The 121,896-nt window shown below is 39.2% G+C and overlaps 1 protein-coding gene across 1 annotated transcript; it reads left to right on the top strand.

Annotated features, from left to right (window-relative positions):
• Positions 1-12,116: 12,116 nt before the first annotated feature.
• Positions 12,117-89,583, top strand: LOC121304646 (chemokine-like protein TAFA-5). The gene is made up of 5 exons (XM_041235907.1): positions 12,117-12,425; positions 13,422-14,095; positions 46,735-46,884; positions 54,173-54,300; positions 85,528-89,583. The coding sequence occupies exons 2-5, from the start codon at positions 13,999-14,001 to the stop codon at positions 85,534-85,536; spliced, it is 384 nt and encodes a 127-aa protein (XP_041091841.1). The 5' UTR covers positions 12,117-12,425; positions 13,422-13,998; the 3' UTR covers positions 85,537-89,583.
• The last annotated feature ends 32,313 nt before the right edge of the window (positions 89,584-121,896 follow it).

Genomic DNA, 121,896 nt, shown 5'->3' with positions numbered 1-121,896 from the left:
ACTCCCGTTACTAGTTCCATGCAACCTGATATATCAACACAACCAAACTAAATCAACCTGGACACCCCCTGCAGACGAATTTCAAGCACTAGATGTGAAAATGTGAAAGAGAAATTCAACAAACACATTTTAACCAACCTATGAAACAACATAACTTATCTAAAGAGGAACACCTTGCACTGCGGAACATACAAAACCAAGATGACAAAGGAGGAGCAGTAGTTGTATGGAGTAAAGACCTCTATGCAAAAGTAGCCCAACAACAACTTTCCTACACTCATTTCTATACTATGAACTGCAAAGAACTCACTCATTGTTTACAGGCTATTAATGTCAGTGTTAATGATGCTAGCTCAAACAATTTGTCACCCACGTCTTCATGTAATCTAATAGTGAAAAACCCCTGTTGCAGTCATTTTTACTTACTTCCAAAAATCCACAAACCAAACAAACGAGGCCGCCCAATTGTATCAGCCAGTTCCTGTCTGTGACAAGGAGAGAATGAATCGGGGTTGTAAATCTCCCTCCTGACCTGTGAGGGCGCTGCGCTCAAAGATAGGGGCGCTCCTGCCCGGAAGTGCTGACATCCGGGCATAGCAGGGATCGGATGTCGGCCATCTTGGTAGGTCTCAAAGCTGGTGTACTCCTGGGCGTATTCCTCATGGTCTGCATTGCGGTGTGCTTCGATTGGGCAGATTTTGATGGAGTGGTGATTGCAGGGAGGGACCTGGCGGTATTTAGGGGAGCAGTTTTGGGAAGCTCTCTTTTGAGTTTTTTGGATCCGCATCATATTGCCTTTTTTGTTTTGCTACCTGTTTGGTGCCTTACCTTGTTGCAGACCTCAAGGACTGAAGGGGACAACCAGTGTAGAGCTACTCTCACTACATTAAAATTGATTGGCACAGACCCTTGCACCGCGTTGCATGACGCTGGCACCAGCTGCATGGAGGAATATTGTGTAGAATAAAAGTGTACGAGACTTTACTTGATTATTTTTTATATTCCCTGAACTTAACCGTTGTTGGTTTTGTTCAGGAGTTTTCTTCTTTTTTTTTTAATGCAAAGTATTTTTAACCTGGATCTAACCATTGCTGGCAAGGCAGGGTTTTTTTCTGTTGTTTTGTGCAATAAAAGCACCCCGGAGGGATTTCTTGAGGGGTTTCTTTGGATTGAAAAGCGGCTGTTGTGACGTCATTTCTACTGCACCACCCACTACATCCTCACACTGTCCCACAGAACTGATCTCCAAATTTCTTGACAAAATCTTCAACCCCCTTGTTGAATCACTGCCCTCCTATGTTAAAGACTCTACATATGTTCTAAAACAATTTGATAATTTCAAAGAACAGCACCCTTGTGATAATATTATTCTTTTCACATGGACATTAAAAGCCTGTACACTGTTATACCAAATAATGAAGGGTTAATTGCAAAAAGACACTTGATGAAAGGATGTTGAAAGAACAAACATCCTGGCTGAACTTGCGCTCTTATTGAATTGTTTTTCCTTCGATGGTGATGTTTACTCTCAAGTAAGTGGTGTTGGCATGGGAACTAAAGTGGGAGCATCATATTCTTGCCTTTTTGTGGGATCAGTTGAAAACAAATTTTTACAGCAACACAATGGAAGCACACCTAAACTATATTGTTACATTGATGACATCAATGGGTTTACCTTTTTTTTTTTTTATTTAAAACAGCTGAAGAAGGGCGTTTGCCCAAAATGTCCTGAAAATATAATATTTTTTTAATCTTTTGAACTTTTTGTGTACATTTTTTAAAAACCTTTTGTTATATATATATAGGGAAGGCAGCAGCAGGGCTGGTAGGTGATATATATAGAGGTATATATATATATATATATATATATATATATATATATATATATATATATATATATATTTTTTTTTTTTTTAATAAGACTACCAGTAGAGGCCCCACCATTTATAAATGATTCTGATGGGCTGCCCTAAAATGCCCTCTATTGCTGATTCTCTAATGACTTCTGCACAGTGCTGCTGGCAATTAGGTCAGTTAGGTTTTTTAGCTCACCAGTATTACATTCGGTGTTTTGCTTGTCACTAGATCTGTTTTTTCTTGACTCCCTTGTAGCTGAAAAGGTTCTTCACGGAAACTAAAGCTGGAAATGAATTGTTCATGGACATTTCTCCCACTGTTATTAATTCTGGAATTGAATTGTTCCAGACATTTCCCCCACTGTTATTAATTCTGGAGCTGAATTGTTCACGGATGTTTCCCCCACTGTTATTAATTCTGGAGCTGAATTGTTCCAGACATTTCCCCCACTGTTATTAATTCTGGAGCTGAATTGTTCACGGATGTTTCCCCCACTGTTATTAATTCTGGAGCCGAATTGTTTATGGACATTTCCCCCACCATTATTAATTCTGCTTCCAATGTTTCATTTAGCTCCTGGTCTAATCATTTAAAAACTTGAGGCAAGTTTAATTTCAACGTCCCCCTTTTTTAAATTAAATACATCTGATATGCAATTGGATTCCAGATTGCATTCTGAAATTAAATATGTGCCAGGGAGAGGACGGATAGCCAGATTAGAACGGTAGTTAGTTCCTGTGATTCCAGTATTGCTGTCTGCTAAATGTTTAATTACAATAGATCAGAGAAGATGCTTTTCAGATCTCCACTGGAGATGTTCAGCTGTGGCACTGTGATATCAGAGAAGATGAACAGTTCTGCTGCTCATTGCCCACGGTTAATTACAGTAGATCAAAGAAGTTAATTTACAAATCACCATTGGAGGTGTTTAATTGCAGGAATTAGAATATTGATATCACAGAAAATTTGGTACAGCAGAAGCCTGTCTATTAATTAATCTTTCTGTTGTTCTTTGCCAAATGTTTAATATCTATTCTCAGGAAAGCAACACACCCAGATTGTACGACTAATAAAAAAAAAAAGGTTAATAACAAGAATTGTCAACTAAGTGGCTGTTTTATAGCCCCTAAATCTAAATAATGTGATAAATCAGGTGTACAGTCAGACAGGCTTAACTGACAGGCTAACCCACTACACGGCACAGCAATCAGCTCTTTATCATTTCAGAAGCACCTTGTGATGGTATCGGTTACACGCACGGCACATAACAACCTGAGAGCCGAAAAAACAGAATCATACACGACACACATAATAGGATATTACACATTAGAAAGATGCAGAAGATATAAAGCTGTCCCTTTGATACTGAGATACAGCTGTGCGACCCAAGCAAGTATTATTACTGGACACTTTTTAATAGATGATGTAGGTTGCATGGCATTTTTTAAGACTGCACAGACCCCTTTTTCAGTTGAAATTAGACTTTTTGAGAATTTTGACTGTATGAATCTTGTTCCGATCTCACCCAGTTATTCTTTATCACATTTTAAAAAATGGACATTCTGCATGTAACATTTCAATTCCAAAGCCTGCCACACAGGCACCCTGCATGTAACATTTTATTTTATTCTTATTTTCGCACAATTTGCTGGCAAGCCAAAATCGATGGGTCTTCTAATGTTGTATTCAGTGTGACTTTGGAGTGCAGACTGCAGTCGTGTAATCTGTGCTTTGGAGTGCAGACTAGAGTAGTGTAATCTGTGTTTTGGAGTGCAGACTGGAGTAGTGTAATCTGTGTTTTGGAGTGCAGACTGGAGTAGTGTAATCTGTGCTTTGGAGTGCAGACTGCAGTAGTGTAATCTGTGCTTTGGAGTGCAGACTGCAGTAGTGTAATCTGTGCTTTGGAGTGCAGACTGCAGTAGTGTAATCTGTGCTTTGGAGTGCAGACTGCAGTAGTGTAATCTGTGCTTTGGAGTGCAGACTGCAGTAGTGTTATCTGTGCTTTGGAGTGCAGACTGCAGTAGTGTAATCTGTGCTTTGGAGTGCAGACTGCAGTAGTGTAATCTGTGCTTTGGAGTGCAGACTGCAGTAGTGTAATCTGTGCTTTGGAGTGCAGACTGCAGTAGTGTAATCTGTGCTTTGGAGTGCAGACTGCAGTAGTGTAATCTGTGCTTTGGAGTGCAGACTGCAGTAGTGTAATCTGTGCTTTGGAGTGCAGACTGCAGTAGTGTAATCTGTGCTTTGGAGTGCAGACTGCAGTAGTGTAATCTGTGCTTTGGAGTGCAGACTGCAGTAGTGTTATCTGTGCTTTGGAGTGCAGACTGCAGTTGTGTAATCTGTGCTTTGGAGTGCAGACTGGAGTAGTGTAATCTGTGCTTTGGAGTGCAGACTGCAGTAGTGTAATCTGTGCTTTGGAGTGCAGACTGCAGTAGTGTAATCTGTGCTTTGGAGTGCAGACTGCAGTAGTGTAATCTGTGTTATGGAGTGCAGACTGCAGTAGTGTAATCTGAGTTTTGGAGTGTAGACTGCAGTAGTGTAATCTGAGTTTTGGAGTGCAGACTGCAGTAGTGTAATCTGTGCTTTGGAGTGCAGACTGGAGTAGTGTAATCTGTGTTTTGGAGTGCAGATTGGAGTAGTGTAATCTGTGCTTTGGAGTGCAGATTGGAGTAGTGTAATCTGAGTTTTGGAGTGCAGACTGCAGTAGTGTAATCTGTGCTTTGGAGTGCAGACTGGAGTAGTGTAATCTGTGCTTTGGAGTGCAGATTGGAGTAGTGTAATCTGAGTTTTGGAGTGCAGATTGGAGTAGTGTAATCTGTGCTTTGGAGTGCAGACTGGAGTAGTGTAATCTGTGCTTTGGAGTGCAGACTGGAGTAGTGTAATCTGTGCTTTGGAGTGCAGACTGGAGTAGTGTAATCTCTGCTTTGGAGTGCAGACTGGAGTAGTGTAATCTCTGCTTTGGAGTGCAGATTGGAGTAGTGTAATCTCTGCTTTGGAGTGCAGATTGGAGTAGTGTAATCTGTGCTTTGGCGTTTATGCCTGCTGGGTGAACAGATTAAGAAATAAATTAATTGACAAAAAGGGATATTTAGCATAATGCCAAACTCAAGGGCAAATGGGCATGAAATGATGCTAAACAGTGTATATTGTAGTTATGCTATACATGATAACACAGAAACTGACATATATTTAAACATTAGTGCAATTCTAATAAAAGAAAGACTACTAAACCAATTCGTTAGAAAATGTCTGCTGAAAAGCAGAGAAAGCACATAGACCGTCCTATGGTGTTATTGTTTGTATAGGTTGTCTGTTCAATTCAATATAAGAAGAAGCAGACAATGACTATTATATAAGGTTGACAAACCAATTGGACATGCAGTTGAGGACAACAATTAAATAGCATATTTTCTCATGCAGACAAGATTATCTTGCTTGATCTACATGCGTAAGCATTTCAAGCATTAGCCTTAATCAAAGAAGGGTTAGGGAAGATCAAACATTTTCGAACCCTAAAAAGCAGTCGACACAGTTAATCCCAGCCATTGTTTTAAGTGCAGCACAGAGACCCTAGCCAGTGAATACAGCTGGAAATCGAGTGAAGACAGACTGTTCTTCTTTTTTACACAAAGAGCTTTGAGCATTTGAAATCAATGTTTAAATGCAGTGAAATGCAGCATCACCTTGCACAGACCTGTATTGGTATGGGTGATAGTCGACTCCTACCAGGAATATGAGAGGGTGGGCACTGGGGCTTTGATCCTACTAAAAGATACTTCATCTTAGATCCAAATGAAACAGCCCACACACAGGTGCACAGCTCAGCATTAAGAAGAAGCTTCAGCAAGCTGCTCTCCGGGCTTTCTATTACTTCCAACTGGCTCTCAATGAAGTGCATAAACCCAGTTCTTTCACCCAGGTCTGCCCTTCTCTTCTGCCAGCAAGCACATGTGATTCAGTGTGGCTCTGTCACATCTCTCAAATCCATTCCATTCCTAATCCAACTCGGAAGCCATTAGCACTTATAAATCACTTGTTACCTTGCTGAATACTTCACAGAAAGCTAGGTTATCACATTCATAATGCACATGAGCTGCTCAGCCAAATGCTCTTTTGAGCATAACAGCACTGTGTTTGCACCCTCCATGTGAGCCTTCTTGAGCAGAAATTTATTTTATTTATAGGGTTTGTTTCATTATATAATCCACTGCAAAACAAAACAATGCTCTGAACGTCAGCTGCAACATATTGGACGACTTGTTAAACACAGCTGATTTCAACAGCTACTCAAAAACTAATCAACCACTGCAAAGTATCATTAGCAGTGCCTTCAGCAACAGTGTAAGGTAATAAAACATAATGGGCAGGATTATCAAAAGGTCATAAATGATAACTCCATTGTCAGCCAACAAATCGGTATGCAGCATTGATTTGGGCTTTTTCAAGAGCTCTTTATGCCTATTTCATTATTAAATAATCATGCTCATGTGATTTCAGAAATGTGATGAGATGTTGATTAATGAAATAATGTTGCTATCTTAACGATCAGGGTTTCTTGCGACTATTTATTTTGTTTGCAAGGGAATTTAAAAGCAAATCCCTGTTAATTATCATAATTTAATAGGAGTTAATTTGCAAATCACCCCAATATACTAAAAGTATATATTTTTTTCATAATAATTTGAATGTGTTGTGCATGTAGGCATAGCAAAATCTTTGGACTAGAGTCACAAAGATATTTACCACAAATAGCCATTACACAGTTTTTATTATTATTATTATTATTATTATTATTATTATTATTATTATTATTATTATTATTATTATTATTATTATTATTATTATAATAATAATAATAATAATAATAATAATAATAATAATAATAATAATAATAATAATAATAATAATAATAATAAATACTTAAAATTCAAAATAAATATTTTTAAGAAACAGTTTAAGACTACTTTCAAGTGAATACATGTATATATTGTTTATAAACAATGTTCTCATAACAAGTTGGGGTTAGTATCTTGGAGAATCCAGCACTTTACATAGAGATTGCATCTGCATGCACTGTTTAAAAAAGAAATCACATAGAAAAAATGCTGTGTTAAATCTATTGGGCCACTGTGGATTTCGTTTTTGTTCAAATGTTTTGAGCTGGTAAGAAAAATTCCGTCCATCTTCCAGCTTTGTTTGGAACTCACCTACATTATTCTTCACTATGCTGCCTGATGTTTTTTCTTTTACAGTGTGTATACTGACAATTGCCTTAAATCTGCCGAACAGAGATTGTGTGTGTTTATGCCAGTTCTTAAAGCCAAGAATCAGCACTGCAATGATCTGTAAAACAAAGTAGAGTGGAGCCGAGGTGCTCAAGCAGGAATCATGACAGCAGAGTGGAGCCGAGGTGTTCAAGCAGGACTCCTGACTTCAGAGTGGAACCGAGGTGTTCAAGCAGGAATCATGACAGCAGAGTGGAGCCGAGGTGTTCAAGCAGGAATCATGACAGCAGAGTGGAGCCGAGGTGTTCAAGCAGGAATCATGACAGCAGAGTGGAGCCGAGGTGTTCAAGCAGGAATCATGACAGCAGAGTGGAGCCGAGATGTTCAAGCAAGAATCATGAAAACAGAGTGGAACCGAAAACGCATACCTAGTACACATCTTAATTTGGACCAATCAGGATACATAAAATACTATGCATTCTAAATAACTGCTAATTAATTATGCATTACTGATGTGGTGGCTGGTCTTTTTCCGAGAGGGCTGTTGCTGCAGAATAAAGGCTCCCACAGCATGTCTCTCACAGGCAGCTCACACAGGGCAGTGTTGCATGCACAACTCGTAACAGATGTCATCATTGTATGCTACAGCCCAATCACATGAAAAGGGTGATAAATTGACGTACTAAAACAAAGTTTATTTCATAACAATAACCTAACCCTCAACTTAAGGTTCGTGGGGTATTATGGTCACGTGGTAGGGGTGTTGAGGGTCAGCGAAGCACTACGTAAGTTATGAGTTGCGCATGCAGCTCTACCTTGTGTGAGCTAGACTGTGTGAGCTAGTATATATACTAGATATATATATATATATATATATATATATATATATATATATATATATATATATATATATATATATATATATATATATATATATTATATAATTTTAAAAAGGGAAAACTGCTGTGTACCTGTAATGCTGTGTACCTGTAATGTCAAAAAGAAAAAGGTAATGGAGGTACACAAAAATGTGAATAATTGATTAAAAACAATAATTATATCAGGATGTGTCAGACTACAGGTATGTTCCAACATTACCTTTTTCTATGATTATATATCTATATACTGTATATGACACACATTGATATACAATGTCCGTGCCGATATCTTTTGAAATCAAGACAGCCTCATAAGCATTGTACTTTTTCTTATTAATAGCATTTTAATTACATTATACCAAATCACATTTGTATTTACAATGAAGGGAACATACTCTGTGTCGCCCAAATGCTGATAATGAAAACATGTATTGCGTTTCATACTATGTTTTCCCTTCATTGTAAAAAAAAAACAAAAAAACTGATTTGGCATAATTTTAATTAAAACGCTGTTAATAATGCCTTTTAAAATGACATATTAGTTACAGTGGGGATACCATTGTATTAAAGTGATTTATAGGGCTGCGAAACATATGGCTGATGGTCATCTAGGAGATTCCGCTATTGTGTAATATTCTGCATCCCATAATATTCTGCATCCCCTGTTTATTGTACTATATGGAATCAAGCGGTTTTTGATTGATAAAAAAAAAAAATTGCACTGTAATAATGTAATAATATAATAATATAGACTAACTCTCACCCCTAACCTAACCTTAACATTAGAAAAAGGTGATCACTTCCGGATTCCAACAAAACAAAGCATGGTGAAAGTGTGGAAGAGGACTCGCCAGAACACCACCCCTTCTCTCTGACCCTTCCCCTTAATTAGAATATTTCCTCTCAGTAGTTGGGATCTTGTGCGGCCAAAGGTTTGCAATATAGTTATTCAGAAATGCAGCAGTAAAAATGACGTTTAATTCCAAAGGTAAGGTTAGTTTAAATTGTAAAACATGTTTGCCTTTTACATTCAAAACTTTCTCCAGCCTAAAATACATGGTTAACAACTTGATGTTTGAAATGCTCACAAAAAGTCATCAAAATATATTATTATACACTTCATATTATAACAGACATTTTAATACACTTTGTGAGTTTGCAAGGTAAATTGCAGACACCCCCATTGTACTCCTGAAAACAAAAACTTTAGTTGTCATATAGTGTGGTTACATTTCTTATTGTGTTGTCATAAATATCTCTTCAGTCTACCCCAAAATTATTTATTCTGTCAATTACATTTATTACAAATTAACAGAAGCCCTGTATTTCAAACAGCATCAAAACTATCCTGTGTTGTCAGAAGAATCAGAAGAGTCCAGAAGAGTGGTAATAGACCCCCGTAGAGGTAATAGAGCCCCCAGGGCCCCTTAGTGGTAATAGAGCCCCTGTAGTGGTAATAGAGCCCCCAGGGCCCCGTAGTGGTAATACAGCCCCTGGGACCCAGCAGTGGTAATACAGCCCCCGGGCCCCATAGTGGTAATAGATCCCCCGGGACCCTGCAGTGCTAATACAGCCCCTGGGACCCTGCAGTGGTAATACAGCCCCCGGGGCCCTGCAGTGGTAATACAGCCCCTGGGGCCCTGCAGTGGTAATACAGCCCCCGGGGCCCTGCAGTGGTAATACAGCTCCATGAAGTGGTATACAGCACCCGGGGCCCTGCAGTGGTAAATCAGCCCCTGTAGTGGTAATACAGTCCCTGGGGCCCTGCAGTGGTAATACAACCCCCGTAGTGGTATACAGCCCCCAGAGCCCTGCAGTGGTAATACAGCCCCTGGGACCCTGCAGTGGTAATACAGCCCTCGGGGCCCTGCAGTGGTAATACAGCTCCTGGGACCCTGCAGTGGTAATACAGCCCTGGTAGTGGTAATACAGCCCCCGGGGCCCTGCATTGGTGATAGAGCCCCTGTAGTGGTAATAGAGCCCTCTGGGTCCTGTAGTGATAATAGAGCCCTCTGGGTCCCGTAGTGGTAATAGAGCCCTCGGGGCCCTGTAGTGGTAATAGAGCCCTCAGGGCCCTGTAGTGGTAATAGAGCCCTCGGGGCCCTGTAGTGGTAATAGAGCCCTCGGGGCCCTGTAGTGGTAATAGAGCCCTCGGGGCCCTGTAGTGGTAATAGAGCCCTCGGGGCCCTGTAGTGGTAATAGAGCCCCATACTTTTCATAGAGACTCTGGACTTTCATTACTGATGATTGTGCTACATGTTAAATAAAGCTTTCAAAGCCTTGCAATTTATAGTATACACCCTCAGACTGAGTTTGGGTGATAGAAACATATGTTTTGCATCTTTGATTTTTCATATAATGTATAAACATTTTATTTATGATGAAAAACAGTAAGATGGATTTTTAAAGGATCTCTTTTGTATTATACATTAAACCAGACTGGTATGGTTTCTTTTTTCAAAGATAAAGATGAAAATACATTGCCTTAATTTAAATTATAACTTCTTATTAAATACTAAATGGACAAAAAAAACTTATTAAACTTATTATCCATATCCAAGCTATTTCTTTACAAATTGCAGGCGAAAACACGCCCTCAAAATGATGTATCTACCGATATGTTGAGGTGGCGGGAGTAAGGGGTGGGACTTACAGCTGGAGAGGCGGGGCCAGCGCCCCTGAGGAAGAGCTGAGAGGGTATTCCAGTAAGATGTAAGGCGACTTTTAATTGGATAATTTATTACACGTATTATTTTCTATAAATTCATTGGTGCTCATTTCAGTTTCACCGATCTGATTGGCCAACTTAGTACTCGTAATAATTAGAATTACAACACGTACTAAAGTCAAAAGAGAACGTTTATTAAATATTGTGTGTGCGTCGCGAGTGCTCTTGTATAATTAAATATCGCCTACGTCAAGGTAATTAAACATCTGCGTTGGATCATCGGGTGTAGAGTCAGTTCCACCTCAGTACCATAACTGACTCGTGCGCATTCTTTGTTTTTAACAATTATCTTCATATCTTCCAACTTCCATCCAAACAAATCTGCACGCTACTGTGAATGTACTATAAGATCAGCAAGGTTCGGGAGAGGCTGCAGGTGGCTTAATTTGTAGCTAGTGGATAGGGCTATAATGCTTATCTTATCACTTTGTTCTTCAATAAGAAATAATACAATCATTATTTTTGCAAATATACCTTAACAGTGGAGTTTTACAACGATAATAATAATAATAATAATAATAATAATAATAATAATAATAATAATAATAATAAAAATTGCATTAACTGGCAAGCCACAAGACCAGGGTTTAATATAAACCACTTCATCTATCCCAATATCTATGATTGCATCCCTGCCAGATTGATTAGTAGTTAACGCAACTGTATCGATTTTTCTCCTTGGAGATTGTAACCAAGCTGTTCATTAAAATAGGGTTATCTTACAAGTTAAGAAGTGTAGTCCTGTTGTACATACATTCAGCTCCATTGGGGGAAAGCGATGGACGCTTTGAGGCAGGCTGTATACATGTATAAAATCAAATCTATACAAGCTGTTTATTGAAACCCCAGTGATTTGTATGATTGACCTTATACGACATAAAACCCGCAGTGCATCCTCTCTGGTTCTGCCTTGTACTGTACTTAGCCGATGCTCATGTACATCAAATGATGCATACAATTTGGAAACTTTGTGTGCATTTATGAAATGGAGCTAGACAACTTGAAAATGTATTACATTGCATGAAAATAGCACACACACACACACACACACACACACACACACACACACACACACACACACACACACACACACACACACACCTGTATCCTGTAAGCAGACGAGTAGCATAATATAATGTTCTGCTCTGCAGTGTGCCTGTTATCTGTATCACAAAAAATAAATAAATAAATGAACACATTACGTTGTGTTGTGTGACAGTTATTTCATTAGGTGTCATGCTGGTCCTTGTTATATTTAAAATATTTTTGTGCGACTTTATCTTCAACCATTGTGAGTGGACGGCAGGAGATGCTCCGTGCGTGTCTGCTGTCTTCAATACCGCAGCGCAGGGTCGATTCATTATGTATTTCCTTGCAATCCTTGTAGATGAGGAGATTTCTCAGCTCTGGAGCAGAGCGCGTCTGCAGAGCGTTTCCTCAGCAGCTCAGCTCGTCGGTGGCGCAGTCTAACCCAGTGGCAGCCTTGACAGGGTTAATTGGACACAGTTGCTAGGAGTGGATAATTACAGAAAGGGATCGATACCACTGGCTCCTGCTGGAGACCGTCCCTGACGCAGAAGGATTGAAGCACAGTTCACTTCTTGCCCGTCGCAGAGGAAAGAAAGGCAGGCGGTGGGCTCCTATATAAGACTACTTAAGTTGGGCTACAGAGGTTGATCACAAAGAAAACGACCTGGGGAAGAACGCAGGGTAGGATACTGAAACTGGCATGGAATCAAGGTAAACCTATACTTCAGTAAACGCTGCACAGCGTTCATTCAGAATGAATATTACTGAATACTGCTGCTACTTGACAGATTTATGTTATTTGAGTTTAACTGCATGTATGTATGTATGTATGTATGTATGTATGTATGTATGTATGTATGTAAATAAAACGAAAACAAGATTTTAGCATTATTTTAAGATGCTTATGTTTGCCTTTAATTCCTGTGTATTGTAGACACTCGTACAATCTTCTATATCATGCAATCTGTATGTTTTTGATATTGCATAGCCTGCAACTGATTGTAACTGAATAAAGAGTTTTCTGGAGCCCCTGTTGCATTTCAAACGTGTGGGCTACAGTACCGAGCCTGGGATGTTATGGGACAACTTCAGCCTGCACAATGCAACTTTATTTTAATGTTTAAGATGCCTTATTATATAAATAATAATAATAATAATAATAATAAATAATATAATAATAATAATAAAATAATAATAATAATAATAATAACAACAATATGCACTCACTGTACAGTCTGCATTTTCACCTGCACAGGAATACTGTAGATGCACAACTGTCTTTTTTGAGTATACCCAGATATATCCATGTAAAATAAGCATACATTCTGAAGACATTGAAACACGTCCGCTTTGGAACGGGTAGCTTCAGAAGGTGCTCTGCGTGGTGTACTGTATGTAAAGATCCCTGCTAAACGCAATATAATGTGGCTCTCAGGTACAATAATAGTGGGAGAATGAAGAACAGATTACCAATAATAATAAGGTGATGTCTTATGTCTGTTTTTTGTTAAAACGTCTATCCGAAAGCACAACAGTAGAGACATTTCAATATTTTCTAATAGATCGTAAATAATAATAATAATAATAATAATAATAATAATAATAATAATAATAATAATAATAATAATAATAATAATGGAGTAACTTTATTTTTCAAACCGTTGTTAAAGTGTGTTTTTATTGTTGTTTTGATTTTTTGGTTAAAAGGCGTTGCACGAAGATACGGAGATCCCAGAGACTCGTTCAGAAACTGTGAACAATAACTGCAGGAAGAAAAACGAGGGGGTTCAGAGCAGCATGTCTGTGCCACGACGAGGAAAGAACAACGCTAAACGTGTAAGACCCGCTCCAAGGCATCCCTCAGCATTGTTGCAGATCGCCGCAGATTCTGTGTGCAGCTCAAGTATTAACACAAATTTTATGCAGCACTGTTGTGATTTTGACGGTTTATCTCAAACAAGACTGGAAAGTTCCAATATGTTTATTCGGGACATATAAGGGCGATGACGATCGGGCTACAGTAATTGCAAAGGAAATGGAATTGCTGTATATGCACACATGAGTCGATGAGAGAGAGAGAGAAAAAACTATAAAAAAGACAAAAACAACTTTAAACCAGGATTTGTTTTTAAAGAGGAGTGCGAATGAATGGCGGCGACACATTACCTGATCTGAGCGGATCTGCTTGCTGCGTGGATAACTTGCCACTGTCTGGTTGATACTGTTGGGGGGGTTCTTTGGGATCGTGGCACCTAAAGGATTACCCCACCGGGTTCTGGTGAGAATGCAAGCCGGCTTGAGAGCACTGTTTGCGGGCACCGGAGCTTCTCTCTGCTGCCTGTTCCTCCTCTGGGTCATCTACTCGCATTTACTAAAAGAAGGTAAAGTACTGTATCTTCTTCATTTCATGCATGCGTAATTATGCACACTGTAAAAAAACAAACAAACAAAAAAAAACAAACAAACAAAAAAAGTACAAAAAAAGTATTGTAGGGTTAATTTACTTTAATATTTTCACAAATTTTAATTACGGTAAAAGTTGTTCCATATTAGTGTAAAATGCTTGAAAAAGTATGTACCTTTAGTAATACGGGAATATACACTAGAATGAATCTATAAATGCAGTGTTATTAAGTCAATGTTAGGGCAGATTTACTGTAAAAATACGTTTTTTTCTTTTTAAATTTGTATGTATTTATTGTGTTTAGCCCATAAGAAATGATGAATGCTTCTTTCTTCAATTCCTCCTTGTTTTACAGTTGCTATAATTTCGTTTTCAAGTCAAAGCTCTGCAGTTCCTCTATAGATGTGCCTCTGTAGACTGTACCTACAGGAGATTAACCGGGCAGTCTATCTGAGGAATGTCACTACACAGTCCAAAAGCAGAGATATGTTTGAATATCTATTATTATTATTATTATTATTATTATTATTATTATTATTTATTATTATTAAAATTACAGTGTATTCTATAGTTCGATGCAATAGAGACCAACTCGTATCAAAAGAAGGCACGCCGCAGACACACAGAACAGACAATGCGGAGGATTCAGATTTTGCAATTTTTCCTGGAACTGTATTCAGCGCGTGGGGTATAGTTTGTTTATTGTAACCGTACAAGACCTGTAATTAGCCTACAGCAGTAATACCCAGATGTTTCATGCCTATCTGGGCACTTGACCACCAAGCGGCTAATCTAGCCCATCTTCTAATATGTACACATAGACTAGGGGAAGCACATAGACTAGGGGAAGCACAGTACGCACGGTTTTCCGTTTAAAAGGTATATAACAACCTTTATAGTGCACACAGGTGGACATATATCTCTTGTTTAAATAACGATTTTAATATTTGCTTTTGATTTTACAGCTCTGTAAATTAGGCTATTTTTTCTAGTTGGGAATCTGCGCGGGAGCAGGGAAATCTAGAGGTTTCCCGTCTCTGTTCTACGGGGTGAGGGCGCCAGAGACACTGCATAGTAATCCTGCATGCTTCGGCGTACTGGCCCGTCCTCCTTCGCATCTAAAGGCATATTAGTGCGCCCTGCAGTTAAACAAAGTCCTGGCATATTTAACAATTGCTTCCTAGTCACATAGTGCTAACCGGAGGTGTATTGCAGCAACGTCATACACAGCAGTGAATATGTTGGGGGTACTTCAGTTATTTTATATTTCCATTATCTTATGCACTTTTTAAAAATCAAAACCACACAGCAGGTTTTATTTGTATAGTTAATGTAACTATACTGCACCTAGGTTGCAACGCATACATTTTTTTCACAGAAAGAAAACAGTTAATTGTTATTCTTCTGTGTTATTCTCTGTGACAGAGTTTTTGAAAACCTGAGTTTACTATGCACCAACAATTAGATATTCAAAATTGTGACTTAACAAGATGTTGGTTCCACTTTGCCCCCTCACACAGAGCGGTTTGCAGGTGATGCTGTGAGGCATTGCGTTATGCATAATTCATACAGCGATAGTGCCTGTCTTAGGGCGCACTCACACTGGCACGGTTCCCCGTGATATTCCGTTTCCGAGTACGGACATTGGGTCTTAAATGTGAAAGCTCCAAACGTTCCCAGGTTCGATTAAAAAGAACCATTCTGAGACCACCTTGGTACGGTTCACTTATTTTTGCTGCAGTGTGAAAGAAAAATGTACCCAGTATACTACAAACGTCAAGTGTATTAAAGTGTCAATCAAACTGGCGGAGTCGGAACCGGAAACGGTTGTTGCATGGTAAATAGTAGCACAAATGTCGTGGAGTCCCGAAGAGGCAGAAGCGCTCATGGAAGTATTGGCACATACATCCAAATGATGCTTGACAATACGCACAAAACACAGACGCTTTTTAGAGAGCTTTCCGATCGACTGAAAGAAAATGGATTTCATCGCACTGCTGAACAGTGCTGGGCAAAATAAATAATAATAATAAAAAAAAAATAATAATAAAAAAAAGTTTATTGCAAAACACCACAGTATTGCAGCACACAAAAACAAGACTTTCTCCATATTTTTTTTCCATGGCTCTTGGACTTCTCAGCATTCACTTCAAGGAGATCATGTGATTTTCACACAAATGGCCCTTTTATACCTAGTTCGTTTATGAAAATCCGATTTAGAATTCACTTGCAAACAAACTAAAATGTTGCAATTTTGCTTTGATTGGTGTTACAGCAGAAGATCTCAAACGAACTGCATTTTCCCTCCAAGCGAGTTCAAGTTGGCCCTCTCAACTGTAATCGCAGCAGAACGCGTTTCTTTTCACACTGCAGTTTTTTGTGAACCTGGATTTGTGCACGTCACCAAAACGATATCTTCCTGTTTATGCCCAGACTGATGTTCGTTACTAAAGATGGAGGGTTCGGCCCTTGCAAGGCTTACTATATCAGTGCTGTGTACGTACAGTGTGTTTATTCGACATCTGCAGACACACTGTCAGCACGAAAGACGGGTAATTAATATTGTTAAAGAGACGTTTTCAAAGGCGACAAATGAGGAGGAACGCTTTATTTATTTTTTTTCAAATTCTGTCGGCTGTTGCATTGCCAGTGGCATTATCCCGACACCAGTGAGCTGTAAGCAGTCCCTATCAATCCCTGTTTATCAGCCTTTCTCGTCTCAATATAATTGTATTGTAATGACACTAATGCAGATAAAAGTTGTCCAAAGACCAGAGATGTGAGAGACCAATCTAATTATACATGTAACGTAAAAATAAGAATGTACCAATAATTATTATAATATATACAGTTACATGGGAAAATAAAATGAGCATTGGAAACAATGTTATTCTCTGATGTTTTTAGTTTAATAAACATTGGGTATTAAGCTATACCTATTTAGAAATGCTATGTTTTTTAAGTTTTTTTAACATTCATTCATGCTGGCAAGTACTGTAGAAATTGCAGGTAAATTATTTGAGTTAAGACGGGCTGCCACTACTTCAAACTTCAAACAGGTATCATTGTTAAATCAGTAATAAATACACAGTATTTACTAAACAAAATAAATAACACATTAGTGAATAATTGTTTCAAATGAAGGGTTCCAACACTTTCTTCTGCGACTATATATATATATATATATATATATATATATATATATATATATATATATATATATATATATATAAAGACAGTACACTTATATACATTATGCCTACTTTCTTTTAATAACATAGCATTTATTTTAATAACCCCACCAGTCGGTTCGGTTTCTGTAACATTGTGAATTCTAACGTGATTGCTTTCACACTGGCCGAATTTGAGGGGGAAACGCATTACAGTTCCGCTTCAGTCAAGCCGCGACCACCCTTTCAGGTGAACCCTAGCCCTCTTCTTTGGTGTGCACTCTTATGCGAAACGAACGTTTTTGACGTTTCACTATCAGCACTTATCATCCTCTCCAAACGAACAAGATGTGAACGACCCCAAATAGTCTCTTACTCCGTTGTAAAATAACAATGTAGAATTGAATTCTCAAACCCTTCTGAGCAGTAATACCTGATTACCCTGAGAAATAAACCGTTATTTCAATTATAATTGCATTTTCACTATGAACACGTGAAATGGGTATTTTGTCAACAAAGCATTTTACCCAATTCAAAATAAAAAATAAATAAATAAAAAAGTTTCAAGGTAGTAGCAGTTTGAAAACGGAATGCAACAATTTACTTTGTGTAATAAAAGGAATTCTATTCCAGGCAGCTTTTGAATAGTCATTCTACTGCAATATGCATAGAACAACAAAAGCATGCAAGATGGATGGATCAAAGAGCTCAGTCTAATTGCCTCCGCCACATCCATTGTATTGCTGTGTTCTCTCTGCAGCGGCTGTGCAGTCACGAAGGTGGAAGAAGCAGATTGGCGCTTCACCTGTTAGTCTGTTTTCTTCTGATCTTTCCACGACTGGTAGTGATTGTAATGTGACAGGACCAGAACAAAAGGCACCTTCTGTCACAGAGAAGACCAATCTCTGGATCAGGGGGGGGAAAAAAAGCCTTTTATTAAAAACATTTTCAATTTAGGTCCCTGTGTGTTTTTGGTGCTGATGCTGCTGTTCAAAGATCTGATAGAGAAGTAATATAAATAAGTCATCAAAGAGCTTACCAGGGGGCAGCAGTCCAACACTGGACTGTTCTATGCTAAAACATAATGTATTTTTCTGTGATTACAATAAGCTGTGCATTTCAATGTGTTATCATTATTATGTGTTACTATGCACTGTTTCCCCTGCAAGCCCACTCCAAAATAAAGACAAACCTCTCCAGCAGCTTGTTCTACGGATCTTGTGACCAGGCCCTTACTAAGATTACTGCTAATCAGGGTATGTGAAACCAGCCACCTGTGTTCCTTAACATGCACAATCTTTCTTCTTTGAATAATTTCATCAGAAAATAAGGAGTTTGATCAGCCTGACTGATATTTTGTATATATATTCTACAGTCAACAAAGAGAAGAATAGAATACACAGAACTGCTGTTTGTCATTTATTTTAACAATACTGGATCATGTATGTGATACATATCGTGTGACAGGGTGTGCAGTCGTTGTGTGATATATTGCTGGTATGGTGCTGTGGGTGCTGATTTGCAATATATTGACAAACTATATTATGTCATGCAAACAGTATATATTTTGTATCTACAATACATTCTAGTATATAAACCCATATATTAGGCAACGCTAATATCTTTGTATGTATTGTTAAACATATGTGTTTGTGTGAGAGAGAGAGAGGGTGTGTTCACTTCAGATAAGCCTGCAGTAATAAGATGCAATGCACAGCAGTGTTGTGCTTGTAAAGTGGCACACACTGCATGCCGGTCCCCGGGTATTTAAAAAGCCTCTGTCCTCCTGTTTGGGGAGCCCTGTCCTCCAGCAGGATCCTTTGGGATGTATTTTCGGCTTCCCTCCCTTGCGCTGTGTGGTAGAACACTTTATGGGTTACAAAGCATCATTATTAAAATCCAACGCCCAGGTTAAGCACTAAGAAATCATTCCGTCCCTCTGAGACAACCAGAGCAACACATAACTAAGCTCACAGGAAAGACAATCAGCTGACGAGTATTAGCCCTAAGTCATTTGAAAGGAAGGGGCAGGGGTTGGCAGTAGCATTCTAAACACATCATGGAATTTATAAAACATGCATGACCTGATTCTGTTTTGCACGACTCTAACGCACCGAGGGTCAGCTGTACACATTAGCTTACCTAAGACATGACATGAGGTCAGACACTACTGATTGCAATAACTACTCAACATTGAGCTTGTGCTGATAAAGTCAGGAGGTTGCAGTTATGTTAAGAGTGGACGATTGTTTGTCAACCAGTCAATACATGGTGTTGTTTAAGAGGTAAAGGACTAGGGAAGTAGCATCTCATCTGAAAACAGATCTGTTGTACAGGTATATTTTCCCAATTTCTTCTGCGCAACGTTCTGAGTATCAGATGAACATCTCTCTTGCCCCTTGAGACACATCATTAGACACCTTTTCAGTTTTAATTATTCTTACAGGCATTTGTTTCACTCTGTCCCTCTGATACATGCTGTAGCCATTCAAGAAAAAAGGCATAATATCACATTAGTGACGTCAAAATGTCATAATTCCTCTAGAGGAAAATATACTTGAACTTTGACCCATTCGACTCCTCAAGACCACTTTCAATTCAAACACAAAAAAGGCACAAATCACACATTTAGTATTATTTAACCATTTTATTCCATTGATTAGCGTTTTTTCTTTATCTAAGAACCCGATTAACAAATGTATTTCAAACATTCAATAGCTATAAATCAAGAAAAACAACAAATCCACAACCTGTGTGCCCTCACGTGTGCTCTACTCTCGTTTCTTCACCTGATTCCTCTCAGCAGTCAATCCCTTACCGGAAACTATATCCTGTTTTCCAAAAGTGCATGGATCAACACACCTAAAAAACTTAATACAAAAAAATTATAATTTGATTTATATCTTTTTTTTGTACAGAAACTAATATCCATGTATTATTATTGACAGTTTAAGACATCACATAAACCGTAGATGGAATTATTTTCCCGTAACTCACTGAAGCTCATCTATTATATATATATATATATATATATATACACACACACACACACACACACAGACACACACACACACACACACACACACACACACACACACACACACACACACACACATATATATATATATATATATATATATATATATATATATATATATATATATATATAGATATATATATATATATATATATATTCAGCAATGCAATGGTGTGTTTTATGGTATAGCAACGTAATTGTTGTTCACGTGTTTTCAGATTTCAATACCTCTGTGATATGGTTCAGTTCAGATTTCAATTCCTCTATGATATGGTGCAGGGAATGACTTTTCCTTTCATGTTACACCTTTTTAAAACACTTTTGATCTGGTAACCTTGGAAATCCATTTGTCATTGATATTGCTGATCACAAGCAGAAATGCAGATATCTAGTAATGTTATTGAGTATTGGAGTTCAGTAGACATTGCGTGTTTGTTATACTGATTAAGTCAATTATATTAGGCTAATAGCAAGCCAGTATTTTTGAGATGGTGGAGGGATCTCTCCTAATGCAAAGTAGTTCATCAGACTTTGCAGTTGTCTGTTATAAATGCAGCTTTTGGATGGAATGGCCCTTTAGATTCCTGTTACATAGACTCTGTAGGGGCTTCACTTGAATTGTCTGGGTGCTGTCTTCTTATGGGAATAACTTGCTGTGAAGCAGGACTTCCATTTCCTACATGGAAATATTCAGTATCCTCGATGCAACAGCGGGACAAGGTGCTTGTTTAAATTGTTAAAGTTTAAAGTTTATTTATTTATAAAGCTCCTTTCACACAAAGTATCCCAAAGTGCTTTACACTACAATCAAATCAACAACAAGAGTACTATATAATTGAACACAAAGGACAGAAAAATCTGTAAGATTGATATAGAGGAGTAACATAGCCGTTATTAAGCAACAACTCAATAATTAAAAGCATAAAAAAATGCAGTGAAATAAAAACATACAATAAAATGTATAAAAAGAGGAGTAAAATTACAATATTAATAGATTCATTCATAAAATCAGGATTCAAAAGGTAATATAAAAAACGAGTTTTTAACCTTGACTTACTCTATGGAATAGATAGAAGGCCAGAATCGGCTGACCTTATAGCACAGCTAGGTGCACATGGGGACAGGAACTCTGTACCCTGTACAGCACGGAGAGGTGCACATGGGGACAGGAACTCTGTACCCTGTACAGCACGGAGAGGTGCACATGGGGACAGGAACTCTGTACCCTGTACAGCACGGAGAGGTGCTCATGGGGACAAGAACTCTGTACCCTGTACAGCACGGAGAGGTGCACATGGGGACGGGAACTCTGTACCTTGTACAGCACGGAGAGGTGCACATGGGGACGGGAGCTCTGTACCCTGTACAGCACGGAGAGGTGCACATGGGGACAGGAACTCTGTACCCTGTACAGCACGGAGAGGTGCACATGGGGACAGGAACTCTGTACCCTATACAGCACGGAGAGGTGCACATGGGGACAGGAACTCTGTACCATGTACAGCACAGAAAGGTGCACATGGGGACAGGAGCTCTGTACCCTGTACAGCACAGAGAGGTGCATATGGAGACAGGAGCTCTGTACCATGTACAGCACAGATAGGTGCACATGGGGACAGGAGCTCTGTACCCTGTACAGCACAGAGAGGTGCATATGGGGACAGGAGCTCTGTATCCTGTACAGCACGGAGAGGTGCACATGGGGACAGGAACTCTGTACCCTGTACAGCACAGCTAGGTGCACATGGGGACAGGAGCTCTGTACCCTGTACAGCACAGAGAGGTGCATATGGGGACAGGAGCTCTGTATCCTGTACAGCACGGAGAGGTGCACATGGGGACAGGAACTCTGTACTCTGTACAGCACGGACAGGTGCACATGAGGACAGGAGCTCTGTACCCTGTACAGCACAGAGAGGTGCATATGGGGACAGGAGCTCTGTATCCTGTACAGCACAGATAGGTGCACATGGGGACCGGAGCTCTGTACCCTGTACAGCACGGACAGGTGCACATTGGGACCGGAGCTCTGTACCCTGTACAGCTCGGACAGGTGCACATGGGGACTGGAGCTCTACCCTGTACAGGCACACTAGCAGCTCCATTTTGAACAGCTACAAACGGAATAAGGCATTATTTCATAGCCCAGATAACAGCATTACAGCAATCCAGTCTAGATGAGACAAATGCATGAATTAGCTTCCCAGCATCAGGCAATGATAAAAAAATACCTATCTATCAGAAATGATAAAAAGACAATTTGGTGACATTATGAATATGAGCCTCGAAAGATAAATCAGAGTCAATTGCAAATCCCAGGTTTCTGGCCTGTTACCAAGGGCCAGAATTAACCTTTGAGGTTCATTTTAGGGAGGCATAAACACAGAGAAAGAGGAGGGTGTTGGTTTAATGAAGACAATATCACATACAAATACAAATTCTCGACACTAACCTTTATTTATTTTTTATTGTTGCATTATATTTACATTTTTGTTGCTGAAATTGCATTGAATTGGGCCTCAAGTTTCTGTAATTGTACAGCTAATTATCATGCACTGTATATCACTGGAAAGGAAGATCTGGAGCTGCATGTCTGTTCTGTTTTCCCTGTATGTTGTCAGAAGTCTTCCTCCGTGAAGCAGCACCAGGTTCCATTGTGACAGCTCTTGCACACAAAGTTCAATTGTTCCTCTCAAATGACAGAAAATCAAAACTTGACATCTTGCATATTGCTAAGATTGGGGTCTGTGGTACAAGAGGGAGTGGCTGTCAACACAGAAGCTTTCTTATTTATATAACATTTCCAGGTTGCACTTTCAAAAAAAAAAAAAAAAAAAAAACACAAGAAAAAGAATTGTGTTCACAGAAGCTGCTTGCTACTCTGTGGTCTCACAGACTGTGAAAGGAAGTTATTTTGTATTTTGCAATGGTGCTGGCTTAGCTGTAACAGTATATACAATAACACCTTGCTGTGAATGTGTGTACCATAACACTGAAGCCAAAGCCAGTGTGCCAGCCCCCTGTGACACATCCCAATGGATCTTCACCTACTTCTTATCCCAGGGTTTAATTCCATTATGTAGAAAAGGCATTGTAATCTGATGGCCTGTCTGAACTGAAGTGTGCAGACATTCAGAGGTCAAAGAAGCAGTTGATCCCAGGAATAATCGAAACTCTGTTTACTGGGATTCAGTTATAAACGATGACCCTGCTAGTGAAACTCTATTCACTCTGATTCAGTTATAAACGATGACCCTGCGAGTGAAACTCTATTCACTCTGATTCAGTTATAAACGATGACCCTGGGAGTGAAACTCTATTCACTCTGATTCAGTTATAAACGATGACCCTGCGAGTTGGATAATCGAAACTCTATTCACTCAGATTCAGTCTTGTGATGGGTTCATTGTTTATGCAGTTCAATAACCAGGGAACAACAAAAATAACAAACACTGGGCATCATAGCTCATTTTCAGTGGTGTTCCAGTCAGACAAAGTTACACAGCTTTCCTACAATCACACATACAGTAGCAGGCACATTGTCATGGTGACGGCCAATGGAGTTATGCCAAATAGCAGTATCAGTCAAGTATGACAGCATTAATAAGCTCAGTGCCAAGTGTTGTTGGTAGAGAAACAGGGGCCTCAGTGAACTCGGGTCCTTTCACTCTTCAAACCAAACCTATTTGAAGTAAACACATTAACTAAAAAACTACAGTGTTTTAAATGCAACACATTGGTTTCAGTGTATTTGAACTTTGTTTTATACCCAGGTGTGGCGAGCTAAATGTATTGCAGTTCTACCACTAACACCAGGCAGAGTTGTGCGCTCTTTTTGAAGCAATCAGTTCGCTGACAACAGTACTGAATGTGAGGAGAAGAGTTTCAAACCGAGGCGTGTTGAAGGATGTTGCGTGGGAGGAGGGATATGAATGGATGAAACTCTGTGCGCTGTTTGACCCAGTCAGAGAATCACTGGTTAGGGAGGCAGATGATGACACAGATCATGGTACTATAAATAAACTGCAGGATTTTTGGAAATATTCTGTATCCCGTTTGAATGTGAATTGTGCCGTGCTATGAACATGTTTTGCCGATGGCCGTTTCTTATGCATATCATTACTTGATTGTTATTTGGTAAGCTAATGGTTCAGAGTTCTCCAGGGTAACTTGTTGGGAATATAATGGGGTCCCAATGGCATTGTGATGAAGGAGTTCATCACCCATAAAATACCCCTATGAAAACCCTCTGTGAGGCGTGTGAGTACAAATGGATTTTCCAGACAGTGATTTACGTGTAACAATTAAAATTTTATTTAATATTACACGAAAAAAAAAGAAAAATAATAAAGAAGGATGTGAGGGAGGGAGTGCGGGAGTAATCAAAAATAAAGGAACGGAAGCCTCTTAGTCCTCTTCGCGTTCTGCTTAAATCCAGAAATAAAACAAAAAGGAATAAAAACAGAAAAGAACCAAGTTAGTAAGGCCTCCGTTCGTGACACAGTCCAACCTCCCAAGTACTTCCCTCCAGCCTTTTTTTCCCGCCTCTATTCCTTAGGACAAACCCCGAACACAGTAGCACGTTACCTTTAGTATGCAAACCCCGCCCCAGTAGTCAGTGGATCACCAATCCCAAACTGACAGGTATCCTTAATTTCACTTGACTCCAGTGGCTGGAATTTACATACTCGTACTTCCGCCCCTCACCAAGGTGCCACCCCTCAAAAAAATGACTTTTGTCATGGTCACAAGACCTTGGTAAGGGAAATCCCGAGTTGATTTGATGCCTTCTACTGTTGGGAGGCTGAATTGCAGACCGAAACCCCTTTGACTCATCACACCCTCATAAAAAAACTTTGTAAACAATGTTTAAATAAAAAAAAACTGAAACATTTTATTTAAAGTGCTGTGTAAATGTTTGTTTACATATCGCTAAAACTGCATACTTGCTGCCAAAGATGCTTAGCTGAATAATCAAGGTATTAAAGAATAGTTAAAAGAGCCCAAGGTGATTACCTGAGTGTGGAACCATAGCTGTGGAGCTGTGAGACATCCTGGTGTAGAGCTGAACAATAAAAATAAACCAAAAAGAACATGTACTGTTTTGGTATTAAAGAAAATATTATCGTTTTACTTTTAAGTAAAAATGCCTATTGTTTAAAAACAGGGAAAACGCTAAGTTTAGCAAGGTAAAGCTAAAGTATAAATGTATTTAGTTACCAGTAAAGTTGTAAGGGACGTTGTGCATGCGGGCAGGAGGCCACCTTGGGGAGGGCACGGCCGGGAGTCCTAGATTATCAAAGGGCTGGGAAAGCACACCTTCAGAAGTTTTTAACTTTGCTATAGGAATAAACAACTTCTGGATATGTTTGTTTGTAAAATTTATTTTACAAAGCAAGTACAATGAAAACTAGCTGTTGTTTATTCTAAAAGATTATATTTATTAGTTTAAATTGTTCTGGGGGGAGCAGCCTAGCTCGGTAGTGTAAATACCTCCTCGCACTTCTAGTATTTGCTTTGTATTATTTAGAAATTAAATGCTAAACCCTGTTTTATTTGGAATCTGAATTTCATAATTAAGGTTTCCTTTGTCTTTTAAGGCTAGTAAACCTAAATGCTGAAATAATAAATTTATAATGTGTTAATTAATGATTCGTATGCCATTATAGAAATGTATTAACTGATCATAAGAGCCCCTGATCAGTAACGTTGACTACTGTACACAATGGAAATCTCATAACGTTGACTACTCTACACAATTCAAATCTCATTGAGGTAGCCCTCACTACACGTCTTACTTAAACAGTGATTCAAGGCTCAGCCAGATTGAGTTTAAAACAGAATAACAAGTGGCACTTCTGCAGTCATTGATGAAAGAGACTGTATACAGGACATGCTCTTCTTCAATAGTGGATCAAGCTGAACTGAAGGCTGGACATGATTAGGGCTGCTGATTTTCCATTCTGGGGAAAAGCAAATTCTGTTTTTCAAAATTAACCAATTCTTTTTTTTCAATTTATTTACTAATCATGGCATGTGAACATACAGTAGAGAGTCAATTATTCGATCTTTGATCAACCGTACTGTCTAATCAACCGAACACACCTGTAGTCACGTGATGAATTGTGTGTGGTGTATTACACATACAGCTTCTGCTGCTAAAACAGCTACGAGATTTAGCTGGCAAAAAAAGGACCAGCAGACTGAGACAAATGAAAGTTAATTAAAACAGTCTCCTCGTTCTTTCATCTATTTCGTCAGTAAGGGCCGGAGATCCATCTATGTTATTGAGCAGCTAAGAACTTGTGTTTTATTAATTTCAATGTGCACGTTATTACAATGCCTTATGCAAGTATCAAAGTATAGAAACATTTTACTGTGTTTTTGAAGTTGAATGATTTGTAAAGTTCTGTAATGTGTCAAAGTTGTACTGAGTCGTATTATTTGATGATTTTCAAAGTTTGGTATGTGGTCCATTCAGCAATTGTTATTAATACCAGTTCAATTATCCATACAAATCGATTATGCTATTATCGATCCTCATTAGTTTGGATAATTGACTCTACTGTAAATATAATGTATTGAACTAATGTATTATGTTAAAATTAGTATGTTTATAAATATTACCACCATTTTTTTAATTATTTTTTTTATTATTAATAAAGCCAATATTTTCAGTCAGACTCTTGTTGCTGTAATAGTGCAAAAGGCATCTGAAGACAATTACATGTCATAATGTTTATAAATATCACTTGGCTCATTGCTGGCATTAATGTGCTATAGCCCTACATAATCTAACCCATTGCTGATCCTTATATAGCCCCCCCCTCTTTAATTCACTACCTGACTCACACTTTATAAAAAAACTGAAATAGTCAAACCAGTGAGTAAAATATAGTACTTGTATAACTTACTGTCAAAATGAACTAGCTGTGAATTCACCAAATGCATGAGCTATCGACTCACGAAAGTATCCAGGGAGCTTTGTACTGTTCTGTTTTTTTTTTCTGGGTGGGGGGGGGGGGGGGGGGGGATTTCTTTATTTAGGTAGTTTATTTAGGTGGTTTTATTTTTGTGGTGTTACACAGTACAGGGTAGTAAAGCATTGCTTCTGTTACAAACAGTATCATTTTCTCGGTTGAGTTCCAGACAGGGAGGCACTGCATTCTTGACCTTTCTGTTTTGTACCTCCTTGCACAGTACCAGGCGTCTCTGACGGCAGTAATGTAGGCGTGCTGTGATCAGCCTGGCAGCCTTTCCTCAATCAGAATGTTAGGAAACACAGAGAGAGCAAGCTGAGCCCTCACAGGGGTCTGGGGACAAACTCAGGGTGTTAGAAACACAGAGAGAGCAAGCTGAGCCCTCACAGGGGTCTGGGGACAAACTCAGGGTGTTAAAAACACAGAGAGAACAAACTGAGCCCTCAAAGGGGTCTAGGGACAAACTCAGGGTGTTACAAACACAGAGAGAACAAGCTGAGCCCTCACAGGGGAGTGTGGGGACAAACTCAGGGTGTTACAAACACAGAGAGAGTAAGCTGAGCCCTCACAGGGGAGTGTAGGGACAAACTCAGGGTGTTACAAACACAGAGAGAGTAAGCTGAGCCCTCACAGGGGAGTGTGGGGGCAAACTCAGGGTGTTAGAAACACAGAGAGAGCAAGCTGAGAAACACAGAGAGAACAAGCTGAGCCCTCACAGGGGAGTGTGGGGGCAAACTCAGGGTGTTACAAACACAGAGAGAACAAACTGAGCCATCACAGGGGTGAGAGGACAAACTCAGGGTTTTAGAAACACAGAGAGCAAGCTGAGTCCTCACAGGGGAGTCTGGGGACAAACTCAGGGTGTTAGAAACACAGAGAGAGCAAGCAGAGCCCTCACAGGGGAGTGTAGGGTCAAACTCAGGGTGTTAGAAACAGAGAGCAAGCTGAGCCTTCACAGGGGAGTGTAGGGACAAACTCAAGGTGTTAGAAACACAGAGAGAGCAAGCTGAGCCCTCACAGGGGAGTCTGGAGAGAAACCTGACATGTACTGCTTGACCTGTAACAGCGTTGGTTCTAACATATTCATAACTTGTGTATTTATCTGTATGTGTATGTGTATGTGTATATATGCATATATGTAAGAGGCGTATATACACATTCAAACTTATGGAAAGTATAATAAGATCCAAAATGGAAAATTACCCATATGGTAACAGTATCCTGGGAGACAGTCAGCATGGTTTTAGGAAAGGGAGATCAAGTCTAACTAACTTGCTTAATTTTTTGGAGGATGCAACATTGACAATGAATAATTGCGAAGCATATGACATGGTTTATTTAGATTTCCAGAAAGCTTTAGACAGTAGGGATTCAAGGAAATGCATGCACATGGATTAGGGAGTGGTTAACATGTAGAAAACAGACAGTACTGATTAGAGGAGAAACCTCAGAATGGAGCGAGGTAACCAGTGGTGTACCACAGGGATCAGTATTAAGTCCTCTGCTCTTCCTAATCTACATTAACAACTTAGACTCTGGTATAAAAGCAAACTTGTTACATTTGCAGATGGCATAGAAATAGGAGGAGAGGGAAACACTGCTGCAGAAGCAAAGGTCATTCAAAATGATATAGACAGCCATTCAAAACTGGGCAGACACATGGCAAATGGCATTTAATAGAAAAAAGTATAAGGTACTGCATGCAGGCAATAAAAATGTGCATTATAAATGCCATATGGGAGATACTGAAATTGAAAAAGGAATCTATGAAAACGATCTAGGAGTTTATGTTGACTCAGAAATGTCTTCATCTGGGCAATGTGGGGAAGCTATAAAAAAAATGCTTGGATATATATAGTGAAAAGTGTTTAATTCAAATCAAGGGAAGTAATGTTAAAACTTTACAATGCATTAGTAAGACCCCCTCTTGAATATTGTTTTCAGTTCTGGTCACCTTGATTCAAGCTTTCAAAATTCAACAATGTTGACCCAAGGGATTCTTTCGACCTGAAAAAAGAAACAAGGACCAGGGGTCACAAATGGTGATTAGATAAGGGACATTCAGAACAGAAAATAGGAGACACTTTTTTTTAGAAAATTGTGGGAGTCTGGAACCAAATCCCCAGTATTGGGTGTTGAAGGGTGTTGAAGCTGACACCCTGGGATCCTTCAAGAAGATGCTTGATGAGATTCTGTGATCAATAAGCTACTAACAACCAAATGAGCAAGATGGGCCAAATGGCCTCCTCTCATTTGTAAACTTTCTTATGATCTTATATATGCATGTGTGTGTATGTGTATGTGAATGATTTCTGTATGTATAGTAATCGTTTTGAATAATTTTATTGTTGTATTTTTATTTTATTGAGCACAGTTTACTTAGATCTCTCTTTATATTAGTGCTGCGCTATTGAGATGTACCTGTGCTGGCCCTGAGGGCACAAATAAGCTAAACTAAACTGAGCTGACTGTGGATACTGAAAGAGCTGGTGAATGGGGAAGGGATGCTGTAAAGCAATACATGGATTGCGATCCACTAGTGGATCTCCAGCGATTTTTGAAATCTGAACAAGCATCAACATATCAGCAGAGAATAGTTTTAACATGTTTGATTGCATATTTCAAAATATAATTCCTGACTATGAATACATGCAAAGAAAAATAACATTAATTCCAAACAGTAGATGCCGTTAATAACTGTACCCTGGTTTCCATACCTCAGCAGCTGCGAGTTTGTGTTTTGTGGTGCAGGTAACAAAAGTTGGTGGAGAGCCTTCTGTTCTTTACAGTGGTACCGATTTGGATGAAAATACCCCAGCTGTATCAAAGAAGGCGAAGCTGCTGCCAACCTGTAACATTAATGAAAGGGACGGGAGCTGGGTTTTGCCATTACTTTTTCAGCACTGACTGACCTTGAAGTTAAAATTCTGAGGCTCAGCTTCGTTGAGCTGGAACAAATGGTCAAAACCAGAGTGTTCAAAAGATCCAGAGTGTTGAAAAGATCCAGAGCATTGAAAAGATCCATAGTGTTCAAAAGAACAAGCGCATTGAAAAGATCCAGAGCGTTGAAAAGATCCAGAGTGTTCAAAAGATCCAGAGCATTGAAAAGATCCAGAGTGTTCAAAAGAACAAGCGCATTGAAAAGATCCAGAGCATTGAAAAGATCCAGAGTGTTGAAAAGATCCAGAGTTTTGAAAAGATCCAAGGCGTTGAAAAGATCCAGAGTGTTCAAAAGATCCAGATCATTGATAAGATCCAGAATGTTCAAAAGATCCAGAGCATTGAAAAGATCCAGAGCGTTGAAAAGATCCAGAGTGTCCAAAAGATCCAGAGCATTGAAAACATCCAGAGTGTTAAAAAGATCCAGAGTGTTCAAAAGATCCAGAGCATTGAAAAGATTCAGAGCATTGAAAAGATCCAGAGTGTCCAAAAGATCCAGAGCATTGAAAAGATCCAGAGCGTTGAAAAGATCCAGAGTGTTGAAAAGATCCAGAGCATTGAAAAGATCCAGAGTGTTCAAAAGATCCAGAGCATTGAAAAGATCCAGGGCATTGAAAAGATTCAGAGCATTGAAAAGATCCAGAGTGTTCAAAAGATCCAGAGCATTGAAAAGATCCAGAGCGTTGAAAAGATCCAGAGTGTTGAAAAGATCCAGAGCATTGAAAAGATCCAGAGTGTTCAAAAGATCCAGAGCATTGAAAAGATCCAGGGCATTGAAAAGATCCAGAGCATTGAAAAGATCCAGAGTGTTCAAAAGATCCAGAGCATTGAAAAGATCCAGAGCATTGAAAATATCCAGAGCATTGAAAATATCCAGAGCGTTGAAAAGATCCAGAGCGTTGAAAAGATCCAGAACGTTGAAAAGATCCAGGGCGTTGAAAAGATCCAGAACGTTAAAAAGATCCAGAACGTTGAAAAGATCCAGGGCGTTCAAAAGATCCAGAGCGTTCAAAAGATCCAGGGCGTTCAAAAGATCCAGAGCATTCAAAAGATCCAGAGCATTGAAAAGATCCAGGGCATCGAAAAGATCCAGAGCGTTGAAAAGATCCAGAACGTTGAAAAGATCCAGAGTGTTCAAAAGATCCAGAGTGTTCAAAAGATCCAGATCGTTCAAAAGATCCAGGGCGTTGAAAAGATCCAGAGCGTTGAAAAGATCCAGAGTGTTCAAAAGATCCAGATCATTGAAAAGATCCAGAGCATTGAAAAGATCCAGAGTGTTCAAAAGATCCAGAGCATTGAAAAGATCCAGAGCGTTGAAAAGATCCAGAGTGTTCAAAAGATCCAGAGTATTGAAAAGATCCAGAGCGTTGAAAAGATCCAGAGCATTGAAAAGATCCAGAGCGTTGAAAAGATCCAGAGCATTGAAAAGATCCAGAACGTTGAAAAGATCTCACTGAACCTGAAGCATTTGTGTGCTTTTTATGCCACCGTGTTTTTGTTTCTGCAGAAAATAAAAAGGTGTTTCTTTCATTTTAATAAAATGTTCATTGTTAGTTTTATGGGGTGATTTTTATTGCACAGAAATGTCAGAAAACACACAGCAGCTTTGAGGACTTCCTTTTCCTTTGATACAAAAACTCTTCCATTTGTTTTGTAAGTGTAGTTTGTCCTTTCTTGAAGTTGTAAATGCTGATACATTTTCTTTTTTTTTTTCATTGTTACATTAACGTATTGGTCACCACTGGCTAAAAACTATATATTCCTAATTGGTCAAAAGGATTTAACTTTATTACACTGATGTTCACTTTATTGCTTGTGGATCACGTAGCCTATTGAGATTCACCAAAGAGGATCTCGATACCTGGTATATTGGCCACCACTGCTTTAGATCGGACTGCAGCATTTCAATACCAGTAACAAATGAAACAATTTGAGGGCTAAGTTTTACACAATATGTTTCTGCATTGACTTCAGTATTTGTGTGGAGAATCATACTGCCTTTGATCTCGCTTGTCATTGAAACCATGTCTCAGCCATCTTTTGTAAAAACCCTTTTTAGTTTTTGTTGCAAAGTGGTTAACAGTGTGCAGGTGCAGGACACTGATCAATAAACAGACAGACATCAATAATCCAGGTGCAATGGTTGTTTTATTTGTATATTCCAATGGTCTGATGACAAAAAGACAGTAAATAGTATTGAGAACAGGTAATACAGTGGTGTGTATTGCTCTGTTTTAATCCACGGGTTGGTCCCAAAATAATAGTCCTGATCTTTAACACCCACACGTAATACAAACACAATCACAAGTCCAGAGTGAGTGCTATAGTGCTCTTGGTGCAAATGAAGTTAATTGAGAACAATAGTGCAATGTTGTCCGGGTAAGTGCTGGCCTTTGGCGACAGCTCAGGATCTAATAACAACAAATAAGTATAATTAGACACAACAAAAACAAACAAAACACTCACAATAACAATACAGATTTTCCTTCCGGTTCAGCATTTTAACCATACAAAGAAACAGATCACTTCACCACATCCCCTTTTGTACCGTCAATCATAACCCCTTGGTTAACGAATGCAAGCGCTCCTCCAAACCATGGCTGCCACATCGTTTCCTGTCCGGGACGATGATTTAGTGTACCGTAGCTCCACCCACTTTCTAGATGGCCGACTGCCGTCTAACCCTGGGAGTGAATTGTCTGGCCATCCAGTGCAGGGCACTCTGTTCCCTTTACACAGCACCCTCACAGGTCGGGAGGGAGATTTATCACCAAGAATCATTCTGTTCCTCTCACAGTTTTCCATTTGCAAGTTTTGATTTTGAAGAAAAGGGCAATGGCACCATTGCAGTACACTTTAATATGCCTTTCCCTGCTTGATGGAATAGGTTTTTTTGCCAATGGCGCACTTAAAGTAATTTTCCCAAGCCTTATCACTTGAAGCCCATAAGTTTAAATAAGTGGATTGGATTTTGTCAAATAAAACCCTCTCTTGTATTGCATATAAAGACACTAGACATTTATGTTAATTCCTCTATTTAAATTCCAATTGTATGTGTCGTCATAAATATTCAGCATCGTGAATAAATTGTGACAGGATATTAGCAGCTACATAAATGCATAAACTGAAATCTAATAAAGGTTTCCGCAATCCAATGTTAGGATAGCTTTCTAGAGCAGTTGTGTCTGAGGCAGACATCACCCTCTCGATCATTGCCATGTTTGCATAGTATCCATAACTATTGAACACAATAGTGCTGACTTTATAGCTACTAAAAAATAATTCATAAATGACAAACCTCTACAAAACAGTGTTGCCTTCTAGTCAAATTGTTTCTCATGTACTTGTTGCTATATCCTGTCTCTTGCGTGGAGATGCACAGGGCTATGGCAGTTTGATTGGAGTGGTGGAGATGCACAGGGCTATGGCAGTTTGATTGGAGTGGTGGAGATGCACAGGGCTATGGCAGTTTGATTGGAGTGGTGGAGATGCACAGGGCAATGGCAGTTTGATTGGAGTGGTGGAGATGCACAGGGCTATGGCAGTTTGATTGGAGTGGTGGAGATGCACAGGGCTATGGCAGTTTGATTGGAGTGGTGGAGATGCACAGGGCAATGGCAGTTTGATTGGAGATTGGCAGTGGAGATGCACAGGGCAATGGCAGTTTGATTGGAGTGGTGGAGATGCACAGGGCAATGGCAGTTTGATTGGAGTGGTGGAGATGCACAGGGCTATGGCAGTTTGATTGGAGTGGTGGAGATGCACAGGGCAATGGCAGTTTGATTGGAGTGGTGGAGATGCACAGGGCAATGGCAGTTTGATTGGAGTGGTGGAGATGCACAGGGCTATGGCAGTTTGATTGGAGTGGTGGAGATGCACAGGGCAATGGCAGTTTGATTGGAGTGGTGGAGATGCACAGGGCTATGGCAGTTTGATTGGAGTGGTGGAGATGCACAGGGCTATGGCAGTTTGATTGGAGTGGTGGAGATGCACAGGGCAATGGCAGTTTGATTGGAGTGGTGGAGATGCACAGGGCTATGGCAGTTTGATTGGAGTGGTGGAGATGCACAGGGCTATGGCAGTTTGATTGGAGTGGTGGAGATGCACAGGGCTATGGCAGTTTGATTGGAGTGGTGGAGATGCACAGGGCAATGGCAGTTTGATTGGAGTGGTGGAGATGCACAGGGCTATGGCAGTTTGATTGGAGTGGTGGAGATGCACAGGGCTATGGCAGTTTGATTGGAGTGGTGGAGATGCACAGGGCAATGGCAGTTTGATTGGAGTGGTGGAGATGCACAGGGCTATGGTAGTTTGATTGGAGTGGTGGAGATGCACAGGGCTATGGCAGTTTGATTGGAGTGGTGGAGATGCACAGGGCTATGGCAGTTTGATTGGAGTGGTGGAGATGCACAGGGTTATGGCAGTTTGATTGGAGTGGTGAAGATGCACAGGGCTATGGCAGTTTGATTGGAGTGGTGGAGATGCACAGGGCTGTTGTTTCTCATGTGCCTGTTTCCATATCCTGTCTCTTAAATGGTGCAGCTATGGCAGTTTGATGGTACCCTGTCCTATTCATCTCAGCTCATCAGACACTGTCAGTCTTACAAGGTATGTTTGACTGCTCTGTTATTGAAGGTCAAAGAGCATACTGTCTGCAGCTTGGACATGCAAGCATGCAAACAGCGGGTTTGTTATTCTAGCAAATTCATAATTGTCCAGGTTTTTAGTTGTGATAAAAGTAAAGGAACATACATTTCTTGACAGAAGAGTCTTTTTTTTACTCTTTTTTCGCTTTAATGCTTAAATTGTTTAAACCACGAGTCAGTTTATTACTCACCTTAACACTAGAACCACCATGCAGGTCAGTTTGACCCATTTTGCATTTAAAATGTTAATTACTCTTCCATCATATGTATATGTCCGGTTTTGATTTTTCCTAAATATTTGAATTAAATATCCTGACGGAGTTTGATAGCTAGAATCGCAAAACTGATAAAGTTATAAACACTTCTACCTAGGACTGCCACGACAATACCTGTTTTTTTTTTTTTAAATATAATGTAAAATATTCTATTTATTTGAAAATGCAACAAACAAGACATGCCTCCTCCTCCTAGAACACTTGTTTTGTTTGTTTATTGAAAGCCTTTCTTTGTTTGTAGATTGGCTAAGAAACAAAGATTGGGGATTTGTCAAGAGGCCAACCAAGTGAAAGTGTATTGCTTATTTTTCAATGTTCTGGGAGACATCAATCCTTTGTTTTGTTCCACAAATGCAGCTGGGAATATATCAGAAGGAAATATTTAATCTTGAAAGTAGTCATTTTGATTGGAATATGGCAAGCTGCACTCAGATGCATACAGCAAACTGAAATGACAGGTAGGATAACAACTTATGTGCCTAATATGAAACGTATGTTATATATTCTTTTTTTATATTACATTTAGAAAAAATAAAATTTGTTTTTTGCAGGTTTGTATGTACCAGTTTCCATGTGTTTACACAATAATGTTCAATGGAACTGCGTCTGTGTTTACAGCACAGCTCCTGGATGCAGGCACAGTCAGCTGGCAGACGCGTACACTCCTCCATAGAGTACAATGCAGCCGGTATACCGGAAGTAGTGTTATATTTTCTTTTCATGTATTATTAGAAACAATGATTTCGGTTTTATAGTTTTGTGTTTACATATACCTATTTACACCTCAACACAGGTTTATGTACATACCCGTTTCTTTTGAAATGTACATTTTATTATATTTTTTCACTGTTTGTAGTTGTGCTGTATATGCGCTCATTTTAAAAATAAAGCCTTTATGTTTAATTTGCCATTTAAATACAGTGTTTCTGCAATGCAAATGTTAGATATGATGTTCATGAATGAAACTTTTAAGTTGTATCCGATAGTATGTGTTTCATTTTCATAACGAAGCAGTTTAAAAATGTATGAGACAAAGTGACCCACGTGGTGGTTCTAGTGTTAATGCATTTCAAATTATGATGTATATTTTCCTTTTTTTTTTTTTGATAATTCTGTTTATTGAGTTTTTCATGACCTACATAAATTAAGTGAGATGTCATGACAATCAAATCAACAAGATACAACAAGTTAGAAAAGCAAATCTAAAGGAGACAGAAAAAAGAAAAAGTGAGAGGACCAAAAGAAAAGAAAAAAAAGGTACTGGGATTATACTAACATGGTACAAAGCACAAAATGATCGCAGGAGCTCTGGTACAGAAATTTTGGAAGGGTATTCATTTTAACTGTATTTACTCGGCCTGCTAATGATAAGGGGAGAGTAGACCAGCAAGTGAAATCTTGTTTATTGCCGAATTACAGGACACTTGAGAGCTATAAAGGTCTGAGTAATAATTGTTAAATTAATTGTTAATTTCCTGTTGGTTGACCGTTGCTTGACCTGACTGAGTTTGAATCTCTGTAATATAATTGGACCCTGCCGACTGGCGGAGTTGGAATGAAAAAAACCCTACTGGCCTTGTCAGCATGTCCATATAAGGTATGGCGTGATTGTAAAATTTGTTGCCCATCGATTTTTAGAATCAAATGGGTAAGTTCTGAAAGTCTGCTTAAGCAGCATTTTTTAGATTGTAATGATGTCCTCTTATAAGCTTTTAAGGCTTCCCAGAGTGTTGTACTTGAAATGCTTGGGGTGGTATTGCTGTCAAGAAAAAGGGTTATTTGGGAGGAGATAAATTGGACAAAAGTCTTGTCTGAAATTAAAAGTGAATTAAGTCTCCAGGGATGGTGATGTGCAGTCTGATTCACCTATTAAAATGCATGTGTATATGTAAAAGGTGTGCATTTTGTGGCCGGTGAAACAAACGTTAAATTAAGACATGGTAAAATTGAGTTTGACACCCTATTCTAAGCTTTCCAACGATACTGCCCCGTTCAGTCTAGCTGCTACAGTGATGGAGCAATAGACTAAAAACGAAACCTAAGCTGTGAACTCTGTCACATGATGAGGGGCTTAACTTCAGGCAGCCGTAGTTCCGACTAGGAGTACCGCTGAATATGTCTTTGGAAAGCCCAGTCAGGTAGGTGGCTTTTATGATGCCTGAGTAATATGTGCATAACCCTTGGTGCACTGGCGCCCCAAAAAGAATGGTGCTGAGTTTTAAGAGTTAAAGTGAAAAGTCACCGCTTGCAAAACACCTAGATAGACTTAATATCTTTTTTTTTTTTCATAACTGTTTACTTCCACTGCAGTGTACTGAGTTTCTATAATCCTTAAAGATAGTGTCCGAGAATCACGTACAAGAGAATAAAGTCTCGCTGCACTTAAAATATCCAGCACTACTTTTATTATTTATTTATTTTAACCAGAGCTACTCAAAATGCAGCTCACAGAGAGGTAGAGCTGTGTCACAGAGGCAATATACATAAATACTACCATACATACATACATACCCCAAAACTGACACCTTCTGTGCAAAACCTGCAGATGCACCTACCTATATGCATGTTAACAAACATACCTTCCCAGTAAATAAATAGTAGCAGAAGAGAAGAAGGATGTTGGATGTTGATCTTCTGGTCCTTCCGAGATACCAATAATGCAAAGATTTTGTCTCCTGGAGAGATTTTTCAGATCGTCTGTCTTCTCTTGTAGAGCCTTGTTTTTCTCTGTCATGCTGGCATATGTGGCCTCAAGAAACCCTGGAGTTGATATCTGCTCCAGATAATGCAAAAGGGGCAGCAAAGCGTCTTTTACAGAATCCAGAAACGCCTGAAGCTCAGTATGCAATTTTTCAAATTCGCTTTGAGTCTCACTTGTGAACTTTTGGAAGTCGGTTCTGAAGGCCGTCATTTCAGAGCGTAGCATCTTGATGATGTGCAGGGCCAGCAGGGGGTCTGCCGGCAAGGAAAGTCCTGCCACATCGTCTCCTGTCGGATCTATATCTGTCGCATCTGAGGCTTGGGGACGTCTGTTCTTGGATTTTGACATACCGGATAGATTGTTGAGTTTATTTTAAATATATCTGTTGAATTGTCAGGTTACCATTGTTAGAATTCTAAAATAATATGAATAAGTTGGAGACTGATGCATGCGAGCGACTACTCCATATTACAACCGGAACCAGAGCTTTCTGAACTGTATGTTTTCTTATCAGTTTATATATATATATATATCTATATATATATATATATATATATAATATATATATATATATATAATAATATATATATATATATAGTTTATGATAATAATTATTATTTTACAGAAAATTATAGTAGTCATTAGACAGATCATAGGCATTGCTCTCTGTTTCATTTTGTTGTGCTGGCAGCTGGCATATTATAGACACTTTCTTTGATAAATCCATAAATGCACAGATGCCAAGGGTTGACTATCCCAAAGAGTGAAACATCCAGCCCCAAAGAATTAGATTTTTAGGTCAAAGGAGGAGCCTTTCCAGCTGCTGTGCTGTATCGTTGCTTAAGGCAGGGCCTCTCATCTCTGGTTCATGTAATCAGTTATTTTAAAATGTACGCTGCCTAATATATCCACATGCATGTTATTAATATTATGCAATTAACTACGACCATGATAAATAATTATAATGTTAATAATTATTATTATTCTTAAACATACTTAATTTATCAGTGAGGGGATTCGAAACTAGTACAAAAAGAATTAGTTGCTGAAACGACACTGCTCTGCTATCTGCGTGGTGTGTTTCACTTTTCAGATGATGAGTAACATATTTTTCCCCTTGATGGGCTCAGGACAGCGCCTGGTGACACAGGCTACACAAAAGTCTGCTACTGGGACAAGGAAGTGCCACTTATTTGTCCAGTGGGCTTTACAATTGGAGATGCACTTCACAGAACCTGCAAGCTTTTGATCAACGGCTTGTGTTTTGGGAGAACTCATGATCTGTAGTCTCCTTGGTTACAACAGTACACATGCCTGCTGTTTCTAATGAGGCCCCAGATGCATTGCTGTCTCTTGCAGCGCCTGAGTAAAATGATTATAAATGTGACAGAAAGAGACACTTATTACAAAGTCAGGAAGCAATCGACGCAGCTCTCAAACAAACTAGATGCTGATAAAAACCCAGTGTACCTATTAATGGTTTACAGTATGCAAACCAACTTTTCCATGATGTGTTCAACAAGGGTTTTCAATTCAATAGATTTGCTTCCACTGATAGACACGAGGCACACTCATGACCCCCCGTAATCACACACAGCTCTGTGTTATCTACCTTGTCCTGAACAAGATGTTCAGTATGATGCTTTGCCTCTATGGGCATCAGAGATGACCTGACAGTGCCTTGGCATGCTGTAACTGAGCAATCACTGCTAGAGAAGGGTTTCGTGACACAGTAGCGACTGTGCACATGTTTCAGAAGCAGGGCAATAGAGTCATCAAGTATTCATTGTAGCGAATACCCCACACGTGTGCTTGAAGGATTTGTCTTTGAATACGAACAACAACCTTTTTAGCCACGCTATTCTTAGCGTACCATGATAAGATTCATAGGATTTACATGCAAGTTTTTTTTTTAGCTCGAGACATTTACATAAGAAAAATGTCTCATGTAAAATGCTTTTTTGGGTTTTCCATTCGCTCAGTTTGTTTTACTTGCGTAAACCAGGCTTTTCACCCGACATCATGCAAATGAATGGGAAAGTTGGGGGTTGATATGTATGTTAGCTATGCGTAAAGTACTTGTGCTGTTTTTGAAGATTACTACTGAAAATGTGGTTTCCATGTGCAGAGAACTGGTATACGAGTGAATCTAAGCTGCTGTAATAAAGCAAAATACCTCATGCCTGGTTGGTTAATAATGTGTTTTACTGCTCTTGCCCAAATTGTTTTTCAAATGTCATTATTAAGGTGTCATGTCGTTAGTAGTGAAACTGTTTCAACTAATTTATCTTACGACTCATTAATTAAAAATAAACTCAGGAGGTATAAAATTAAACTGACCAACACTTATTGCAGATCACCATGGCTGAAAACCGGCAGACATGTTTTATATATATAGATATAGATAGATAGATAGATAGATAGATAGATAGATAGATAGATAGATAGATAGATAGATAGATAGATAGATATTTATTCATTATATATACATACAGCACCTGTATAATACAGTGCCTATAGACAGTCTACACCCCCTTGAACTTTTTCATATTTTGTTGTGTCAGAGGCCTCAGAGTTTCATGTATTTAAATGAATAATTTTTTCCACTTATCTACACACCATACTCCATACTGTTAATGGGAAAAAAGGTTTTATTGAGAAATATATATATATATATATATATATATATATATATATATATATATATATATATATATATATATATTGTGATAAAGCAAAGGTTCTGGTTATATTGGGTAAATACGTCAGGGCTGAGGTTTTGACAGCACTTTCTGCCATCACAAAATGGCAACGGGGAAAGGACTACAGGTCACAAAATGGCCACCCACAGCACCCTACAAATCCCACAATGCAAGGTGCCCAGGGGGTGGTAGCCACACCTGCACCAGGTTAGACATAATCATCCACCTATAAAAGGGCTGGGTCACAGCATGGAAGTGAGAGGAGTACAAGGTGTTTGAGAGAGAGAGAGAGAGAGAGAGAGAGAGAGAGAGAGAGAGAGAGAGAGAGAGAGAGAGAGAGAGAGAGAGAGAGAGAGAGAGAGAGAGAGAGAGAGAGAGAGAGAGAGAGAGAGAGAGAGAGAAAGAGGAGAGAAAGAGAGAAGGTGAGAAAGTAAGTGCTGATAAGAGTTTAATTTAACCTAAAAGAGAAAATAAAGAAGACAAAGTTTCTGTGTATGACTTGGACTGTTTTGACCACCCTTCTGGCGGATTAACCTGGATTGTATGAGAACCTGAATTGTGTTTGAACCCTATGTTAAGTATCACCTAAAGCTTTGGATTGTCTAATAAGAATCCAGGCACTGCCCTGGTAAATCAAACTGACAGCCTTGTGGTTACTGTGGATCTAGAAGAGGAGTGGGAACGGAGTAAACATATACTACAGCTGAGTGTATATATATATATATATATATATATATATATATATATATATATATATATATATATATATATATATATATATATATATATATATATATATATTTGTAAAAAACCTGAACGATCATAATGGGATATTATCCCATGGGGAACCACGGTCGGTAATATCCCCCTGAGTTAATTCTTGGTGGAAGCACCTTTGGCAGCAATTACAGCTGTGAGTCTGTTGGGATAGGTCTCTACCAACTTTGCACATCTAGATTTGGCAATATATAACCATTCTTCTTTACAAAACTGTTCAAGCTCTGTCAAGTTCCTTGGGGAGTGTTGATGGACAGCAATTTTCAAGTCATGCAACAATTTTCTATTGGATTCCAGTCGGGGCTGTGACTGGGCTACTCAAGGACATTTACCTTTTTGTTCCTTAGCCACTCCAGTGTAGTTTTGGCTGTGTGCTTTGGGTAGTTGTCATGCTGAAAGGTAAACTTCTGTCCCAGTTTCAGCTTTCTTGCAGAGGGCTGCAGGTTTTCTTCAAGGACTTCTCTGTACTTTGCTCCATTCATTTTCCCTTCTATCTTGACAAGTGCCCCAGTCCCTCCATAACATGATGCTGCCACCACCATGCTTCACAGTAGGGATGGTGTTCTTTGGGTGATGCGCTGTGTTGGGTTTGCGCCAAACATAACGCTTTGCATTTAGGCCAAATAGTACCTTTTTAGTTTCATCAGACCACAAAACTTTTTGCAACATGGCTACAGAATCTCCTGTGTTTTTTTTGTTTTTTTGCATACTTCAAACGGGATTCAAGGTGGGCTTTCTTGAGTTATGGCTTCCTTCTTGCCACCCTACCATACAGGCCAGATTTGTGGAGTGCTTGGGATGTTGTTGTCACATGCACACTTTGACCAGTCTTGGCCATAAAAGCCTGTAGCTCTTGTAAAGTTGCCATTGGCCTCTTGGTAGCCTCTCTGACCAGTCTCCTTCCTGCTCGGTCATCCAGTTTGGAGGGCCGGCCTGATCTAGACAGGGTCTTGGTGGTGCCATACATCTTTCACTTCTTAATAATCGTCTTGACTATGCTTCAAGGGATAAGGGATATTGTATATTGCTCATGACATCCAGTTCACCAACTATATTTATTAACGTGGAGGGCAGACATGCATTGTCTTTGGACATAGCTGGGGTCAATAAAAGGATGGGAATTAGTTCAGTTAGACATTTAAGCAGCTTACTTGCTCTTCATCTTTAACTTTAATGAGTTTTTACAGCAAACCTGATTTACACGAGTAATTCTCCCAAACGTGCACACGCATCGCCATTTCATGTGTAAATTGACTTCCATGATTGTTATCATTTGCAAAAGGGAATTCGGGACTTCAGATGAACAATATTTTCAATGTCTTGGTGTTTTAGACATGCATAAAAGTCAGTGGAAAATTTGAACTGTGCTCCAGGGATGTCACTCTTCTTTTGATTTCAGTACCAGTTGGGGCCACATGATCATTGAAATTGTGCCTACTGGTACCTATTCCAGTCTGTAATAAGAAGGCAAGTAGAGAGCCCACTGCATGCCATCCATCATCACTCAATCAATTCTTCATTGTTGATGCTGGCAGTGGACTCTAGCAGAATGGGTATGGTGTGGTTGAGGCTATAATTGTCTGACAGCTGTAGCACTGGCATTGTAATGACATTCTACCACACTAGCATTGAGATAGATGACTCTTTGCAACACATGAACTGAAGATGCCATGAAGTCTACTTGCCTTCAGCCACTCTCACATTCCAACAGTTCTCAATGCTTCTGCTAAACATCCTTCCAAAGATGTGTAAACTGATTTAATGTTGATCACTAACAGCTTGTTTTGGGTAAAGTGCATATAATTAGGAACCTCTCTCTGGATCTCACTATTCTATATTGTAAGCATGCATTGACTTGAACAGAGCATGCATTCAGCTAGAGAAACCCTCTGCTTGATTAATTGCTGTGTTAGCAGCTTCTGACCAAAACATGTCAAGGAGTGTTCATTAATGTAATTAGTTCTGTTGAAGCAAGACCAATTGGGGCTGCTAATTAAATAGAAATGACTTCTCACTTAATAATTACAAGCGTTGCAAAAGTTACATTTAATGTCAGTCACTTCATAGCAGGGAGACAAAACACAGGTGTGTAGGGAAAGTTGCTCGGCTGGACTGTGTGTGCAGGTGTGCAGGATTGTTGTAAAAAAAACTGAAGTTGAGAATGATATAGTGCAATATCGTAGTGATTTCAATGCAACTAAATTGTTGGTGGATCTAAATTACATTTGATTCTATTTTTCCCCCCATGTAAAACAATGACATTGTGTAATTATCATAGATAGTTTTTCTGTTTTGTTTACTTTCCATTGTAATAGTTAAATATGTACTGGAGAACAGTAGCGCGCATACATAATGTACAAACACACATACAGTGCCTTGCAAAAGTATTCAGACCCCTGACCAATTCTTTCATATCACTTAATTACAAATGGTACATTGAAATTTCGTTATGTACGATATTTTATTTTAAAACACTTAAACTCAAAATCAATTATTGTAAGGTGACATTGGTTTTATGTTGGGAAATATTTTTAAGAAAAATAAAAAACTGAAATATCTTGCTTGCATAAGTATTCAACCCCCACACATTAATATTTGGTAGAGCCACCTTTCGCTGCAATAACAGCTTTAAGTCTTTTGGGGTAAGTATGTACCAGCTTTGCACACAGTGTCGGAGTGATTTTGGCCCAATCTTCTTGGCAGATTTGCTCCAGGTTGTTCAGGTTGGTTGGACAATGCTTGTGGACCGCAATTTTCAAATAGTGCCACAGATTCTCAATGGGATTGAGGTCAGGACTTTGACTGGACCACTGTAGGACATTCACCTTTTTGTTCTTGAGCCACTCCAATGTTGCTTAGGCCTTGTGCTTTGGATCATTGTCCCGCTGAAAGGTAAATTTCCTCTCAAGCTTCAGTTTTTTTAGCGGACTGAAACAGATTCTCTTGCAGTATTTTCCTGTTTTCATCTTGCTCCATCCATTCTTCCTTCAATTGTAACAAGATGCCCAGTCCCTGCTGATGAGAAGCATCCCCACAGCATGATGCTGCCACCACCATACTTCACTTAGGGATGGTGTATCTTGAGGCATGGGCAGTGTTAGGTTTGTGTCACACACAGCGCTTTGAGTTTTGGCCAAAAAGCGATATCTTGGTGTCATCTGACCGCAAAACCTTTTCCCACATCGCAGCTGGGTCACTCTCATGCTTTCTGGCAAGCTCCAGACGTGCTTTCAGATGGTACTTTTTGAGTAACGGCTTCTTTCTTGCCACCCTCCCATACAGGCCAGTGTTATGCATAGCTCTTGATATGGTTGACTGGTGCACCATTAATCCACGCCCAGCCACTAAACTCTGTAGCTCCTTCAAAGTGATTGTTGGCCTCTCTGTGGCTTCTCTCACAAGTCTCCTTCATGTTTGAGGGACGGCCTTTTCTTGGCATTGCCTGGGTGGTGTGATGCACCTTCCACTTCCTGATTATTGATCCAACTGTGCTCACTGGGATATCCAAACACTTGGATATTATTTTGTACCCTTTCCCTAATCTATGCATTTGTATTACTTTATCTCTAACTTGTGTAGAATGCTCTTTGGTCTTCATTTTCCTTCAGATTCACAGCCTTACCAATGATCCTTCAACAGTGGGGTTTTTATCCAGAAAATGTGACAGCAACTTTAATGGTTCACAGGTGGAGGCCCATGGTAAGGTAATTTTGTCCTCGTTAGGGCAATTTCTTTCATAGGTGCAAACTGGGAGCTTCCATAGCACAGGGGTTGAATACTTATGCAAGCAAGATATATCAGTTTTCTATTTTTCTTAAAAATATTGTGTGTGTGTGTGTGTGTGTACTATTGATGAGGTGATTTCTCATACTGAAGATGCATCGATGCACAGGCAGTTTGAGGACCACAGATTAATCTCTGGATGGGATACTGCATGTCACTGTAGCAGCTGGGGTGGTGTTGGTAAAGGTGTGGCACAGTAAAACTTCTCAGCAGAATATCTGCGCAGTCTGTGTAGCCACAACCGACAGTTATCATTTCTACAATGGTATTGTAAAATTGAATGGCACCGCTTGGGAGTTATTTTAAACCAACTGTTGTAGCTTAGAGCAGATGGCGAGCGTGAGAGCTCTTTAGCATACTTTGTGGTGCGTGCTTTTATGTTAAATGTTTCTCTTTGTTTCTATTGCATGCAGAGGGAATAAGGAATTGACAGCACTTGCTTGAAGTGCTTTGTTCACAGTTCAGGTGGAGCCAAGGTAGACAGATCTGAAGGCTACAGAACTGAAGGCTATGGTTGCTGTTGTTACTCTGCCAAACCGTCTCGAGTTTGACACAGAGGGTAATTGTTTGTTCACTTCATGGGTTCATGTGTGATGAAGGTGACAGATTGTGCTGTCAGAACCCTCCAGGTACTTTGAGAAGCGCTTTTGATCCACCAGAGACTGCCCAGACCACGCAGGCCTATAAACAGCTGCCGTTGCATTTTAATGATTTTTACTAGATATTTATTTTCTGTTTTCATTGGCCTGATTTGAACTGAGTCTGCTTGGCTGAGTGTATTCACATTCCATTAGGGACACTTGAGAGCAACCCTTTTCCAACGTCAGAGGACAGCAGAGTTCTGTACCCAGTATTGTGAAGTTCTCTGTATGAAGTTCTCTGTATCATTGTAAATACAGTATAATCTTAAATCTCGAAAAACTACTCACTTCTAAATCTTTTGTAGTCATTTTTGTTTTACTTTAGTATAAATACATGTTAATTTGGATTCATATGATGTTTTTTTCTGACTTTATGTGAACGAAAAGACACACATTTGCCCGTTTTCCCATTGGAAATAGTGATATTTTGAAATATCACTGTCCTGGTCACAAAAGCAAAGTTTGTGGGAATAATAGTCATTTTCTGTACTTTTGAGGCATAAGCAATTAGGAAATAACACTTACTACCCAGGAACAAAAAAAAAAAAAATTGTTACACGGTGTTATTGTAGCTCGCTTTTCCACTTGGAATACTTTTGAATAAAACACGGGGATATTGTAATATTTTAAACATTATAAATAGAAGAAGATACGAAATTAGAAATAGAAAGAAGTCTCTTCTCCTGAAACGAAGAAGACGAAGATGAAACTCTTCTTCTTCTTCTTCTTCTTCTTCTTCTTCTTCTTCCATCTTATAAGTTGTGTATATCTCTCAGTCTTTCAGCTAATCCTTGGGGAAAATCAAGGTTTGAATTGTGATCTTCTTATATTTGGGTTGAAGCCTCTCTTAGTGTCTGTTAAAACCAAATGTCAGCACTTGTACTGCAGTGCTGAGTCTCTAACTGGAACGCTATTGTTATTATTACCCTGCAAACCAACACAGCTCTGTCTCTGTTTTGTCTAGGTCAATTAGCAGTGGGGACATGTGAAATCGTCACTCTGAACAGAGATAGCAGTCAACCAAGGAGGATGATAGCCAGGCAAACAGCGCGGTGTGCCTGCAGGAGAGGACAGATTGCTGGGACTACTCGGGCGAGGCCAGCCTGCGTCGACGGTAAGTGGAATTTGAGAACTAACATGCTGCTTTCCAACTCTGTCTGCCTGCCTGCCTGACTGCCTGTCTGCCTGCCTGCCTGCCTGCCTGTCTGCCTGCCTGTCTGCCTGCCTGCCTGCCTGCCTGTCTGACTGCCTGTCTGACTGTCCATATGGCCTTCTTTATTTAGAATTATAGTCCTCTGTTCCTATATGGATCATATGTTAAGCAATATACATGCCTGGCTGACCTTCTAGCCTGACTGCAGGTCTTTGCAGTATTTGTTTTAAAACATGTAATGCCTAAAGACTGGAGATTAGATAATTGGAATGGGCACTAATATACATTGTGAAAACACAATAAGCTGCTCATTTGTGGCTGCTTAATAAAAACGAATAATACAATTTCAATATCTTTTTGTGTCTATCAATATCTCAATATCTCTAATTTACTCTCAGCACCCTCTCTATAGTTGTTTCCTGAAATATTATATGAGTGCAAAAACGAAGACCCCACATAAACAGAGGCCGAGCACAATGGAGCATGTGCTGCCGCAGCACTGTGCCATTACTGTCCTTGCACTAAAATACAGTGGAAAATGAACATGCGCTACAACAGCCTTACCCCGTGGCACAGCGGCCGTGCCTCCGCCCAGCTCGTCATCGCTGTGTGGAAGTCAAGGGATCACTTAGACTCTTGTTTGGCACGGGCAATGAAGAATTAATAGAAATGTTAATTAACAGGAGCTTTCATAATTACAGGAGCGGGGAGCCATTTTATTGACTTCTCCCACTGCTCTCTGCCAATTAATAGGAAAGTTTATTAACATTTACTTCCAAGACGTTAAGGTAAGAGATACTGTGATTGTGGGGTGTCTAATGGCCCTGTATATATACTACACTATACCACAGCAGTTTAATTTATGTAGTGTTGTGTATAAACAAGCTTCCCAAGGCGCTTTACAAAAATATATAAAACTGAAAGAGCTTTTAACAGCTTACGAGCACAAAATATGGGTTTCAAGCTTAGATTTAAAAATGTTGATTGAGCATTCGGAATAGAACCAGGAAGGGAGTTCCACAGCGAAAGAGCTTGAAAAAGACACGTCCACATGCCATGAGTTGGTATATGGAACATGTAATAAAACAGACTGTATATATGTAATACAAATATACATGAATCAAGAATGCAAGTGGTTGTTCTGTGTTGCTTCTCTGCCTGTGGTTTGTTTTACTTGAATGTAAAATGTGGAGTTAGAAGATTAGAAAACAGGTTCTTATTAAAGGAAAATATCCAGTTGAAATGAAATCCACAGAAAAGTAAAGAAGATCCGGTTGAAAAGAAATCCACAAAAATACCAATCGTGACAGAGAGAACCAAACAGGCAGTTCCAATTTATACCTCTCTATTACTTTCCCATCAAAGTTAAAATAACAGTGCACATAGAACACTTTTCTCTTTTCTGTGATGGGATTCAAATTCGAAAGCCTATAACTGGGTACCATCCATAAGAGGGGCTGTGGGGAAGTAAATCATCTGTATCTTGTTTAAGTACATTTCTGGCCAATTTCACTTTGCTATCAAATAGTGCACCTTTAATAAAGTCAAAAAAATAAGCCTCTTTATTTCTGGATAAGATTTAGAAGTGTAAATATGCAGCAGTCTACAGTACAAAGATATTCATCTGTGCAGCTCTGTGCCATGGACTGGAAAGCTCTTAAAAGCATTTGTAAGATAACTGTGTTAATGGCAGCCCCTCTGTTCCCTCAATGTTTGCTTCAATGTTTTAAAAGCTGGTTCTGGTACTGAACCCTGCTATCGTGAAGCTCCGTTCCTTACCCGTCACCTCCTGTGCAGTTGCCTCTCCCTGTCACGACTGTCAGGGGACTCACCTCATCATAGGATGGTTCTTTTCAGGCCCAAATGAGACCCTGAGCCTCCACTAATCTTTTATTCCCTTAAATAAATACTTGAATGCCTAATCATGCCGTCACCCTGCTTATCGAATTAGTAGGTATCAGGAACATCCACTGATGCTACAGGCTTCCTGGAGGGACTGTGACCAAAATAAGAGGCTTCTTGGGTGCGAGGGTGAACTGGCTATGACATCATAATTACCAATTGACTGCTAAGGTTGATTCATCTGATCTGGCTATGTAGGTGCCCCTCTCTCATCACTCCGTGTTGATCTCTCCTTAAGCTCTGCGCTTGGTAGAAGAGGACCTTTCCACTAGTATATGAGTAGCTGCTCCCCCGATAAAACCTAGACCCTCCAAATAAGAGGCTTCTAACCCTTCCAGAACCTTTAACAGAAATCCCTCTTGTATTAGTGCCCAGGCTGCTACAATATTAGGAGCTGTGTGGCTCGTCAGCTGGGCTGTGAAATGTGTGCATTTCTGAAGACTTGATTAAAGGAGCTTCCAGGGCTTATTCTTAGATATCATCTCTGCTTTCTAAAAGTGTCACTCATCTCACTCAACAGATTGGGATTGGCACGTCTGAAATAAAGTTTCTATTCGCTTGAACATCATTCCAATCCAGCTGTAAAATTGAGTACAATGTGACCCACCCCTAGAAAGTGGGGGGATGTAGCCTGCAGTCATGAATGATTCTCATTGGAGAAAAGTACCAGAGAGCAGGATTGAGGAATGAATGGATGTAAGTGTTTCAGTGACCTCCCTTGTGTCTACTGGCAGGTAGGCTGTCTGAAAATATTCCACAAATTTGCCTTCCCCACGGCCTCCGGCAGTCTACCTGAACTGTGGCACCAAGGCAATTCAACCTTTAAAAAGCATGCTCAGTCTAGGGGTCTCTCTGGAGGAAAGAGATTGTGGTTTCTGCCAAAGTGACCTGAATTGTTCTCTGATTTTGTGGCTCATTGTGCCCAGGGGACTGAAGACAATCAGATTCTGTTGAGCGAATAGAAAAGACATACAGTACAATACAATATAAATATCTGGCCTAAAAAAAGAAAGCATGACAGTGTATTCAACCCTTATTTCTTAAAGCCTGAAATGTCATTTTTTAAAGCCTGAAATATTACTTTTTAAAGCCTGAAATATTATTTTTGTGCAAAAGGTATTCTATTTAGTTTTGAAATATAACATTAACTGTTTTGATATTCATAATTAAATGATCTATAGCCTGCAATATTGAAAATCAGCACATATATTATGCTGAAATGTGACTTTTCACATATCCCCTGGACAGGGGTTTGGGCTGGGTTCCACATACTCCTTTCCCCCTACCCAACCTGAAGAACTGGGAGGAAAAACAGATCCACTGGAAGGGAGTCCCACTTGCATTGGCTGCAGAACAGTTCGATGCACTCCAGGTTTTATTAGGAGCCTCATTAGTCACCCAGGAGCTTGTTAACTACATGCAGTAAAGCCTGGACCGGCCCAATCTGCAGTGCAATAGGAGTCTTGCTGTGCTTCTGCCCCACAATCTCTAGGCTTGCCTCTCAGCCCGTTACTCCCAGTGTGGATACCTGTGGCTATTCTTTCTTATTATAATCACAGCAGCCCTCCATAAATCCTTAACAACCGAATATACCCTTCACATGGATCATATTTTTTAATGTAACATATTTTTGCCTCTGATATATGCTCCTAATGACAGGCCGTTATAAAAACCGTGCAACGTGCCCATCAGAGAAATGACCTTGAGTATTGCTGTGTCTGTGCTTCTGTTTCTCTCCCTTTGGAGGGGCTGCAGGTTTAAGCTGTGGTTATGCGTCATTAAATTGGAAAGCACAGGCCTGTGGGGGAGAAGGCTTTAGTTTATCGACACAAACGTATTACCGGAGTCAGCCACGATCACGCACTGCCTGATGAATTTCGTGTTGCTGTCACCACCACTGATGACTTATATTCAAGTTGAAATCCAAAATGAAACTGAAAATGGAGATGTTAATGTAAAAGCTAATCCACTGGAGAAAATCAAAGTGTGCAACCTGCTTAACTCTGGCGCTGAAGCACTTTATTATGCATTACTTTGAGACAGCGCTACACATTGTATTTAACTTTGAAATGTTAACCCTAACCCTTTTCAGATACAATTACCTGTTTATTTATTTTGCAAAAAGATTTACACACTAAATAACTATGCATAATATCATAATATCAGAGGTGAAATTCCCAACAAAAAAGTTACACAGCAGGGTACACACTTAAAAACTGAGACAATCTGAGTGCCAACTTTTAACACGTATACATATTGGTACACAATACATTTATAAATAATAAGCCTTACAAAATAACTGATCAATTATAAAAAATTCACCATAAACAAGGAAGCTGAAAATACTGAAAGCTTTGTACTCTTTACATGTATCACTCAGTCATGTGCTGTAATATAACACCTACGTTAAACCTTAAATGACCTTAATTAACCTTATGAAGAAATATTACATTATGCAGTAACTGCTGTAGAGTGGATGTGTTATTTCAAGATATCTTAAAAAAGGGATGATGTTATAAAAATTGTATTAAAAAAAAAAACAACTGTGCTATGAAAAAAATGATATAAAAGGTCAAAGTCAAACAGTACTCAATAGGGGCTAAAATACTCCTAGATTTTTATGCAACAGGAACGCTATGACTAATGATGTACTTGGCCATTTTAATCTGCATAGTATTCTCTGAAATCATCCCCATTCTTTCCAGACCCTGGGTACTCACCTACAGGACCTGGCCACGCTACAATAACAGCCTTGGATTAGAACATATATCCCGGTTTCTGTTGCTGATTTTGTACTTATTACTTATCTTACAATAGCATGTTCTTTGTGCTTCTCTGTTGTGTTTCTGTGTAGATTCATTACCATGATCTATTCCAGAAACATATTTTTCAGGCAGAAACTGTATAAATGTGGACTTTTTTTATCCCTGGTATTGTAGTTTCTGCACAAGTAACAAAGTGGCAAAAGACATATTTTCATAAAGTAATATCGTTGTTGTGGTTTACGTCTGCCTTTCTTTTTTTTTTTTAGATGTGCAAGTGAATACTCCCAATTAGCTGAAATAAACTCTTCAAAATGTTTTAGAAAAGTGGGCACTGTACAAAGAAAAGCACCTCACTGTTTTTTTTTTGGTTTTCATTTAATACAGTCTTCATAACAGAAAATACTAGGATCACAATAAAACAAAACGTTGATCACTGTGCTTAACATGTACCTTGCAAGTTGGACCAGTATTTGAAAAGCGTGGAGCACACCTCCATCTGTATCCCGATTTTGAGTCGCTTACCAAATCTGAAGCTGTTTTTTAAATGTTAAATTAGGTCTTGAATCCTGCATCCTGGTTTGACCCCCTCCCCCCCAGCTGCACAGTGTAAAAGGCATATTGTTGTGTTTTTATTTTGCACCGGTACTTTGAACAGGTGATCCTTTCTATATCTTTATATTCAAGACATTCTTTTTTTTTTTCTTTTTTTTATTTCATGCCTAGCTTTATATTACAGACAGAACAGCCAAGGCATGCACATGGAGAAAACAGTGGATATTCCCCATGGAAAACAATGAGATCCTTTTGAAAACAGCCTTTGTTTACAGGACATGTTCTGCTAAAAGCAATTTCTGCTTGAATGGATCGGAACAACATGATGAGTGTTAATTAAAAACAAGTGACATTAAGACTAAGCTAAAATGTGACTGTACCAAAAGCATGTGTGTTATTCTATATGCATTTAATGACCATTACCAATTTCTGTAATATTGACACCCTTCATTTTACAAAAAAGAACAAAAACAAGTTATATGTGTTCTACAGATGCACAGTGTATTTGGGTAATAGTGTACTTCAGGGTTTTTATATGAGAGTCTGCAACAAGTGAGTGCTCTACAAGGGTTATAACCATGCATTTCATTCAAAGGAAGCATGCTATATTCTAAGATTTATGATATCATCCTGATACATTCATGGCAATGTGTCTTACATCTCTAGTACATTATACACAGGCTGTGAAACTATAGGAATAATCAGTGAATACTTGAAGGTCCCACTGAATGAGCACAAGGTCCATGGCTCTTGCTAAAGACTCAGGGCTGAATGAATGTGCTCAAGGCAAATGTCCTGTACACTTGCCACTGGTGTGAGCAGACTGAGATCTATCAACAACAAAGTCTGTGTGTGCGTGTGTGTGTGTGTGCATGTGTGTGTTTGTGAGCATGTGTTTGTGTATGTGTGTGTGTGTGTTTCTGAGCATGCATGTGTGTGTGAGTGTTTGTGTTTCTGAGCATGCATGTGTGTGTGTGCGTACGTGCATTTGTTTCTGGGTGTGTGTGCGTGTGTTTGTTTCTGAGCGTGTGTGTGTGCATACGTGCATGCATCTGTGTGCATGCATGTTTGTGTATGTGTGCGTGCATGCGTACGTGTGTGTGTGTCTTTAATAAGACTTCAGAAATACAGTATGAACAATAAGGTCACTTAAGCTGCAGTGGAAGTAAAGCAAAGTGTTACTAACACTATTAATATTCCATTGCTGCGCAGCGAGTTTGCAGTTTGACTGTACTTTACTGTAATTGTAATGTCTGCATTTGCAGAACAGCTGAACAACACTTTACAGTTTTTATTCTAGAATTTTCCTTTTTTTTTTTGGTTTAAATCCCCCCCAGACTGCGATTTAAAAAAAAAACTGTGTAACGAGTTAACCTAGGAGTGGCATCACCCGCACTGCACAGAATACAACATCTGCCAGCTCTCATCCAGTGCATAGCATCAGAAGTTTGCGGGTTCATTGACTGTCATTGCTGAGCAAAGCGAACTGTCATTTCCATTTCAAACAGGGTTAGTTTAGTGACTTGTGTTTGAGCCATTAGCACTGAGCGAGAGCAGATGCTCAGGGCCTCACCTTCGCAACTCGTCTAATTCCTGGAGACCTCGCTGACGCTGGACAGCTGTGACAGCCTGCAGCTGTATCGGCCAATTTCTCCAAACAGCAGCAGTCATGCGGATGCTGTAGAGATAATTTTAGAACAGGAGGTCTTTCTTCAGGGTTTTGTTCCACTGGTTTGGAGTGGCAGGATATAGGGGTTAGTTTATGTAACACGATGTGCCCAGTATTAACTGTTTGATACTTTTAAAATCCTGCTAACCCAACATGAGCAAGCCAAAGCGATCCCACCCTGACACCAGTTTAGAGATTCCCATTCACCTGAATTCAGAAGGATAGCTCTTACCAGATCCGTTATTAAGGAGGAATAGGTCACATCCAGGATTTCTGAAACAATCACTAATTACTGTACAGCACTCACATAATTTGGCCTATGGCAACATTTAACCCCACTTGTTTCTCTTTTCTGTCACAGCTCGGATAGTAAAGAACAAGCAGTGGTGTGAGATGGCGCCCTGTTCAGAAGGTGAACTCTGCGGTTTACTATTGAACCGGTCGGGGTGGACGTGCTCCAAAGGAGGGGGCCGGATAAAGACAGTGACAGTAAGTGTACTGCAGTGCACTTTGACATTTGTTGTGTAAACACACTTCCTTGTCTAGAACTACTACATACATCGAAGGAATGAAACCTTGCAACTTCTGTACAGATTCATGACAAAGGTCTGTGGTTTTGGCTACATGGCCGTCTTCATAAAGCATTGGCAGTAGATGAATTGCAGTCCTGCTGATTAACTGGCTTCACCACTGTTTGAATAGAGCCTACGCTGAGGTGTGATGGAAAATGTTCAGCGCTGATGCCTTTTTATTACAGAGTAGCGGATAGTAAAGAAAGGCCACAGCCACCGCCATGCACAATTGTGGATCATGTGCAGAGCAGCATACCTGGCTCGCAGCAGGTCTGACAGGAGCGCTGTGCCACTGCTCACCTGATTAAACACATGCTCTGCAGTCTGTATAGATGCAGGGTTAGTTGTGCTGGCATGAATGCATTCCTCTGCCTTGCTAAGAGGTACCATCATAATCCATTGAGTTAAAAAATTCTTCAGGATGAATACATCTCCTTACTTATCTAATCCTGTTTATTTAGTTTCTTAGTTTTATTGTGGTACCTTGTGAGCCTCTTTTTATTTTGTGCTCAGTATGATTTTCTGCTCAAGAGTTGGTGGGGGGTAAGCACATTTTTTTAAAGCTACATTTCTTACACAGCGTTTATATGCCATCTAATTGACTTTGTTGAAAGTCTAGAAGATGAATAACCTTGTCCAGAAAACTGGACAGAAATGATACCCTACACAACAAATTAGATTGTATAACAGCTCTTTAAGAAGGTACTTTTCTAAATTCTAAACAGAAAGCACCTGTTTGAAAATAATCTGCACTGTCTAGTTCTTTAAAGCAAAATTGGTTGACACTTTTCTAAATTGACAGGTTGCAGGAGCTTATTTTTTGTTCCTGCTGTGTCCAAAAGAGTTCAGTATTGAAGACCTGATTAACCAGTCTGCCTCAGCTGAAAACAGGTCATTCTCTCAATAGAGATCAAGTTCAATGTGATAAGCTTGAACCGCACATCTTTGTATTGTGATCACATGCTGCAGTTTAGTCTCAGGGCACATGCAGGCAGATATTATTGGCACACGTTGAGAATAGGTTCTTTAAATGTACTTTGAAGAGTCTGACACTCCAGCACAAAGGGGCAGACAAACCGCAGTCGTACAGAGCTATTAAGGCAAGGAATCAGAACAGACATGAGATGAGGAAACTGTCTAAGTGTGATGCTGCTTTCGAGAGCTGAGCCACAGCTAGACAAAAACAATGGACCGCTATGGCATAGAACTGATTTGGAGTCAGCAAACTCAATCTGATCACACTGACCATCTTTTCAATGAATAATTTAAGAAACATGGTGTCTAATTTAAGACACTAATTATGTAGGGCTATATCTTTTTTGTCTCTGTGTGTGTTTTATCCATTTTCCACAGTAGTGCTTCGCTGATTCTTTATCCTACAGATCCAATAATAAATTATCCTCAGTGGTCAAGTCAGGAAGTGATTGCTGCAGCTTGTTAAAATAAATAAATACATGAATAAATGCTTTGAGTCAGACCCCAGTTCTTTTACAGGGCAGTGAATTCCAGGATGCTGGCTGTTGTTTCCTAGTGCACAGCTTCTAACTTTTTGCTCCCATTAAGAGCCCTCAGACAAATGTGTCCTGATGAAATGGTAACACTTTAGTTGAGTTGTATATAAGCTGATATAAGTAATTATAAACAATCTATAAACGTGTTATTAATTATGCTATGAACAATTATAGAATATGAGTAGAAATAATACAAGTATTATTACACAGTTTTGTCATTGTTTTTTGTGCTCTTGTTTATAATCGCTTGTAACGGATATAGTCTGCCTGTCTTTTCAGGTCTATTTGTGTTTCTATGTCTGTGTGACTGTATGTATGTCTGTCTTTATATGTCTATCTCATCGGTTGTATGGGGTTGCTTTGTTTTTTCAATACAGTTATTATACATGTGTGCCATTACACACTGATCCCTAAGCTAAAGTGTTACCGATAAAACAAAGGGAAGGTGCGGAGCAGAAGACATTGATGAAGGCTGCCCTTCAAACGCATGCTTCAGCTTTCAGAGAGCTGACTGATTAGAGAAGGATGTCATTGCAGATCAATATGAAAGAGACTTGCTTTTGCAACAAACTGTCTTCACATTGAGTTAATAAAATCCATAATGTTGTCCTCTAGCATAACCCCCTGGCCATCAGTGTGATTCACAGTCTCCTTGCTGTAGACCTGATTGATGGCCCATCACTCTCTCCCACAAGACCCGTGGCGCTCCATTGGCTCTGTCGCTAGCGACAGGCAGAGGGACGGTGAAGGTGGCCTCGAGGTGATGTTTCGGTGGCATCTTTATCTGCGTTAAAATATCTTGTATTGCACTGCAAGCAATTCATTTTGAAGAACAATCAATCAAATGTGTCATGTTCTTTTTTGTTCTTTTTTATGAGTCAAGATATATAATATACAGCAGTGGAAAAAAAAATCCTGATATCAATTTTTGTAGTACACAAACAAAAATGCAATGCTTGGTCGGAGAACTGATCAATTGTATAAGCAACTGGGTAAACTGTGTTCGGTTCTGTATGTCAGTGTGGGGGAAGGCTACACAAAAACAGACCCCTATCTGCAATCAAGCGGCCACCCCTTCCGACAGCCTACTTTCACTTTAATGGTAACATGAGATAAAGGCGGTCAATAGAAATGAAGAGAGTCATAGGGAACAATGCTCTCTAGCACAATCAATGGCTTAACAATACTGGCCTGCAAACATGCATAGATTATACCAGAGCTTATACCAGCTCGCAGTGTATCATACCATAGATCAGTCCCCTCAGGCTCAATGCTCCCACATGCCTCGTGTTTGTATTCCTCCTTGTCTGATCGTGGGACAGTTTTGTTTTCATAATTCCACTGGGTTTTATTTTTTTCAGCTCACAAGTATAGTATGCCATGTTTACCTTAATATTCATTAACAGTTTGAGCAAAATGGAGAGCAGTAGAGCAAAAAATAAAACTTTAGATTCAGTGGCCAGATTCTCAAAACTATTTACTCTCCTCCAAATTGTCATCAGCACACTGTTTCAGTAAGAAACAAGCTAAAAATTACCAAACCAGAAATAAACAACTCAGACATTGAATTTAATTTAATTTAATTTAATGCAATGTCTTGTAAGCAGTCTTAAAATGTAAGTTTTAGAATTGTAATTCCTGTTTAAAAAAATGCTAATAAATAAATAGTGTAGTTTTGAAAATGTAGCCCATTTGTGTTTGAAACTTGTTCTTTTTCAAAGCAATCCTCAGTGGTAATTGCAATGCTGTTCTGTTAGTTTGTATTTACAGAATAGTCAAACAAATGAATGTGTTTTTGGTGGGGTTTTTTTTGTTTGTTTTGTTTTTGCATCTGCAAACTTCTAAATAAAGAAGTCTCAAAAGGCTGCAGATCAGAGAGTGGCACAGATAGCCCAGGGAGCTGACCTTGTTAATAGAGTTTACACATGCACCGTGCATTGAAAGCTTGCCAGCTATTAATATAGATTACTCACAGGAACTGAAACAGGGAGGCAATTTGTCTTCACTAGTGCTTTGTTGAAAGGTTCAAAGATTGTATTCTCTGGAGTTGATCCTCTGGAAGTGACTATGAAGTAGATGTAACTAAAGACAAGCACAGACGTAATGGGATATCATTTTGAGTAATGAAAACTTTTGTTTGTGCATTGTGCTTAATAATGGTAGATAATCATGACTGTATGCAATCTTTCTTTCTTTCTTTCTTTCTTTCATTCTTTCTTTTTTTTTGTTTTAATAAGATGTCTAAAGAACTATCTCAGTGCACTCAGACAGAAAGCCACCGGCATTTCCAAGTGAATAGACATGCACGTACTGTATGATTCATATTAATTTGCACTGAGAAATGGAACAATTCTGTTTCATTAAGAATGACCCTTTCAATCCCCCAGTGTCCTACAGCAGGTAGGAGACTTCCACTCAAACTTTATTAACAAAAAAAAAAAAACTCCTGTTTTCCTAAAGACAGGTGTATCTGCTGGCATACAAGCTAGTATCCTGTATAAGCATGCTATTACAGCTTCTCTCAGCTGCTTATAAAGCATGCTATTACAGCTTCTCTCAGCTGCTTATAAAGCATGCTATTATAGCTTCTCTCAGCTGCTTATAAAGCATGCTATTACAGCTTCTCTCAGCTGCTTATAAAGCATGCTATTACAGCTTCTCTCAGCTGCTTATAAAGCATGCTATTACAGCTTCTCTCAGCTACTTATAAAGCATGCTATTACAGCTTCTCTCAGCTGCTTATAAAGCATGTTATTACAGCTTCTCTCAACTACTTATAAAGCATGCTATTACAGCTTCTCTCAGCTGCTTATAAAGCATGCTATTACAGCTTCTCTCAGCTGCTTATAAAGCATGCTATTACAGCTTCTCTCAGCTGCTTATAAAGCATGTTATTACAGATTATCTCAGCTACTTATAAAATAGTGCAACAATCAGAATCATGCATCACACTTAGCTATGGCTTATCTTAATACACAAAGCGTACACCTCCCTTCACATTTAACACAGTATTGATTGTAAGATGCATTCATGTTGTTGAACGCATCCTCTATATCTATGTGCTTAGCAGGCCTTGTTAACAATCTGTTAAATGCATGATCTGCAAGCATGCCACTCCAAGAAATTGCTTCTGTGCTGTGGCGATCTTTTTGTCACGTGAGGCAATAAACCAGCCTTATCTGGACAGCATCCTCAACCCTCATTGAAAAAACATGAATTTGTCTCTGACTTGCATCAAAATCTGATCGCTTGACAGAGAACAACAGAGGTATTTTTATTGTTACCATCCTTTGCTGATATGCACCACTGGGCAGGATGCTCATGCTGTAGGGAGCTCTTTTCTCATACACTGTGGTACAGCTAGCAGCTCTCACCCAACAATACCTTTCAATCACAAAGCCATACTCCATTAGGTAAGAGCTGTCCATGAAGACGTGCCCTTTGTTGCCAGCCAAGGACTTTATTGTCAACCAACGTGTTCAGATGTATTGCTATCAGACCACTAGAAAGGCATTTACAGAACAGGCTTAACCTCGAGAGCCTGGGGTCCTCACTGTGGATACTCCCATTGTAACAGAGCAAAGCTCCCCTCTCCAGTGGTGCAGTTGACACAGTCCATACCCCCATTGTAACAGTGCAAAGCTCCCCTCTCCAGTGGTGCAGTTGACACAGTCCATACCTCCTTTGTAACAGTGCAAAGCTCCCCTCTCCAGTGGTGCAGTTGACACAGTCCATACCTCCTTTATAACAGTGCAATGCTCCCCTCTCCAGTGGTGCAGTTGACACAGTCCATACCTCCTTTATAACAGTGCAATGCTCCCCTCTCCAGTGGTGCAGTTGACACAGTCCATACCTCCTTTATAACAGTGCAAAGCGCCCCTCTCCAGTGGTGCAGTTGACACAGTCCATACCTCCTTTATAACAGTGCAAAGCGCCCCTCTCCAGTGGTGCAGTTGACACAGTCCATACCCCCATTGTAACAGTGCAAAGCGCCCCTCTCGGTGGAATTGACTTTTCTGATCTCCATGATGTCGGTTATCACACTGCATTCATTAATTAGAAACAGAGGGCTTCTACTGTAAATGTGGTGAATGCTAGCCTTGTGTAAAGCGTTCAGTGTGTTCTCTGTTAATCTTTTTTTATTTTTTGTCTATTGTTTTTTGTCTGTTTTGGATTTGGCTTGCTGGGCTTTCAAAACACTATGGTATTCCATTTATTTTGCTTTTTCGGAGCAGCCAGGGAATCAAATAGCTCTATATTTGCCTTCAGCTCTGGCTTCCACCTTGTGGTCGGCTACATGCTGGATCCACGTTACGTGATCAGTCTTGTATTCACTCAAAATAAACAGCTACTGTTATTAACTTATTATTAAGTTATGCACACAGAAAACAAGCTGTAAAAGTGTGTGTGGCAAGTGAAGCGCTTTGTTGATAAAGAGAGGTTTGCTGCAGTAGTTATATTCCTGGATATTAAGAGTTAAGACATTTTATCGTCGATTTGAGTAAACATCAATGTTTATTGTATAACGTTAATTTATATCGTTGTATTCTCAATCATTTAACGATTCATGATTTAATTGTTCAGTGTTTCACTTTTATTGATATACCCAAAAGAAGTATGTAGAAAAGTTGCATGTGTGTACATGTTACATGTGTTGTATGTCTTACTGTGAAATGTGCATACCGATGATAGCAATGATCCTCTTAGTGCTAAAGAGTGTTCATACATAATTCATTACTTGGAGAGGATTTTCTTCTGCATATCTTCTGTTTAAAACAGAGACAGGAAGTAAGTGCAAGTGTAAGTGTTTCTATAGACAGAAAGTAAGTGCATTTATGATACAGACAATAACCTGTCACACCATTTTCCCTTTGAGTGCCGAGTTACCTGGAGTTTATTGTATTTCATGCTTTTTTTGTTTAATTTGAGAAAAAGCTTACTTGGCTTAAAAAAACTGAATCAATATTAACAGGTCTTTTGTTTCGTTCGAACTGGAATGGAAAGAGCCGTTTGGAACTTTCGGAACCGGAGCTGAAAATTCCGGTTCGGTTCGGAGACGAACTGGAACGGAATAAAAATTCTGGTTCTAATGCCTGCTCAGAAGACACTGCTGGACGCTGGTCTGTTACTGTGTATAACATATTTTATAACAAAGAGATTGTATTCATTGTTTACATAAACAAAATGCACCCCAACATTCACCTCAACCCCGGCACTGTTTATTATTATGAAATAGATTTAAACAGCTGCTACCTAGAATCTGGGTTAATGTAAAAAAACCAAAATAATTATACCTATGGCATTCGTCTTTGGTTCTCAGTTCCACAACCTAAATAAATTGATGATTCAGCTTAAAGGTTTGCTATAAACTGCGTATTTCTACATAAGAGAGGGTCCCAGAAGAGCAGGATCAGAGAGATCGTGATGTGTTTCAGTGAGTCGTTAGTTAGCTGCGTTCCCCTTGTAGTATCAGATTTGGTTCCCTGTAGAATTCAGTGTCCCCTGTTAATTGTGCACATGTGCAGAGTGATCTTTTTCCAGTCAATCAGTTTTAACAATGTATCAAAAATACACAACGTAACATTGAAAGAGTAAGTTGAAAATCACGGAAGTCGAAAAATGATCGCATTAAATCAGACACTGTGACATCAGAAACCAAGGGGGAAGTGAGCCTCCTAGGGCAAGAGTCTCATTATAGGCTATGCAATGTTTATAAATGACTGCTGGAACATCAGGTGTGGACAGTGTGCATTTTACATTTCCAAATGCCCTGGAAGACACAATTGTTTGGGGGAACCATTTTCCACGGCTGCAATATACAACATATCCAGCCGTGAGAAATGGTTTCCATTTGGTTTCGTAATACAAGAGTCACATTATAGGCTATGCAGTGTTGATAAATGCTTGCTGGAATATTATAAGTGGACAGTGTGCATTTTACATTTCCAAGTGCCCTAGAAGGCACACTTCCTAGGGGGAACCATGTTTTCCCCCTTGGTTTCTTAATACAAGAGTCCCATTACAAGGAGAAGGCACTTAATTTGGCCTTGAGGTATCCAAGATCAATCAGGGAGCGCTTTTCGAACGTTTCTCACACAGTGGTTTCACTCTGTATCATTGAGTTGCAGGACTGGTCCAACACCACATTATTTCCAGCTCCAGTGCCTGTTCCACACCTTTTATTACAATGCAATGGAGAGCAGGAGCGCATTTCCTTTTCTATTTCATTTCGCATTAGCCAGTCAATATGTTTAATGGAATCGTTTGTCAACACCCTGGAGGAAATACATTGGATTTTTCATCAAAATTTGCAAAGGGACTGCAGCATGTCAGGAATTAATGCCAATACAAATGTGACACATATGTTTAGAATGACTTCAGAATTGCAGAGGAGCTGTTGGACAATAACAGGTGCTTTTCCTTAAGAGTATCTAGAAACGTCACAAATTGATTATTAAGCAATGCAATCATATTGGATGTCATGAATCAATGTAATATTTATAAACTCTTAAAATAAAAAATTACATTTCCTCTGGGCTTATTTCATTCTATGTATTTAATCATCATATTAGGCCATTAAAACAATAACCTACTGCTGAGTGCCTTTTAACAGTTAATGTTGTTAAAGGGAATACCTGTTTTTAATTATGAATCTGCAGATATTCTACCATGGCAAAGCATTATAAATTGCTGAAATGCAAAATAACATTAAGAAAATGGCATACATTATTAACATGTATTGCCCATTGAAACTGTAATGCGATTTCCATTACATGAGAGTAGGTGTTAAAACTTCATGCTGATATTAGACTCATTATCAGCACCAACTAAGACATAGCGTCTTTTACTATAAACTAGTGTGATCTATCTGTGTTTCCTTCCATCTGATGATGTAGATATCCTTCTGCCTGGTGTTGATGGCTGAAGTGTAATGCTGGCTCCATGGATCAGCCTATTTTTGCCTCCCTAGTGCATCAGCACACACAACGGCTGCAATGCTGGCTCCAGGGATCAACCATGGCCCTAGCGCATCAGCATGACAACCGTCTGGACTTAGCTAAGTAGAGTACTTCTCCGGGGTCTTCAAGTGGGCACATTCCATCCTTGGTGTTATGTTGACTAGCCCACAACACCTTAAGAGGGCTCAACAGTGATTCTGGCGTCCCAGCATCACCCCCCTCCGTCCCCTACTCAGCTAAGACCAGCTTACTTACCTTCCTTTCGAGGTCCCCAACCAGAATCTTTTTGCTTCAACCTCTCTGCTGTTTCAGATAAGCTCTTCACTATGCGTCCGCAACTCTTGATCACTGAATTTGATGTCTCTGAGAAATCGAGTTGTGGAGTTTGCTGCAAATCCTTGGCAAACCACCTGCACTGGGTAAACCTGGACTCTCCATCCTTCCTGTTCCATTTCAGCAGCTAGTTGAGCATACCAAAGTTTCTTCCACTCATACGCCTCATCCACAGCATCGTCCCATGGCACTGTTAACTCTACCAGGTAAATAAAGCCTGCTGATCCAGACCACAAGACAATATTCTTGGCTAAGTCCCACCTTAGATCCTGTCAAAATGTGTCTTAATGTACCTGGCGATGAACACAAAGGACCAGGTTCTGTGCTGATGGGAGAACATCATATGTTGACCTGATGAGGAAACTGATCCTGCTCTGTTCCATTATCCATAGATCTCACCAGCCGATCTTGCCTTGTTCTACACTCTCCCATCTCATCCATTCTCCCTGATTAGCCTGGGAAACTGCCTTTACGCACATCACCCTCTCCAGCTTTTGCACCTCATTGACTTCCTCAGTTGAGATGGGGGTGCTTTGTGCCATGTTGGAGGAAATGAGACCAAGGCCTCCTCTTCCATGCTGTACTTACCCCATGATATCACTGATATGAAGGGCAGCCTTTGCATCTTCCACAGCTTCCTTTGCCGTCCACTTTCTGTGAGTTTTCAACACAGGTGCTGCCTCCCTCACACATTCACAGTGTGACTCTACCAATGTCATTTCCAATTGAACCTTGGCGCACTTAAACTTCTCAGTTAGAGCTGAGACAGACAGCTGCAGTAATCCTTTATCATACAGTCCCACTCTGCTGATCCCTAAACATTTCCTGATGTATGAACCGATAAACACGTTAAACATTACAGTGTTCTGTGAATTAACAGTAAAGGGATTGTGCACAATAATCACACATTTTTTTTAGTTTCTTTTTTCCTTTCCTTGTGTCTTTATTGGGTGTGTTTTTACTTCATTGAACAGAAAGTGCTAATGATGATTAGGAGTTAATAGCTTTGAGAATCTCACTCTTTTTGTCTGAAAGACAAACTAATTACCATCTCTAAAATGAATAACACACCAGATATATCACAAGCTCCATAATTAAATGTCTGAGTTGCTCATTTCTGGGATGGTAACTTTATTGGGTGCATTTCTACTATCTGAAGAAATCATGCTCTTGACAATTTGGAGTAAATGTCTGAGAATCCAGCACAGTGTCTTTAAAGTAGTTAGAATCAGCACCATCTAACACATGCCTGCTGCGAAACAAGCCCTTCACATAGGTGTAGGTGTCAATTCAGCTGCAATGCACTAGATGGCGCTGGCTCTGACTGTCTAACAAACACTTTGGTTAATATAGCCATCGTTCTATACCAATAGGAGCAATGACCAATGGGGGAATGGCAGTAAAAACTGAAAACCTGAATACAGTTCAAATGCATTTCTGTTGAGTTACTCATCAGTATAAATGTATTGAGTACTGACACAACAGTGGTTTTTGATGTTGGGAGTAATACCAGTTAAACCACACAGCTGTAATCACTCCGAATCCCCTCTGTTTCAACATGTGCCTGCCCATGTATAAATGCTGTGCACGTGAGCTGTTGCTTTGCAGAGCCATTGTAAATCCTAATTATGGGTTGTTTTATAGATTGGAGCGTTTTGGTTGCTGCCTAACTTGATGAAAAGACATTGCTAGCAGAGTGATGGTTTACTGCAAGGGAGAAACGAGACATGTGATGTTCTATAAGAAATATCAAGAGACACAAGGTTTTCTTCCATATAAAAAACAAGAAAAACATACTATACAGTATAATGGCAAGTGTACTATGCATGTGTCTTTTTCATTATTCAGTGAATAATAATGATAAAGTATCATTTATTATCATCTGCATTCTCAGTTTTGCAACATAGATTTGTTCCTCACATTGTGTGTGCTATAGCTTCCTTCTATGTTAGGTTCTTGGTTTAACCTTCTTAGACGAGGACTTGAACACTTTGAAATGTTCATACAGATGCAGAATTGAATTCAGGTTCATGCTGCCCTAATTGCTGCCGGTACAAGATCCTCAGTGATACATCAGGGTGAAGATTGCACTACAAGATGCTTTAATAGACCCACAATAGCTTTTTCAGCAGCTGAATAATGCATAGTATTTGAGTATCGCTCATCTGATAGATGCATTTGCATGGATTACATTTTGTTGCAGATTACATTTTAGCTATAGCAAATGAGTCTGAAATTGGGAAGCATTTCCAGTTCATTGTATAGGTCTTAATGCCTGGCCCTTCTTCAGTCTCTTCCAGAATATTGAATCCCATATTTGCATGACGCAGATACAGTAAGAAAATAATAATAACAACAATAATGAAATTCAAAGTAAAAAGATCTGTGAATAAACTAGCATATGGTATGCATTTGTGTCATTTCACATCTATATACATCACTGTCTACTAACAGGATAAACATCGCAAGAAATACCATCTACATTACTGTGTGATTGGTATTGATTCCAGGCTAGCTAGATCATCAATGCTGTTAGATAGCTTGTTTTGGTTTTGTCTGAAGTTTAAAAACACCAAACAGATAATGAAACAGCTTGAGACTACTCACAGCCCCTTGTGTACGTCTGTCTTGATAACTTTAGTGGGTGCATTTTTACTATCTGAAACAATGGTGCTAATAATGTTTTGGAGTAAATAGGGTTAAACAACTGAGCATCAGAGGCCTGCTGTTAGTGGTTTATGGGTTTCTTTATTATGATTTCACCGTGTGGTAATAATTGATATGAGTGTATTAAAATCCCCAGGCCCATTGTTGTGTCTCTTAAACCTTGATGTATTTCCTGTTTTGTTTGTTGTGGGTATTGGGGCTGAGGATCTGTATTGCAATATATTGCAATACTGAAGACAATATTGCGCTATGCATTGCGATACATATTGGAATTCATCATTAAATCGTTTGTTCAGTTGCAAATCAATAACTCGTCACATTGAGGATTCTCTGTTCTGAATCAGCCATTCTGCATGGCCTGATTTCTTTAATTAAAAACGTGCACTTTTCTGTGATCATTTTTGCCCTTGTTGAATTAGATGGGTAGTTCGTCTCGAGCATATGTGTGATTGCTTGCTGACCTGAAATCGACGTACTAGCCTTTACATGTCGACTGGGACTCAAATTTTATTCTGCAAGTAAGACCCCTGGGTTAGGGTTGGCCATGCTCCCCCCGATAAAAGTATATTAACAAATGTTATTAATATGCATCCAAACAATGAGACAAAATGAGTTAAAATGTATTCAAATTAGGTTCAGGTTTTTTCATATAATACTACAAATAATAATAATGAGTTACGCGTAAATACGTAAACATACATGCATATCTATGGTTTAATTATAATACACTGCTCTGCAAAAGTTTTAAACATGTTGCATGTTCTAGTCTGATGCATTATGAGCATCAACAGTTACTCAAAGCCTCCACTAGTGTTTTCTACTATTATACTTGACTTGCATAAAGAAGGAAAAACATTGAGTGAAATAGCTCGCATCACTTGACTTTCAAGGTGTGGTATCCGAAGCATAATTAAGAAGTACAGAGAAACGTCATTTGTAATTGACAAACCCAGGACTGGAAGACCTAAAAAGCTGTCTAACAAGGATGGCCTTCTGCTAATTCTATTTTCAATTCAACACTTGTATCTATTCCTTAAGGATATTATCTTCAAATATTGCTCAGCCTGGTTAGACAGCTTTTTGGGTCTTCCAGTCCTGGGTTTGTCAATTACAGATTATGTTTCTTACTTGTTGATTATGCTTTGGATACCACACCTTGAAAATTGAGTGATGCGAGCTATTTCACTAAATGAAGGAAAAGCCACCAATTTATTGAAACATCTTTCAGATCACCACCCCGATCTCTTTGCCAAAGTTTACTTTGACTATATAGTTTCTGCCGTTCTTTTTATTTTAAGTAAATGAATCCCAGTGCATATTACTGCAAAGATAACACATAAAACAGGGATGTGCTAGAAGCTGATAAAAAGGGAGTTAATTGATGCTTGTTTATTTCGTCATTGCATTGCATTTTCTAGAAAGTGCAAAAATATAATTTGCCCATGTGTCATTAAAACTGTACCGCATGTCAAATGTTAACGATGTTTTTATATTCTTTGGATTGTGTTAATCTGTATTTTATGTGCATGTAATGTGATAGCTGTGACAATCCTGTGTTTTGAATTACGTGCACGGGTGGTGGAAAGAGCAGAATGAATACAGACTTCATTGCCAGCATATCAGTTTCCCTAACAGGATCAATATGACACTTCACCTGCAGAGGAAAGCACAGGACCTATAAAGCTTCAAAGTCCGTCAATGCAGATGACTACAGGTTCACCATGAAAGCAACTAAAAACACTTACAGTTTATTATATTAGTCATATTGGTAGTCTTGTGTCTAATTTACTTTCTTTGCAAGATTTTTAACAACCAAATGAGCATGATGGGTCGAATGGCCTCTCGCCAGTAAAAAGCCTTATGCTCTTATTTAAAGTGCACTGGGGCCTTGTTTTGAGTTTTGGCTTGAATACACTTAAACAGAATTCTGCTCTAATAGCACGTAAGAGGAAGGCATCTACATTAGTGGCCCGTTTGTTTTAGAAAACTGCTTCTGCCTCCACTGCTGGAGGGAGACTACCTGCTGCTCCTGCCACCACCACTAGAGGGAGACTACCTGCAGCTCCCACCTCCACCACCAGAGAGAAACCACTTGTTGCTCTCGCCTCTACTACTAGAGGGAGACTACCTGATTCTCCCGCCACCACCACCAGAGGAGCTGAATCTACCTCTCCAGAATCAGCTGGCAAGCGTGCAACACCTAGGGCTGCCCGAGCCTGCTCGCCATCACACGGGAGGCCTGCACACCATCGCCCGGGAGGCCTGCTCACCATCGCTCGGGGAGGCCAGTTCACCATTGCCCAGCAGGCCAGTTCGCCATCGTCTAAGAGGCCTGTTCACCATCGCCCGGGAGGCCTGTTCACCATCGCCCTGGAAGCCTGCTCACCATCGCCCGGGAGGCCTGCTCACCATCGCCCAGGGCTTTGTTGTCTCCAGCAGCAGCAGTTGCACTGCCGGAGTACACAGCGCTGCTGTTACTGCTGGACTGTGCCACCCTACTGTCAGCCTTGCAGCTTCCAGCGGTACCACGGGAGGAGGACCTCACCCCACTGCTAGCATTTCCACTGACAGCATTGCCATATGTGCTGCTATGACCACCCCAGCTGGAGGAAGCCAGCCTTGGTGCTGTCAGCACATCTGCTGACAGCATTGTCATTGTCAGCATTGTCGCTGCCAGTATTGCCATGGGCAGACAGCCAGCCTGTGGCAGCCTGTGCACTGTCAGCATTTTGGCTGTCAGCATTTCTGCTAGCAGCGTTGCCATTAGCAGTATTTCCACTGACAACAGTGCCACTGGCAACATTGCCACCCATGGGCCCATGGATGTCTCATTTCCTGGTCCAGGACTATGACCAAGACAGTTGGGCATTTAAGGGGGAGGTGATCATTAACCCTTTGTGGTCCATTTTTTCAGCACCTGTCAGGCACGTCATGTCCAATCTATTTTCACATGCTCTCTTTATTTTACGCGCACTGTTTAATTATTATTATTTGTTTTCTGAATAAAACTGGTTTAAAGGGCATTGCAATGCTAAGCGACATAAGTACTGCATCTCCAGCCAAGCCTCACCCTGTGTTTGCTGTATTTTTCACATACCTCTTCATAGACTCTCAAAAAGCTCTGCAAATGTCCTTGATATTCTTTGAGTGCTGGATGCGGAAGCAGCTGCCTCCTATGTTTATATCTGCTTGTCTCTGTTTGGTGCAGCTGCTAGGGCTTTTGCTCACAATCCCCCTTTTTTTCGGTTTCGTTTTACTCCTATCGGTCTCACTCAGCCAATTAATGGTTTTCTCGGCTTTCTCTGCTTTTTCCGGAGAAAAAACGACTAGAAACCTGTGCTTTATGTCTTTTCGAGATGTCGGACAGGGTCCGACATTGAACTGGAAAGGGTTAAGGCTATGTGTGCTGTGCACAAGGGGGGAGATATGTGCAGTGGTGCATATTTATGTGTGTAGTGGTGCACTTCACCTGCAGATTAAAGTGGGTATTTGCATGGGGGCACAGGGAGTGCACAATTAGTTCACATGCAGACTGTGTCTGCTCAAATTTATCAATTTAGCAAGCAGTCAAGCCAACTGCATAGAAGAGGCACACATCTTTCACTCGGGTTTGGTGTGTTCAGGGCAAAAGACCGGGAGAGAGAAGGAGAGTAAGAGCACTTTCAAAACTAAAACAATTGCTACTCGTGCTGACATAGGTGAGCACGATACTTGTGTGTTTAGTGTTTGCTGTGTTTTGTCTGTTTGTTTGGACATTCAGCACCCAGTTATAAAAAGAAGAAGTCAATGTTGATACATGCGGATTATGTTATTCCCAGAATTAAGTGCAAAGGGGAGTTTGTTCTTTGACTGTCACCCTGCGACTGGAATAATTGCCTTTGGGTCTGTCACGGTTAGATGAGATTTCTATCAAAAGGCACAGGACTTTATTGTAAATCAATTGTGTTTTGTTCGGGGAGCAGGTGCAGGGGCTCGTCTGTAGTTAATCAAGCTAATCTATTAATTAACCTCCTTATTTAAGCCCTGGGTCGAACACTCATTCTGTGTCTGTTTTTTTGCATTTTCCACATTCCTCCCATCCTCCTCCAAAACGCAACATCACCTCTGCGACGGTCCCCTTCTGGGGGCAAGTGACATTCACTTCCCAACCTTAGGCCCAGCCGAGCTGGCCTCGACCTCCGAGAGGAAGGTTCTCCGAGGGCCCGAGGGGATGTTAGAAATCTCTATCATTCCAGGTTCCCCCAGGGGGCAGTAGACATGCTCCCCAGCCTTGGATGCCGATCGGTTCGGTCTCACCTCCGTGAGGACGGCGCTTCATCATCCAAGGGGAAAGCATGTCATTGTCCTAAAGTCACAAGCACATCATTCCTATTTCAAGTCCCAGGGCTTACTTCTCACAGCCCTTGGTCCTGTTCCATGAAAGTGCAATGAGGCATTAAATGAATGGCAGCCAATTTATAATAATTCCAATTTCAATAAGAGGAACACCTGGGTAGTGTTTTATTTTTATTTTGTAATAAATGTTCTAGTTCTGATCAGTTTAAAATGAATTGAAGTGGAATGCCACACTGTCTCATTTCCCCACAGTCAATCTGGAAGCTTTCGCTGTGGAATAGTTTGCAAGCAATGCTGGTTAATTCCTATGAATTCCAATGCCTTTGCTTCTATTTCTGTGGTGTGCCGCTTAAATTCATTAGGAATTTCTGGCCAGTTATTATTATTTAATTAACTTCAGGTCTAGAAATACATAAAAAAAAATAACAACAAAACCTTTATCTTATTCAGATGTTATTCTCATACAAACCTATGAAACTCTGTTGAAATTCATACGAATTAGCGGCCACTATTTCAAAAAGCATTACCGCACGGCAAATAATCATCTAAGTGGAAACAACAATAGCAAATCCTACAAAATTTAATAGAATATTTAACAGGAAACAAGCGAAACTTTATGAAAACTTGTGAAGTATCTTTTTAACATCAATAAATACGACAGAGATGCAGTGGAATGAGGGTCTAGGGTGAGGCAAAATGAGATTTAGAGAAGTTAGGATTATTCACTGTTAAAATCATTCAGATAGATGCTGCCTCTGTGACAGATACCACTGAGGCTGGAGGAAGGAGCGCTGTAATCCACTTTGGAGGCAGCGTTGGAGGTAACTTGCTTGTCAGTGTCTGGAGCCTGGCCCAGGGAGCCTGGAGCTGGGAATCATATTGGAATCATATTGGAAACAGCACCACTTGGATTATGTGACTCAGACAAGAGCACATGAAACTGTTTTCATATATAGATATATAGATATATATATATATATATATATATATATATATATATATATATATATATATATATATATATATATATATATATATATATATATATATATATATATACACACACACACACACACACACACACATACATACACATACACATACACACACACACAAACACACAAACACCTAGCTCTTACAAGCACTTACTACACTTGCAGTAGGTCCCTGACTGACTCGCAGGACAGATACGTTGTTTACCTGCTGTAAAACAAAACACACAATTTACAAAACCAAACACTGGACAGTGCTTACACCGTGACTGCTCAGACACAGAGAACTCCTTCCCATGTCCCTCTACTCAGCAACCTCATATATATATATATATATATATATATATATATATATATATATATATATATATATATATATATATATATATATATATATATATATATTGTAAGATAGCAGGGAGGGGGTTAAAATTCCTCCCTGCTAAAAACATGTGAGAATGCACTGTTGGGTGATTGGGCTAAGGGTTTCTAATTGTGTTAATTGTTTTATTGTTTAATCCCCTGCACCTGGTGCTAATTGTAAATTGGAACCAGGTACAGGGTATTTAAGAGAGGCAGCCAGTTTGCTCAGGGTTTCTGAGGAAAGAGCCCGACTGTGTGAGTGAGACCAGTCGTATCAAAGAGAAAGCTATTGAGTGAAGCCCGTGTGAGTTTGGTGTGTATCAGGTAAACGGCTTAGCCGTCTTGTGGTTAGCTAGGATCCAGTTTGTGTTTAGTCAGAGCTCTAAAGATGAGCTAGGTGTTTATTTCTGTTTGTTTGATTTTGTTTTTGATTTGGTGTTTATTAAAAAGTGTGCAATAGCGCTGAAAAATCCATTTTATGAGTCTTGGGTCTACTTTAAAGAGGCAACGAACATAGTGAGTTACAAGGATCTTTTACAATATATATGGCAGGGAGGGGGATAATATCCCCCCTGCCAAAAACATGTGCGTATGCCCGTTTTGTTTAATTATTTTATTGTTAATTTTCCCCTGCACTGGGGAGTAATTGTAAATTAGAGCCAGGTGCAGGGTAATTAAGTGAGAGCAGCCAGTCCATTCGGGGCTGCTGCTGTGTGAAGGAGCCCGATTGAAGGTATGCTCTATTTTAATTTAAAAAAAAAAAAAAGGTACTGTGCAAAAGCCTTTGTTTTGGTGAAACATAGTTGTAAACCTGTGTGTGTTGTTTTTATGCCAGGTAAACTGCTTAGCTATCTTGTGAACTAGTCGGGGACCTGCATGAATGTTTAGTAAGAGCTCTGAAGGAGTTAGGTGTTTGTTTTGTTTTTGTTTATTTTTATAATTAAAAGTGTGCATCACTTTTTCTTTCAAATCCTGCATGCTGGGTCGTGGTTTTAGAAGGGAAAAGATCCCGAGCGAGCCTGTGTGGCGAGTGGTCATTTACAATATATATATGCACAATGAAAACACAACAGTCTTGCATCAATAGCTCATTGGGAAAAGTACATAATGTCATTTGCATTTTAAATAATGAGCTGATAGGTTTGATTGTTTGAATAGTATTGTTCCTTGGAATAACTAAACACTGAGCTTAAGTCATATGATTTCACAAAAGCCAGGTGTTCAGTGTTTGGTATTTGAGTTGAGTAAAAATTGCTAAAATGCGTTGGTTAAGAACCTGTATAAATAGCCATTTGAAAAAAATGATTAACGCAAAAACAGCGAAAGATACGACCATGACCTGCTTGAGTAATGAAGATCGCCTGTTTGCTAGCAGCATGATTGAAGGCGGGCCTGTCTGAGAGAGAAGTTGAATGAAGTGTTCTGCTTCAACAATCAACAGACTAGTCCAGAGAAACCAGTAAACCAGCTCTGTGAGGGATAGGCCATGTCCTGGAAGGCAGAGGGTCACCACACCGGCACAGGACTGTTATGCTGACTGTTGCATAGTTCAAGCCAAACCGTGGGGTGGTGGAAGTGTGATGATATGGGGAGGAATCTCCTTTAACACAAGAATACCTTTGGTGCAGAATGAGGGCAAACTTACTGCTCAGTCATAGATTGGCGAAGTTCTTGAGGCAACAGTTTTTCTGTTCCTAAAAAGCGAATCCGAAAGTGTCGATTTTCCAGCAGGACAATGCAAGACCACACAGTGCTAGGATTACAATTGCACGACTTCAAGAAAACGGTCTTTCTGTGGCCAGTGTTTTCTCCTGACCTGAGACCAATAGAACACCTGTGGGACCAAATCGCCAGTGCCATCCACAGGATTCGTCTACGACCAACTACACAGGAAGAGTGGTGGAACATAATCAGGACTATGCATCAGCTCTGCCAGGACTGTGTTAATGCTCAGGGAGGTCATACCCATACAGGCAAGCCTGCAGATGCCCGGCCAGGCACAGGGGTCAGTGGTACACAGTGAGCCAAGGACTCCCTAGCTGACCTAACCCTTACCCCACCCGGGCAGCACTTGGCAAGTAATGCGCCGCCCCCTGGGAACCCCCCCATCCACAGTCGGCAGTGTCATAGCTTGGATTCGAACTGCCAATCTCCACGTTGCACTACATCCTTTACTGGATGCGCCACTCGGGAGCCCTTCCATTCCTCCTGTTGATCATTAAAATACAATCAAGGTTATGGAAAGAAAATGTGTAATCTGTTTTTGATTATATGTCCAGGTAATGTAAAATGTAAAAAAAGCAGTCCACATAAAATGTTTTGTTTGTATTTTCAGTGAGACCTTTTTAAATGAAAAGATATGGTGAAGAAGGGGTTAGGCTGTGCAGCAGGCTTATTCACGAGCCTCTCACACTAATCAAACGGGGCACCTGGTTCAAACCCACCTCCAGGGCACATCACAAAACCAGCACATTGAATTAAGCTCAACTGAAATCTCGGGTTCTATTGAATACAGCACGGGTTCTATTGAATACAGCACGGGTTCTATTGAATACAGCACAGGTTCTATTGAATACAGCACATGATCTATTGAATACAATATAGGTTCTATTGAATACAGCACAGGAAATTGTTTCCAGCCGCTTTATTCATTTAAGTAAAAGCAGTAAAATCATTTGAAACCCACATTGGAAGTTGGAGGCTTTCCTGTGCTGTGATAAACAGTAATAAAGCCATGTGTTACCTGACTAAGTGTTCAAGCAAGGCATGGGAGTGACAGCTTCCCTTGGGCTTCATTTTCTATATTTTAATAATAATCTGTTTGTGTTTTTGTATTGGAATAAGGATGTATAAGGTGTGCGTATGAGTTTGAAAACACATTTAATTTGTGTACTAGTTAGGGTGTGCTTCTGTGTGCTGAAGGAATGTATTTACATTGGGGAGAAGGGGAAGCAGGTATGTATGACTCACGTGATCATACAGGGCAAAACCAGGAATGGGAGACAGAAATGATACCCGAAGCAGAGCCTATAGAAGATAGAACTGAAGATTAGTTGAGAGCATTTCCTGATAACATAATTCTCATCATTGGGCAGGGTGACTTCGTCCAAATGCTACCTTCGCTCTCAACTCTGAAAGGAATATGTTTATACATTGTCACCATTTTGTTGGTCCTGCAATGACAATTGACATAAATTGTTGGTAAAAAGATAATAAGCCTTGCAGTGATGGTCTTGGCCGTATATTATACCTATATATATATATATATATATATATATATATATATATATATATATATATATATATATATATATATATATATATATATATATATATATATATATATATATATATATATATATATATATATATATATATGTATAATATATATATATTTTTAGATTAATAATAATTCATAATAATGCACTGTAAATCTGATATTATGGCAGAATATGAATGTTGAATTATTGTTTACTATATATATATGTTACATATTAATTTGAATAAACATACCATATATCAAAATGGACTAATTAAAAAGAAAATAAAAACAAATTATCATATTGGTAAAAATCCAGCAATCAGAGACTCAAATAAACCCAATAAAGTTCCCCAGTGCTAAAATGATAAAACAATAGAGTGTGTGCAGTGGCCGGAGCCTGGCTCCAGATCCAAGTCCCTACACTATGATGCTGACCCCAGATAGACATGCTGTCACTTGAACATGCACACCTGTGCTTTACCAATTGTGCAGCTTGGGCTACCTTGATTTTTGTTTTTAAACACCTTGTAGGCTTGCTTCTAACCCTTTTTGTTTCACCCATAGCCATTACCCAAGGAACCATCTTAAAGTGCTCTCAAATGTGCCAAGGGGAGGTGAGCGTCTTTTTGGTTTTCTGCTTGTTTATGTATTATTATTATTATTATTATTATTATTATTATTATTATTATTATTATTATTATTATTCAGTATGCAGGTCTGTGGTATTGTACAGAAGCTGAGGGAGCTGGATGAGTTGCAGGAGTTCAGTGTCACATGATCAGAAAGGGCTGCCACATTGCCACACACAGTCTCCAAACAAGTCAGTCAGAGACAGGTATAGGGTAACAGCATTATATGCCTATATAGCAATTGTAAAGTTATCTTATAGCAATCTCTGTAAAGTTGCTTGATGTAATATCTTTTTTTGTTGGTATAGAGAGGCTACAGGTCACATCATAACTGGTAATAGAAAGGAGTATATAAAACATGCTAATGTAAGAACACGCAAGTGTAATACGTTTGCATGGCAACAACAAAAAGGGCCAGCTATCAAGCTGCACACACCCTCATTCATGTGGCTGTTGTTTGTCCCTTCGTCAGTTCCACTTGTACAGCCCCAGGTAACTGGCGTTGCGTTCCGATTCCATGCACTGCAGGGTCTGAGATGAAACTCGTCTCTCTGCCTGTGCATCTCAAGCACAGTCTGGCAACAACGTGTAATTTTAATGCCTTTGCTTTTCCGTGTGCTGGACCCTCTGATTGCTAAGACTGGTCGAGTGCTAATGTTTATTTATTGCACTTATATAGCACTTTTTATACAAAAGTACTGTGCAGAACAGCTGAAAAAAAGAACAAACCACAATGCATTTTTATAGCATGTCACACATACAACTGCTCCAGTCAGACCATTTAAATAACAGCATAAAATGATACAAAAGCAGCAATTTTAAAGTTACATTAAAACCCACTAAGATAAGAAAGCCTTTTAAAAAGTGTGTTTTTAGTCTTGACTTGAAAACTGTAACGGTCCCAGCTTCCCTGACAAGGCAGAGCATCCCATAATTGCAGAGCTCTACAAGAAAAAGCCATAGCTCCTGTGTTGCTTTTGTTGACCCTAGTAATAACCAGCAACTCCACATCCTGTGATCTCAGAGTGTGGTTTGGACAGTAACTCCTGCAAATAACTAGATGTTAATCCATTCAGAGCCATGTACGTTAACAGCAAAATCTTAAAATCAATTCTATACTGCACAGGGAGCCCGTGTAAAAAACTTTAGTATCTTCCCTAATATGAGTCTCAAATGATAGATCAGGATCAAAGACCCCCAAACTTTTAAATTTTTTGCTGAGAGACTGCAAGGATCAAACTCATGTAATTCAACGTTTCCTTTTAGTTGGGTCTGTGAGCCCACTAGCATAAACTTGGTTTTATCTGACTTCAACATTACACAATTCTGTGACATCCAATGCTTGATGTCTGTAAGGCAAGTAGCTAATAACACCTAGGCAGAAGAAATTCCTGGCTTTAGGGACAGATATAGCTGGGTATCATCAGCATAGCAATGGAAGTTCACTCTGTGTCTGCGGATAATGTCACCCAACGGTGAACGAAAGAAAAAGCCCCCATAGTAGCTTTAATAGGTGTAGGTAAAATTGTGCTGGAGTCCTCCTTAATAGAAGGTGTCTCTGGAATCTAATTTCTAATGTCTAGTATTTTATGTTAGAAGAAATGTAAGAAGTCATTGCAGCTGTCAGGAGCCAATGTCAAGGGTAGGACTATTAGAAGAAAGATTAATTAATGAATTTATCTAGGGTAACAAAAAGAAATCTAGGATTATTTCTGTTTGTTTCAATTAAATTAGAATAATATGATGATCTAGCCAATGCCAGAGCCTTCCTATATTTAACCAGGTGGCCCTTCATGTGATGTAATGAACATGCAGTTTATATTCCTGCCGTCTCTGTTCTAGTTTATGTCCCTCATATTTCATCTTAAGAGTTGTATCGTTAAACCACGGTGAGCTTTTTTAAAAGACACTCTGAGTTTTGATTGGTGCTACAGTATCTAAGATACCAGTCAAGGTGGTGTTGTAGGTGTTAACCAGCTCATCTACTGATGAGGACTCAAAGAGTGGTGATGAACTCAAGACATCAGAAAGTTTAACAGCAGTTGAAGAATCAGTTAAATTATTTTAAATTTACAGTCCACAGTTTTTGTAGATACTGGCAGATTCAGATCAAAAAGAATGGCAAGATGATCAGAAATAGTAAGATCTAGGGTTATGACGTTCTTAACAGCTAAATCACAAGAAATTACCAGATCTAATGTATGGCCACGATTATGCAAAGGACCTTTGATATGAACAATATAATCTAAGGAATCCAGTAGCCTCAAAAATTCCAAGGAGTTAGAATCAGACTCAATGTCAACATGAAGGTTAAAACCAGCCTAATAAAGTAAAGTTAAGCATCGTATCAGGCCAAAGAGGTATGGCAAAGCATATTAAAAAATATGATCAATGCACAGTATGACCATGGGAAACCTGTTAAATTACTGTGCACATTTTCATCAGTATAATTAGGAGACACAGTGTAAAGTGTTACAGCAATAAGAATAATATGAAGTACTGCAGGAATATACTGAATTATTTTGTGATTGATGGTATTTTTGTCAGTTTTTGTGCTTTCTGAAGAACAAAGCTTTCTTCTGTAATTTGGACACAGTGCTACGCAAAACCGAAGATTGATTTTACCCAGATATAAAGTGAAAATGGCATCAATCACCTGCAATTACTCTGAACAGAGGCGGCCAGGGAAAAGGACCTCATAAATATTTATTTGCATAGCTTCAAATTTATGAAATTCTGTTCTGATTTGCAAAATCGTATTTAAGTCTATTAAAGATTCATATGAACAATTTAGAATGTCAAATTTACAAATTCAAGGCATGAATCATTTATGTAAAAATAGAGAAGATACATATTTCTGCCAAATTCATAAATCTGAAACATAAATATTCTTTAGTTTTATCATGACGTGCCTAAATATTTTCTACAGCCCAAATGAATCTCTATAAAATTGTGTAACAACGTGGTGTACATCTTTTTCATCTGTTTAAGTGTTAATAAATTATAAAGAGACTGTATTCACTGACCAGACTATGGCTCTGGCTTTATTAAATATGCATACATTTCAGAGTTGATCTGTAACACTTTTGCATCTACATTATGTTTAAACCCTTAATTTAACCCCCTGCAATCCTGATTCATTAACAGTACTGAAGATTATTATTGCATATTGTCCCAGATGCGTGGAGGTGGCAGTGTGCTGTAGGATGTCACACTTTAGAACTGTACATAGATTTGTGGGAAAGTTCTTACCACATTGTGCAGGCTGCTTTCTGCTTTGTGCCCCTGAGCTGGCTCCTCTGGTAGGGTGTAGCTGTGGAATCTGAAACCAGTGCTTGAATAGTACAGTCAAATAATAGTTTGCTGTTTATATGATTGTAATAATGATACTAATATAATCAGCGCTCCAGGTGAGGTTTTGGGTCATTGAGTAATTTACTCTCCAATATAGACACCATGCAAGTAAAATCATATTTTGGGTGAGTAAAATGCAACATTACCTTGAAGTCATAAGTAATTTCAATATAGTGTACATACCTTAATGCTAAGCTGTGGGGTATGCATTAACTACAGCCTTACATTTGAACTGTAATGTTACTTTGAACTACTGTACAAACACTTGGACTTACAATGCAAGTAAAAACAACCACTGTTCTCATTTGCTTTATTGACCGCAAACAATATGGCTGTGAGGCAAATAATCACACACACACACACACACACACACACACACACACACACACACATATGTATATGCAGAGAAATCTAAAATCCAAAATCAGGAATCCAGTCTCTTATTCACCAGTCCCAAATACGAATTGCAAGTGAGTGGATTCAACTGTGTTTTTTTTTTTTTTTTTTTAAATGAAAAAACTAAATTTATTGGTCACGCATTTCTGGCAAATCCCAGGATGGCAACGATTAGCTGTCCCAGCACTCCTATGATCCATTCTCATAGCTACTGCATGCAATTATATTCACTAATGACCACTGAGACACCAGGAACAAGAAACTTCAAGTTCAACTGTGCAGCAAAATTGCTAGAAGTATTTGTTTCGCATTAAATTAAAACATCATGCGTAAGTCATTTTATGCAGCTTATCAGGAGCACTGATTGTATTAATAGTTGATGTTTTCAGAATAGGCCTAATAAAGTAGTAAGCTTCTCAAATAATTAAAAACATGATTTTTAAAACTGTATAGAGCTCTGCTTTTTAATAGGACAGTCGATTCTTCTTCCAAAGTGATTGGCCTAGTGTTATCTTAAACATGGTTTTTAAAAGCAACAGTAAATCAGCAGTCACACACGGGTTAATGAGCCATGACGCCCGCACACTGTGCAGTAATCAAGCGGGTGCTCAAACAGACAAACGCCACGGGCAACTGTTCTCGGGGACATACGCTGAGATTCGGTCTGGGGCTGCACACAAATGGGAAATGATTCATTCCTTCGATGATTTGGAAAATAAATCATGCTCAGGAGACCTGCAAAATAAATTAGTCTTAATATTTTTTTGTACCTTTTCCTTGATCATGTCAATATCTCTGCAGTACATTTGCTGCTGATCTGTGTGTGTGTGTGGGGGGGGGGGGGGGGGGGGGGGGTATGCCAGCTGTTCTTTCCATTAAACTATTGGTCAGCTTATTATAGTGATCTCAATATACCACTCACAGTCTGCTTCTGACAGTCGGCAGTGGTTTCATGAAAATTTTCGGGTGTTGATATTGCATAATTCTTCTTCTAAGTAGACCACTTTAATAATCAAGCTAGGGTTGGTCCACAATATTACTGTGAAAACCTCTCTGGCAAAAAAAAATAAAATGAATTCCATTCATTCTTTTTTCTACCTTCCCTTCGCTATGGTATCCTTTCCCCTCGTAAGAGAGTCTAGACAAGCATTTCAGTGTGGTCTCCACTCTGGTGAAGGCAGTAGGCGAAGCACTTGAGTGCTTGTGTTCTAACTTGAATCTTACACTTTGAGTGTTTTGAAGGAGTGGAGTTAGGGAGGGTAGGTTATACATTCTGGAAGCAGGTCTTGTTGTCTCTGCAATGACTGCCCTCACCTGCTCTGCACAGCTCTGCACAGCACTTATAACCTGAAACGTTCAATCACAAAAACTGACACTTTGCTGCAGTGCTTCTACCTTCTAACTTAGTTTCAGTATTTTAATTGCTTTGCTACATTAATTCATAAGTTCAATTAGGTTCAGTGAGCACAGAGAACAAGCTGTAGAGTTGCATAACTGCTGTCCTGTAGCACTGCAAAGTGCTGTAGTGTTTTCCATGTTGTAAACAGGGGCTGCTTGCAGCCAGTGTGCAGGCTGTAGAGTTACATTACTGCCGTTCTGTAGATTTTTCCCTGTTGTAAACAGCCTCAGAGTGAAGGTGAATAGCAACGGAGTCCCCAGCTGTCTAGGCTTCAGATCCATCACAAGTTGTAAACGTAGATTTGATATGTAGCTTGTCAGAATCCACTGTCAGCACACTGTTTTCTGTTCGCATTATGCACTTCATTCGGTTGTATCCATCACCTCATCTTTGATGATCTCAGCTGATCCACACTGGCTCTTACACTAATGAGGACTGACAAACTGCATTTTAATGCCAGCATTGTAAAAGTGTCTTTCACAATGAATCAATGCATGGTGAGGGTTCTATTTGAAAAGGTGAGTTAATGTTTACTTGCATTAAAAACCTTAAACAATCGATCACAAGATGTGCAGCGATCTTTCCATTTTCCAACTCACCGTTTCCATTAGTTTGCGTCCTGGGTTAGTTCACCGCACATACCCTTGAGAATATGACCTTTTGTATCAAGAATGTTCTTCCCAAAATGGCTTGACATCCTGATTACACCTGCGATAATAGGATGATTGAAAATGAATGCGTTCCCTTAATGGACATCATATCTCATTCAGACACAAATTCATAAGAACACAAACACAGCATGGAGCACACCTCAGATCATTCAATTGTATCTGTATCCTGATTGATGAGCTCTGTCAAGGCACAGCCCTTGAAAAAGGTCTGTTGCCATCAGTGATTGTGAACCGTTTAATAACAGAGCCATCAGATTCTGGCAGTTATGCTGCAGTCCCGTGTACGCACAGTTGATGCAATCTAAAGACACTTGAGTATCTTCATGGCCCATCGCTCTCACTACACATATCAAAGGAGCCTCCCAAACTACAGCCTCAACATCATGAACCCCACACTTACAAACCGGTGAGCGCTCAACTAAGCACAGCTCCTGGCTGCTGTTAACAACATCAAGAGCAGACGCCGGTCATTTTGCCAAACACAGCTACTCTCCTGGCTTATTTTTTATTTAGTGTTCTTCTGATTAAATGTGTAGACATTTTGCAGCAATTGCAATGTACTCGCTGTAGCAAACTACCTGAAGATCATCTCAGAGTTAGTACGGAGGACAGGGCTTGCAATAGTGCGATTGCAATGAACTAAACCTCTCCTGATAGCCTCTGTTAAAGATGATCTCAATTGCAATGATCACAATGTAACAGCCATCTGCCCCCTAGAGGTGTGTAAGGCAGGTACAAAGTTAGTCCAGCAATTCTTTAGACTAACTTCAGTACTAAGTTGTATGAGAAGCACCACTAAATGTATTCCCAGCTACCAGTAATTCAATTAAATGAATATAACTGGCTATAAAATGTCACTTATTTTGTATTTGTGTCTTAAAAATTAAATGAAGACATCTGTAAATATGTCGCTGTCAGGATGTGAGTGGTGTGGTAAGGGTACAATGCCCACTACAGAGAGTGTATGTACAAAAAGTCCTGGTTTATTTAAAATAAACGACCCCCTCTACTAGCCATGGTGTAGGGTATTTAAACAGTGGGCTTGAGGACCCAAATACAATAAACAGTAAATGCTGTTCCAGGGTGCAAGAGTCCATGCTCTGTGGTGCTGTAACAGGTGGAAGTGCCCGTGCTCTGCGGTGCTGTAACAGGTGGAAGTGCCCGTGCTCTGCGGTGCTGTAACAGGTGGAAGTGCCCGTGCTCTGCGGTGCTGTAACAGGTGGAAGTGCCCGTGCTCTGCGGTGCTGTAACAGGTGGAAGTGCCCGTGCTCTGTGGTGCTGTAACAGGTGGAAGTGCCCGTGCTCTGCGCTGCTGTAACAGGTGGAAGTTTAGTTTTAGAATGAATGTATTTTGAAAATAGTACTGGCTATAATTTACTAAGGTTTATTAAAATACAATAAATATTGTGAGGAAAACACTGATAAAAGTTCTTCTTTACAAGCAGGAGGGAATATAGAAGAAGTACAGAATGATTCAATCCACCCCCTCTTCCACGCACTGACACTCCCAAAAAGGAAGGGAATGATGAGTTTAACCCAAGGTCTGTGCTAAAGTTTGGGATCAATTGATCCCCAAGTCAGCAGTGTGCATTTTTACATCACAATTGGCATCAAAACAGATAAATGGAGATGATCTTTAGATAGTACCATATCAGCTAGAATTCTGTTGAGTTCCCAGCTCCATACTAAATTCAATACATTGCAATTGACCCATTATGAATACAGTACACATATGGGGAGCACAATTAGTTCACGTGCAGATGTACCGAGATTCCAATTGAATGATTGATTAGCAATCAAGTCTCGGTACAGCTGCATAAAAGAAGCTTGCTGGCAGACCAGCATGATACTTATTTGTTTGTTTCGTCCACTGTTTGTTTGTCTGTTTGTTTGGCCAGCGTGCTGTTTTGTTTTGTGTTCAAGTATTTTGTGTTTAAACCTTTTATTTTGTCCATTTATAATAAACCGGCGCAACCGCGCAATTCACTTCACATTCCGTGTCCATTCTTTTCCTGGTCTGACATCATCACCAGCCAGCCTGGTCACAGATGTGTATTGAAGGCAGCACAAAAACACAAGCATTCCCAAAGTCACTCGCAAGCCACTGTAACACTCAGAACAACTGGACAAACCCGGATAGATGTTCAACTGGATGAGCAGAAGCGTAGGGATACAATACATCACAATGAGCAAGTAAGAGAAAATCTTAAGGTTCTTAAACGCTTGATTGATTCTGTTCTTTACTTTGGAAATCAATAACTAGCATTCAGAGGGTACAATGAAGGCAATAATTCCTCAAATAGAGGTAATTTTGTGGAATTACTTTCTCTGATTTTTGATTATGACAGCAGGTTAAGCAATCACTTGTCAATAGCCACAGTTTTCTTGGGTACCGCTAACAAGATTCAGAACGGATAAAAGTAGAAGCACTGGAAGCCAAGTACATGGCAGTACCTGTAATGGTGGATTAAGACAATGGAAACTCATTTCACTCCTCTGTGTCATGTCGTCAGGTATGTGACTCACAGTGTCCCAAAAGTGCGGGTGTTCTCTGAAAATGTGTTACATTTACTAAAAAAAAAAAAAAAAAATGCTTTTGAAAAGCCCAAATTCCCATTGGGCTTATTATTTATTTTTTATTTTTTTTAGATTTTTTTCAGTATTACTATGCAGGAAAGCCACTATAAGATTGAAACCTTTATTAAAATGTGCACCGATTAATCTACCCCAGTTTGGAAACCCCTGTATTAAAGGACTGTGACAAAGTGGTTGGTTGATTGTGTACCAGTGCAGGAGTGATGCAGTGCGCAATGAACAGAGCAGGTAGAAAAGTGCTTTTATTAATACAATCCAGGTCTGGTGAACAAATAAGGATCCCCAGCAATGCACAGTAATGTGTATTGCACAGGGTAAATAATAACGGGTTTGCAGTCCCATATAATAAACACAGGTATCCCTGCTGTTCAGGGTTTTGTGCTGGCCCTTGGCGACAGCTCCAGAACATGTTAGCCATCTTCTAATACAACAAGCAACAATTATATACAAGGCAAAACATACACTCAAAATACGTTATCTCATACTGCGCGGGTCCTTTCGGGTTATTTCTCATAACCAAAGTGAAGGAACAGATTGAGATTCTCTGTCCCCTTTTATGCTGTCACACATGACCCCTTGGTAAACGAGTGCAACCGCCTCTCCAATCTGCAGCTGCCATGTCTTTTCCCTTCCAGGTCAATGCGTTATTGCAATGGAGTCCCATCCCCTTTCTAGCTGGCTGACTTCCCTTGAACCCTGGGAAAGAACTGTCAGGCCAGCCCATCCAGGGAACTCTGTTCTCACTGCTTAGCGCCCTCACAGGTCGGGAGGGAGATTTATAACCAAGAATCATTGTATTTCTGTCACAAGGGCTAGTACTGTGAATCGCACTAAAGAATTCGCTTTCTCATTAAAAACAGTCCTGACAATGCAACACACACAATAAGTATTTAAGTGTTTACATTCAGTTCATTATATTCTGTTTAACATTAATACAAACACATGAAAAATAAGCGTGTATCTACTGGACTGAGTGGCTACACTATATTTTTTAAGGTATCGTGACTAATTCAAATCACACCTGGAGGAAAGCACTAATTGGTTCTGAATTGTTTTCAGTGAGTCACCACTGTACAATTCACTCCCGCACATTATGCTTTCATATCAAACCAAAGCACAGTTAAGACAAAATAAATTAATGAAATCTGTATAAAATGTGGAATACAAAGAATATACAAAAATGTTGTGAGGTATTGGGTGGAAGGAAATATAAAAACTCTGTACCAGTGACGTGAACTATTTGGCTGTCTTTTTTTTTAAATATTATTGCACATTCCTCCCACTCTTGACAGTCCATTCAGCTCAGTTGAACAATATTTATTTTACCAACGCTGACGATTGTGACTTTAATGTAGTTACATTACTTGCATTTGTTTTCAGGCTTTCGCAGGTAGTCACTTAAAAATCCATTTAGGCACTGCATAACTGCGACGGCTTCAAGAAGCATCTTTGCTTCTCTGTTGTCAGTGGGGGTGGAGGGTGTAAGGAACCCTGCTAATTTGATTCTCTCTTGTCAGTGGGGGTGGAGGGTCTAAGGAACCCTTCTAATTTGATTCTCTCTTGTCAGTGGGGGTGGAGGGTGTAAGGAACCCTGCTAATTTAATTCTCTCTTGTCAGTGGGGGTGGAGGGTGTAAGGAACCCTGCTAATGTGCATGCTCTTCTCTCCTGTGTTCACAGGTTTCCTGACAGCCATAGAAAAGAAGCCATCATTACCAGGCAGCATCTCGTCTCCAGTACCTCAATTCCAATCCACTACAGTGGAGAGCACCATCTGTTGACTGTCACTTGGTTACATTCATGTCACATTGAGCTAAAGCCGTTGCTGCTGCGGCATTTAGACTATAATTCCTAGGCAAACACTTCCCAAAGCCTCAACTGCCAGCAGACTCCCAACGATATTGGCCACGGCTTCTTTTTTTTTTTTTCTTTTTTTGGCTGCAGACTTTACACAGGGGAAAAAAAAACTAAAATAACCCGGATTAGAAAGACTTGATTTACATCAGGGCTTTGAGGCAAGCATCTGTGTCAGATTCAGAGGATGTGCTTTATACACTTTTGTTAAGTTTTGTGTTTCAAAAAGAAATTATAGCTACAGACGTATATTCACAGTTTTATTTCAAAATAATGACACATGACCAAAGTGAAAGAATTGCCATTTAGAAGAGTGGCATCCTTTAGTAAGCTTGTCATATTTCTAATTGAATATATGTGATATTAACAGCACAGGGATATAAGCACCACAGACTGGCTCAGTTAATATTCCTTGCAATATGGGGACACAGATACTGGGAATTAGAACAGCTTTAATTACCCTGAAGAATTGAACCGCACAGGAACAGAGAACAATTATAACAAAACTGCTTCATACAGGCATGGAGGCCTGGAGGCCCTTTACCATCGTTGTATTCATTCACAATGCCCCCCCCCCCCCCCCCACATTATATCATCAGGGTATTCAAAACAAACATGTGCACGTACACACTAGTTTCATGATGTCAGTGCTATTGTAGGTGATAAGATAACCTGTAAAACTAGGGCAGGGGTTTAAAAAAAAATGACCGCCAGAAAAACTCAAATGAATAAATAAATGCAAATAAACTTTCCCATTTGAGACCTGCTACACTGCTGGGATGGGAGGAGGGTTCCCGGCAGATATTACAGTTGTTTACAGACACCTTGTAATGAAGACTCATCTAAACCCCCTGTTTAAGAGACGGTCGTCACATTTCAAAATCGCACGCAGCTGTCAGGAGTCTCCGTGATGGATTGCAACGAGACAACATTCATAAAGGAGAAAGACTCTGCAAGACCCCTACAAATACTAGTTAATGGGACAGCAAAGTCAGTTTCAGTGTATAACTTAGGTCTTATGTGGCCTCTGTGTTGCACTGAGGTGTCGTGGTTTTATTTTAAGCTAGTGCACAGTATTGAGCTAGGGTGCGCTGCTTAAGATTTTTTGTTCGGGGGTCTTTTAAGTCTGTGGTTTTGTTCTGGAAAGAAGAAAGAAAAGAAAGAAGAAAAAACACTGTGGCAGTTTTTATTACAAAATATCCCTGGTTTCCAGGTGATTACAAGGGTGCAGTGAAATTGTGTATGTTCAGGGAACCAACAACTGTCATTGCACATTAACAAGCTGGAGCACATCTGTTCTGGTGATTTGCACACCACAGCTAGACCGTACACGACAGAAATGAAAGGATTTTTTAATTGATGTATACTTTAGAACCGATGAGACAGAGGTACCATAGTGATTATTATAACCATTGTTGTGGCATTGGAGTGTCACAGCTTTCACTCCACAGATGCAATGCTGGTCTGTGGTACACACAGCTTTCACTCCACAGATGCAATGCTGGTCTGTGGTACACAGAGCTTTCACTCCACAGATGCAATGCTGGTCTGTGGTACACACAGCTTTCACTCCACAGATGCAATGCTGGTCTGTGGTACACAGAGCTTTCACTCCACAGATGCAATGCTGGTCTGTGGTACACACAGCTTTCACTCTACAGATGCAATTCTGGTCTGTGGTACACACAGCTTTCACTCCACAGATGCAATGCTGGTCTGTGGTACACAGAGCTGTTGTGAAATTTCCAAACATTTTTTTTTCAATTGGTGTTAAAAAACAAACAAACAAAAAAGACAACATTGCAAGAATCCTGTTAATGATCCGTCAGTTACTATATATGAGGTTGTCATTAAAACTGATGACTTATACTGTATAACAGCAGTTTGTTCCACAGTCATTTTAGTGACACACTACATGAATTGCAAGGTTTTTGTTTGCCTTAGTTATAAACACCACATTGCTATCGCTTGTCGTTTCTCATTGTTCTAGCATCACCTGTAGCACGTTTAAATATCTGTTAACAATTATTTATACTGGATCTGCAATTTAAAGTGTTATCAGTCTCACAACATCTCTAATTATATACACTCAATACTGTTATGTGCTGTAAAAATGCAGTATAAAATCCAGGGGATCACAAAATCTTATTAGAATTTGTTGTCCAATTATTCCAGTAAAATTCACTTGATGGAAATGTTATTCTGAGTCTGATGACAGTAATGGAATGAGCTGCGTATGTTTTCAAAAGCACTTTGTATGAGCAGCAATGGCACCGACCAGTAAGTGTGCAGCTGTTCCAATGAAGTCCAGCCTAAAAATAACCCATTTAAACCTGTTCAGCTGGCTAATGATGTCAACAGGAAAGTCATTGTGATAGAAACATGTGCAGAACGGGAGCCATTTAAAGTTGAAAGTAATGCAATGCAATTACCTGAGATGAGTGACACAGAGAAGTGCTAAAAGAGTGAGAGGGAGAGCGGACGAGAAAAGGATCATTTTGGAGAGAAGTTTCCCAAAAGGCACGTTAACCTGTCAAGAGATTCAAATTGATTTGTCAAGCGAATGTAAATTAGTCTGTGAGCTTATTACAGTCAATCTTTGTCTGACGTTAGCATGCAGATAATAGGCACCCTGAAGTTTTACAGTCAACAAGGTCTTCTCTCCATTTTGATTCCATTAAAACCATGACATTAGTCTATTTAAATAAAGACATGTTTTTTTTATATATATATATATATATATATACATTAAAAATAACAATCAATGTGAGTTTCATCTTGAAGGATCCAATTTTAATCAGTAAAAGCATCAAAGAGAAAGGAAATTAAGAGTTCATAGTTCATCAGCATAATTTCAGTGGTGTATTGATCATGTACTACACATTCCTAATATTTATCTGGACAATAAAACAACTGCTATATGTTTTCTATATCTTCCTTTTCAAAGAAGGTTTGATGCTTTTTAAAGATATTGTACATGCTTTGTTTAAAACTGGAAAGGAACATGAAGACATGAGAATGATGGTCTGTTTACATACAAAGTGCTTTGTTAAGGGTTAGTGAGGCATTATTATTTTCAAACAAAACAATTAAAGAGTAAGATTAGTAATTAGCCTTTACATTGAGGCTACTTTTTAGAAAACTCCCAGCAAAACCGTGGTGTTGTTATATATTAAAAAAAAAAACTGAATCCATTTCAAAAGAATTCATCTAATGTATGTGTTTTTTTTTTTTTTAACTAGAACTAAGATCTTGTGATCACCCATTCAGTAAAATGTAAGTGGCAAGAAGCAGTGAAGTCATAAGACATACTGACGGCAGTGTTCATGAAACAATATCCTAAACTATATCCAAGATACCAAGGTTGCATTCCTAAACCGTTCTATCCTGTGCTGTCGCTGGTGTGTGAATGCTCTATAAATGCACCCTGAATTGTTACATGTGTCGCTGCTGTTTGTCAAACCTGCCTTTCATCCCTTTCCCAGTATAGAGAGTGAAACTCTGCGTGATCATAGAGCAATCAGTCACAGAGAGTGAAAGGTGTCATGTTTTGTTTCCATTTCAGTCAACAACAGGTAGAAAACTACAAAGAGCACTCACACAGATATTTTTGGTTTCTGCACTTGGGAAGGGGTGGGGGGGGTGCTTTATTGTTAAGGTACTTAAAATAAATAGTCCAAACCTGTAAATAGGGATAACTCAAGTTTTACGTGTTGTACCATTAATGCCAATTGCAGTTACCTTTATCTATATTCATTACATTTAACATGTGTCCAGAGTCAGCAGCTGTGATGTGCTGTCCAGTAAAGTTATAACTTTAATAAATAGACATTTACAAAATACAATCAAGAACAGGCTGGCTTATTGTTTTGAAATGGGGAAATTATTATTATTATTATTATTATTTTTAAATCTGTGGTAGTAAACAGGTTTATTGCCAGGACCATTTATTGCAGTAAGACTCCCCATTGCATAGCAGTTTGATCCATTCCAGGTTAATTAAACACACCTTGAGCTTGCCACCTGATATTTTTAAACTCACTGTAAAACACAGAATGAATCAAACTACTATGCATTGGGAGTCATCTTGGCAGAGGTTTAAAAACACTTTTTAAAAAAGGAAATCATGTTCCTTATAGCCAAAGAAATGAACTTAACCAGGACACTGTTGCAGCTTGAGTTTCAGCACCAGTGCAAAGTGGACAGCTCCTGTCAGCACAGGAGTCCTTGCTGGATTCCTGACAGTCTCACACTGCCTGTGTTTCAGCTTCTTTATATAGTAAGCCTGGAGCCAATTGGTTGATTTCACAGACCCCTATTAGCACTACACCCCTATCTTGGACTATCTAATGTTTTCTTAGGTAAGGTAGTCCAAGATTAGTGCTAATCAGGGTCTGTCAAACCAGCTTCAATCAGTCTCATTCAGTTCTCAACTCCAGTCCTCTGGTTCTTTAGAGGTTTTTTGTTTCAACCATTTTTTTTTTTCATATTTTATCATACAACTGTACGAATTGTGATAACTGTCATTCCAGACAATTTCAAAGATTAAACTTGAGTGAGCTGGTGTAAAAGCAATACATACTTAAAACAAATATTTAGATCCTGGTCGAAACAAAAACCTGGACTGTGAAGGTTCTGCAAGGACTGGAGTTGAGTACCACTGCCTAATTGATGATCTGCATTCCATGCCTGGCTTCAAGGAGTGCCAGTGATCCCTCTTCTTATCGCAAATAGATGCCTCTGAACAGCCGGCTCTGTCGCTGGGGCCTATGCATATAAAACATGGCACATCTAAATACAGCCTCCCTTTAAATCATGAAATTATTAACACAGGAACATCTCTAACTGGGCATGCAAGTGAGTCTCTTTAGTGCACTTTAGTTTTTAAAGTCATGTAAAAACACCATAGAGCACCCAGTAGCATTGCCAGATCAGACAGCTGCAGTAATAAGATCTGCAACATTTAGATCGTTTGAAAAGACCCCAGTATTGAACTCAGGAGCGTGCAGAGAGATAAACTACCTGGTGAAGATGGAGCCATGGTCATTCTGTGAGGCAGTAGAGGAGAGGTGTAGGGACCAACCAAACTAATAAGTATTATAAGTATTTCATTGTTAACATCCTGACAACTTTTTACACTTACAATTTTAAAGCCTGTTTCAAAGCTCTTTTCAAAATGTCCGCTGTAGTGCACTGGAGTTTGAGCTCTGTCCTCTAAATGACTGCAGAAAAAGGCTTTTCTGTTCCATACCACATCATGGAATTGTTATTGCTGTGTTAGCTTTTTGACAATGTGGGCATAATTCTTACACAATCAGTGCACTAGAGCGGACATTTTGAAAACAATTAAAAGAAAAAGGACAGGTATGTAACAGCTGTAGCAACATCTGCGGACATGAAACGTTATATTTTTCAGAATGCCACTGCTTACTCTTTAAGGTCATTGCACACCAGATCTATTCCATACAGTAAAACAGATAAGATTCACTCTCACTTATTACAGCTTTGATACGCAAGGTGCAACAGTAGATGGGAATGTTTGTTATCGAATATTGTACACTACATTCATATAAAGCAACAGATCCATGTCAACGAGGAATGAAACTGACCCACTCAGAAACTGCACAGTTAGTCATAGCAGTAATAATACATTTAAATAAAACACACACACACACACACACGAAAGTCAATGGTTTAAAGTAAGGTGGTACTGTTGGTATTTCACATTTTAAAAGCCAATCTGCAATTACATGATAAGTGTGCAATGGACAATAGCAAAATAAAATACATTATAACTTCTCAAACCTAACCGGTTTCAATGTTCTCATTAACACATCAAGAATATTTTGCATGGGTTATGAATCAGTGTGTTTAATTTTTAGTCAATTGCTGTGCATCTCTCTTTTTACCATTTGCACATATATGTTAAGTGTTACAGCTTTTGCGAAGACACAATAGCACAATTATACAAAACCGGTCAAGTGGTTTGTTTGAACAAAAACAATGTCTACCCTTTTTATATACTTCTAATATCCAATCCTCTGGGACTATTACCACTAAAGCTGACAGGTGTCTGCAACATTAACACGCATTCATTTTACCCACGTGCAAACAGGCATTACTGTGCAAGGTACAGCACTCCCCAAAGTGTAGGATACACTTACTTATTTATAACTTTTATGGTTAGCTTGGCCCACTCTGGCTATTTGATCCATGTGTTCTTTTTGCAACCTATCCAACCATATCCAACTCTCTGGCATGTGTCATTTGCACATGCTACTGCTACCAACTGAACAGTACAGATGGAATCTGATCAATGCACTTTTTGTTACTGGTCTAACACAGTAAATTCAGCTCTCAGACAGAATGGATTGAGTTAGAGATAAAAAAAAAATAAAGATGCATTTGGGAATTTCACTTTTTACATGCTGTCACTTCACGTAAAACAAGCTGCCCAGTTTAACCACGCTGAATAGAAGAAAACAAGAAAGAAGACAGAGACTGTATTCTAGTTACTGTGCATTTAAAAGCTGAAACAGGATTTTCCCTGACCTCCAAAGGCAGTTTGTGTTTGTGCGCATGCTGTTTTTTTAAACACCATTTTTGTCTTGCATTAACACGTGCTCATGGTGCAAAAGAAAGCTGTTGGATGACTTTGGCATGGACCCCGGAAAGCACAGTAGGAACTGTATTTGGAATGCTGCTTTGCAAATGCTTCATTTTGTAATCATTTTGATGTATTTTCTTTGTCAGTACAAGTACAGTCCCATACTTTGGTGTTTTAGACACATCGATATACCTGACATTGTTCATCTACAACACTCCAACGGTAATACAGCACCTACAATGTACTACACTGACTCCCTCTGAGATATAATATTTTCACATATCCAATGTACCTCTGAAACCAATTCAATCGGATATGACAGATTCTACTGTACTTCCATAAATCAAGCCATTTTGGCAGTTTGGTGGTGAGTATTTATTTGAAGCACATAGACATTAACTTTGAATCCTGTACCAAATAATAGTTATTGTAGTGGTTGTGACAGACAGGCAATCAGGTTTGCAGTAACTACATCTGATATTACACAGAACTCATTAAAGAATACGCCACACTAACATGCACATAAGTTATTCAGCTCTTGTTTCAGTGTTGATACTCTGGTAATAGATTACTACCTGTTATCACAGTTAACAGTTTATTGCAACAGACACACATTTAGAGTTTAAGGAATGACGCCTTTTAATTTAAGGATCTAGTTATACAGCATCACTTTAATTGCATGTATGATAACACAGTAATTGCATTGTAAATACACACCAGTATGTGTAATTATTGTTTTATTATAGTGTAATGCGATATATTTAAAATATTACCCACATTATTATTATTATTATTATTATTATTATTATTATTATTATTATTATTATTATTATTATTATTATTTATTATTATTATTACCTACCTTGTTTCTGTTATTCTTTATAACATTTACAGATGTATTATTCAATGCTTAGAACATATTCTAAAATAATGAAATGTTGTATGACTCACTTGATCAGTATAAACTCACAAAGTGATTCATAATATTCAGCTTCTCTCCCATAAGACAATAAAAATGTCCATTATAAATACCACATGGGAGATAATGAAATTGAAGAATGAATCTATGTCGTTGAAGCTGACACCCTGGGATCTTTCAAAAAGCTGGTTGATGAGATTCTGGGATCAATAAGCTACTAACAGCCAAACGAGCAAGATGGGCCGAATGGCCTTCTCTAGTTTGCAGGCTTTCTTATGTTCTTATGTGCAGCACAGATTGATATCTTCCTTTTGGCTTTTCAGTGTACATTTATCTATGTAGCGGTACATAATTAACACACAGAAATGAGGTGTTGGGTGTGCACTATAGGTCAATTGCATGCCTTTGATTGTGTTAATCAAATCGTCTAGTGCCTGAGAAAAACTCTGAAAAATATTTATCTTCTAAAATCAAATCGTGAAAAAAGTAACTTGCAGGATGTAATCTGTGTGAAAGTCCAGGAACTGACTTCTTAAATCAAATCATCTGACTATTGCTAATGATCCCTAGCAGCTGTAATGCATATATGTATGTATTTATTTATCTGTACAGTTTAAATGTTAAATGTCTGTGGATCACTCCCAGGTATCCTAGTTAGGATGCTACACTGGTCTGCAGGCAGCATATATCAAATCCATTTTAATGAGTTGTCTAGAAAGCACACATTTCTTATCATGGCTGTGATACACAACTGTATATTTTCGGAAGATGGAAGACTAGGTCAGTTTATGGGCAAAAATACCCTTCTGTGCATCATTAAAACAGAGAAGATGCAGGACTCCAGTCTAGATGGTGCCCCTGGAAACCTTGGGCTGAATGAGCATGGTGGTCTGGATTCCTTCCATCTTTAAAGACAACATTGCCCACCACAATACCAGGAGACAGTGGGCTAGTGTTCAGGTAGGGATTATTTAGTTGTGTTGGCGGAGAAGGGAAGCTCTCATACTCGTAATGCCTGCTAATTCATCAGCTGTAAATCTGCAAACAAACAACAGGAAACTGGATATTATTCTATATTCTATCATAGTTGGGCCATTTAGTTGGGCTGTTTTTTAATCAACCCCAAACGATCAAGCTGCAGGCTGTTCTTCGACTAGCTGCAGCTAACCTCATTCAGTTCTACTTGCCTCTAAACGATCAAGCAGTGTGATGGTACAGTGACTGCCTTGTCCTGTCATTAATCAAGGGGCCTCACTTCTCCCCTGTCCTTTGTGACCTGTTGCAGAGCAGCACCAGCACACCTGTTGCTTTGATGATGTCATTTGTTTATCTCATCTGTTTTAATCAGCCTTCAGCCCTTTCATTGGCCACTTGCATTAAAGTATACACCGTGCTGTTTGGACTCGACTGCACAAACCCCATATAACACCAAGGCTATTTCACCATTAGTTCACTGTGTGCTCATACGTTCCTATCTCATTTTCACTGTTAGGTGGCCCTTGTGGTGCCATCCCACCAATTACAGGCCAGTACAGCTCTTCTATTTCTGTAGCCTCATCATACTCTAGTACTGAAAATGAAAACAGGGAGGTAGCTCTTTAGCTTCAGTGCCCTCTATAAATACTTTATAGTGTGTGTGTGTGTGGGGGGGGGGGGGGGGGGGTCTATATATATATATATATATATATATATATATATATATATATATATATATATATATATATATATACACACACACACACACAATACTGTGCTATAAGAAATGCAACAGAGCAATTTGAAAGAAACCGTATAATGACTTTGTAACATGGCATCACAACGTACCATATTAAGCTGTCAATGATGGCTCTAGAAATATGTTATAAAGGGTGTAATGAACTATATTAGATGAAGAATATATAGAAATACAGGGTTATAAACATGTAAGGTATTTATAAGAAGCCTCGATGTTAGTTTATAAAATGACATGGGCATTTACAATAGTAACGTGTCATTAGAAATAAATGTGTTACTCCATTTTAATACTCATCATAGAGTTCAATAGCATATTTATAGATGTTTTATGATCCTTAAGCTAAAGCTGCCTAATTCTGATTTTTCTTTCTCTCGTACCTGACATTATAATGATAATAATAAGTCATTACAAGGCTGAAATCTAACAGCGTTCCATGCAGCTCAGTTGCTTTTTTCTCTTAAGCAGTCTTGTGGGTGATGCTTTGTTGCTAATACAGTAACACCATTTAACTTTTACTTATGGTTTTAATTACCATAGTCGCTGGATGTACTTGAATTCTAAACACATTCTGCAAAATGCACATATGGTGCAGAATGTCTAATGTGGAATAGTGACATGCAGGTAAAGGACCAAGGATTGGAAGCATATCTCCTTCATGCAGGTCATCCAAAAAGATGCTTACCAACCAGATGAAGCCTTCACACTCTTTTACATTGTTATGTGATGGCACAGAATGATTGCTAACTTTGACAAACTTTGTCATGGTGATGTGCAGAGCTTCTGAAACAGTGTTATCTTCCCTAATGCTGCTAAGAAGAAATAATACTTCATGAGATTATTGGCAAGGCAATGTGTTTTGTTAATTAACAACAGCGACTCGATAATGTGAAAACTATACACATGAGTAATAGGTGATGGAGTCTGGATCATAACTGAATGCAAATTATTAAATACTTGTCTAGAAAAACAGAAAGAATAAGCCCAATAAAAAAAACAGCTTTGAAATTGTTTCCAACTGGGAAATCAAATAAATGTATGTGTGTAATTGAGAACTTTTTCAGAGATGTAAAAATGGTAATTAGAGAAGCAAGTACTATGAAAAAAAAAACTTTGTGATTGCTTATTCTTCAGCAAGGAAGGTGTATTGTTAGGGTGTTAGGAACATGATCAAAGTAAACAAATACAAGTAATGATGAGTGATCATAAACCATTCTCTGTGATGAAATTAGTTCTACAAACTGGGGTGTCGAATGCTTAAAACTGAAAAGTAACGCTCAACTTAAAAGCAGCACTGCTTGCTGGGTCTCCGGGTTCTAAAGCAGCTTTAATGACTGAAGCGTGGTTGAAAGTATGGTCGGTACTACTGTACAGTAGGGTAAGAATGTGCTTGAATGATTGGATTGTGAGTTGGAACGCAGCTGCAAGAATGCAAGGCTGCAGTGGCTTGGATAAATGGGATGTCAGAGGTTGGTAAGAGAAATGAAGGAAGCTCTGATGAGGGTCAGAGTTAGTTCTCGTGGCCTGAGCAGTGTGATGGCCAAGACAGTGATTGGAAAATTGCAAGACAGCCATATTCTGCTGACTGAGAATCAAGGGTGTGAAGGGATGCAGGACGCATCATTACTCGTGCTAAGAACTGAAATAAAGATTGAGAGATGGTCTGATGGTTGGATTCTTCCCTCAGCAACTCTACTACTCAACACTGAATTCCAGTTACAGAAACTAAATGGGCACTCCTCCCGGAGGTCTATTGTAAAATACCTGGACAGTTTAAAAACAAAGTGTACAGGAGCTAGAAGCCACTATCTAAACCAATTGTCTACAAGAAGTTTCCCCAAAACAGTAAGAATGTGATCAATCATTTTGTGTTACACGGTTACACACTGAACAGAGGGTTCTATCACAAAGGTGTGGTGCACAAGTCAAGATTTCAACTCTTTTTTGCCCCCAGGAGGAATTGTCTCTGTTAGCCAGATACAGGGACTCTTAGGGGTCGAAATGAGGCAGGGTGTCAGTGGCAGGACTGAGCTGTGACCCTTTTTAAAGAAACAGGTACAGAAATTTTTCCAAAATTTATCTCATTTAATAGAGTGAGCAGAACAATAGTAGCCAGTGTTCTGTAAATACTACATGTCAGAAATTCATAAATCGTGTATTATTTTGTTTGTAATTAATAAAATGTTGTTTTCTTCTTGATTTTTTTTTTAAGGTTACCATTGCATTGTTTACAAACCATGCACGTAATAGGAGTTGTATTAAATTGTTTTTTCAAAATGAAATTGATAGATATGTGCACAGAAAATAATTTCTGTATTCTGGGAATCACCAGCTATGGAATGTTGCATTTGAATTGTGAGAATTCTGAGAGCAGCAGGGTGTCAGTTGTAGATGGATTGTGTTCTTGAGAACTAAAGGAAAAGCAACACTAAACTATGGATAAAGGTAGTCCCTTGAAGCTTCTTCCAACCAGAAAGCAGCTGTGTTTCACCAAAGATTGGTCCAGGTGTGCATTATGTCAGTCCAACACCAATGAACATTTAAGACAGGCTAAGTCAGAAGGTGTAAGACATTTTGCGAAGCTACAAACGTCTAAAAAGATGCACTTTCAGACTGGATTACTACTGACCCTGATGAATCCACAGCGATCTTGTGGCATGAAAATTGCTATAAAACATATACAAATAAAACATTACCTGAACGACTGGTAAAGAACAAGGCCACTAAAATATGGAAAATATTGTTTCTGCCCCTTGTGCTCCTGATCTAGAGTCTCATGAAGTAAGAGCCACCTGCTATTCAACATCACATCTTGATTGGAAGAGGTGCTTTATCTGTCAAACGATGAGTTGCAAAGAAACAAACATCTCATAGCTGTCCAAAGTAAAAACAGTGAAACCTCTCTTACAAGTGCAACAAAGAACCTGAAAGACCATGCCATGCTTTTGAATCGGTCTTCTATATCTGATCTTATTGCTGCTAATGCAAAGTATCATAAGTCTTGTTGTGACAACTACAACTTCAGAGCTTGTCAGCAGGAAGACAGACATGTGTCTATATATGCAGGCATTTGAGGAGCTAGTAAAACATATTCACTTTGATCTTGTGAAGTACCGTCCCTTTGGATTAGCTGCATTGCTTAGGCAGTATAAGGAGCTGGCTGGTGATAGGGTTCCTAACATTCATAACTACTGAAGTGATAAGCTAATACAGTGGCTTGAAATTGACTATGGTGACCAAACTTTATTTGTGCAAGCCCACAACAGCAATAAGACACTAATTGTTAGCAGTGCCATCATACTAAATAATTCCGTAGATGTAGCTGATAATTTGAAACAAAAGTTGAATGACAACCTGTACATGGAACCTAGTTGTACACTCTATCATGCAGCTCAGATTATAAAAGCTGATCTGCAAAGAGTTGAAGGCTTAAGCCATCCCATATCCCTTCAAGTCAGACAACAAGCGATCAAGCTGCAGACATGTTACCTCAAGTCTGTATATGTTCCTGAAGTGGAAAAGAAGCAGTAACTTCAGGCTGTATTAATGCCACCAGTGAATCTACACATCCGGTCATCCTTTCTGTTGGCCAGGACATCATCTTCAATGTATGTGGGGCACAGACACCAAAGCACATAGGGCTAGCTGGAGCTCTACACAGCATGACTGGCTCAAAAACCTATTTCCTTGCTTTATCGTCTTGGTTGCACTGTTTCAGAAACTGTAATTGCTGATTGCCTGATTGAAAGCCACAACCAGGAAGAAACTTTCATTCCGTCCAACATTAAGCCAGGTATTTTTTTCACAAGCTGCAGCTGACAATGTTGACATAAATGAAGAAACTTTAGATGGCAAGTATACAACTCATCACACCAGAATAGTGGAGGCTCAAGGGAGGCGGTGCATCCAGTGTAAGTTCAATCTGCTGTACTAGCGCAAGGGAGAAAGTGCATCCAGTGTAAGTTCTATCTGCTGTACCAGCACAAGGGAAGCAGTGCATGCAGTGTAAGTTCTATCTGCTGTACCAGCGCAAGGGAGGCCGTGCATCCAGTGTAAGTTCTATAGCCCACCTGGAAAATTTTGGTTCTGTGCAACAGCGTAAAAAATCTCTTAATGTAAACCCAGGTGTTTACGAAGTGGCAAATTTCTCTGCTTATGGAAATCACCCACTTTGCCCACCAAAAGGCAACAATTCACAAGGAATGGTTCCATAGGGTCATCCTACAGTGAACATGCTTTACTTGTCGATTTAACCTGGATGATTGTGCGTCTTTGTCCAGTGAAGTTATTTGAAATAGACATTTTACAAAACATTGCAAACTAACTTCACAAGCCGTTCCTGTATTGAAAAGCTTTAATGCCAAAATGTCCACTTTCAGATAGGTTACTGCCCCATGCTGTCTGCATCTCCATCTGAATACAGTGCAGTATATACTGTTATGATAAACTTTCAGACAATAACCAAAATAATGCAGTCATCACTTTTGATGATGCAATCTTCTGTAACGCAAAGGAAATTCAAGAGTTTGCAGATTCAGTTTTGCGACTAGGAGGAATGCACACTGCCATGACATTCCTTGCCTATATGTTGAAGAGAGTGGACTGGAGGTCTTGTTTGTAGATTATGGAGTGTATGGAAGTCGCACAGCTGAATCTCTGCATAGTGGCAACGTTTATAATCATTGAATCTGACGAGAATGCCATTCTTGATGAGCTACAATACATGGTCTGTGTAGAAACTGATGATGAGTTGCAACAGATCACAGAATCATTGACTGATAGACTCAAAGAGGTTCAGCAGCTTCTCAATACGTTTCAAAGCCAGGGCAGTATGATATCCAGGACATTAGCATTCTGGAACAGATACCTTGATATGGTCAACATCCCATGGATTATGGAAGCTTCATCTGGTATCTGTTACAGATATGCTGCCCACACACATGATGCATGTTGGGCAAAGGTTTATGTTGCAGACATGAATCTTCTTCCATAGACTGCACCTCAGGGTTATCATCAGTTGTAGCTGGGCAACCACCCTGTTTCTCATTCTAATCAGAAATTCAATCAAAGTTGGACTGACATGGCTCTGAAACAAACCCTGAACAGGACCAGTAAAATGAGAGGTGGAATAACTGGATTCACATGTAAGGTTAATTTTCTCTTAACAGGAATAAGTCTCTTCAGGTAATTTTCAATTAAAAGAGTTTTATTCAGGAACAAAGCAAATCCAAAGACAGTACAGGATGCTTTCACAGGACATTACTGTCAGCAGAGTTACAGGTCTCAGCAGGAAGAATTTTGAGCAACAAAGCTGCTGGTAAAACTACAGGTCTCGACAGGTGTTCTTCGAGCCTCAAAACAATAGTTACAGACATAAATATACTAGGCAGGTTAGTGTCCACTGGGAGCAGAACTCCACCTAGAGGGAGTGGAAATCTGCTACCTTCACCAGTGAACACAGTCACCCCCTTTTACTGGAGGCGTACCAACAGAAGCTCCTTGACGCAGCACCAAAAGCACAGCGTGTTTTTACTGGGCTGATTGTGGTTCACAACTATTGACTAAAATCAGCTTTTTAATTAGGAACAATTATAAACAACCTGTATAGGATGGAAGCAGGTGCACAGCACTTCAATCCTGGGGGTGCTCCCACACCCCCAGCACCCCGAGTTCCAGTGACCCTGGCTGTGATTCTGCTGAAGAATCGGATTTTGCAGACGGACTGGATCCACTGATAGACAATTAAATATAATTGTTCATGCAGTAACCATATATTATTCTGAAACTGCAATTCCTTTATTTTATGTATTAAATTTTGAGAGTTTTATCATAAATACGCTTCGTGATCACCCGGATTTACTGGTAATATGTAAGCATAAATAAAACATAAGTGATCATTGCATCATTGCGCCCTTATTCTGGCATTTTTCTGTGATAAATGTAAAAGTATACTAAATATTTCCAGTGTATTTGAACAGCAAATACCTAAAGGTTGCTATGATTATTGGAACGCACGTTTACAGCAGCTGCATTTGCTAAATATCAGTGTCAGATTACAGCTAATACAGTTAGCTGTGCTGCTAGGCTAGATTTCATGACCGAAGTTTTGTAAAACCAGCCCCAGGAGTCCATTTGTCAGGCTGACATCAGTAAAACTCTCAGAGAGCAAAAAAACTCAAAACCTTTAAATAAGCCTCTTTTCTTGTCTGGACCCTGCACTATAAATAGAACTATTAGGGATTCCATAACTTGACACTGAAGCAGTGCTCAACTTCTCACTGCATTGCAATAGTCAATGAAGCAGACATGTGGAACAGAGGATCAGGAAATAGGAGGCGCTTGGGCAGCAGGAATTCATTCTAATCAGCAAAATATAGGGTAAGAAAGGATTGCATAACACCTGAATGATTTTTTTCCCAGTCAGCAGTACATATTTAATATATGAGTCAGTCAAAATAATGAGAGGCCTGGTTGGATAGTAAATATTACTTTATATCCTGTAAAGCCATAAATAAGGCTATGATTTTTATTACATTTCCCGGGTGAAAAAAAAACAAGAATTGACGGAGAGATCACGGAAAGGTCACCAAATAATGTGACACAAGAGCTTTTAAATAGCACAAAAAAACCAATAACATAAAGACTACTGTTTTTGACCTCTGACAAGTTTAATATTTTTTTTTTGGAATACTGTACGACGCAGGCTTTCACACCAGCAGCGTAGCGAAAACATGATGGACACAAAGACAGTTCACAGTGAAAAACAGCTCTTTAATAGACTGGGTTGCTTGCCGGCAACACTTAAATAATAAAGAACAGGCTTTACACAAAAATGTGTATCACTCCGATCTTAAACAGGATTTCAGTCCCGAAATAATAACACAACACACACACACACACACACACACACACACACACACACACACACACACACACACACACACACACACACACACACACACACACACACACACACACACACACACACACACACACACACGCACACAAAGTCCAGAACAGGAGCTCTTGGTGCAGGTGGTGTAATACCGTGGTGCACGGGGGTGACGTGGAGCCCGGTTTTAACACTGGCATCTCGCTATAGCTCCCAGGTGGTTTGGCTTTCTAACAATGACAAACAAAACAATTACTAGACTTTACGAAACAAACACTCGCTCTTAGTACTCTGGTTTGTCGGCCCGTTCGTGACCATAACACAAGGAACAAATTGCTTGGCCACATCCCCTGATATGCCTTCAGTCACCCCCCTTTGGTAGCGAGTGGAATCACATCTCCTCCAATACATGACTGACACATCGCCTTCTGCAGTGACTTCTAGTCTTGGGTGGCTGACTTCCGACTGACCCTGGAATGAACTGTCAACCCATCCAGTCCGGGGCACTCTGTCACAATGACATGTCTGCATGTTTTAATGAAATAAAGGAAGCGTCTAACAAATGTGTTTTTACATAAATTTCCTGACTTTAATTCAAATTCACGATTTTCACGATTTGCATGACCTCTGTGGCATCCTTGACAAAATCGTACAATTTTGTATTTGAAAAAAAAACATAATCATTTTTGTCATGGATATCTTAGTGCTGTAGATATAATTAATTAATCTACTACTACCAGAGCAACAGGTCACGCCAGCATTTCCGGAGCAAAATAGGTTTTATGGGTGTGATTAGCCAAATATTTTGCTCACAATTATTTATGGCTTTACATTATTTTGTTTAAATAAAGCTTATACTGCTTAAATAAATAACTAAATAACATAATGAAATAACAGCAAAGGTTTTTAAAGTTTATACTGCACTATACTTTTTCTTTCTTTTGTAGTATGTTTTGTAATTCATTTTCTGTTAAGTAACAGAATTGCCATTCTGCAGTTTTTTCATTCAGCCATTTTATCATGTTGTTGGAGAAGAGGTGGAGGGTGTTCATTTGAAAAGGGGTAGGACTGACAGTGATGTGAACCAATCACATGTCAGAGGGAGACTATTGCCTGGTGGTGTAAGGATGTTAAGGCAATAGTTCAATCTATTTTTGCTCCTAGGATGAGGTTTTAACCAATCACAGGCCAGAATTTCCAAGCACTGGGTGATATATATATAATATATATATAATATATATATATTTGATATAATATATATATATATGTGTGTGTGTGTGTGTGTGTTAATAATTATAGATTATAGATTATGATTAGAAATAATAGCCCATTATGGCAATATATACATATCTGCAGATGCTGTACTTTGACTTTTAAAACGTTGTGAATGTAGAAACCTTTAGCTGACTTTCACACGATTTGATTGGCTCTGTAATGCTGAAATTTGCATTTTTTCTGATTATCCATTGTTCTCTGTTCATTGCTTTCATTCCCTATAACTTGAAAGCTACTTGTATTTATTTACTCGCCTGAGCTTTTCAGAAGTCAACGTCCAGCTGTGCTGCACTGATGAGCTTCAAACAGGGCGAAACATGCCTGCAGATACTGTGCTTTGACTTTTAACTCAAATTGCCTACGCTGTTTGTATATATATATATATATATATATATATATATATATATATATATATATATATATATATATATATATATAAATAATAGTGAGGAAGTGTAGTCCGAGGGGGGAACACAGGACTACACCTCCCCGAAGGACATGGGCTGAAAACCCCTAATTTGTTTTCATTATTGATTAATTGTTGAAGCCAGCGTGAAGCGTGAAGCCAGGCTGTTCTGGGCTGCTGTGTGTGAAGAAACCCTCTTGATAGTCTGCTCAAGCATATTGAAAGACAAAGATACTGCATAAAGCCTATTGGTGTTGTTTGTTTAAAAACTGTGTGTTTTGTTTTTGTTTGCTTTTAACAGGTAAACAGCTTAGCTGTCCTGTTTGTTAGTTGGGTTCCTGTTTCTGTGTTTTGTTAGTACTCAAAAAGAGAGGTAGGTGTTTGTTTATTTTGTATTCAAATTTCTAGGACCTAAACATCTGAGTTTATATCAGAACTGTTGAGTAACCCAACATGCTGAAGAGACATCAAAAGCATACAAGATCAAGGTGGCTTTATTTCATACAGACAATGAATCAGATGTTTCCAATATATCAAACTCTTTGAAATGACACTCGTTTTAATGATACATTTTGAATAATGATATTATCAGGTGACCAACGACAAGATAACATTGACCTAAACTGCTATTACCTACAGTGATTGAAAATGTAAATCTATAGTCACATGGAAAAATAACATTAAAAACAAAGTGTTTAAAAAAAAAATGAAAACAAAAAATAGTCTGTGTAGCAGGGCAGTTGGAAAGCCCTGCTGTTTAATCATATTGTTTGTTTATTTTTAGAACGGGGTCTCCCCCTCCGACCCTGTGTTGTTATTTTGTATTTGTTTATTGTTTTATATTTGTGTTTATAGATGACGGTGAACCGCAGTGTGTTTTGTTTGTTTATTATTTTGTATGACCGTGTAGCTGTGCTTTTAGTTTTGTTATTGTTTTGCAGCGTGGATGGGAAGCCCCATCCACATTATAAAACTTGTGCAGAAGGTGGCCATCTCCCGAATTAGTTAAGTGAATAATTTGTTGCTAAGCGGGAGATGGTCACCTGTATAAATACTTGCAGCTCTCTGCACTCGGGGTGGGTGTTCAGAGGAGGAACGAGAGCGAGCGAGGAGTGAGAGGAGAAAGTAAATTTAAAAGAATATAAGGATCCGTGAAGGCTACTGCCCAGCCGGACCTTAATTCATTTGTGTTAGAGATTTTGTTTAATTGTTTTATTTCTGCTCTGCAAGCAAGTGTTTATTTTTGTTCAAATATTTTATTTGTTTGCTTTAAATAAAACTGCGCACGTGCCACTGCACCGTACCTTTGGTTTTGTTGTGCTTTCTTCTGGTCTGAGTCACTGCAACGCCATTTCCTATCATATTCTGGTAACAGATTGTTTAAAATGACATCATCAGCAATGGAAATGACAGTGGCCTGTAAATGATGAGTGAGGTCATTGCAATTCTTAATGTAGAAGTCAGTATGGGAAAGCTGTGATATGCTTTTGTACAGATGTTGTCTAGAGTGAACCCAGCTACTGTAGCAGCAAAGCAGTGTGTGCTGGAAAGCCTTGTCAGAATGACATTTAATAGAGAAGGTACTGCACGCAGGAAATAAAAATGTGCATTATAAATATCATATGGGAGATACTGAGATTGAAGAAGGAAGCTATGAAAAATACCTAGGAGTTTATGTTGACTCGGAAATGTCTTCATCTAGACAATGTGGGGAAGCTATAATAAAGGCCAGCAAGATGCTTGGATATATAGTGAAAAGTGTTGAATTCAAATCAAGGGAAGTAATGCTAACACTTTACAATACATTAGTAAGAACTCATCTAGAATATTGTGTTCATTTCTGGTCACCTCACTACAAAAAGGATATTGCTGCTCTAGAAAAAGTGCAAAGAAGAGTAACCAGAAATAATTCTGATTTAAAAGGCATGTCATATGCAGACAGGCTTAAAGAATTTAATCTATTCAGTCTTGAATAAAGAAGACTATGCTGCGATCTGATTCAAGCCTTCAAAATTGTAAAAGGTATTAACAATGTCAACCCAAGGGACTTTTTCTACCTGAAAAAGAAACAAGGACCAGGGGTCACAAATGGAGTTTAGATAAAGGGGAATTCAGAACAGAAAACACCAGGCACGTTTTTTTACATAGAGAATTGTGAGGGTTTGGAACCAACTCCCCTGTATTGTTGTTGAAGCCGACACCCTGAGATCCTTCTAGAAGCTGCTTGATGAGATTCTGGAATCAATAAGCTACTAACAACTAAACGAGCAAGATGGGCCGAATGGCCTCCTCTTGTTTGTAAACTTTCTTATGTTCTTAATTAATCTCAAACCCAACAATGCCATATACAGTATGTGGATGAAACACTCAGATTTTTTTTGTTATTTTAGCGCAAAAAAACATCTTTTACTAATTTGTCAATGCCAACTTTTTCGCAATTCTGTAACTTAAAACACTACAGCACTGGTTTTCACAGAACTTGGACAAAAAATTATCCATCACATGGACACGGAGCACACTAAATGCCACCCTGATCCATTTTGAAAATGCAGAGAAAACAGAGCTTAAACAAGGTTCTGCCAGCCACTCTTACTTATAATGGTGCAGTCGCACTGTTATAATATATATCCCTTATTTCAGTTTGCAACTTGAGATTCTTGTTCATTGGCAGAAAAAAAAAAGATTTGAACATGTTGAAACTCACCATACAGCAGCATCTCATTAGTCTGTTTCCACATGGTTAGAGTGGAAAGGATGAATTAATGGTCTAGTGATCTGGAACGCTTGTGTTACGCACATGTATGTCAAGCAGTGCGCTGTACTTGGCTGTATTTGATCTGTTAGTAGCTGCGGTCCACCCCCAGCGTTCTTGCCGATTCTGGATAAAAAGGTTTAATCTGAAAAAGTACTGCACTGCTGCATCAGTGTCCTGACCTATCATCTATTATGCAGGTTTGCAATGAAGCTGACAGTAAGGTGAAGTTGGGGCAAGCAGCTAGCTCTCAACAGGAATTGTGGTGCATCTCAGATGTGTGTAATACATAAATCCAGTAAATGTTATAGTGGGGAAAAAAAAACAACAAACCAGGCTGAAGGTGAACAATTTAAAACAGCCTGGAGACAACTTACTATGAGTTTGTGCTGAATCAGTTGGTAGTCTGTATGTGTATCCTAGCTACCGGGACCTTCCAGAAGGTAGCAGGTGATTCAGCGGGGATCACCCAGTTAGCCATGTCCCGCCACCTCGACCAGTTCATAACCACGTTGCTGCGACGCGCTGAGGAGCATATTAAACATACAAGGAACATATGAGGAACATATAAAACATACAAGCAATAAGGCTCTTTTTTTTGTTTTGTTTCCATAACATATTTAATATGTTCATATCATAGTGATGTTTATCGTGTATTCCCATGCCCAACAGACGAGTGTGGAAACATGCACTCACCTCTGTCCAGCACACTGCCTTTCTTCTGTTCCTTTAATACGGTCCTATTAGCATATGGAAATGCATCGGTAATTAGAAACATGCTAGATGCAAATGTATTCTTGGTGGACATTCAATAAGCACATAGTATCAAATTTGAATTGGGCGAAAGCCCTAATTCTTCTGAATATACGAATATCTGTACGATAATTGCGATGCGCTAGTTCCAATGACTGCGCACTGCCGGCTCAAATAGTGTCGGGGTAACAGTCCACTCTGGAGTTGGGTAGAATAGTACAAACGTACAATACAACAGTAGGTATGCCTTGACGTTTTATTGTCTTTCCCCATCTGTATGAAACATATATGGTGACTTTTGGGAAACAGTTTATACTTTAAAAAAAAAAAAAAAAAACACAAAAAATAAATAAATAAATAAATAAAACATTTAGTTTCAAATCACCCAAACAACAATTACATAAAAACACTGTACTGGTCATTTGAACTTTAGTGTATGTGGCATGACTGTAAGCCTGCTGAATACTCTCTTATTAAACGATGCCATCTGTTTATTTCACAAAGCAATTTAAGCTCAACAGCTTTCTTTTTTAAGCAGTTTAAGTCAGCCTTCATTTCTGCAACACTTGCACGTAAACAAACAAACCTCTTACCGTACTTTTTGTTTGTTTGTTTTAACATTTACTGTGGTTTATAACAGTCACTTATTTTAGACTGTGCCAAGCCTTTTTCAGGTTAAACAAACCATTCCATCAAGATAAGCCATACGTTTTTATCCATTAGAATAGTTCTAATTGTCCTTCAATTAACAGTATGCCTCACTTAAGTGAGAAAACATTTGCGATGTCTTGCTGACTTTGCTTTCTTATTTTCAGATGCACACATGCAGGTTTTTTTTTTTTTTTCTTTTGCTCTGGTGTTAAACGTAGGGTCGACTCGCCATGTAAACTGCTTAACTTTGTTGTTTTAATTGGCAATGATTATTTCGCTGGCGCTACAGTGAGAGAAACTACAATGCTTATATTTACGTTTGCTTGACTTGGGAAGTTGGCAGGTGGCGGACAGTGGGGTGGCGATATAACGGGTCCAAATAGCACTGATTTTATAGTGGTGACATTTGTTCAAAGAGAATAGCTGGTGGTATAAAGGAGGGCGGTAGAACGCGGTACAACTAGTTTTTTCTATTATGTCTCAATCCTAAAATTCAGTGTGATGCAAAACTTTTGGCAGTAGCTGTACATTGTAACTATGAATAATAACAGTGTAATTGTCAGTACACATGTATTTAGTAAGTAAATACATAGTAATTAGAGACACTTAATGTATATTGTTACTGAAAATGCTCCTTCAATGCAATCAAATACACAAGTTGTAGTTATTTCAGTTTACAAAATAGGCTGGTGTAAATGCAGGTGTAAATTAGCCTCTCGTTCGCTCTGTGGAGGAAAGCGATGCAGCGCCAGTTGCTTGAAGTGAGTGTTTTAGGTGCCAGATGTTTGAATGATAAATAGAAGGATAAAGAGAACCCCCAAAGGTTCACTTCATGTCAGCATTCTTGTAAACACAATCAGAGAGCAGCAAGCGCTCTACAAATCCACCACAGACAGGGACCTCAAATATCAATTAGGGAAAGGGATGATCAAACTTTCAGCGGGGCACACTTTCTCAGGAAACTGACTGGAGTATAAGCTATGTGCTTCCTGCTATGCTTCCACTATTTAGAAGATAACTTTATCAATAGGGAACTGAGTTAACTTAAAACCTCAGTCTATTTGATATTGGATATGAGCATCTATGTATGGGTTATATTGACATTCATCTCAACAGAACACAGCTTTCAGCCTAGGGTCATTAACTTGTACTCGTGCCTTGATTTCCCACATAAACAGGCTTTCACTGTCCCATAACCCTATAATATTACTCCTCAGTATAAACTAACAATATTGTGTGCAGGTCCTACAAGCAGACCATGACAACTCTGAAAGTGTTTGGTTCACATTTTCATACTGGGAACCCACTGGGAACCAGTCCCTCATCTACAATAGGGGAAATGTTAGCAATACATTTTCTTCACCCATACCTTCAAAAACAGTATCTCTACTAAAGGGAGTTCTTTTTTTAGTTGATAGCCTATATTGAAGTATATTTGTACCAAACAAAGTCTCTCAAGAAATATAATGTGATTAAAAACTTGCGGAGATAACCCGAATCTCTGTCCCTCTTTTGTTACTGCTGTCTTCACTGTGTTTTGGTAGGAGCTCAACCACAACAAGCAGACAACGAGAACCTGCACTTCACATCAATTTCCACATTGGCTGTAACAGGCTCTCTGTCTCTTTGCCAAAAGAAAGGGATTGTGATAAGAATACCTCAGGTGTAATTTCTAAAATTTCTCGAATCACGTAAAAGCTAAAAATGGATTTTGTGACAGCAGATGACCTTTCGAGAATAATGAGGAAGGCTTCCTGTGAATCACAGATACCTGGCAGGTTCATCAAAACCACTTGGGCTGCCAAAGGGGAAAAAAGCTAGAGAAAGACAGTCTTGCAAAGTATTTACCATGCTGTTTGCAGAGTGGAACATTGCTTTCACAGCATGGTCATCGCATCTCTTCACATTACAAATAGCTAAAGGGGATGAACTCTCTTTCACTGCCTAAAAGCATTTGGAAAATTCTACTTTCACGGCAATGGGAATGAAATAGACCTCTTGCTGTTTTCAATAAAAGCATGCAGATGCTGCTTGACACTCAATCAACCTCATAATATTGTGAAAGACTTCCTGGGAGCTAGAGAAGCCTTATACCTAGTATGCACTGTAACTGGAAGCTTTGAATACACTCTAATGGCATTGTGGTACCTCCCTGACCCGTATAACGTTATGTCACGCATTGTGCATTTATGTGCCTTGACTCTAGGGAAAAACCTGCAATCGTGGCTTCACCCATTTCCATATGCACTAGAGTAACATGATCTTGGGAGTTGACGCAAGACAAGTGGTGTGTGATTGAATTCACTGAACATAAAGCCTGGGAAAAATTCAACCCCGTATAGAAGATCTGTGCTGGCTATTGGGTGCATGCATGATCCTGCTTGGGGGGGGGGGGGGGGGGAGCTCTGTGGGACGGCGGAATCATAGTATTGTGACTGTGAGGTCTCTCCACTCACAAGCGGGTCTTGGGCGCCAGAACCCCTCGTGAAATGGTGAGGTATTACTTCGTTGACGTCGTATTCCTTCGTTCTTGCCATTCGAGGATACAAGCGAGCGTGAGTTCTGCTCGGGCTGCTGGAGTTTAACACAGTGCATAGACCACTGAGGGGAATGCTATTGTTGGTAGCAGCCCTCAGTGTCGCCAAAGACAAAATAAAGCTTGTGCTCCTGTACGCTCTTTCAAAGACACTATCTGACTCCCGTGTGTTCAGTGAATCACCCACTCCCTTCTCACAAGGTCGAAATGGGTATGGGCATGGTTGGCTTTAACTTTGTGAACACCTCTAGTTTTCTGCAACTTATAATCAATGTAGGTTTATTTCTTCATGTTCTTCAAGCCATTGTTAACAAAAAAAATTGCATAACATGAAGAATAATGCGCTGTGCAGCTGCAGCTTCGCTGAGAAGAACGATTTCTTTGTTAGAAGAAAGAGCATGCTCCCCTAGTTACTGTGCAGATAAAACATTTGCATCTAAAGCACTGCTATTCACTCTTTCTGCTTTTTCTGAGTAATGTTTTTAATAGCTGTAGCACTTCAGTTCTTTCTGTACTTTTGTATTTTCCTTTAATCTCGCCTGCAGGCTTTTTTTTAATCTGCCCCCATGTCATCTGTGTGAGTAACAAGGACGTCTGTTGTTAATACAGCTACTTTGTATTGTTTCATTGCCTAATTAGGCCTGGATAGATATTTGTGGGTGTGTGTGTGTGTTTGATTTGCTGAAGTAATGTATTGTGTGTGTCACATCAGATTTGCAAACAGGCCATTTAACAATGAGAACACTGTCTTATATGATCTGGATGCAAAGATGGTTGCAATGCTTACATTATGAATATAAAATACTGGACACTTCAGGAATGCATGGGATAGGGAGCTGCTGTAAAAGTCACTGTTACAGTACAGGTATATATAGTGGGTACCACTTCATTAGCATGTCTAATGTTTTTTTGGGTGTTTTGTTTGGAACCTGCCTGTATGCAATGTTTTTGGGGAGTGGTCCTGTACTAGAGCCTCTTTTATTATATTGGAGTGCACCTTCACACCTTCATCTGAATGCACAAATTAAATGACTCCTTTGTTGTAAAAATACCTTGATTAAGGAAAAAACAGACAAAGTAAAATACATACAGGATATAGAACACAGACTGAACATACAAGACCATAGATTATACAGTTATGGCCAAAAGTTTTGCATCACCCGGTAGAATTAAATCGACTAAAGTCGGATGAAACCTGCTGAATAATATTAAGTTAACATATTGAATTCCGTACTCTTTGTAGTTTTCCATATACTTAACATAAAACTGACAAAAATTGAAAAATGTGACATTTCTAAATCTAACATGAAATACTGTACTACTGTTATGGCTTCCAGTATACTTCTGTGATATCATTTTGTAGTTTATTTATCACATGATGTTAAATAAAATATCTTCACTGTGTTCATATAGTGTTTTTTTGTATTATGTCTCAGTCTCTATATTCTGGGTGAAGCAACACTTTTTGCCCATGGCTTGTAGATACAGGACACTTGGTAATACATTGATTTGTTCAAACAGGGTAGGAGATACAGCAATAATGTAATAGGTGTTATGAGAGCATAGGTAGTATTACTGTTGTGCTAATCTTGCATGAATAATAAATTAACAGTATGTGAGCACTTAACATATGTCAATGTATCCACTAATTGGAAAATGTGTTGCCACTACCTTCAATAATATCCACTTCTGCCCTTCATGGAACTGTACTGAGAACGAGAAGAGTTGTTCACCCCCATGCTTCGGTCAAAATCCATTAGATTTCCAAACACTGGCAAGGCTAAATCTTTTACTGAATTGAACCCACGGAGAACCTAATCTAGCTGGTGTAGAGAGCTGCTCTCTGATCTACAGGTCATGTCACACCAAATGGATGGCTTATTTACCATTCACAATACATTTTAAATATAGGCAATTTACATAAAGTAACACTGTGTTATTGAAATGTAAATTAGCCCAGATGCATACTTGCAAAAATGTTTTCAGTTGGGATTTCAAAACAGTGAGCAATCTAAAAAAAAAGTTATTTTACACCTTCGTTGTAGAACTGGCTTTCTGAGCAAGATACTAATTATGTAATTGACTATTGATTATAAGTTTAGGGGTTTCCAAGTGGCACATCTGGTAAAGGTTGCCTGCGTGGAGTGCAGGATGCACCCTATAGCCTGGAGGTCACCAGTTCAAGTCCAGGCTATTCCACTGCAGAACATGGACGGGAGCGCCCAGGGGGTGGCGCACAATTGGCTGAGCACAGCCCAGGGGGGAGGGATTAGGTCGACCAGGGTGTCCTCAGCTCACCTCGCACCAGCGAGCTCTGTAGAGTGGCTGGTCGCCTGTGGGCTTGCCTGTAAGCTGCATTGTCCTCCGACACTGTAGCTCTGGGTTGGCTACATGGCGGGTCTGCAGAGTGAAAAGCAGTAGTCAGCTGATGGCACACACTTCAAAGGAAAGCACAGGGGTCGTAGCGGTGAGCTGAGCCTAAAACACAGTTGGACATTTCAAATTTGGATAATAATGGGGTAAAATCAATTGGCAACTACTAAATTTATAAAAAAATAAAAACAGGTTTGCATTATGTTTAAACTGTGTTTAACATGTTTTTACATTAAGTTGCTCTGCTGCAGTACTGAGCAGGTTTTGAGTTCTCTCACTTTCAAACCCTCAACAAGATCAGCTACATGTAGTTTCACACAGAATACGCTGACTTACAGTCGCAAATAAGTATATTTTTACTTTTAAGCTCATGTTTGACAACTTGGCTATGTGCCATAGAATGTTCTAGAAGTTTTGGCAGAATACCCCCACCCCCACCCCCCATTAACAGGAGGTTTGTTGAAGATTAGATTTAATTGGGTGTTCACCATAACAATCGGATATTGAACAGGAAAATGGGAGGGGAATCACCCATGATATTTGTGTATAAATATATATGTGTGTTTCCTATTCATTTCCTTGAAGTAAACTAACTGATATCTTTGTGCTAATGCAAACATATATGTTGAGTCAGATGGAGACTTGCAGTTGAAGTCGGAGTCTAACAATGTTTCTATGATTTTATTGGGGTATACCTTCATGTAATTTACCTTCATGTAAATTGTTTTTGATCAAAAAACAATGTGTCAGTCTGTTTTTCCGTACAACTTTTACAAAGGTTCTTTTGGAAGTCTGCTGTTGTGTCATTCATTTTACTAAGGCCAGAACATACTATTTCATGAGATGCTAATATGCAAAATTTCAGTACACTGATGAGAGAAGTGAGAATGCACTCTACTGTGTTTGTTTGGCTCACAACCCACAAAGAAACATTTACATGAAAAGATATATTCTGCAATAAATATGATCAAGCCATTCTTTGTGGCAACCTCAAGCAGTGATATTGTAACGACCAAGCATTACGGACATAGGACCGCAAAGGGTTAACAACATTTTCTATCCTTTAAGACAAAGCCTCAGCAAGATGACTTTTGTTAACCCTCCGACACAGAATGGTATGCAGGACTTTGTAATGGTCACTTTGCACATCTGAAAGGCAGTTGCACTGTCCTCCCTAAGGAGATATTACTGGCCCTATTTAATACTAAAACAAGCCAGTAAGAGTGACAGAGAGCAAACGCAGGGATGACACAGGTGTCATGAAAAAACGGTTTATTGTTGTGAACAATAATAACAACAAATGAAAAAATGAACAAAACAACATACAAATGGGTATAGAACAGGAAAAGAAAGGAGACAAAAAAATGTAGAAAAGAGTAATTCTAATAATGATAAGAAAAAAATAGATAACTGTAGAGAGCAGATAAGTAAAGGTGCAGGTGAGTATGTTGGTACAAACTGAAGGACAAACGGTATCACAAAATAGAAATTAGGGTCTCCAATAAATCCACACTTACAAACACAATGCACAGACACACACAGAGAAAGGCAAATGAAATAACTACATTTTCCTGTCTACTGCATGCATTTGATTATTATGAGTACAGCGTACAAACCAGCTGAAAGTTATATGTATGTTTGTAATGAATGCTGACGAAATACAGACAAATCATTTTTACCGTAAATAAATAAAACCAATAAATATGTTTTTTATTTAGTCATAAGGAAAGGTTTTGACTAAAAAATAACATGTAGGCAACAAATAATGAACAGGGTGGAACAACCACAACAACACATCCTAGCAAAAAATAAATAAACTAGAGAGAAGGAGAGAGAGAGAGATGAATAAATCATATACAGGTTGTGAGGGTGGAGGGAGTGAGTCTAATGCTTCAGCGTATGATTCACCATGAAGCATGGAGCAACGCACAGAGTTTGGAGCCGCCTCTTCGCTGTCACTTGATGTTGATGGTAAATATTCTTCGCTTATGTCTTCACTGACACACTCGCAGACATCTGATTCAGTGGAAGAATTGTATGTATTTGAATTTAAATTGAAATCTGAATTCAGTATTATTACTAATACTTCTTTCTCACTAGGCGATTTTTGCTGGTTTACAAACACTGTTGACTTTTTTGTGACTGATAATTATATGTAATTCAGTCAATATCTGGCAGAGGGTGCAAGGGCCCAATATAAGATATTACAGAAACCTTGAGTTACAATATTGTGAGATGTAGGCTCAGTAAGTCAAGTTTAAATTTGCAGAACGTACCGGTACGTTCATACTCTCTGGGGACCAGAGAGCAGCGAATGTACCGGTAAGTTTGTACTATTCAAAGTGTTCACCTGGCCGGGCTACTGACCCCGCTTAAAGGGACAGGTGCGTGCGCTTGTCCACCCACATTATGTAGCATTGGGCTTGCGACAACTTGACAGACATCAGTTTTTGCAACACTTTTTGCCATGGTAGTAATGCAGGCATGAATATGACAGTTTGTTAAATCACCACATTGTCCAAGTAAAATGGTTTTATTTCACATGTTATATTGTCACATTTAATGCAAGAGATAGAAATCATTGTTGGAGACACATTCTCCAAACCCCTTGCAGTACCACTGGTCTATTTGATCCAAAATGCGCTCTTCATTTCAAAAAGAAAATGTTTGTCTTGTCAGTGCTATCGCATGCATCTAGACCTACCTGTCAACAAACAAACTACTTGTTAGTGTTTCAGAGACATTACATGCAATTTAGAATTTCTAGCTAACCGTTTATAGAACAAAAGTCTTGGAATAATCTTGATATCAGCGACACACTATAAAAGCACATTCTAAATAAATAAATCCTACAAGACACATATCTAGTACACCTCTTAATAACTGAAAAACAAATTGGGGCTGGTGTTAACAGGAGTAAAACTAACTTCACACTTCACACACAGCCACTTCTGTGAGGTGGCGACAGGATATGGACATGGACAGGACTGTGTTGTTAAGAGTACCTTATTATAAGCTTTGAAAAGCCTAGAAACAAAGCACAAAAGAAGACTATTAATGGAAACACCTCATTGATAAACTACCCGTGACATCGGGTTTTAATTGCTTACATTAGACTACCGCTGGTTGCCTTTAAAACATATTTGTTCTTGGGGCTCAATGAATATTGAATTTGTGCTCGCCTGGGTAACAATACTGGCTGTGAACGATGGAGCCACTGGGGGGAAAGTTACAATAATGTGCTAGAATGTTCCATTAGGTATTTTTAAAAGGCTATTAAAGGGGGTGTGACACAATGTAAAATGGCAAGCAACTGCAACTGCTGAGTCAGATTGCACACGTAATTGAAGATGTCCGTACTGCCCCCTTCATTCAATACAGAACAGCCCTTTCCCTGTAACTACTCATTCTTCTGTAATCTACATGTCATTCTTACTGTATGTTCCATATTTATGTTGTTGTGAAAAGTATACTATTGATTTTTGTATTAGGTTCTGAAGTCCATTCTGGGAATATCCTACCAATGAAGATGGCTAACTGTATCAAAATAAGGACAAGAACAACTCCTGAAACATTTGCTTTATCTTTGATATCCCATATTTCTTGGGGACAGACATGCAGATGGTTTGGTAGAGTAAAAGAATTAATTGAATTTTACGAAATATATAAAAAAAATTCATGCTACATCATTGTGACAGAGAAAGAATGAATCTTCATTATTAATCTCCCTCCTGACCTGTGAGGGCGATGTGTAAAGGGAACTGGGTGGTCTGGCAATTCATTCCAGGGAAAGGTGGAAGTCGGCCATCTAGAAAGGGGGAAGAGCAGCAGCACGCCAAGTCATCGCCCCAGACGGGAGGCGATGTGGCAATCACGGATTGGAGGAAAAGCGATTGAACTCGCTAACCAAGGGGGCGTGGCTGGAGGTACAAAAGGGGATGTGGCCGAATGAACTGTTCCTTTGGTATGGTTGAGACAGAAACCACTGAAGGACTGTGGTACAACCATGAGTGTTTAATATTTGTTTTGTAGTACTAATTGTAAATGTTTGTTCTTGTTAAACAGATAACACATACCAGGAGCAGTCGTTAAGGCCAGCACCAACCCTGACAGCTCTGCACTGCTTACTGTTCACTAATAAATTGTATTTCACCACTGCAGCACTCACTCTGGACTTGTGATTGCGTCTGTGTTCTGTGTGTGTGTTTATTATTTTAGGACTGAACCCCATTGTTTCACTGTGCACTACACATTGCTGTGTATTGCCAGGGACTATTATTTAAGGTCACCAAACGACCCGGATTATAAACGAATAAAGGATTATTTGGACTGTGAACTTTATTGTCTGTGACTAGTTTAAGCATTGCATCACCTCTACACCTGCGCACTGCAAACCACTTTACCACAATCATGTAAAGAGAGTTCATTTTAAACAAATCTGAAACTTTATATAGATTATATTTTCAATAAATAATAAAATAAAACAAGAGACGATACAAGAAATGAGGTTGCAAAGGCACTCCAAAAGTTAAGTGTTAAGTTAAAGTTTGTTCTGTATCTCTGCTTCACACCAGAAAGCAATTTCTTTCCAATTAAAATAAGAAATATATGGATGGATCACACTAATTTACTGAGTTACCGTTTAACTAAATGTCTTTGCTTTACAGGAACAATTACATTAGAACTTCACAAACAAAAGCCAGTGATTTATGTAAAGGTATAGTTATTATAAATGTTCTAGTTAGATTTTTGCTATGAAATAAGGCACTAAAACTAGTTGTGTGTGCTTTGATTATACTGCCTAACTGCGCAGCGTTGCCTCATGACAAGGACAGCGGGGTGAAATAAAAAAAATAAATACAAAAAAAAAAGATTGTTTTCAGAATGCTTTAAATAATAAGAAAATAGATGGAAACATTTTATTCTGAGAAACAAAAAGTAATGCAATAGAGCAGGGGTTCTCAATTTTCCTTTTGCTGGACCCACACAGCACAGACACACACACACACACACACACACACACACACACACACACAGCACAGACACACAGCACAGACACACACACACAGCACAGACACACAGACACACACACACACACACAGACACACACACACACACACACACACACAGCACAGACACACACACGGCACAGACACACAGACACACACACACACACACAGACACACACACACACACACACACACACAGCACACACACACACACACACACACACACACACACACACACACACACACACACACACACACACACACACACACAGCACAGACACACAAACACACACACAGCACAGACACACACAGTACAGACACACACAGTACAGACACAGCACAGACACACACACACAGTACAGACACACACACACAGACACACACACACACAGCACAGACACACAAACACACACACAGAACAGACACACACAGTACAGACACACACAGTACAGACACAGCACAGACACACACACACGCACACAGGCACACACACACACAGACACACAAACACAGCACAGACACACACACACAGCACAGACACCCAAACAAACACACGCACAAACACAGAGACACACACACACACAATTGTGTTAAAATAAATAGCAATAAAGCAATTAGCAATTAGCAAATTAGCAATAATTTAGAGTAAAATAAATACTTTAATGCCAACGTTAATTGCTGCGTGACATTAACTCTGATTTAAAAAGCTGAATGTGACTAGAGAAATACAAACAATTCTAGATTTATTTTTGCTACCCTAGATAAATTAATTAATCCTTCCCTTAATAGTCCCTTTTAATTGCACATTATTAATTCACGTGCAGTTATACCGAGACTCAAATTGAATGATTGATTAGCAATCAAGTCTCAGTACAGCTGCATAAAAGCAGCATGTTTTCACTCACTCGGGGTTGTGTGTTTGGTGAGTGGAGAACGGGATTGGAGACGGAGGTAATAATCATAGTAATAGTTAAAGTAAGAACTTCCACTCCACCTCTCTGTTTATTCTGTGTTGTTTCCTGGTTCTGCTCTGACGTCACCCACTACAGCCGTCTTTGTGACAAGGCTACTATGTTTTTTTTTTTTTTTTTCTTTGATTACCTTGCAGGAACTGACAGCTAGTTCAACATATGAGAGTTACTACATGCTCTCTTGATCCTATTCCTACAAAAATATTCAAAGATGTTCTTGGTTTTATTAATACCCACATTTTAAACATTATGAATGGTTCCTTTTCCTCTGGTACAGTTCCCTCAGCTCTTAAGGTTGCTGTGGTAAAGCCTGTGGTTAAGAAACACAATTTGGACAATTTGGTCCTCAATAACTATAGGTCAATCTCAAACCTAGCATTCTGAGATGAGTTTCTAGAGAGAATTGTGAACGATCTGCTGATAAGCTCTGAATCAGGCTTCCATCAGTTTTAATTCTTCTAGATCTAAGTGTTGCCTTTGACAGTGTAGACCATTCCATCCTACTGAATCATCCTGAAAGCACAGTGGGACTGTCTGGCCTTATCCTATCCTGCTTCAAATCTTTCTGATAGGTTTCACTTTGTCTCTACGGGGGGGGGGGGGGGGGTCATTCTAGGTCCCTTGCTGTTTTCGTTATATATGCTACCGTTAGGTGACATTATCCAAAGACACAGAGTGAACTTCCATTGCTATGCTGATGATATTCATCTATATTTGTCCCTAAAGCCAGGAATTTCTTCTGCCTGGGTGATATTAGCTACTAGCCTTACAGACATCAAGCATTGGATGACACAGAATTTTTTAATGTTGAATTCAGATAAAACAGAGATTATGCACAGAACCAACTAAAAGGAAATGTGGGATTACATGAGCTTGACCCTTGCAGTCTCTCATCAAAACTTAAACTAGAAATTAAGAGTTTGGGGGTCATTTTTTATCCTGATCTCTCATTTGAGACTGATATTAGGGAAGTTACTAAAGTATCTTTTAACCATTTGAGAAATATAGACAAATTTAGACCAATTATTATTTGAATCTGATGCCTAGAGATTAATGCATACCTTTGTTTCATCTAGAATTGATTACTGTAATGCACTTTTTGCTGGTGTCCCAGAACGTGTGGTATCCCGCTTGCAGCTTGTTCAGAATACCGTAGCTAGAATTCTGACTAAAACCAGGAAAAGTGAACATATTACCCTTGTTAGGGCATCTTTACACCGGCTCCCTGTGCAGTTTAGAACTGATTTTAAAGTTTTGCTGTTAACTTACAAGGCCCTGAATGGATTAGCACCTAGTTATTTGCAGGAGTTAATGACTCTTCCAAACCTCACTCTGAGATCATAAGAAGTATGGCTTTTTCTTGTAGTGCTCCTAAATTATGGGATGCTCTGCCTTTGTTTGTCAGGGAAACTGCGACCATTACAGTTTTCAAGACAAGACTAAAAACGCACTTTTATAAACTTGCTTATCTTAATGGGTTTTAATGTAACTTTAAAAGAAGATATTAAGCAAAACAACCACACATTTACATGTTAGTTTGGAAAAACCGGGTAAAGAAATGATTGCATTTAATGTACCAAACCAAAAGCAAGCATTAATAGACTGCTAATGACAAACATTTTCTGCATTTTATTTGTAACTATACTAGTCTGTGTCGTGGACAGTGCAGCTTAAGAAAACCTACGGACCAAAATATGGGTTTGATAGGGTTTCTAGTAAACAAACTACTTTTATAACACATTTGATTTTTATACAGATGGTTCACTTCCACTCACCTTCCCACCAAACATTTGTTTCGAAAGTTGTCACTCAAACTTGCCATGTGTGGTGGGCAGGGAGAGGCAATGCTGTTAAGGGCTGTGCGTTTCTGGTTTAGCTCTATTCGAGTAAAACAAAAACAAAATAAAATTAATTTGCTGACCAGTAAAACACTGCGGGAGGGCTGGCTTCATAATACATCTTTTACTGTTAGGGATACGTGAATACGCATTGTAATGAAATGCTAAGGATTTGAAGGTTATGACAATATTCTGTGATCACGCAACCCCCTTACAATAGCCATGTGACCCTCTTTTGGGTCCCTAGTTTGAGAAACGCTGCAGTAGAGGGTTAATTCAAAATGAGTGAACACATCTGGGTTGGGCATGGATCCATAATGAAATCAATGCATTTACTGTGTATCAAAAAACAATATAACAAGACAGTATACATATTGTGCATCAAAAACAAACAACTTTACTAGAAGAGCAAAAATATAATGTAACGATCTGTGCATTTGTGTGTTCTTCCCTGTATTCCTGTTGTTTCTATTGTGAATCTCGCTGTGTATTTCCCGCCGCTCTGTGTGTGATTCTAGCCTGCTTGTGCGTATTTATGTCTCCCCAGTGATTGGCCCCATCTGTGTGTGCTCCCATTGGTCCGAAGTGTGCGGCCGAGGACCAATGGGAGCACACACAGATATGTGTGTAAACTCTGCCCCTGATTTACCTACGGAGGTGAAGCTAAAGTAAGAAAAAGGGCTGTGCCTGGCATGCTGTGTCACTGCTCTTGAAAGCTGAGAACCTGACAGAGCTGTGTGTCTTGAGAAGAGCGTGCTCAATAAAAGCATTAAAAGAAACAGGCATCTCCTGTTTTCTGCCTCTTGCACAACATTCTACAATATGCTATTTTATAAAAGTACTTTTACATAGGTTAAAAAATAAATTGTTTCAGCGCAATTAGGGTTTCATATGACTCCATGTACATTAGGGAAGTTTTGGAGTTCAACTCCCATCACAGTGTATTCTGGTACATTTCACAGCAGGACTACACATACCAGAATGCACTGGGGTGAGTTGAAAAGCCTAAACTGTCCCAGACTGTCCTAGTGTACATGAAGTCATGTGGTAACCCTAAGTGCAATACAAGGCTATCTGTTTTCTATTTAGAGCACAAACTTAACCTAAATCACAGCATTACCCCAAATCCTTAACTTAATTCCTAAACTCAAAGTCAGTGGGTTGACTGAAATAATACTCTCAATAAAAGAGATGCTATTTAAAGTGGAATTATTCCACCTGGTCCTGTCCCAGTTGGGATTGTTACCTGCTTAAATCAGAACAGTTTGATTCTCTTTAATAAGGGTTACTGTTCCACTCTATCTTCATGGAATCATTTGGTAAATAAAAACATAAAAACATACAATGTCAAAAAAACGCCTCTGCAGCACAAAGGGCATCCATTCGTAAAGATCACCGAAATGAACTGGGTCACCAGAACGCACAGACAACGCCACAACTGCTTGATTGAACATTATTGCTCCGCAAACTGAACAGATCTG

This window comes from Polyodon spathula, chromosome 39 (assembly GCF_017654505.1).
Source record: "Polyodon spathula isolate WHYD16114869_AA chromosome 39, ASM1765450v1, whole genome shotgun sequence".
In the NCBI taxonomy this organism is placed as follows: Eukaryota; Metazoa; Chordata; class Actinopteri; order Acipenseriformes; family Polyodontidae; genus Polyodon; species Polyodon spathula.
This window is presented reverse-complemented; position numbering and strand designations above follow the sequence as displayed.

Coding starts and splice junctions, on each gene's coding strand:
- LOC121304646 (XM_041235907.1), top strand. CDS start 13,999: ATGCAAGCCGGCTTGAGAGCACTGTTTGCGGGCACCGGAGCTTCTCTC. Junction 14,096..46,734: donor CTCGCATTTACTAAAAGAAG/GTAAAGTACTGT, acceptor TGTTTTGTCTAG/GTCAATTAGCAGTGGGGACA. Junction 46,885..54,172: donor GAGGCCAGCCTGCGTCGACG/GTAAGTGGAATT, acceptor TTTCTGTCACAG/CTCGGATAGTAAAGAACAAG.